General features: G+C 46.0%; 1 pseudogene; it reads left to right on the top strand.

Annotated features, from left to right (window-relative positions):
* The first annotated feature begins 43,124 nt into the window (after positions 1-43,124).
* Positions 43,125-129,856, top strand: LOC135057281 (protein-glutamine gamma-glutamyltransferase 5-like; annotated as a pseudogene).
* Positions 129,857-144,179: the final 14,323 nt, after the last annotated feature.

The raw sequence follows: 144,179 nt of genomic DNA, 5'->3' as shown, positions 1-144,179 counted from the left end.
ACTGGGGAGCACTACTGCAGTGCCAGTTATAGGTTATAGCAGGAGCCAGGAGTACATAATATTATATTAAAATTAAACAGTGCACACTTTTGCTGCAGGAGTGCCACTGCCAGTGTGACTAGTGACCAGTGACCTGACCACCAGTATATATAATATTAGTAGTATACTATCTCTTTATCAACCAGTCTATATTAGCAGCAGACACAGTACAGTGCGGTAGTTCACGGCTGTGGCTACCTCTGTGTCGGCACTCGGCAGCCCGTCCATAATTGTATATACCACCTAACCGTGGTTTTTTTCTTCTTTCTTTATACATACATACTAGTTACGAGTATACTATCTCTTTATCAACCAGTCTATATATTAGCAGCAGACACAGTACAGTGCGGTAGTTCACGGCTGTGGCTACCTCTGTGTCGGCACTCGGCAGCCCGTCCATAATTGTATATACCACCTAACCGTGGTTTTTTTTTCTTTCTTTATACATACATACTAGTTACGAGTATACTATCTCTTTATCAACCAGTCTATATATTAGCAGCAGACACAGTACAGTGCGGTAGTTCACGGCTGTGGCTACCTCTGTGTCGGCACTCGGCAGCCCGTCCATAATTGTATATACCACCTAACCGTGGTTTTTTTTTTCTTTCTTTATACATACATACTAGTTACGAGTATACAATCTCTTTATCAACCAGTCTATATATTAGCAGCAGACACAGTACAGTGCGGTAGTTCACGGCTGTGGCTACCTCTGTGTCGGCACTCGGCAGCCCGTCCATAATTGTATATACCACCTAACCGTGGTTTTTTTTTCTTTCTTTATACATACATACTAGTTACGAGTATACTATCTCTTTATCAACCAGTCTATATATTAGCAGCAGACACAGTACAGTGCGGTAGTTCACGGCTGTGGCTACCTCTGTGTCGGCACTCGGCAGCCCGTCCATAATTGTATATACCACCTAACCGTGGTTTTTTTTTCTTTCTTTATACATACATACTAGTTACGAGTATACTATCTCTTTATCAACCAGTCTATATATTAGCAGCAGACACAGTACAGTGCGGTAGTTCACGGCTGTGGCTACCTCTGTGTCGGCACTCGGCAGCCCGTCCATAATTGTATATACCACCTAACCGTGGTTTTTTTTTTCTTTCTTTATACATACATACTAGTTACGAGTATACTATCTCTTTATCAACCAGTCTATATATTAGCAGCAGACACAGTACAGTGCGGTAGTTCACGGCTGTGGCTACCTCTGTGTCGGCACTCGGCAGCCCGTCCATAATTGTATATACCACCTAACCGTGGTTTTTTTTTCTTTCTTTATACATACATACTAGTTACGAGTATACTATCTCTTTATCAACCAGTCTATATATTAGCAGCAGACACAGTACAGTGCGGTAGTTCACGGCTGTGGCTACCTCTGTGTCGGCACTCGGCAGCCCGTCCATAATTGTATATACCACCTAACCGTGGTTTTTTTTTCTTTCTTTATACATACATACTAGTTACGAGTATACTATCTCTTTATCAACCAGTCTATATATTAGCAGCAGACACAGTACAGTGCGGTAGTTCATGGCTGTGGCTACCTCTGTGTCGGCACTCGGCAGCCCGTCCATAATTGTATATACCACCTAACCGTGGTTTTTTTTTCTTTCTTTATACATACATACTAGTTACGAGTATACTATCTCTTTATCAACCAGTCTATATATTAGCAGCAGACACAGTACAGTGCGGTAGTTCACGGCTGTGGCTACCTCTGTGTCGGCACTCGGCAGCCCGTCCATAATTGTATACTAGTATCCAATCCATCCATCTCCATTGTTTACCTGAGGTGCCTTTTAGTTGTGCCTATTAAAATATGGAGAACAAAAATGTTGAGGTTCCAAAATTAGGGAAAGATCAAGATCCACTTCCACCTCGTGCTGAAGCTGCTGCCACTAGTCATGGCCGAGACGATGAAATGCCAGCAACGTCGTCTGCCAAGGCCGATGCCCAATGTCATAGTACAGAGCATGTCAAATCCAAAACACCAAATATCAGTAAAAAAAGGACTCCAAAACCTAAAATAAAATTGTCGGAGGAGAAGCGTAAACTTGCCAATATGCCATTTACCACACGGAGTGGCAAGGAACGGCTGAGGCCCTGGCCTATGTTCATGGCTAGTGGTTCAGCTTCACATGAGGATGGAAGCACTCAGCCTCTCGCTAGAAAAATGAAAAGACTCAAGCTGGCAAAAGCAGCACAGCAAAGAACTGTGCATTCTTCGAAATCCCAAATCCACAAGGAGAGTCCAATTGTGTCGGTTGCGATGCCTGACCTTCCCAACACTGGACGTGAAGAGCATGCGCCTTCCACCATTTGCACGCCCCCTGCAAGTGCTGGAAGGAGCACCCGCAGTCCAGTTCCTGATAGTCAGATTGAAGATGTCAGTGTTGAAGTACACCAGGATGAGGAGGATATGGGTGTTGCTGGCGCTGGGGAGGAAATTGACCAGGAGGATTCTGATGGTGAGGTGGTTTGTTTAAGTCAGGCACCCGGGGAGACACCTGTTGTCCGTGGGAGGAATATGGCCGTTGACATGCCAGGTGAAAATACCAAAAAAATCAGCTCTTCGGTGTGGAGGTATTTCACCAGAAATGCGGACAACAGGTGTCAAGCCGTGTGTTCCCTTTGTCAAGCTGTAATAAGTAGGGGTAAGGACGTTAACCACCTCGGAACATCCTCCCTTATACGTCACCTGCAGCGCATTCATAATAAGTCAGTGACAAGTTCAAAAACTTTGGGTGACAGCGGAAGCAGTCCACTGACCAGTAAATCCCTTCCTCTTGTAACCAAGCTCACGCAAACCACCCCACCAACTCCCTCAGTGTCAATTTCCTCCTTCCCCAGGAATGCCAATAGTCCTGCAGGCCATGTCACTGGCAATTCTGACGAGTCCTCTCCTGCCTGGGATTCCTCCGATGCATCCTTGCGTGTAACGCCTACTGCTGCTGGCGCTGCTGTTGTTGCCGCTGGGAGTCGATGGTCATCCCAGAGGGGAAGTCGTAAGCCCACTTGTACTACTTCCAGTAAGCAATTGACTGTTCAACAGTCCTTTGCGAGGAAGATGAAATATCACAGCAGTCATCCTACTGCAAAGCGGATAACTGAGTCCTTGACAACTATGTTGGTGTTAGACGTGCGTCCGGTATCCGCCGTTAGTTCACAGGGAACTAGACAATTTATTGAGGCAGTGTGCCCCCGTTACCAAATACCATCTAGGTTCCACTTCTCTAGGCAGGCGATACCGAGAATGTACACGGACGTCAGAAAAAGACTCACCAGTGTCCTAAAAAATGCAGTTGTACCCAATGTCCACTTAACCACGGACATGTGGACAAGTGGAGCAGGGCAGGGTCAGGACTATATGACTGTGACAGCCCACTGGGTAGATGTATGGACTCCCGCCGCAAGAACAGCAGCGGCGGCACCAGTAGCAGCATCTCGCAAACACCAACTCTTTCCTAGGCAGGCTACGCTTTGTATCACCGCTTTCCAGAATACGCACACAGCTGAAAACCTCTTACGGCAACTGAGGAAGATCATCGCGGAATGGCTTACCCCAATTGGACTCTCCTGTGGATTTGTGGCATCGGACAACGCCAGCAATATTGTGTGTGCATTAAATATGGGCAAATTCCAGCACGTCCCATGTTTTGCACATACCTTGAATTTGGTGGTGCAGAATTTTTTAAAAAACGACAGGGGCGTGCAAGAGATGCTGTCGGTGGCCAGAAAAATTGCGGGACACTTTCGGCGTACAGGCACCACGTACAGAAGACTGGAGCACCACCAAAAACTACTGAACCTGCCCTGCCATCATCTGAAGCAAGAAGTGGTAACGAGGTGGAATTCAACCCTCTATATGCTTCAGAGGTTGGAGGAGCAGCAAAAGGCCATTCAAGCCTATACAATTGAGCACGATATAGTAGGTGGAATGCACCTGTCTCAAGTGCAGTGGAGAATGATTTCAACGTTGTGCAAGGTTCTGATGCCCTTTGAACTTGCCACACGTGAAGTCAGTTCAGACACTGCCAGCCTGAGTCAGGTCATTCCCCTCATCAGGCTTTTGCAGAAGAAGCTGGAGGCATTGAAGAAGGAGCTAAAAGGGAGCGATTCCGCTGGGCATGTGGGACTTGTGGATGCAGCCCTTAATTCGCTTAACAAGGATTCACGGGTGGTCAATCCGTTGAAATCAGAGCACTACATTTTGGCCACCGTGCTCGATCCTAGATTTAAAGCCTACCTTGGATCTCTCTTTCCGGCAGACACAGGTCTGCTGGGGTTGAAAGACCTGCTGGTGACAAAATTGTCAAGTCAAGCGGAACGCGACCTGTCAACATCTCCTCCTTCACATTCTCCCGCAACTGGGGGTGCGAGGAAAAGGCTCAGAATTCCGAGCCCACCCGCTGGCGGTGATGCAGGGCAGTCTGGAGCGACTGCTGATGCTGACATCTGGTCCGGACTGAAGGACCTGACAACGATTACGGACATGTCGTCTACTGTCACTGCATATGATTCTCTCAACATTGATAGAATGGTGGAGGATTATATGAGTGACCGCATCCAAGTAGGCACGTCACACAGTCCGTACTTATACTGGCAGGAAAAAGAGGCAATTTGGAGGCCCTTGCACAAACTGGCTTTATTCTACCTAAGTTGCCCTCCCACAAGTGTGTACTCCGAAAGAGTGTTTAGTGCCGCCGCTCACCTTGTCAGCAATCGGCGTACGAGGTTACATCCAGAAAATGTGGAGAAGATGATGTTCATTAAAATGAATTATAATCAATTCCTCCGCGGAGACATTGACCAGCAGCAATTGCCTCCACAAAGTACACAGGGAGCTGAGATGGTGGATTCCAGTGGGGACGAATTGATAATCTGTGAGGAGGGGGATGTACATGGTGATATATCGGAGGGTGAAGATGAGGTGGACATCTTGCCTCTGTAGAGCCAGTTTGTGCAAGGAGAGATTAATTGCTTCTTTTTTGGGGGGGGTCCAAACCAACCCGTCATATCAGTCACAGTCGTGTGGCAGACCCTGTCACTGAAATGATGGGTTGGTTAAAGTGTGCATGTCCTGTTTTGTTTAAACAACATAAGGGTGGGTGGGAGGGCCCAAGGACAATTCCATCTTGCACCTCTTTTTTCTTTTCTTTTTCTTTGCATCATGTGCTGATTGGGGAGGGTTTTTTGGAAGGGACATCCTGCGTGACACTGCAGTGCCACTCCTAGATGGGCCCGGTGTTTGTGTCGGCCACTAGGGTCGCTAATCTTACTCACACAGTCAGCTACCTCATTGCGCCTCTTTTTTTCTTTGCGTCATGTGCTGTTTGGGGAGGGTTTTTTGGAAGGGACATCCTGCGTGACACTGCAGTGCCACTCCTAGATGGGCCCGGTGTTTGTGTCGGCCACTAGGGTCGCTAATCTTACTCACACAGCTACCTCATTGCGCCTCTTTTTTTCTTTGCGTCATGTGCTGTTTGGGGAGGGTTTTTTGGAAGGGCCATCCTGCGTGACACTGCAGTGCCACTCCTAGATGGGCCCGGTGTTTGTGTCGGCCACTAGGGTCGCTAATCTTACTCACACAGCTACCTCATTGCGCCTCTTTTTTTCTTTGCGTCATGTGCTGTTTGGGGAGGGTTTTTTGGAAGGGACATCCTGCGTGACACTGCAGTGCCACTCCTAGATGGGCCCGGTGTTTGTGTCGGCCACTAGGGTCGCTTATCTTACTCACACAGCGACCTCGGTGCAAATTTTAGGACTAAAAATAATATTGTGAGGTGTGAGGTATTCAGAATAGACTGAAAATGAGTGTAAATTATGGTTTTTGAGGTTAATAATACTTTGGGATCAAAATGACACCCAAATTCTATGATTTAAGCTGTTTTTTAGTGTTTTTTGAAAAAAACACCCGAATCCAAAACACACCCGAATCCGACAAAAAAAATTCGGTGAGGTTTTGCCAAAACGCGTTCGAACCCAAAACACGGCCGCGGAACCGAACCCAAAACCAAAACACAAAACCCGAAAAATTTCAGGCGCTCATCTCTACATAAAATATTAAGTGTTTTTCCCTAACATGTATCTGCCTCTTACAATAACCTCTTTGTTTTTCTGGCAAGCTTTCTGGTGAGTTGTTAAACCAAGACTTGATAAATGTGAAACTTTGCGTGATTATCCCATAACAAAAACAAAATATAAAAAAAAATTAAAAACAATGGTTTCTTAACAAATTTCCTTCAATAGATCTGATAGCATTATAAGGGTTTGGTATGGTAAGTTTTGTTTCATCATCTCAACATGAAAAATGTAGAAATGAAAAAATCTGTAGGTGCCAAGAATACTTACTGTACCTTCATTCAGCTCCAGTGGTGCAGCAATACCTTCCTCATCTGGTGGTCTCAGGTGTTGCAGTACCCTAATCCTAACCCTCCCACCACAGCATAACCCTTAATGTCGGCATGCTGCAGAAAGTCGGCATTTCACATGTGGACATAATGAACATGTAATTATTCTGCAGATGTCAATATAGTTCATGTCAGCATTTCATCAAAGTCAACATTACTGTTGACATTCTGGTTCTACATTATAACGGTCAACATTTTGAAAGTTAACATGGTAACTGCATCTCACTCTATAACCACCAATGAAATACTGAAAAAACAAGAATTTCACTAAACCACATTTTAAAAATCTTCCCTCCCCAAGAGGTAATTGTGGAATAGTGTAAGGACAGTGAAGCATTGACAGATAGATAATATCAAGGGCAACATGTGAAGTGGCTAATGTAGTTAATAGCAATGAAAACCTAACAAAACAAAACAAAAAATAAACCCCCAACCATTTACATTTTTTTTCTCCAGCAGACATTTACAGTGAAAGCATATCTCCACCATCATTTTAAGCAGAACACACACCAAATCTGCATTTCACCATCTACCCTTGTATGTAGAATTCTGACAAAACTAAAAACACAATTAATCATGGTGAGAGTATATTTACCAAACTTTGAGTTTGGATTATATTGCAAATTTCTGTCGGATTTTCAATCCTGAGATTTACTAACAGCTAATTTTTACAGGAAAAATCTTACTTTAGACAGCAGTAGCTGGCAATAGACCATCAGAATGACAATTTACAGTATTAACAGACAACAATAGAATAACCAGATTTACTAACCATTATGATTCTAAGGACAATAGACTTTTTGTTAAAAAAAAAAAAAAATAGACTAGCAATTGTGTGTATGTAAAAAGAGATTATATTCATACAAGCTTCATCGTGATGCCTATAAAAAGGGACAAAAGACATTGTAGCACTGTGGCTGTAGGACATTTGGTAGTATCAGGTTATTCTCTGCTCACAACTTATCTGAGATACAAAGCCCTCCACCAGCTGGTTAAAAAGGCTCAAGGGGGCAGAAACTGAGTACAGTATTTGTTTCTTTCCGTTGGAATTATACTTTTATTTGACTGCAGAAAAGGTGTATTCTGGGGTTTTAGACAGAAAATATATAATTGACTTTGACATGTATTGATGTTCAGATACAATGGTATGTAAATACTGTATCTTCTTACTGTAATATACATAGCAAAATCACGAAGGGGCTTAAATTATAAAATTGTTTGTTTAGCATTAAAAGCTAAATGAAGCAGCTAGATGATCAACATACTGAAACTGCATGAAGATCAGGATCTCATAGAATTTTAGAAATCATTTTTAATTGCAAGCAATTACGCTTAAGTGATACTAATATCTGAAATATAAAAATTATATTGCTCATAATAAAATTTTAGAAAAAAAAATATTTAGTAAACAAGAACTTCAGTGAATATATATATATATATATATATATATATATATATATATATATATATATATATCTCACGCTGGAGTAACAGAAATACATTACTTTCTGTATGCTGTCTACTATGAAGTTTTTTTCATTACTTGTGAAAGGAGAGACACTTCTAAATTCTACAATTGTAGTGAAAAATGCAATTCTGTTGAGTATATACTTAAATAAGAATACCAAAAGTAAAAAAAGTGTGCGATTACTTTTGAACTGAAATACAAAAGTAAAGGTTTATCATATTTTTAAAGACATTATAATAGCACAAATTAGCAGCAACAGACAATATCACTATTTATTTTACATTAACACAATTGCCGGTTTTATGTTATAAAATGTATTATTGGCACTTACCTTCAGAATGCTTCCACTTGTTAGTAAACCTCTCACAGTGAGTGCACCTGCACATTTTACATGAGTTAATCAACACAAGTGGTTATTCAGATGTGTAGCAAACAAAAAAAAAGGTCTGAGTTAAAACCAGATTGCACTGCAGGTGGGACAGATACAACATGTGCAGAAAGAGTTAAATTTGGGTGGGATGTGTCCAAACTGAAATCTAAATTTCAGGGTAAATAGAAAGATGATGTGTGCTACATGTAAAAGCAGCCAGTATTTACCCTGCACAGAAAAAATATAAATGCGTTTCCCCCCATTGCATTGTAAAATGGTTTCCAGATACAAACTTACGTGCTTTGTCTGCCTTGCTTTCAAATCTGAATCAGGCCCACTGTCTTTAAGAATAAATAACAGTAGAATTATATATATATATATATATATATATATATATATATATATATATACATACCTCCCAACATGATCCTCTCCAGGAGGGACACAATGCTCTGCTTCTGGAATTTTTCTTAATTTATGATTGCCATCACTTGTTTTAAACAGGTTAATGGATAAGAAAGGTGTTTCAGCACAGGTGCTGGCAATCATAAATTAAGAGAAAAGTCCAGAAGCAGAGCATTGTGTCCCTCCTGGAGAGGGTCATGTTGGGAGGTATGTATATATATATATATATATATATATATATATACACAGGTTGAGTATCCCACATCCAAATATTCCGAAATACGGAATATTCCGAAATACGGACTTTTTTGAGTGAGATAGTGAAACCTTTGTTTTTTGATGACTCAATGTATACAAAATTTGCTTAATACACAAAGTTATTAAAAATATTGTATTAAATGACCTTCAGGCTGTGTGTATAAGGTGTATATGAAACATAAATGAATTGTGTGACTGTACACACACTTTGTTTAATGTACAAAGTTATTAAAAATATTGGCTAATATTACCTTCAGGCTGTGTGTATAAGGTGAATATGAAACATAAATGCATTCTGTGCTTAGATTTAGGTCCCATCACCATGATATCTCATTATGGTATGCAATTATTCCAAAATACGGAAAAATCCGATATCCAAAATACCTCTGGTCCCAAGCATTTTGGATAAGGGATACTCAACCTGTATATATAACCATGCTTGCCGACCTGATGCTCTCCATGAGGGAGAAAAAGCTCTGTTCGTGGACTTTCCTGGTAATGTATGATTGCCATCACCTGTGGTCAGCTAGTTAAATGATAAGAAAGGTGTTTCACCACAGGTGATGGCAATCATATATTACCAGGAATATCCAGGAACAGAGCATTTTCTCCCTCATGGAGAGGGTCAGGTAGGCAAGTATGTATATAACTACAAAACAATACACAGTGTTACCTTAGTTTGCTGACATCATGTTGTTCATTGGCAGAAATAATAATAGGTTATTACACATTTGGTCAATTAAGTTATAAACAAGCAATAAAGGATAATATTAGTAAACCGTGTAACCAGAACAATTTCTGAGCATTTTTTAGAAAATATATTAGCAAGTTAAGTGGTTAATCAGGTGCTTTATGTACCTTTCACCAGGGCTGTTATTAGAAATTGTATTGTCCAGTACAAATGAAACAAGCATGGCCCCCTTCCCCACAGTTTCTTGATCCACCCCACCACCAATCCACTCCTTAGTCTTGTTGGTCGCAGTGTGGGACCTTGCAGCCAGTAGCTGATTTACCAATATGCAACCAAATCTGTTGCTTAGGTCCTGGTGGGACCCAGGGGCCCACCAACAGCTTAATGAACTATGAGGGGGCACTTTTACTAGTACCGGACAGTCTGACACCACTGCACACTACCCTGTTCATTCAAATTCAAAATAAACTACAGTTCCCAACAGCCCTTGCTGCCGGGAGCTCCCAGCAGCAAGGGCAGTAAGGAGCTTTCATTTATTTTAAGTTTGAACACTCTGTTGTGCAGAGCAGTGCCAGACTGCCTGGTGATAGCTGCTTCCCCAGCAGCCTCCTGCCCGTTACCGGCACCTCCTGCCCACCTCCCAATCCCAGCATCTCCTGTTACACTGGCAGGTGGAGACAATCTACGCTCCTTTCCTTGGTGACCAGCTTCCACTGCTGGCTCCAGGCTCCAGAGTAAGGGGCACAACTATTGTGGGCATTATGTGTGTAAGGGGCATAACTACTGAGGGCATTATGTGTATAAGTGGCACAACTACAGTGGGCATTGTGGGTGTAAGGGCCATAACTATTGTGGACATTATGTGTATAAGAGGCACAATTACATTGGGCATTATGTGTGTAAGGAGCACAACTACTGTAAGCATGTAAGCGGCACAACTACTGTGGGCATTATGTGTATAAGAAGCACAACTACTTTGGGCATTATGTTTATAAGGGGCTCTACTACTTTGTGCATTATGGGTGTAAGGGACACTACTACTGTGGGCATTGTGACTCTCTATACTCAGTGACTGTCTATACCTGCATTTCTTCATGCTCAGGACTGTTCATCTCTTCAAACGTCTGCCCGCCCCCAGTAGTATGCCAATTACTTATTTGCTTCCGGACATCTCAGCTGTATTGTGTACTGAGAACTGTGATGCTCATTGTTACCTGCGCTCTGTTTTAGTTTTTTGTGGTGTTAAGTTCTGTATTCCCTGTATTGTTCTAATGTGTGTTGTATGTACGGTGTTGTGAAACTTTTGTGGTGCCTTATAAATAAATTGTAATAATAATAATAACAACTGTGTATAAGGAGAACTACTGTGTGGCATAATGTGTATAAGGGGTACTACTGTGTAGTGAAACCTGACTAATGGGTACAACTGTGTGTCATAATGTGAATAAAGGACACTACTACTGTATGTGGTGTAATATGAATCAGGGGCACCACATGCGGTGTATTGTGAATAAGATTGTGCTGACCAGGATCAGGTAAAACCCATCTCAGAATCTGCAGCTGAGCAGCAGTAACTGGGTCCAGGGGTGTAGGGGGGTGGGGGTCTGTGCAAGCTGGGGTGGTATGCCAGTTCAATTTGTCACCTGGTCTGGGGTGGAAATGTCTGTGAAAGCTGTCCAGGTGGGGGGCTGAGGGGGGGGGGGGGGGGTCTTTTGCTGGTATACACTGATTGACTGGAGAGGATTGTGTGAGGAAGGGGGGCCCCAAATCAGTGCCTTGCTTAGGGCCCCATGAGGTCTAAATCTGCCTCTGCTTGTAACACATGCTCAGCACTAGTGTTCTACCCCACTTACACCTCAGAAGTCTCCTCATGTTCCCCAGATCTCTTCTCATCCTATCAGGTCTACCACATGCCCCTTAAGTGCCTCTCAGACATCTCCACATGACATCCATACAAGTACAAAATTAAATAAACAAAAATAGATAAAAGGTTAAAATATATATTAATATTTTTTTAAGTTATATTTTAAAAGATTAACAATTATAAAAACACGTTATTAAACAACTTTCAGGTAATGTGATGATACTTGTTGAATAGACTTCCCCATTAAAGGCAATCTAATAGCAGGCAGCATTGACAACTGCTGACAGCAGTTTTACTACAGGTGGCAACCCTTTCAATAACAGACTAATATTATACCACTACTGCCATCAGAGCCTCATTACAATAATTATCAGACATTGGGGGTAAATCAGATTTGATCGTAGATGTGCTAAATTTAGTACATCCACGATCCGTTTCTCTGACATGCGGGGGTGACTAGCCCGCCCCGCATGTCAGGCCCTACCCACCATCCTCACAAAAGGGTGCGAAAGCATCGCACGGCGGGGATGCTTTTGCACCCGCCAAGTAGCTCTCTACCTGCAGAGCCTAGCTGTGCTGGCAGTTGGCTACCTGCTACATTCTGGGTCACAGCGGCTGCGTGTGACTTCATGCAGCAGCTTTGGCTCGGCCCTGCAATGGTCTGGACATGCCTGTGTTGTCCGGACTGCGCCCCACCAATGGCATTCTAATGCCGTTGGCACGCCCCCTCCTTCCCCGTGACCGCATCTGTTTGTCAGTTAGGCAGAAGTGATCGCACCAGTGAGATGCTTTCGCTTAGGGCTTCAGAGTACGATCGCTGTCGGTGCAGCAATTGGCTCTGAATTAAGCCCTTTGCAGTAATGTTTTATTATATTATACAAGCATAGTCTGATTAAAACCGAGAGTACCTGTTGCATCTACAAAATATAATCCATAAGCAGATCATGTACAGTATGCTAGACATGAAATACTGTACTACAGTATAGTAGAGATGAGCGGGTTCGGTTCCTCGGAATCCGAACCCGCCCGAACTTCAGTTTTTTTTACACGGGGCCGAGCGACTCGGATCTTCCCGCCTTGCTCGGTTAACCCGAGCGCGCCCGAACGTCATCATCCCGCTGTCGGATTCTCGCGAGGCTCGGATTCTATCGTGAGACTCGGATTCTATATAAGGAGCCGCGCGTCGCCGTCATTTTCACACATGCATTGAGATTCATAGGGAGAGGACGTGGCTGGCGTCCTCTCCGTTTATAGAGAAGAGAGTGAGACAGTAGAGAGAGACACAGTAGTAATTTTGGGGAGCATTAGGAGGAGTACTAGTAGTTACTTGCTGAAGTGATAGATAGTGTGACTGTATTATCTGACTTGTGGGGGAGACACTGACAGTGGGGAGCAGTTAGAGTCTGAGAGCAGGACTCAGGAGTACATATAACGTATAGTGCACAATTTTGCTGCCAGAGTGCCACACTGCCATTGTGACCACACTGACCACCAGTATAATATATATTGTGATTGTCTGCTTAGGAGTACTACTTGCAAGTTGCTGATAGTGTGACCAGTGACCTGACCACCAGTTTAATAATCACCACGAGTGAGTTTAATATATATATATATATATATATATATAATTGTATATAATATATATATAATATTGTATACCACCTACCCGTGGTTTTTTTTTTTTCTTTCTTCTTTATACATACTACTATAGTAGCTTACTGTAGCAGTCTGCGGTGCTGCTGAGCTGACAGTGTCCAGCAGGTCCGTCATCAGTCATTACATAATAAATATATATACCTGTCCGGCTGCAGTACTAGTGATATTATATATATATATATATTGATTTCATCTCATTATCATCCAGTCTATATTAGCAGCAGACACAGTACGGTAGTCCACGGCTGTAGCTACCTCTGTGTCGGCAGTCGCTCGTCCATCCATAATTGTATACCACCTACCCGTGGTTTTTTTTTTTCTTTCTTCTTTATACATACTACTATAGTAGCTTACTGTAGCAGTCTGCGGTGCTGCTGAGCTGACAGTGTCCAGCAGGTCCGTCATCAGTCATTACATAATAAATATATATACCTGTCCGGCTGCAGTACTAGTGATATTATATATATATATATATATTGATTTCATCTCATTATCATCCAGTCTATATTAGCAGCAGACACAGTACGGTAGTCCACGGCTGTAGCTACCTCTGTGTCGGCAGTCGCTCGTCCATCCATAATTGTATACCACCTACCCGTGGTTTTTTTTTTCTTTCTTCTTTATACATACTACTATAGTAGCTTACTGTAGCAGTCTGCGGTGCTGCTGAGCTGACAGTGTCCAGCAGGTCCGTCATCAGTCATTACATAATAAATATATATACCTGTCCGGCTGCAGTACTAGTGATATTATATATATATATATATATATATTGATTTCATCTCATTATCATCCAGTCTATATTAGCAGCAGACACAGTACGGTAGTCCACGGCTGTAGCTACCTCTGTGTCGGCAGTCGCTCGTCCATCCATAATTGTATACCACCTACCCGTGGTTTTTTTTTTTCTTTCTTCTTTATACATACTACTATAGTAGCTTACTGTAGCAGTCTGCGGTGCTGCTGAGCTGACAGTGTCCAGCAGGTCCGTCATCAGTCATTACATAATAAATATATATACCTGTCCGGCTGCAGTACTAGTGATATTATATATATATATATTGATTTCATCTCATTATCATCCAGTCTATATTAGCAGCAGACACAGTACGGTAGTCCACGGCTGTAGCTACCTCTGTGTCGGCAGTCGCTCGTCCATCCATAATTGTATACCACCTACCCGTGGTTTTTTTCTTTTTCTTTCTTCTTTATACATACTACTATAGTAGCTTACTGTAGCAGTCTGCGGTGCTGCTGAGCTGACAGTGTCCAGCAGGTCCGTCATCAGTCATTACATAATAAATATATCTACCTGTCCGGCTGCAGTACTAGTGATATTATATATATATATATATATATATATATATATTGATTTCATCTCATTATCATCCAGTCTATATTAGCAGCAGACACAGTACGGTAGTCCACGGCTGTAGCTACCTCTGTGTCGGCAGTCGCTCGTCCATCCATAATTGTATACCACCTACCCGTGTTTTTTTTTTTCTTTCTTCTTTATACATACTACTATAGTAGCTTACTGTAGCAGTCTGCGGTGCTGCTGAGCTGACAGTGTCCAGCAGGTCCGTCATCAGTCATTACATAATAAATATATCTACCTGTCCGGCTGCAGTACTAGTGTGATATAATATATATTGATTTCATCTCATTATCATCCAGTCTATATTAGCAGCAGACACAGTATGGTAGTCCACGGCTGTAGCTACCTCTGTGTCTTTTAGTTGTGCCTATTAAAATATGGAGAACAAAAATGTTGAGGTTCCAAAATTAGGGAAAGATCAAGATCCACTTCCACCTCGTGCTGAAGCTGCTGCCACTAGTCATGGCCGAGACGATGAAATGCCAGCAACGTCGTCTGCCAAGGCCGATGCCCAATGTCATAGTACAGAGCATGTAAAATCCAAAACACCAAATATCAGTAAAAAAAGGACTCCAAAATCTAAAATAAAATTGTCGGAGGAGAAGCGTAAACTTGCCAATATGCCATTTACCACACGGAGTGGCAAGGAACGGCTGAGGCCCTGGCCTATGTTCATGGCTAGTGGTTCAGCTTCACATGAGGATGGAAGCACTCAGCCTCTCGCTAGAAAACTGAAAAGACTCAAGCTGGCAAAAGCACCGCAAAGAACTGTGCGTTCTTCGAAATCCCAAATCCACAAGGAGAGTCCAATTGTGTCGGTTGCGATGCCTGACCTTCCCAACACTGGACGTGAAGAGCATGCGCCTTCCACCATTTGCACGCCCCCTGCAAGTGCTGGAAGGAGCACCCGCAGTCCAGTTCCTGATAGTCAGATTGAAGATGTCAGTGTTGAAGTACACCAGGATGAGGAGGATATGGGTGTTGCTGGCGCTGGGGAGGAAATTGACAAGGAGGATTCTGATGGTGAGGTGGTTTGTTTAAGTCAGGCACCCGGGGAGACACCTGTTGTCCGTGGGAGGAATAGGGCCGTTGACATGCCTGGTGAAAATACCAAAAAAATCAGCTCTTCGGTGTGGAAGTATTTCACCAGAAATGCGGACAACATTTGTCAAGCCGTGTGTTGCCTTTGTCAAGCTGTAATAAGTAGGGGTAAGGACGTTAACCACCTCGGAACATCCTCCCTTGTACGTCACCTGCAGCGCATTCATAATAAGTCAGTGACAAGTTCAAAAACTTTGGGCGACAGCGGAAGCAGTCCACTGACCAATAAATCCCTTCCTCTTGTAACCAAGCTCACGCAAACCACCCCACCAACTCCCTCAGTGTCAATTTCCTCCTTCCCCAGGAATGCCAATAGTCCTGCAGGCCATGTCACTGGCAATTCTGACGAGTCCTCTCCTGCCTGGGATTCCTCCGATGCTTCCTTGCGTGTAACGCCTACTGCTGCTGGCGCTGCTGTTGTTGCTGCTGGGAGTCGATGGTCATCCCAGAGGGGAAGTCGTAAGCCCACTTTTACTACTTCCACCAAGCAATTGACTGTCCAACAGTCCTTTGCGAGGAAGATGAAATATCACAGCAGTCATCCTGTTGCAAAGCGGATAACTGAGGCCTTGACAACTATGTTGGTGTTAGACGTGCGTTCGGTATCCGCCGTTAGTTCACAGGGAACTAGACAATTTCTTGAGGTAGTGTGCCCCCGTTACCAAATACCATCTAGGTTCCACTTCTCTAGGCAGGCGATACCGAGAATGTACACGGACGTCAGAAAAAGACTCACCAGTGTCCTAAAAAATGCAGTTGTACCCAATGTCCACTTAACCACGGACATGTGGACAAGTGGAGCAGGGCAGGGTCAGGACTATATGACTGTGACAGCCCACTGGGTAGATGTATGGACTCCCGCCGCAAGAACAGCAGCGGCGGCACCAGTAGCAGCATCTCGCAAACGCCAACTCTTTCCTAGGCAGGCTACGCTTTGTATCACCGGTTTCCAGAATACGCACACAGCTGAAAACCTCTTACGGCAACTGAGGAAGATCATCGCGGAATGGCTTACCCCAATTGGACTCTCCTGTGGATTTGTGGCATCGGACAACGCCAGCAATATTGTGTGTGCATTAAATATGGGCAAATTCCAGCACGTCCCATGTTTTGCAAATACCTTGAATTTGGTGGTGCAGAATTTTTTAAAAAACGACGGGCGTGCAAGAGATGCTGTCGGTGGCCAGAAGAATTGCGGGACACTTTCGGCGTACAGGCACCACGTACAGAAGACTGGAGCACCACCAAAAACGCCTGAACCTGCCCTGCCATCATCTGAAGCAAGAAGTGGTAACGAGGTGGAATTCAACCCTCTATATGCTTCAGAGGTTGGAGGAGCAGCAAAAGGCCATTCAAGCCTATACAATTGAGCACGATATAGGAGGTGGAATGTACCTGTCTCAAGCGCAGTGGAGAATGATTTCAACGTTGTGCAAGGTTCTGCAACCTTTTGAACTTGCCACACGTGAAGTCAGTTCAGACACTGCCAGCCTGAGTCAGGTCATTCCCCTCATCAGGCTTTTGCAGAAGAAGCTGGAGGCATTGAAGGAGGAGCTAAAAGGGAGCGATTCCGCTAGGCATGTGGGAATTGTGGATGGAGCCCTTAATTCGCTTAACAAGGATTCACGGGTGGTCAATCTGTTGAAATCAGAGCACTACATTTTGGCCACCGTGCTCGATCCTAGATTTAAAACCTACCTTGGATCTCTCTTTCCGGCAGACACAAGTCTGCTGGGGTTCAAAGACCTGCTGGTGAGAAAATTGTCAAGTCAAGTGGATCGCGACCTGTCAACATCTCCTCCTTCACATTCTCCCGCAACTGGGGGTGCGAGGAAAAGGCTCAGAATTCCGAGCCCACCCGCTGGCGGTGATGCAGGGCAGTCTGGAGCGACTGCTGATGCTGACATCTGGTCCGGACTGAAGGACCTGACAACGATTACGGACATGTCGTCTACTGTCACTGCATATGATTCTCTCACCATTGAAAGAATGGTGGAGGATTATATGAGTGACCGCATCCAAGTAGGCACGTCAGACAGTCCGTACGTATACTGGCAGGAAAAAGAGGCAATTTGGAGGCCCTTGCACAAACTGGCTTTATTCTACCTAAGTTGCCCTCCCACAAGTGTGTACTCCGAAAGAGTGTTTAGTGCCGCCGCTCACCTTGTCAGCAATCGGCGTACGAGGTTACTTCCAGAAAATGTGGAGAAGATGATGTTCATTAAAATGAATTATAATCAATTCCTCCGTGGAGACATTGACCAGCAGCAATTGCCTCCACAAAGTACACAGGGAGCTGAGATGGTGGATTCCAGTGGGGACGAATTGATAATCTGTGAGGAGCGGGATGTACACGGTGATATATCGGAGGATGATGATGAGGTGGACATCTTGCCTCTGTGCTGTTTGGGGAGTGTTTTTTGGAAGGGCCATCCTGCGTGACACTGCAGTGCCACTCCTAGATGGGCCAGGTGTTTGTGTCGGCCACTAGGGTCGCTTAGCTTACTCACACAGCTACCTCATTGCGCCTCTTTTTTTCTTCTTTGCGTCATGTGCTGTTTGGGGAGTGTTTTTTGGAAGGGCCATCCTGCGTGACACTGCAGTGCCACTCCTAGATGGGCCAGGTGTTTGTGTCGGCCACTAGGGTCGCTTAGCTTACTCACACAGCTACCTCATTGCGCCTCTTTTTTTCTTCTTTGCGTCATGTGCTATTTGGGGAGTGTTTTTTGGAAGGGCCATCCTGCATGACACTGCAGTGCCACTCCTAGATGGGCCAGGTGTTTGTGTCGGCCACTAGGGTCGCTTATCTTACTCACACAGCTACCTCATTGCGCCTCTTTTTTTCTTTGCGTCATGTGCTATTTGGGGAGTGTTTTTTGGAAGGGCCATCCTACGTGACACTGCAGTGCCACTCCTAGATGGGCCAGGTGTTTGTGTCGGCCACTAGGGTCGCTTAGCTTACTCACACAGCTACCTCATTGCGCCTCTTTTTTTCTTTGCGTCATGTGCTGTTTGGGGAGTGTTTTTTGGAAGGGCCATCCTGCGTGACACTGCAGTGCCACTCCTAGATGGGCCAGGTGTTTGTGTCGGCCACTAGGGTCGCTTAGCTTAGTCATCCAGCGACCTCGGTGCAAATTTTAGGACTAAAAATAATAATGTGAGGTGTGAGGTATTCGGAATAGACTGAAAATGAGTGGAAATTATGGTTTTTGAGGTTAATAATACTTTGGGATCAAAATGACCCCCAAATTCTATGATTTAAGCTGTTTTTTAGGGTTTTTTGAAAAAAACACCCGAATCCAAAACACACCCGAATCCGACAAAAAAAATTTGGTGAGGTTTTGACAAAACGCGGTCGAACCCAAAACACGGCCGCGGAACTGAACCCAAAACCAAAACACAAAACCCAAAAAATTTCAAGTGCACATCCCTACAGTATAGTCACATAATAACATTATTAACAAGTAATGTTCTGAAATATAACCATACTGCTGCCCTGACATACTGTACATTGGTAGTGTTCTTTTTAAAGGTCCAACAGCTAGAATGAATAGTTTACATATAGATAGTTCTTGTATAAGCAAATATGAAATGCTATCCAAATTGAAGATATAAATATTGTTTGTTATGTTGCATTGTATTTTATGTTTGCTAATTTTTCATGCTGTGGAAGGAACAATGTCGCACAGCTTAATCTGTGACAGCCAATGCCAAACTAAAAATATAAAAAATAAAGTAACCCTTTGTGCCACAAATAGCTTGTGGATTTGCACTATGGGGGGGTCATTCCCAGTTCGCTCGTTGCCGATTTAAGCAACGGAGCGAATAAGGCGAAAAAAGTTTTTCTCAAAACTTAGTAGATTTACTCATGTCCGAATTAAGAATTTTCATCGTTGAAGTGATCGGATTGTGATTGACAGGAAGTGGGTGTTTGTGGGCGGAAACTGACCGTTTTCAGGGAGTGTGCGGAAAAACGCAGGCGTGCCAGGATAAAACACGGGAGTGTCTGGAGAAACGGGGGAGTGGCTGGCCGAATGCTGGGCATGTTTGTGACCAGGGGCGGATCCAGAAGAAAATGATAGGGGGGGCACCATGGAAGGGGCAAGTACATTTGCGTGCGGCTTCGGTGCATGTGAGGTGGCGCTTCTTATACAATGCCCACAGTTGTTGCGCTCATTATGCAATGTCCACTGTACTGGTAGTGCCCCTTATATAGACCCCATAGTAGTGGTGCCCCTTTTGCAATGCCCGTATTGCCCCCAGTAGTAATGTTGCCTGTAGTAATGCCCCCAGTCATTATGCCCCCAGTGGTAATTCCCCTGCAGTTATGACCCCAGTAGTTTACCCCCCCCCCTTTAGTTTAGCCTCCCAGTGGTAATGCCCCCAGTAGTTTAGCCACCAGTAGTAACGCCCCCTGTAGTTTGCCCCATTGTAGTTTAGACCCTGTAGTTATGCCCCCCTTGTAGTTTAGCCTTCAGTAGTAATGCCCCCAGTAGTTTGGCCCCTGTAGTTATCCCCCAGTAGTTTGGCCCCTCTAGTTAATCCCCCAGTAGTTTGGCCCCCCTGTAGTTTAACCCCCAAGTAGTAATGCCCCTGTAGTTAAGCCACCAGTAGTAATGCACCTGTAGTTACGCCGCCAGTAGTTAGCACCTTTGTAGTTGGCCCCCAGTAATAGTGCCCCAGTAGTTTGCCCCCAGTAGATGCCACCCAGTAATAATGTCCCCCAGCAGTTTGCCCCAGTAGATGCCCCCCAGTAATAATGTCCCCCAGCAGTTTGCCCCCAGTAGATGCCCCCCAGTAATAATGTCCTCCAGTAGTTTGCCCCCAGTAGTAATGCCCCCTAGGAGTTTGCCCAAATAGATGACCCCCCAGTAGTAATGCCCCCAGTAGATGCCCCCCAGTAATAATGCCCCTAGTAGATGGCCCCCAGTAAAAATGTCCCCCAGTAGCTGCCCCCAATAGATGACCCCCCAGTAGTAATGCCCCTAGTAGATGCCCCCCAGTAATAATGCCTCCAGTAGCTGCCCCCAATAGATGACCCCCCAGTAATAATGCCCACTACGAGTTTGCCCCAATAGATGACCCCCAGTAGTAATGCCCCCAGTAGATGGCCCCCAGTAAAAATGTCCCCCAGTAGCTGCCCCTAATAGAACACCCCTCAGTAGTGATGCCCCCAGTAGATGCCCCCCAGTTATAATGCCCCCAGTAGTTTGCCCCCCCCAGTAGTAATGCCCCTTGTTGATGCCCCCCAGTAGTAATGTCCCCCGTAGTTTGCCCCCAGTAGATGCCCCCGCTGCATTAAGGAAGAAAAAAACATACTTACCGAGCCCCGTTCCCGCTTCCAGGTCGCTGCTTTCCTCCTCCTCCCTGGGCGTCCGCTCCTCAGTTATCACTATGAGAGAGATGTCATGACTGACGTCTCTCCCATAGCGCACGGCGCACAGTGACAGCACCGGAAGCCGGAGCTCAGTACTGAGCTCCTGCCTCCGGCTGCCGCTGTGCAGGGAGACGGGCGCCCGCTGGTAACACAATCTCAGCGGGCGCCCGTCATCTCCCTGTGCGGCGCTGGGGGGGGGGGGGGGACACAGAAGGCCACAAATGACAGGGGGGGGGCACGGGCCCGAGTGCCCCCCCCCTGGATCCGCCACTGTTTGTGACATCAAACCAGGAATGAAATGGGCTGAGCTGATCGCAGTGTAGGAGTAAGTCTGGAGCTACTCAGAAACTGCTAAGAATTTTCTATTCGCAATTCTGCTAATCTTTCGTTCGCAATTCTGCTATGCTAAGATACACTCCCAGAGGGCGGCGGCCTAGTGTGTGCAATGCTGCTAAAATCTGCTAGCGAGCGAACAACTCGGAATGACCCCCTATATCTTATGTTTTGTTAATATTATGTCACACTGTGAAGCAGGATTACACAGATCAATCAGTGACAGTGTAGACAATAATTTTAAGTGAGCTCTCGCACTATATATTACTTGTACACTGTATCTTTCTTTCTTGGAATCAATTAAATCTCCCATACCACACACAGCTTGTTGTGCTACAATATATCTAATGTGTTGCCAATGTATCTAATGTTCTGTAATAATAATGCTATGCTGGGAAAAACATAGCTAACTTGGTAAGAACAAAATATGTTTTCTGCAGCAGGGTACATTGGTTTCCACAGGGAAACATCAGGATGTAGAGCGGGATCTTGATCCAGAGGCACCATTAGGCAAAGCTTTGACTGTCCCAGGATACATTGGGGCCTCCTCTATAACCCCACCTCCAGGTACTGAGAGCTCAGTTTTTAGTGGTGCCAGCAGCAGCAGGTCACCTAACAGGCGGTCTGCACTGGGTAGCCCTCAAAAAGCTAAGAAGACTTCAAGGGCCGCAGCACTGTTACGTCAGGGTGACATTCAGTGCTGCATCTCTGTCACCTCCCAAGCAGCGTCGTATACTCCTGCGGCTCAGTTCCCGGGTACTTGCGGCAGAGATGCTACGGCTTAGGCACACGGTTGCTGGTGCTCTCCTGGTTTGCGTGGCTGCTATGAAGGGAGGAGGTAAGAGGGTCCCCCAGGCAGGACCCGCCACTAAATCGAGTTCCTGATCGCGGTCTAAGGAGACAAACTGCCATGCTGGCGTGGACACGGTCACCGAGCAGGAACCCCACTATATTCACCAGGGCATAGGAGTACAGGTCGGGTGAAATAACGCCCCTATTGATAAGGCTCCGTAGTACTAGTGGTGAGGTCTAGCATAGGGGAGCTGGCGCTTGACCTGTAACCCCTCTATCGGCCCAGGGTGCCATCTCCTAGCAGATTTCCCGCCCTGGAGCTGCCTCACATTCTCCCTCAGTTCCTGACAGATACGCTGGGTGCCATCTTCTGACCATAGCTGCCGCTGGTCTCTGGGATTGCAGGGCAAGGTATCCCCTGTAAAGCCACCTGTACACAGAGCTGAGACTTTACAGACACTTGAGTATTCTACATGTCTTCATACAGACAGCATTAGTTAAGAGTGTACCTGTTACAGAATATATTGTACGAGTATTCTGATATATACCTCCGGTCTAGGACCATGCTGTGTTTTATAAATATATATATATATATATATGCCCTTGATGAAGTCCTATGCCACAGGACGAAACGCGTCGGGTCCGGGACTTATGACTCACCCATGACTTCTCTGAATGGACAGATAAGCTGTATTAATTTTTATATCTTGTACGTATGCTACCTGCATTTGCTTCGGGACATTTTTAATATCCACCAATAGGATTGGGCTGTTGCTCACCTGGTGATTCCGTTTGTGGACAGATAAGCTGTATATACAATTTTATTCTTGTACGTGTGCTACCTACATTTACTTCAGGATTTGTTATATTAAATTGTTTGTTTTATAAATTTGTCCAGCCTTTGTGTACTGGAAATAGTACCTATCATCCAGCTTATTCATCCATATTGGGACTAGCAAGGTCCCTAAAGTGTTGAACATTGTATATAATCAAACAGTATACACTATGTTGGTTTTTATTTCTGTTTTACATGTCCTAAAAGTGTCATCAGACTGAAGCTGTTCCCAAGGAAGCTAAGTCAATCCTTCTTAACTTACACTTTGCACTTTTCACATGGTGAACTGGTTATATAGAAATCCTATAAATCCAGAATCCTGATAAACACCAGTAGGCGCTCTATTGCACTTCATTTTTTACATTTTATCCATATACTGGGCACGAGCTGCCACCCATTGATCCATGGGGGGTGTCAAAACATTTTTTATTTGATCAAATTCACTATATTTCACTTTGTGTGTCTAAATTTAGGACTAGCCTAGGCGCTGTTCTTCATTTTCTATATATATATATATATATATATTACTCCAGAGCACTTTTATTGTGCTTATAATAATCTCTGCATTGCTGTATGGTTTCACTCTCATGTAACATAATATCTAAGGTTGAAAAAAGACAATTGTACATCGGGTTCAACCTATTTGTGGTCTCCTATGCACGATTATTTTGTATAAAGTTTTGACTGAAGTTGTTGACTGCCGTTCCGATTAACCCCTCTTTTTTATAATAACCATAGTGCGTGACTATGCCCCGTAACCCCGGATATCCTTATCCATTAGGAATTTATCTAACCCATTCTTAAAGGTGTTGACTGAGTTGGCCATTACAACTCCCTCAGGAAGGGAATTCCAAACACGTATTGTCCTTACTGTAAAAAAGCCTTTACGCTGTATTGTGTGGAATCTCCTCTTTTCTAACCTGAGCGAGTGTCCACGAGTTCTCTGTGTTGATCTAACCAAAAACAGGTCCTGCGCAAGATCTGTATATTGTGTGTACTGTATATGTGTATCCCATCTAAAGTATCTATCACTATATTCTGTACCCGAAGGGACTAGGTGTGTCAGGGTCCTCTGATATAGTGTACACAGTACGTATTGTTATATAGATATTTTACTGTGTTACAGTCACATACAGCCGGGATTTAGTTCACAAGTTTCTGTACTTTTACGCAGGTTGTGTACTTTGTCTGGCTTCATCATACTATTAGCCTGATGTGATATGTGGGAGGTTTTCCTGCTTAGGAGCGGGCTGCAACAGGTGTAGCTTTTGGAGATGAGCACTTAAAGTAGTAATAACACTATGGAGGTGGTTGTTTATATATGGATAAACGGGATATTGGTTGGGATAATGTCACAAATGTAGAGATTAATTTTACAGTTGTGTGCAGTATTAACTAGTGATGAGCGGGTTCGGTTTCTCGGAAACCGAACCCCCCCGAACTTTACCCTTTTTACACGGGTTCGAGCCATACTCGGATTCTCCCGTATGGCTCGGGTAACCCGAGCGCGCCCGAACGTCATCATCCCGCTGTCGGATTCTCGCGAGATTCGGATTCTATATAAGCAGCCGTGAGTCGCCGCCATTTTCACTCGTGCATTGGAAATGTTAGGGAGAGGACGTGGCTGGCGTCCTCTCCGTTATTGTTGAACTTGATTGTGCTGTGCACTATTGCTTAATTGTGGGGAGGGCTGGGGAGCAGCTGTATAATATAGGAGGAGTACAGTGCAGAGTTTTGCTGATCAGTGACCACCAGTTATCCGTTCTCTGCCTGAAAAAAACGCAACATATATGTGCTCACAGTGTGCTGCATATATCTGTGCTCACACTGCTTAATTGTGGGGACTGGGGAGCAGCTGTATTATATAGCAGGAGTACAGTGCAGAGTTTTGCTGACAGTGACCACCAGTATACGTTGTCTGCCTGAAAAACACTCCATATCTGTGCTCAGTGTGCTGCATATATCTGTGCTCACACTGCTTAATTGTGGGGACTGGGGAGCAGCTGTATTATATAGCAGGAGTACAGTGCAGAGTTTTGCTGACAGTGACCACCAGTATACGTTGTCTGCCTGAAAAACACTCCATATCTGTGCTCAGTGTGCTGCTTTATTGTGGGGACTGGGGACCACCAGTATATTATTATATAGGAGGAGTACAGTGCAGAGTTTTGCTGACCAGTGACCACCAGTATATAATATATAGCATTACGGTACAGTAGGCCACTGCTGTACCTACCTCTGTGTCGTCATTAAGTATACTATCCATCTACATTCTATACCTGTGGTGCATTTTAGTTTTGCAGTTTGCTGACACAGTGACCACCTGTATACTATATATAGCAGTACGGAAGGCCACTGCTGTACCTACCTCTGTGTCGTCATTAAGTATACTATCCATCTACATTCTATACCTGTGGTGCATTTTAGTTTTGCAGTTTGCTGACACAGTGACCACCAGTATACTATATATAGCAGTACGGAAGGCCACTGCTGTACCTACCTCTGTGTCGTCATTCATTAAGTATACTATCCATCTACATTCTATACCTGTGGTGCATTTTAGTTTTGCAGTTTGCTGACACAATGACTACCAGTATACTATATATAGCAGTACGGAAGGCCACTGCTGTACCTACCTCTGTGTCATCATTCATTAAGTATACTATCCATCTACATTCTATACCTGTGGTGCATTTTAGTTTTGCAGTTTGCTGACACAGTGACCACCAGTATACTATAGCAGTACGGAAGGCCACTGCTGTACCTACCTCTGTGTCGTCATTCATTAAGTATACTATCCATCTACATTCTATACCTGTGGTGCATTTTAGTTTTGCAGTTTGCTGACACAGTGACCACCAGTATACTATATATAGCAGTACGGTACGGAAGGCCACTGCTGTACCTACCTCTGTGTCGTCATTAAGTATACTATCCATCTACATTCTATACCTGTGGGGCATTTTAGTTTTGCAGTTTGCTGACACAGTGACCACCAGTATACTATAGCAGTATGGAAGGCCACTGCTGTACCTACCTCTGTGTCGTCATTCATTAAGTATACTATCCATCTACATTCTATACCTGTGGTGCATTTTATGTTTTGCAGTTTGCTGACACAGTGACCACCAGTATACTATATATAGCAGTACGGAAGGCCACTGCTGTACCTACCTCTGTGTCGTCATTCATTAAGTATACTATCCATCTACATTCTATACCTGTGGTGCATTTTAGTTTTGCAGTTTGCTGACACAGTGACCACCAGTATACTATAGCAGTACGGAAGGCCACTGCTGTACCTACCTCTGTGTCGTCATTCATTAAGTATACTATCTATCTACATTCTATACCTGTGGTGCATTTTAGTTTTGCAGTTTGCTGACACAGTGACCACCAGTATACTATATATAGCAGTACGGAAGGCCACTGCTGTACCTACCTCTGTGTCGTCATTCATTAAGTATACTATCCATCTACATTCTATACCTGTGGGGCATTTTAGTTTTGCAGTTTGCTGACACAGTGACCACCAGTATACTATAGCAGTATGGAAGGCCACTGCTGTACCTACCTCTGTGTCGTCATTCATTAAGTATACTATCCATCTACATTCTATACCTGTGGTGCATTTTATGTTTTGCAGTTTGCTGACACAGTGACCACCAGTATACTATATATAGCAGTACGGAAGGCCACTGCTGTACCTACCTCTGTGTCGTCATTCATTAAGTATACTATCCATCTACATTCTATACCTGTGGTGCATTTTAGTTTTGCAGTTTGCTGACACAGTGACCACCAGTATACTATAGCAGTACGGAAGGCCACTGCTGTACCTACCTCTGTGTCGTCATTCATTAAGTATACTATCCATCTCTTTTATCCGCCTCTTTTTTTTTTGGCATCATGTGCTGTTGGGGGCTATTTTTTTTGAAGTGCCATCCTGCCTGACACTGCAGTGCCACTCCTAGATGGGCCAGGTGTTTGTGTCGGCCACTTGTGTCGCTTAGCTTAGTCTCACAGCGACCTTGGTGCGCCTCTTTTTTTCTTTGCATCATGTGCTGTTTGGGGACAATTTTTTTGAAGTGCCATCCTGCCTGACACTGCAGTGCCACTCCTAGATGGGCCAGGTGTTTGTGTCGGCCACTTGTGTCGCTTAGCTTAGTCTCACAGCGACCTTGGTGCGCCTCTTTTTTTCTTTTCATCATGTGCTGTTTGGGGACAATTTTTTTGAAGTGCCATCCTGCCTGACACTGCAGTGCCACTCCTAGATGGGCCAGGTGTTTGTGTCGGCCACTTGTGTCGCTTAGCTTAGTCTCACAGCGACCTTGGTGCGCCTCTTTTTTTCTTTGCATCATGTGCTGTTTGGGGACTATTTTTTTGAAGTGCCATCCTGCCTGACACTGCAGTGCCACTCCTAGATGGGCCAGGTGTTTGTGTCGGCCACTTGTGTCGCTTAGCTTAGTCTCACAGCGACCTTGGTGCGCCTCTTTTTCTCTTTGCATCATGTGCTGTTTGGGGACTATTTTTTTGAAGTGCCATCCTGTCTGACACTGCAGTGCCACTCCTAGATGGGCCAGGTGTTTGTGTCGGCCACTTGTGTCGCTTAGCTTAGTCTCACAGCGACCTTGGTGCGCCTCTTTTTTTCTTTGAATCATGTGCTGTTTGGGGACTATTTTTTTGAAGTGCCATCCTGTCTGACACTGCAGTGCCACTCCTAGATGGGCCAGGTGTTTGTGTCGGCCACTTGGGTCGCTTAGCTTAGCCATCCAGCGACCTTGGTGCACCTCTTTTTTTCTTTGCATCATGTGCTGTTTGGGGACTATTTTTTTGAAGTGCCATCCTGTCTGACACTGCAGTGCCACTCCTAGATGGGCCAGGTGTTTGTGTCGGCCACTTGGGTCGCTTAGCTTAGCCATCCAGCGACCTTGGTGCACCTCTTTTTTTCTTTGCATCATGTGCTGTTTGGGGACTATTTTTTTGAAGTGCCATCCTGTCTGACACTGCAGTGCCACTCCTAGATGGGCCAAGTGTTTGTGTCGGCCACTTGTGTCGCTTATCTTAGCCATCCAGCGACCTCGGTGCAAATTTTAGGACTAAAAATAATATTGTGAGGTGTTCAGAATAGACTGGAAATGAGTGGAAATTATGGTTATTGAGGTTAATAAAACTATGGGATCAAAATGACCCCCAAATTCTATGATTTAAGCTGTTTTTAGGGTTTTATGTAAAAAAAACACCCGAATCCAAAACACACCCGAATCCGACAAAAAATTTTCGGTGAGGTTTTGCCAAAACGCGTCCGAATCCAAAACACAGCCGTGGAACCGAATCCAAAACCAAAACACAAAACCCGAAAAATGTCCGGTGCACATCACTAATAAAAATACACATTATCTGCAGTGCAGATGTCATAAACAAAGATGGAGATGTTCTTTTGCAGGGAAGGAGGTGTGGGGGGGGGGGGGGGTAGGCATAAGTAAGTACAGGGGTTAGGGTTAGGCACTAGGGGAAGGTTTAGGGTTAGGCTGCGGGATAGGACAGTTAGGGTTAGGCTGGAGGGTAAGAGTTAGGCTGTGGGAGAGGATGGTTAGAGAGGACGGTTCTATTTAGAAGGTTAAAATAAAATAACCTTAAGTAAATGCATCATTTTAGCTTTAGAACTCAGTCAATTTGCCGTGGGTTCCAGTGGGTTTGAAATAACAGAAAGTCCCCCAATAAATAAGTCTTACACTAGGAGTCAGAGAAAAAAATATAAATGGTCCTTTCATTATGATGTGATATAATGATTATTACTGTCCCTAACTACTCATTTGTCATGAATAGTGCCTTAGATGTTTCCCAGTTAAGTAATAATCAAATCATGTGTCATTTTGTGCAAGTCAATTAACTACCTGATTCAGGATCTACATACAATGCAACCGGAAAGTATTCACAGCGCTACACTTTCTCTAACGTCCTAGTGGATGCTGGGGACTCCGTAAGGACCATGGGGATAGACGGGCTCCGCAGGAGACATGGGCACTTTAAGAAAGAATTTAGGTTCTGGTGTGCTCTGGCTCCTCCCTCTATGCCCCTCCTCCAGACCCCAGTTTGATACTGTGCCCAGAGCGAGCTGGGTGCTTTTCAGTGAGCTCTCCTGAGTTTGCTGAGAGAAAGTATTTTGTTAGGTTTTCTATTTTCAGGGAGCTCTGTTGGCAACAGACTCCCTGCATCGAGGAACTGTAGGGAGAGAAGCAGCCCTACTTTCTGAAGCTAGGTCCTGCTTCTTAGGCTACTGGACACCATTAGCTCCAGAGGGATCGTACGTAGGATCTCACCCTCGTCGTCCGATCCCAGAGCCGCACCGCCGACCCCCTCGCAGAGCCGGAAGACAGAAGCCGGGTGAGTATGAGAAGCAAGAAGACTTCGAAATCGGCGGCAGAAGACTCCGTTCTTCACTGAGGTAACGCACAGCACTGCAGCTGTGCGCCATTGCTCCCACACACCTCACATACCCCGGTTACTATAAGGGTGCAGGGCGCAGGGGGGGGCGCCCTGGGCAGCATTTGGACCTCCTTTTGGCAAAAGTAAGCATATATACAGTTGGGCACTGTATATATTAGAGATGAGCGGGTTCGGTTCCTCGGAATCCGAACCCGCCCGAACTTCAGGGTTTTTTACACGGGGCCGAGCAGGCTCGGATCCTCCCGCCTTGCTCGGTTAACCCGAGCGCGCCCGAACGTCATCATCACGCTGTCGGATTCTCGCGAGGCTCGGATTCTATATAAGGAGCCGCGCGTCGCCGCCATTTTTCACACGTGCATTGAGATTCATAGGGAGAGGACGTGGCTGGCGTCCTCTCCGTTTATAGAGATTCGAGAAGAGAGTGAGACAGTCTCACTAGAGAGAGACACAGTAGTAATTTTGGGGAGCATTAGGAAGAGTACTACTACTACTAGTACTTGCTGAAGTGAAGTGATAGATAGTGTGACTGTATTGTATTATCTGACTTGTGGGGGAGACACTGACAGTGGGGAGCAGTTAGAGTCTGAGAGCAGGACTCAGGACTCAGGAGTACATACTACATATAACGTACAGTGCACACTTTTGCTGCAAGAGTGCCACACCAGTATAATATATATTGTGATTGTATGCTTAGGAGTACTACTTGCAAGTTGCTGATAGTGTGACCAGTGACCTGACCACCAGTTTAATAATCACCACCAGTTTAATTAATATATATATATATATAATTGTATATAATTAATATATATATAATATTATAATTGTATACCACCTACCCGTGTTTTTTTTTTTTCTTTCTTCTTTATACATACTACTATAGTAGCTTACTGTAGCAGTCTGCGGTGCTGCTGAGCTGACAGTGTCCAGCAGGTCCGTCATCAGTCATTACATAATAAATATATATACCTGTCCGGCTGCAGTACTAGTGATATTATATATACATATATATATTGATTTCATATCATTATCATCCAGTCTATATTAGCAGCAGACACAGTACGTTAGTCCACGGCTGTAGCTACCTCTGTGTCGGCACTCGGCAGTCCATCCATAATTGTATACCACCTACCCGTGGTTTTTTTTTCTTTCTTCTTGATACATACTACTATAGTAGCTTACTGTAGCAGTCTGCGGTGCTGCTGAGCTGACAGTGTCCAGCAGGTCCGTCATCAGTCATCATTACCTAATAAATATATATCTACCTGTCCGGCTGCAGTACTAGTGATATTATATATACATATATATATTGATTTCATATCATTATCATCCAGTCTATATTAGCAGCAGACACAGTACGTTAGTCCACGGCTGTAGCTACCTCTGTGTCGGCACTCGGCAGTCCATCCATAATTGTATACCACCTACCCGTGGTTTTTTTTTTTCTTTCTTCTTGATACATACTACTATAGTAGCTTACTGTAGCAGTCTGCGGTGCTGCTGAGCTGACAGTGTCCAGCAGGTCCGTCATCAGTCATCATTACCTAATAAATATATATCTACCTGTCCGGCTGCAGTACTAGTGATATTATATATACATATATATATTGATTTCATATCATTATCATCCAGTATATATTAGCAGCAGACACAGTACGTTAGTCCACGGCTGTAGCTACCTCTGTGTCGGCACTCGGCAGTCCATCCATAATTGTATACCACCTACCCGTGGTTTTTTTTTTCTTCTTTCTTCTTGATACATACTACTATAGTAGCTTACTGTAGCAGTCTGCGGTGCTGCTGAGCTGACAGTGTCCAGCAGGTCCGTCATCAGTCATCATTACCTAATAAATATATATCTACCTGTCCGGCTGCAGTACTAGTGATATTATATATACATATATATATTGATTTCATATCATTATCATCCAGTCTATATTAGCAGCAGACACAGTACGTTAGTCCACGGCTGTAGCTACCTCTGTGTCGGCACTCGGCAGTCCATCCATAATTGTATACCACCTACCCGTGGTTTTTTTTTTCTTTCTTCTTGATACATACTACTATAGCAGCTTACTGTAGCAGTCTGCGGTGCTGCTGAGCTGACAGTGTCCAGCAGGTCCGTCATCAGTCATCATTACCTAATAAATATATATCTACCTGTCCGGCTGCAGTACTAGTGATATTATATATACATATATATATTGATTTCATATCATTATCATCCAGTCTATATTAGCAGCAGACACAGTACGTTAGTCCACGGCTGTAGCTACCTCTGTGTCGGCACTCGGCAGTCCATCCATAATTGTATACCACCTACCCGTGTTTTTTTTTTTTTCTTTCTTCTTGATACATACTACTATAGTAGCTTACTGTAGCAGTCTGCGGTGCTGCTGAGCTGACAGTGTCCAGCAGGTCCGTCATCAGTCATCATTACCTAATAAATATATATCTACCTGTCCGGCTGCAGTACTAGTGATATTATATATACATATATATATTGATTTCATATCATTATCATCCAGTCTATATTAGCAGCAGACACAGTACGTTAGTCCACGGCTGTAGCTACCTCTGTGTCGGCACTCGGCAGTCCATCCATAATTGTATACCACCTACCCGTGGTTTTTTTTTTTCTTTCTTCTTGATACATACTACTATAGCAGCTTACTGTAGCAGTCTGCGGTGCTGCTGAGCTGACAGTGTCCAGCAGGTCCGTCATCAGTCATCATTACCTAATAAATATATATCTACCTGTCCGGCTGCAGTACTAGTGATATTATATATACATATATATATTGATTTCATATCATTATCATCCAGTCTATATTAGCAGCAGACACAGTACGGTAGTCCACGGCTGTAGCTACCTCTGTGTCGGCACTCGGCAGTCCATCCATAATTGTATACCACCTACCCGTGGTTTTTTTTTTTTCTTTCTTCTTGATACATACTACTATAGTAGCTTACTGTAGCAGTCTGCGGTGCTGCTGAGCTGACAGTGTCCAGCAGGTCCGTCATCAGTCATCATTACCTAATAAATATATATCTACCTGTCCGGCTGCAGTACTAGTGATATTATATATACATATATATATTGATTTCATATCATTATCATCCAGTCTATATTAGCAGCAGACACAGTACGGTAGTCCACGGCTGTAGCTACCTCTGTGTCGGCACTCGGCAGTCCATCCATAAGTATACTAGTATCCATCCATCTCCATTGTTTACCTGAGGTGCCTTTTAGTTGTGCCTATTAAAATATGGAGAACAAAAATGTTGAGGTTCCAAAATTAGGGAAAGATCAAGATCCACTTCCACCTCGTGCTGAAGCTGCTGCCACTAGTCATGGCCGAGACGATGAAATGCCAGCAACGTCGTCTGCCAAGGCCGATGCCCAATGTCATAGTACAGAGCATGTCAAATCCAAAACACCAAATATCAGTAAAAAAAGGACTCCAAAACCTAAAATAAAATTGTCGGAGGAGAAGCGTAAACTTGCCAATATGCCATTTACCACACGGAGTGGCAAGGAACGGCTGAGGCCCTGGCCTATGTTCATGGCTAGTGGTTCAGCTTCACATGAGGATGGAAGCACTCAGCCTCTCGCTAGAAAAATGAAAAGACTCAAGCTGGCAAAAGCAGTAGCACCGCAAAGAACTGTGTGTTCTTCGAAATCCCAAATCCACAAGGAGAGTCCGACTCCAATTGTGTCGGTTGCGATGCCTGACCTTCCCAACACTGGACGTGAAGAGCATGCGCCTTCCACCATTTGCACGCCCCCTGCAAGTGCTGGAAGGAGCACCCGCAGTCCAGTTCCTGATAGTCAGATTGAAGATGTCAGTGTTGAAGTACACCAGGATGAGGAGGATATGGGTGTTGCTGGCGCTGGGGAGAAAATTGACCAGGAGGATTCTGATGGTGAGGTGGTTTGTTTAAGTCAGGCACCCGGGGAGACACCTGTTGTCCGTGGGAGGAATATGGCCACTGACATGCCTGGTGAAAATACCAAAAAAATCAGCTCTTCGGTGTGGAAGTATTTCAACAGAAATGCGGACAACAGGTGTCAAGCCGTGTGTTGCCTTTGTCAAGCTGTAATAAGTAGGGGTAAGGACGTTAACCACCTCGGAACATCCTCCCTTATACGTCACCTGCAGCGCATTCATAATAAGTCAGTGACAAGTTCAAAAACTTTGGGTGACAGCGGAAGCAGTCCACTGACCAGTAAATACCTTCCTCTTGTAACCAAGCTCATGCAAACCACCCCACCAACTCCCTCAGTGTCAATTTCCTCCTTCCCCAGGAATGCCAATAGTCCTGCAGGCCATGTCACTGGCAATTCTGACGATTCCTCTCCTGCCTGGGATTCCTCCGATGCATCCTTGCGTGTAACGCCTACTGCTGCTGGCGCTGCTGTTGTTGCTGCTGGGAGTCGATGGTCATCCCAGAGGGGAAGTCGTAAGACCACTTTTACTACTTCCACCAAGCAATTGACTGTCCAACAGTCCTTTGCGAGGAAGATGAAATATCACAGCAGTCATCCTTCTGCAAAGCGGATAACTGAGGCCTTGGCATCCTGGGTGGTGAGAAACGTGGTTCCGGTATCCATCATTACTGCAGAGCCAACTAGAGACTTGTTGGAGGTACTGTGTCCCCGGTACCAAATACCATCTAGGTTCCATTTCTCTAGGCAGGCGATACCGAAAATGTACACAGACCTCAGAAAAAGAGTCACCAGTGTCCTAAAAAATGCAGCTGTACCCAATGTCCACTTAACCACGGACATGTGGACAAGTGGAGCAGGGCAGGGTCAGGACTATATGACTGTGACAGCCCACTGGGTAGATGTATGGACTCCCGCCGCAAGAACAGCAGCGGCGGCACCAGTAGCAGCATCTCGCAAACGCCAACTCTTTCCTAGGCAGGCTACGCTTTGTATCACCGGTTTCCAGAATACGCACACAGCTGAAAACCTCTTACGGCAACTGAGGAAGATCATCGCGGAATGGCTTACCCCAATTGGACTCTCCTGTGGATTTGTGGCATCGGACAACGCCAGCAATATTGTGTGTGCATTAAATATGGGCAAATTCCAGCACGTCCCATGTTTTGCACATACCTTGAATTTGGTGGTGCAGAATTTTTAAAAAAACGATAGGGGCGTGCAAGAGATGCTGTCGGTGGCCAGAAGAATTGCGGGACACTTTCGGCGTACAGGCACCACGTACAGAAGACTGGAGCACCACCAAAAACAACTGAACCTGCCCTGCCATCATCTGAAGCAAGAAGTGGTAACGAGGTGGAATTCAACCCTCTATATGCTTCAGAGGTTGGAGGAGCAGCAAAAGGCCATTTAAGCCTATACAATTCAGCACGATATAGGAGGTGGAATGCACCTGTCTCAAGCGCAGTGGAGAATGATTTCAACGTTGTGCAAGGTTCTGCTGCCCTTTGAACTTGCCACACGTGAAGTCAGTTCAGACACTGCCAGCCTGAGTCAGGTCATTCCCCTCATCAGGCTTTTGCAGAAGAAGCTGGAGACATTGAAGGAGGAGCTAACACGGAGCGATTCCGCTAGGCATGTGGGACTTGTGGATGGAGCCCTTAATTCGCTTAACAAGGATTCACGGGTGGTCAATCTGTTGAAATCAGAGCACTACATTTTGGCCACCGTGCTCGATCCTAGATTTAAAGCCTACCTTGGATCTCTCTTTCCGGCAGACACAAGTCTGCTGGGGTTGAAAGACCTGCTGGTGAGAAAATTGTCAAGTCAAGCGGAACGCGACCTGTCAACATCTCCTCCTTCACATTCTCCCGCAACTGGGGGTGCGAGGAAAAGGCTCAGAATTCCGAGCCCACCCGCTGGCGGTGATGCAGGGCAGTCTGGAGCGACTGCTGATGCTGACATCTGGTCCGGACTGAAGGACCTGACAACGATTACGGACATGTCGTCTACTGTCACTGCATATGATTCTCTCCCCATTGAAAGAATGGTGGAAGATTATATGAGTGACCGCATCCAAGTAGGCACGTCACACAGTCCGTACTTATACTGGCAGGAAAAAGAGGCAATTTGGAGGCCCTTGCACAAACTGGCTTTATTATACCTAAGTTGCCCTCCCACAAGTGTGTACTCCAAAAGAGTGTTTAGTGCCGCCGCTCACCTTGTCAGCAATCGGCGTACGAGGTTACATCCAGAAAATGTGGAGAAGATGATGTTCATTAAAATGAATTATAATCAATTCCTCCGTGGAGACATTGACCAGCAGCAATTGCCTCCACAAAGTACACAGGGAGCTGAGATGGTGGATTCCAGTGGGGACGAATTGATAATCTGTGAGGAGGGGGATGTACACGGTGATATATCGGAGGATGATGATGAGGTGGACATCTTGCCTCTGTAGAGCCAGTTTGTGCAAGGAGAGATTAATTGCTTCTTTTTTGGTGGGGGTCCAAACCATCCCGTCATTTCAGTCACAGTCGTGTGGCAGACCCTGTCACTGAAATGATGGGTTGCTTAAAGTGTGCATGTCCTGTTTATACAACATAAGGGTGGGTGGGAGGGCCCAAGGACAATTCCATCTTGCACCTCTTTTTTCTTTAATTTTTCTTTGCATCATGTGCTGTTTGTGGAGTGTTTTTTGGAAGGGCCATCCTGCGTGACACTGCAGTGCCACTCCTAGATGGGCCCGGTGTTTGTGTCGGCCACTAGGGTCGCTTATCTTACTCACACAGCTACCTCATTGCGCCTCTTTTTTTCTTTGCGTCATGTGCTGTTTGGGGAGTGTTTTTTGGAAGGGCCATCCTGCGTGACACTGCAGTGCCACTCCTAGATGGGCCCGGTGTTTGTGTCGGCCACTAGGGTCGCTTATCTTACTCACACAGCTACCTCATTGCGCCTCTTTTTTTCTTTGCGTCATGTGCTGTTTGGGGAGTGTTTTTTGGAAGGGCCATCCTGCGTGACACTGCAGTGCCACTCCTAGATGGGCCCGGTGTTTGTGTCGGCCACTAGGGTCGCTTATCTTACTCACACAGCTACCTCATTGCGCCTCTTTTTTTCTTTGCGTCATGTGCTGTTTGGGGAGTGTTTTTTGGAAGGGCCATCCTGCGTGACACTGCAGTGCCACTCCTAGATGGGCCCGGTGTTTGTGTCGGCCACTAGGGTCGCTTATCTTACTCACACAGCTACCTCATTGCGCCTCTTTTTTTCTTTGCGTCATGTGCTGTTTGGGGAGTGTTTTTTGGAAGGGCCATCCTGCGTGACACTGCAGTGCCACTCCTAGATGGGCCAGGTGTTTGTGTCGGCCACTAGGGTCGCTTAGCTTAGTCATCCAGCGACCTCGGTGCAAATTTTAGGACTAAAAATAATATTGTGAGGTGTGAGGTATTCAGAATAGACTGAAAATGAGTGGAAATTATGGTTTTTGAGGTTAATAATACTTTGGGATCAAAATGACCCCCAAATTCTATGATTTAAGCTGTTTTTTAGGTTTTTTGGAAAAAAACACCCGAATCCAAAACACACCCGAATCCGACAAAAAAAATTCGGTGAGGTTTTGCCAAAACGCGGTCGAACCCAAAACACGGCCGCGGAACCGAACCCAAAACCAAAACACAAAACCCGAAAAATTTCCGGCGCTCATCTCTAGTATATATGTATGAGCCCCCGCCAAGAAAATGTATATTTATATTTAAGCGGGACAGAAGCCCGCCGTCGAGGGGTCGGGGCTTCTTCCTCAGCACTCACCAGCGCCATGTTTTTTCTCAACAGCACCGCTGAGAGGAAGCTCCCTGGTCTCTCCCCTGCTTATACCACGGTAGTAGAGAGGGTTTTAAAGAAGAGGGGGGGGCACATCATTTGGCGCAGATAATAACAGCGCTACTGGGTAAACATTAAATTGCTGTGTTTTTTCCTGGGTCATATAGCGCTGGGGTGTGTGCTGGCATACTCTCTCTCTGTCTCTCCAAAGGGCCTTGTGGGGGAATTATCTTCAGATGAGCATTTCCTGAGTGTGTGGTGTGTCGGTACGTGTGTGTCGACATGTCTGAGGTAAAAGGCTCTCCTAAGGAGGTGATGGAGTAAATGTGTGTTTGGTGTCTACGTCGACAACGCCGACACCTGATTGGATATGTGAAATTAAGTGCTGAGGTAAATTTATTGCACAAAAGATTAGAGAAAAGACAGGGATCTACCCATGTCTGTCCCTATGTCGCAGAGACATTCAGAGTCTCACAACGCTCACTATCCAAAATAATAGACACTGATATCGACACGGAGTCTGACTCCAGTGTCGACTACGATAATGCAAAGTTACAGCCAAAATGGCAGGAAAGTATTCAATATATGATTATTGTAATGAAAGATGTTTTGCATATCACTGATGACTCATCCGTCCCTGACACGAGGTTACACATGTTTAAGGGGAAGAAAGGTGAGGTCAATTTCCCTCCTCTCATGAAGAAAAAGAGCGGGAATCTCCAGACAAGAAGCTGCAGCTTCCCACAAAGAATTCTCAGGGAGTATCCTTTCCCTACTAGGGCCAGGATACAATGGGAATCTTCCCCTAGGGTGGACAAAGCTTGTCACGTTTACCCAAAAGGTAGCGTTGACTTAACAGCTATCCTCAGGGATCCTGCAGATAGCATGCAGTAAAAGTACTTTGAAGTCCAGTTACACACATGCTGGTACACTACTCAGACCGGCGATTGTGTCGGCATGGGGTTATAGCGCTGTAGCAGCGTGGACATGGAGACCCTAGTATGTGTATACATATGTATATATATATATATTTATATATATATATATATATATATATATAAAAGATGCTGTCTTTTATATATATATATATATATATATATATATAAAACATGCCCAAAGAGACATTAGTCTACTGGGTTCTAGAGTCAACGCTATGTCGATTTCTGCTGGACGTGTCCTGTGGAACATGCACAGGTGATGCCGACTAAAAGAGGCATATGCAAGGTTTACCTTACAAGGCTGAGGAATTGTGTGGAGAAGGGCTCTCGGACCTGGTCTCCACAGCTATAGCTGGTAATTCTGATCTTTTGCCTTATATTCCCGCACAGCCTAAGAAAGCACGACATTATCAAATGCAGTCCTTTCGATCACAAAGCAATAAAGTCCGAGGTGCGTCCTTTCTTGCCAGAGGCAGGGGCAGAGGAAAGAAGCTGCACAACACAGCTAGTTCCCAGGAACAGAAGTCCTCCCCGGCCTCTACAAAATCCACCGCAGGACACTGGGGCTCCACAGGCGTAACTAGGCCTGGTGGGGGCACGTCTTCGAAATTTCAGCCACAAGTGGGTTCACTTCCAGGTGGATCCCTGGGCAATAAAAATTGTGTCTCAGGGATACAAGCTGGAAGTCGAAGAGATGCCCCTCACCGATACCTCAAATCGGCCCGACCAGCTTCCCCCCACGAGAGGGAAATAGTGTTAACTGCAATTCACAAATTGTATCTTCAACAGGTGGTGATCAAGGTTCCCCTCCTTTAACAGGGAAGGGGTTATTATTCGACCATGTTTGTAGTCCCGAAACCGGACGGTTCGGTCAGACCCATATTGAATTTAAAATCCCTGAACATATACCTGAAAAGGTTCAAGTTCAAGATGGAATCGCTGAGAGCGATCATTGCAAGCCTGGAAGGGGGGGATTTTATGGTGTCTCTGGACATAAAGGATGCATACCTTCATGTCCCCATTTATCCACCTCATCAGGCGTACCTCAGATTTGTGGTACAGGATTGTCATTACCAATTTCAGACGTTGCCGTTTGGTCTCTCCACGGCACCGAGAATATTTACCAAGCTGATGGCGGAAATGATGGTACTCCTGAGGAAGCAAGGGGTCACAATTATCCCATATTTGGACGATCTCCTCATAAAGGCGAGATCAAGAGAGCAGTTGCTGATTAGCGTAGCACTTTCTCTGGAAGTGTTACGGCAACACGGCTTGATTCTAAATATTCCAAAGTCGCAGTTGGTTCCTACGACTAGTCTGCCTTTCCTGGGCATGATTCTAGACACATGACACTGGTCAGGAACCTATTTAAACCAAAACAGGTGTCAGTGCATCACTGCACTTGAGTCCTGGGAAAGATGGTGGCATCATAGAGGCCATTCCCTTCGGCAGGTTCCATGCGAGGACCTTAGAATGGGGCGTACTGGACAAGTGGTCCGGATCACATCTTCAGATGCATCGGTTAATCACCCTATCCCCCAGGGCCAGGGTGTCTCTTCTGTGGTGGCTGCAGAGCGCTCACCTTCTAGAGTGCCGCAGATTCGGCATTCAGGACTGGGTCCTGGTGACCACGGATGCAAGCCTCCGAGGGTGGGGAGCAGTCACACAGGGAAGAGATTTCCAAGGTCTGTGGTCAAGTCAAGAGACTTGCCTTCACATCAACATCCTGGAGTTAAGGGCCATATACAACGCCCTGCGTCAAGCGGAGAACTTGCTTCGCGACCAACTGGTTCTGATTCAGTCAGACAACATCACCGCAGTGGCTCATGTAAACCGACAAGGCGGCACAAGGAGCAGAGTGGCGATGGCGGAAGCCACCAGAATTCTTCGCTGGGAGGAGAATCACGTAAGCGCACTGTCAGCAGTGTTCATCCCGGGAGTGGACAACTGGGAAGCAGGCTTCCGCAGCAGACACTACCTCCACCCGGGAGAGTGGGGACTTCATCAGGAGGTCTTCGCACAGATTACAAGTCGGTGGGGACTGCCACAGGTGGACATGATGGCATCCCGCTTCAACAAAAAGCTACAGAGGTACAGTATTGCGCCAGGTCAAGAGACCCTCAGGCGATAGCTGTAGACGCCCTGGTGACACAGTGGGTGTTCCAGTCGGTCTATGTATTCCCTACTCTTCCTCTCATACCCAAGGTGTTGAGGATAATAAGAAAAAGAGGAGTGAGAACAATATTCATTGTTCCAGATGGCCACGAAGGACTTGGTATCCAGATCTGCAAGAAATGCTCACAGAGGACCCGTGGCCTCTTCCTCTAAGACAGGACTTGTTGCAACAGGGGCCCTGTCTGTTCCAAGACTTGCCGCAGCTGCGTTTGACAGCATGGCGGTTGAACGCCGGATCCTAGCAGAGAAAGGCATTCCGGATGGGGTCATTCCTACGCTGATAAAGGCTAGGAAGGACGTAACAGCTCAACATTATCACCGTATATGGCGAAAATATGTTGCTTGGTGTGAGGCCAGGAATGCCCCTACGGAGGAATTCCAGCTGGGCCGTTCCTTCACTTCTGTAGTCAGGAGTGAATTTGGGCCTAAAATTGGGTTCCATTAAGGTCCAGATTTCGGCCCTATCCATTTTCTTTCAAAAGGAGTGGACTTCTCTACCTGAAGTTCAGAGGTTGTAAATGGAGTGCTGCATATTCAGCCCTCTTTTGTGCCTCCAGTGGCACCTTGGGATCTTAACGTGGTGTTGAGTTTCCTGAAATCCCACTGGTTTGGACCACTCAAAACGGTGGAGTTGAAATATCTCACGTGGAAGGTGGTCATGCTATTAGCCTTGGCTTCGGCTAGGCATGTGTCAGAGTTGGCGGCTTTGTCACATAAAAGCCCCTATCTGGTTTTCCATGCGGATATAGCAGAATTGCGGACCCGTCCATAATTTCTGCAGAAAGTGGTTTCATCCTTTCATATAAACCAACCTATGGTGGTGCCTGTGGCTACTACTGACTTGGAGGATTCCGAGTTGCTTGATGTGGTCAGGGCTTTGAAGGTTTATGTAGCCAGAATGGCTAGGGTCAGGAAAACAGAGTTTTTGTTTCTCCTGTATGCTTCCAACAAGCTTGGTGCTCCTGCTTCAAAGCAAACTATTGCTCGCTGGATCTGTAACACGATTCAGCAGGCTCATTCTGCGGCTGGATTGCTGCTGCCAAAATCAGTAAAGGCCCATTCCACTAGGAAGGTGGGCTCTTCTTGGGCGGCTGCCCGAGGGGTCTCGGCATTACAGCTTTGCCGAGCGGCTACTTGGTCAGGTTCAAACACTTTTGCAAAGTTCTACAAGTTTGATACCCTGGCTGAGGAGGACCTTGTGTTTGCTCAATCGATGCTGCAGAGTCATCCGCACTCTCCCGCCCGTTTGGGAGCTTTGGTATAATCCCCATGGTCCTTACGGAGTCCCCAGCATCCACTAGGACGTTAGAGAAAATACGATTTTACTTACCAGTAAATCTATTTCTCGTAGTCCGTAGTGGATACTGGGCGCCCGTCCCAAGTGCGGACTTCTGCTGCAATGCTTGTATATAGTTATTGCTTCAATATGGGTTATGTTATGGTTGCATCAGGGTTGGACCTGATGCTCTGTTGTTGTCATACTGTTGACTGGTTGTTATAAACTCAGGTTATACGGTGTGATTGGTGTGGCTGGTATGAATTTTGCCCTGGATTACCAAAATCCTTTCCTTGTACTGTCAGCTCTTCTGGGCACAGTTTCTCTAACTGAGGTCTGGAGGAGGGGCATAGAGGGAGGAGCCAGTGCACACCCAGAATCCAAAGCTTTCTTAAAGTGCCCTATCTCCTGCGGAGTCCGTCTATCCCCATGGTCCTTACGGAGTCCCCAGCATCCACTACGGACTACGAGAAATAGATTTACCGGTAAGTAAAATCTTATTTTTTCCACATTTTGTTATGTTATGTTACAGCCTTATTCCAAAATGGAATAACTTCATTTTTTCACTCAAAATTCTGCACACAATACCCCCATAATGACAATGTGAAAAAAGTTTTTTTTTGTGGTTTTTGCACATTTATTAAAAATAAAAACCTAAGAAATCACATGTACATAAGTATTCATAGTATTCATAGCCTTTGCTTTGTTGATGCACCTTTGACAGCAATTCCAGCCTCAAGTCTTTTTGAATATGATGCCACAAGCTTAGCACACCTATCTTTGGCCGGTTTCGCCCATTTCTCTTTGCAGCACCTCTCAAGCTCCATCAGATTTGATGGGAAGCGTCGATGCACAGCCATTTTTAGATCTCTCCAGAGATGTTCAATCAGATTTGAGTCTGGGATCTTGGCTGTGTGCTTTGGGTCGTTGTCCTGCTGAAAGATGAACCGTCGCCCCAGTCTGGGGTCAAGAGCGCTCTGGAGCAGCTTTTCATCCAGGATGTCTCTGTGCATTGCTGCATTGATCTTTCCCTCTATCCTGACTAGTCTCCCAGTTCCTGCCGCTGAAGAACATCCCCACAGCATGATGCTGCCACCACCGTGCTTCACTGTAGGGATGGTATTGGCCTGTAGATAAGCGGTGCCTGTTTTCCTCCAAACATGACACCTGGCATTCACACCAAAGAATTCAATCTTAGTCTCATGAGACCAGAGAATTTTGTTTCTTTAGGTGCATTCCGGCAAACTCCAGGTGGGCTGCCATGTGCTTTTTACTAAGGAGTTGCTTCCGTCTAACCACTCTACTATACAGGCCTGATTGGTGGATTGCTGCAGAGATGGTTGTCCTTCTGGAAGGTTCTCCTTTCTCTCCACAGAGGAATACTGTAGCTCTGACAGAGTGACCATCTTGTTCTTGGTCACCTCCCTGACTAGGGCCCTTCTCCCCCGATCGCTCAGTTTAGACAGCCGGCCAGCTCTAGGAAGAGTCCTGATGGTTCTGAACTTCTTCCATTTACGGATGATGGAGGCCACTGTGCTCATTGAGACCTTCAAAGCAGAAGACATTTTTCTGTACTATTCCCCAGATTTGTGCCTCAAGACAGTCCTGTATCGGAGGTCTACATACAATTCCTTTGACTTCATGCTTGGTTTGTGCTCAGACATGCACTGTCAAGTGTGGGACCTTACATATACAGGTGTGTGCCTTTCTAAATCAGGCCCAATCAACTGAATTTACCACATGTGGACTCCAATTAAGATGTAGGAACATCTCAAGGATGATCAGTGGAAACAGGATGTACCTGAGCTCAATTTTGAGCTTCATGGCAAAGGCTGTGAATACATACGTGCATGTGATTTCTTAAGGGGGGTACTCACGGAGCTGCTTAAAATCTAATCAATCTGACTAGATTGCTTAGATTTTAAGCATGATCGCTCCGTGTGTACCCCCCACAGCGATAGCGATGCGCGGGGCTGCGCATCGCTGTCGCTGGTGCTAGATTGGCCTGCTGTGCAGGCCAATCTAGCAGGTCGCTCATTTCACCTGCTGGGTGAAATGAGCGCCCCCCCCGTCTCCCCCCGCACGCTCAGCACACATCGCGCTGTGCTGAGCGGTGGGAGAAATGTGTACTGAGTGGTTCACTTAGCACACATCTCTCCCAAATCGGGCCGTGAGTACTGGCTTATAGTTTATTATTTTTAATGAATTTGCAAATATCACAAAACAACTTTTTTCACGTTGTCATTATGGGGTATTGTGTGTAGAATTTTGAGGGGAAAATTAATTTATTCCATTTTGGAATAAGGCTGTAACTAGTAGTGATGTGCACCGGACATTTTCGGGTTTTGTGTTTTGGTTTTGGATTCGGTTCCGCGGCCGTGTTTTGGATTCGGACACGTTTTGGCAAAACCTCACCGAAATTTTTTTGTCGGATTCGGGTGTGTTTTGGATTCGGGTGTTTTTTTCAAAAAACCCTAAAAAACAGCTTAAATCATAGAATTTGGGGGTCATTTTGATCCCATAGTATTATTAACCTCAATTACCATAATTTCCACTCATTTCCAGTCTATTCTGAACACCTCACACCTCACAATATTATTTTTAGTCCTACAATTTGCACCGAGGCCGCTGGATGGCTAAGCTAAGCGACACAAGTAGCCGACACAAACACCTGGCCCATCTAGGAGTGGCACTGCAGTGTCAGGCAGGATGGCACTTCAAAAAAATTGTCCCCAAACAGCACATGATGCAAAGAAAAAAAGAGGCGCACCAAGGTCGCTGTGTGACTAAGCTAAGCGACACAAGTGGCCGACACAAACACCTGGCCCATCTAGGAGTGGCACTGCAGTGTCAAGACAGGATGGCACTTCAAAAAAATTGGCCCCAAACAGCACATGATGCAAAGAAAAAAAGAGGCGCACCAAGGTCGCTGTGTGACTAAGCTAAGCGACACAAGTGGCCGACACAAACACCTGGCCCATCTAGGAGTGGTACTGCAGTGTCAAGACAGGATGGCACTTCAAAAAAATTGTCCCCAAACAGCACATGATGCAAAGAAAAAAAGAGGCGCACCAAGGTCGCTGTGTGACTAAGGTAAGCGACACAAGTGGCCGACACAAACACCTGGCCCATCTAGGAGTGGCACTGCAGTGTCAAGACAGGATGGCACTTCAAAAAAATTGTCCCCAAACAGCACATGATGCAAAGAAAAAAAGAGGCGCACCACAGGTATAGAATGTAGATGGATAGTATACTTAATGACGACACAGAGGTAGGCACAGCAGTGGCCTTCCGTATCGTACTGCTATAAAGAGTTTACTTGTGGTCACTGTGTCAGCAAACTGCAAAACTAAAATGCACCACAGGTATAGAATGTAGATGGATAGTATACTTAATGACGACACAGAGGTAGGCACAGCAGTGGCCTTCCGTATCGTACTGCTATATATAGTATACTGGTGGTCACTGTGTCAGCAAACTGCAAAACTAAAATGCACCACAGGTATAGAATGTAGATGGATAGTATACTTAATAACGACACAGAGGTAGGCACAGCAGTGGCCTTCCGTATCGTACTGCTATATATAGTATGCTGGTGGTCACTGTGTCAGCAAACTGCAAAACTAAAATGCACCACAGGTATAGAATGTCGATGGATAGTATACTTAATGACGACACAGAGGTAGGCACAGCAGTGGCCTTCCGTATCGTACTGCTATATATAGTATACTGGTGGTCACTGTGTCAGCAAACTGCAAAACTAAAATGCACCACAGGTATAGAATGTAGATGGATAGTATACTTAATGACGACACAGAGGTAGGCACAGCAGTGGCCTTCCGGATCGTACTGCTATATATAGTATACTGGTGGTCACTGTGTCAGCAAACTGCAAAACTAAAATGCACCACAGGTATAGAATGTAGATGGATAGTATACTTAATGACGACACAGAGGTAGGCACAGCAGTGGCCTTCCGTATCGTACTGCTTTATATAGTATACTGGTGGTCACTGTGTCAGCAAACTGCAAAACTAAAATGCACCACAGGTATAGAATGTAGATGGATAGTATACTTAATGACGACACAGAGGTAGGCACAGCAGTGGCCTTCCGTATCGTACTGCTATATATAGTATACTGGTGGTCACTGGTCAGCAAAACTCTGCACTGTACTCCTCCTATATAATATTAATTATACTGGTGGTCCCCAGTCCCCACAATAAAGCAGCACACTGAGCACAGATATGGAGTGTTTTTCAGGCAGACAACGTATACTGGTGGTCACTGTCAGCAAAACTCTGCACTGTACTCCTGCTATATAATACAGCTGCTCCCCAGTCCCCACAATTAAGTAGTGTGAGCACAGATATATTATGCAGCACACTGAGCACAGATATGGAGCGTTTTTTTCAGGCAGAGAACGGATAAAACTGGTTTTCACTTATCAGCAAAACTCTGCACTGTACTCCTCCTAACAGCTGCTCCCCAGTCCTCCCCACAATTAAGCAATAAAGCAATCAAGTTCAACAATAAACGGAGAGGACGCCAGCCACGTCCTCTCCCTATCATCTCCAATGCACGAGTGAAAATGGCGGCGACGCGCGGCTGCTTATATAGAATCCGAATCTCGCGAGAATCTGACAGCGGGATGATGACGTTCGGGCGCGCTCGGGTTAGCCGAGCAAGGTGGGAAGGTTCGAACCTACCTCGGCCCGTGTAAAATGGGTGAAGTTTGGGGGGGGTTCGGTTTCCGAGAAACCTAACCCGCTCATCACTAGTAATTATGCACCGGAAATTTTTCGGGTTTTTTGTTTTGGTTTTGGATTCGGTTCCGCGACCGTGTTTTGGATTCGGACGCGTTTTGGCAAAATCTCCCTGAAATTTTTTTGTTGGATTCGGGTGTGTTTTGGATTCAGGTGTTTTTTTACAAAAACCCCTCAAAAACAGCTTAAATCATAGAATTTGGGGGTCATTTTGATCCCACAGTATTATTAACCTCAATAACCATAATTTCCACTCATTTCCAGTCTATTCTGAACACCTCACAATATTATTTTTAGTCCTAAAATTTTCACCGAGGTTGCTGGATGACTAAGCTAAGTGACCCAAGTGGCCGACACAAACACCTGGCCCATCTAGGAGTGGCACTGCAGTGTCAGACAGGATGGCCGATTTCAAAAATAGTCCCCAAACAGCACATGATGCAAAGAAACAAAGAGGTGCACCAAGGTTGCTGGATGGCTAAGCTAAGCGACCCAAGTGGCCGACACAAACACCTGGCCCATCTAGGAGTGGCACTGCAGTTTTCTAACGAGAGGATGAGTGCTTCCATCCTCATGTGAATCTGAACCACTAGCCATGAACATAGGCCAGGGCCTCAGCCGTTCCTTGCCACTCCGTGTCGTAAATGGCATATTGGCAAGTTTACGCTTCTCATTAGACGCTTTTCATTTTGATTTTTTGGTCATTTTACTGAACTTTTGTAGTATACTTGACTATACAGAGGTAGAGCAGTGGACTACTGTACCGTACTGCTATATATATACTGGTGGTCAGCAAAATTCTGCACTGTCCTCCTACTATATACTGCGCACAACTAAAATGCAGCACAGGTATGGATGCATAGTATACTTGACAACACAGAGGTAGAGCAGTGGACTACTGTACCGTACTGCTATATATATACTGGTGGTCAGCAAAATTCTGCACTGTCCTCCTACTATATACTGCGCACAACTAAAATGCAGCACAGGTATGGATGCATAGTATACTTGACGACACAGAAGTAGAGCAGTGGACTACTGTACCGTACTGCTATATATATACTGGTGGTCACAGCAAAATTCTGCACTGTCCTCCTACTATATACTACAATGCAGCACAGATATGGAGCGTTTTTCAAGCAGAGAACGTAGATATTTTCAGCACACTGAGCACAGATATTTGCAAGCACACTGAGCACAGATATTTGCAGCACACTGAGCACAGATATTTGCAGCACACTGAGCACAGATATTTGCAGCACACTGAACACAGAAACTGAGAGAACGCAGCAACGTCCTCTCGCTATCATCTCCAAAGAACAAGAGAAAATGGCGGCGACACGCGGCTCCTTATATAGAATACGAATCTTGCGAGAATCCGACAGCGGGATGATGACGTTCGGGGGCGTTCTGGTTAACCGAGCAAGGCGGGAAGATCCGAGGCTGCCTCGGAACCGTGTAAAATGGGTGAAGTTCGGGGGGGGTTCGGATCCCGAGGAACCGAACCCGCTCATCACTAGCTGTAACATAACAAAATGTGAAAACAGTGAAGCGCTGTGAATACTTTCCGGATGCACTGTATAGTATATTTTCCAACATTTCTTTGTCATACACATTCTTTTCTCCATTCCACCTAAACATACAGCTCAAACCTTTTGTTTATTAACAGCACCAGAAATTTCAAGGATCGACACCTACAAACTCAAAAATGGACAAGAGCATAATACGCACAGCATCCGGAGCAGGGAGCTCTATCTCCGTAGAGGCAAGCCTTTTAACATCAAGTTACTGTTAAACACCCTGGGCAAAGAGAAGAAGTTAAATAACTTGAGGCTTACAGCACAAACAGGTATGTTATTTGTCTACAATAATCTCCCTTCCTAAAAGGGTAGGCCATTAAACATTTGTTTTAATATTAAACCAGCCTTTCCTAGGTATCAGAACATCAGCAGTCCACTGTCCTGGACCTCTACTCGCAAGCTACTCAGACTCCTATCTTTTAACCCCTTTGACAACTACTTCTCTTGTTACCTTTGACTACAAAATTTTAAAACCTGTACGAGAGCGTGCTGATTCTGCCATCAGTGGTATGAGAAGCAGGCATTAGAGATTATCTGGACAGGAAGGGAGAAAAAAGGAGGAGAGGGGCGAATATCTCCCAAATTGGAGTCCCAGACATCAGAACCCTGCAGTTCAGATACTTAGAATAAGGCATTTAATGTTTATTTAAGAGTTTGGATAGGCATCTCTTTGAAATGCTTATTAAATCTTACATTTGTATAATGGCTACAGTATGTAACAAACACATTTTTTTATTGTGATTGTTTGGATTTTATCGCATCATACAGATCATCTTATCCCTAAGCTATTGTATTGTTTCAGTTCATGAACTACAGTGTATATACAGTACTCTCATTAATTGCTTGGTTTTTGATGTTGGTCATCTGGCTTCTAAAAGTTTGGACCTAACAAATCTAATTTGCTGGAGAGGAACCAAACCAAACTTGTCTGAAGGCAACAGTGTATGCCAGGGACGTGTGGTGAGGTCACCTGCCTCACCCCACCGCACGTCACTGGTGTATGCCTGACAGAACCGGCCCTAAGCATAGGCAAAGTAGGCAACTGCCTAGGGTATTTGGAATGCCTAGGGGCACAAGCAGCTTCTGCTGATTAAAATGAGATGCATCATGCCTGTATTCTGCATATGACTGCTGCTGTATCTGCATATGAAATGCTATGTTACAGTGTATTCCTGGAAATCACTGTAGCGTAGTATTTCATATGCAGATACAGCCACAGTCGCACACAGAGTATAGGCATGCTGCATATCATTTTAATCAGCAGAAAGGGCACTACTGTGATCTAATGTGAATAAAGAGCAATATGGTGTGGTGTATTGTGAATAAGGGGCAATTCTCTGTGATGTAATGTAATGTGAATAAGGGGCACTACTGTGAGGAGTAAAGTATATAAGGTAAAGTGGTACTACTGTGTTATGTAAAGTAAATACGAGACACTATCGCATGATATAATGTGAATACAATTGCACTATTGTGTGCCGTAATTTGAATTGGCGGTACTATTGTGTGGCCATGCCCCTTCCCAGCAAGAACACGCTCCCTTTTTGGGGCACTGCTCCTATTTAAAATATAGGGGGTAGGAGCACCAAAATGAGAACTGCTATGGGTGATGGTGCTGGGAAAGGGGTGCAGGGTCCCAGGCGGAACTAGTGGTGGTGCTAGGGGGCACCAGCCAAAAACTTGCCTAGGGCATCATACTGGTTAGGTCCGGCTCTGATGCCTGACAATTCAGAGAGGAGAATAATATCCTCTCATCTGTATTTACTCATTATATAATTTCTTTTTCAGGCCCATACCCATCCCAACAAGCAGGAACTCTCATTCAGTTCCCAGTAACAAAGCTGAGTGGCAGCCAGACATGGAGTGCCGAAGTGGAAAGTGAAACTATGACTTCTTTAACAATCACTATTTGTACTGCAGCAACAGCCTGTATTGGGCGCTACAGTCTATTCCTGGAAGGGACGTACTGGGAAATCTCCAAATCCTATGTCCTGGGGGACTTCATTTTACTTTTTAACCCTTGGTGCTCAGGTAAATAGTTATAAGTACAAATGAGATGATTTTTAGTGAATGCCTAAAAATTAAGTAACCAAAAGATATTTTGATCTTACTCATTGCAATTACTTGTCTGTATCTACATTTTATCAGATAATGGGTCTGATTCAGATATGTACGGTATTACAGAGCCACAAGGAAGCAGCCATCAATTTACCCGAGTAAGCCGGAGCTTACTCACACTGGCTATCGGAACTCTTCTGCCAGGACCAGGAAGTCTGTCATTTTAAAGAATGGTCCCTGTCCTGCCCCTGCTTCACCCAAAACTTCTGCTGTGGCTAAGAAGGGACTGCGAGAGATCACGCAGCACTCGTTCTGCACATTGCGCAGAACAGTTTGTGCGCGTGCGTAGTTCCCTCACTATTTAGTTGATAAGTAAGCCATCGGGTTTACATACTAAACTGAATCAGGCCCAATGTTTCATAAGTATTGGACAAGTAGGACTCAGTACAATATGTAATTGGTATAAACTATAAAGTTTGTAATTGATTCAAGATTTGTTTACAGCAATCAAAACAAAAATACAAAACCTGATTGATTTGTAAAAATAATAGGTAAAGTTGTTGCTTCTATTTGATGGCTTAAACTATTCAGCACTAGTAGCCCTCCACCAGTCTAAACATAACATTAGTAACCACTAGAGATGAGCAAATCAGAAAGAACCAAGCACTGTATACCTTGACAGGTGGTGGGTCCAGAGGTGGGGCTTCAGTGCAGTCCAAAATTCAAATAGGGGAGCCACACCAACTGCCACCCTAAACTCTGCCAGACATCACCGGCCAGGAATCACTGGCAGCTGGTGTGGCTCCGCTACTTGAACTTTGGAATGCGCTACAGCTCCACCTCTGCAACTGCCACTGCCCGAGACCAACAACTCGTTGAATAAATAGCACAGGTCCATCTACTGAATTATTGGGCAACCACTTCCCCAGGTACAAAGTATCAATAGTCTATCAGTGGAACCTTACCGCTTTACCAATATTTCCTGGGTGCTGGTCATGCAGCCTTTCAGTAGAAGTTAGTTCTGATCTTGACTCCCCCTCTCCAAGCAATTCTCAGTCGCCTCCACTAATGGAAAGCCTGGGCTTCTTTCCACTATGAGAAGAAGACCATGAGGGTGGCGTGCTAAAATTAAATCTGCTATGTGGAACTTGCAACAGCAGTGTGATAAGCTACCGGCCATGTACTGAAGAACTCTGGGAATCTTCCTGACTTCTCCCCAGACAACAGAAGTCTAGAAGACACCTGCCTCTCATAAAGAGAGAAAATATAGAAAAACACAAAAATGCTAAATTTTAAAATGCACTAAAATACACCCTTCACCATTTTGCACAATTGTTTAAAAACTATTTAACAAACAATTTTCATTTTTCTTGTATCCGCAGTAATACAGGTTGAGTATCCCGTATCCAAAATGCTTGGGACCAGAAGTATTTTGGATATCGAATTTTTCCGTATTTTGGAATAATTGCATACCATAATGAAATATCTTGGCGATGGGACCCAAGTCTAAGCAGTGAATGCATTTATATTTCATATACACCTTATACACACAGCCTGAAGGTAATTTCAGCCAATATTTTTAATAACGTTGTGCATTAATCAAAGTGTGTGTACATTCACACAATTCATTTATGTTTCATATACACCTTATACACACAGCCAGAAGGTCATTTAATACAATATTTTTAATAACTTTGTGTATTAAACAAAGTTTGTGTACATTGAGCCATCAGAAAACAAAGGTTTTAATATCTCAGTCTCACTGCAAAAATTCTGTATTTCGGAATATTCCATATTTCGGAATATTTGGATATGGGATACTCAACCTGTATAAACTCCCTTTAAATAACATCCATATGTATTTCCCATTTGGGGGAATAAACTAACCCAGCACTTTTCAGAATTGGGCTGGAAGCCTTTTGCTTGTTACAGTCTGTCGTCATCTACCCTCAATAGAATTGGGGCTGGTGTTCACTATAGCAGGTGGCTATGACTTCACTGACTCACAGAGTTAATTGAAGCACCAAAAGCCATTGTACCCTGGGGATTGTGGAGCATTTGGGGAAGAGACGGTCTATTTTTATAAAGAGTGCACTGTGCATTTGAAGTAATTACACTTCCACATGTACTTCTCCACCACATAGGTCCCATAAAATATATAAGTATTAAATAGCATATAAGATCTTTTTTAATTATTTCCTCTTACTTTAAACAAGGAAGGTGTTACCTAGTTGAAACTTTAAAGAGCGTTTTCCACCAACATGCACTTGAGACAGCCATATTGTGGAGCCAGTATCTCTGATAATGAAGCCTAGCAATTCAGAACTACAGTCATGTTATAAGTTGAGGGCTCCATCATTCCTTAACAATATAGCAATCAGTATAAATATATGTTTTACCAGTACTGCCTGTTTCCTGGCTGCTCCAAAAGTAGAAAGTCCCCTATAACTGCTGAACAGGTCATATTGGTGAAGCTACAGCAGCGAGGAAAGAGAAGAAGTAAATAGTGCATGGTCCATGAAGGACACCAGAACCATAACTACTGCCAGACAGTATCGTACAACACTCCCCAACCAAGTTTTTTTTTTAAATCTGGGTAATAGGTTTGGGTTTCCCTAAAGATTTCCATTGAGGGATGTTGGAAATATGTGTGTACAGGCTTGAGGATGGAGCAGAGTTTCTAAACACACCAGCAGATGCCTTACAACTACAAAGAGCCCAGTTACTTAACCAGTGTAGTGTAGATAAAGCAGGAACAACTGTACTCACTGTTATGCACACTGGTAGATGGAGCTGATCTTGAGCAGAGAAGGGTGTCAACAAAGGTTTTGCCATCCCATCTTCCCTCCTCTGACCACAATAGTGCATTTTTGCACTGTGAGTGTACTAATCAGTGTACAAGGCGTGCACACATGTACATGCAGAATTTTTCTCATGGTACATTGCCCACAGCCATTAGACACATGCATAATACAAATTCAAATGCAAGTAGATGGTACATGTGAAAGGTGAATACAGTATACAGTAGCTTATAGGACATCCTGATCACCATTTCCATCAATACAGACATAAAGTAAAGGATACGGAATATTAGTATAGGTTTTGCTTTTGTCAAAAGTACAGTGAAAAGAAAAACATAAAAGCCTAAATGAAACTTACAGTGTTTGTCTGTACTATACTATGTGCAATGTTGGGTAGATGACAGCTCTCTGGGTGTTGAGTGCAACTACAAAATGTACAAGTGATTCCAGTAACTAGTTTCTGTTTACAGATGATGATGTCTTCCTGGGAGAAGAGTCCTTGAGACAAGAATATGTCATGAATGAGCATGGCTTGCTGTATCAGGGTAGCAACTAGAGATGAGCGGGTTCGGTTTCTCTGAATCCGAACCCGCACGAACTTCATGTTTTTTTTCACGGGTCCGAGCGACTCGGATCTTCCCGCCTTGCTCGGTTAACCCGAGCGCGCCCGAACGTCATCATGACGCTGTCGGATTCTCGCGAGACTCGGATTCTATATAAGGAGCCGCGCGTCGCCGCCATTTTCACACGTGCATTGAGATTGATAGGGAGAGGACGTGGCTGGCGTCCTCTCCATTTAGATTAGGAGAGAGAGAGAGAGATTGACCTGAGGCTGATACTGTAGAAGAGAGTGCAGAGTTTAGTGACTGACCACAGTGACCACCAGCAGTGCAGTTGTTTTATTTAATATATCCGTTCTCTGCCTGAAAAAAATGGTACACACAGTGACTCAGTCACATACCATATCTGTGTGCACTGCTCAGCCCAGTGTGCTGCATGCCTGCATCATCTATGTATATATTATATATCTGACTGTGCTCAGCTCACACAGCTTATAATTGTGGGGGAGACTGGGGAGCACTGCAGTGCCAGTTATAGGTTATAGCAGGAGCCAGGAGTACAAGACAGTCACATACCATATCTGTGTGCACTGCTCAGCCCAGTGTGCTGCATCATCTATGTATATATTATATATCTGACTGTGCTCAGCTCACACAGCTTATAATTGTGGGGGAGACTGGGGAGCACTGCAGTGCCAGTTATAGGTTATAGCAGGAGCCAGGAGTACATATTATATTAAAATTAAACAGTGCACACTTTTGCTGCAGGAGTGCCACTGCCAGTGTGACTGACCAGTGACCTGACCACACTGACCACCAGTATAGTTAGTAGTATACTATATTGTGATTGCCTGAAAAAGTTAAACACTCGTCGTGTGACTTCACTTGTGTGGTGTTTTTTTTTTTATTCTATAAAAAACTCATTCTGCTGACAGACAGTGTCCAGCAGGTCCGTCATTATATAATATATATACCTGTCCGGCTGCAGTAGTGATATATATATTTTTTTTATATCATTATTTATCATCCAGTCGCAGCAGACACAGTACGGTAGTTCACGGCTGTAGCTACCTCTGTGTCGGCACTCGGCAGTCCATCCATAATTGTATACCACCTACCCGTGGTTTTTTTTTCTTTCTTCTTTATACATACATACTACTACATCTCTTTATCAACCAGTCTATATTAGCAGCAGACACAGTACAGTACGGTAGTTCACGGCTGTGGCTACCTCTGTGTCGGCACTCGGCAGTCCGTCCATAATTGTATACCACCTAACCGTGGTTTTTTTTTCTTTCTTCTTTATACATACATACTACGACATCTCTTTATCAACCAGTCTATATTAGCAGCAGACACAGTACAGTACGGTAGTTCACGGCTGTGGCTACCTCTGTGTCGGCACTCGGCAGTCCGTCCATAATTGTATACCACCTAACCGTGGTTTTTTTTTCTTTCTTCTTCATACATACATACTACGACATCTCTTTATCAACCAGTCTATATTAGCAGCAGACACAGTACAGTACGGTAGTTCACGGCTGTGGCTACCTCTGTGTCGGCACTCGGCAGTCCGTCCATAATTGTATACCACCTAACCGTGGTTTTTTTTTCTTTCTTCTTTATACATACATACTACGACATCTCTTTATCAACCAGTCTATATTAGCAGCAGACACAGTACAGTACGGTAGTTCACGGCTGTGGCTACCTCTGTGTCGGCACTCGGCAGTCCGTCCATAATTGTATACCACCTAACCGTGGTTTTTTTTTCTTTCTTCTTCATACATACATACTACGACATCTCTTTATCAACCAGTCTATATTAGCAGCAGACACAGTACAGTACGGTAGTTCACGGCTGTGGCTACCTCTGTGTCGGCACTCGGCAGTCCGTCCATAATTGTATACCACCTACCCGTGGTTTTTTTTTCTTTCTTCTTTATACATACATACTACTACATCTCTTTATCAACCAGTCTATATTAGCAGCAGACACAGTACAGTACGGTAGTTCACGGCTGTGGCTACCTCTGTGTCGGCACTCGGCAGTCCGTCCATAATTGTATACCACCTAACCGTGGTTTTTTTTTCTTTCTTCTTCATACATACATACTACGACATCTCTTTATCAACCAGTCTATATTAGCAGCAGACACAGTACGGTAGTTCACGGCTGTAGCTACCTCTGTGTCGGCACTCGGCAGTCCGTCCATAATTGTATACTAGTATCCATCCATCTCCATTGTTTACCTGAGGTGCCTTTTAGTTGTGCCTATTAAAATATGGAGAACAAAAATGTTGAGGTTCCAAAATTAGGGAAAGATCAAGATCCACTTCCACCTCGTGCTGAAGCTGCTGCCACTAGTCATGGCCGAGACGATGAAATGCCAGCAACGTCGTCTGCCAAGGCCGATGCCCAATGTCATAGTACAGAGCATGTCAAATCCAAAACACCAAATATCAGTAAAAAAAGGACTCCAAAACCTAAAATAAAATTGTCGGAGGAGAAGCGTAAACTTGCCAATATGCCATTTACCACACGGAGTGGCAAGGAACGGCTGAGGCCCTGGCCTATGTTCATGGCTAGTGGTTCAGCTTCACATGAGGATGGAGGCACTCAGCCTCTCGCTAGAAAAATGAAAAGACTCAAGCTGGCAAAAGCAGTAGCACCGCAAAGAACTGTGCGTTCTTCGAAATCCCAAATCCACAAGGAGAGTCCAATTGTGTCGGTTGCGATGCCTGACCTTCCCAACACTGGACGTGAAGAGCATGCGCCTTCCACCATTTGCACGCCCCCTGCAAGTGCTGGAAGGAGCACCCGCAGTCCAGTTCCTGATAGTCAGATTGAAGATGTCAGTGTTGAAGTACACCAGGATGAGGAGGATATGGGTGTTGCTGGCGCTGGGGAGGAAATTGACCAGGAGGATTCTGATGGTGAGGTGGTTTGTTTAAGTCAGGCACCCGGGGAGACACCTGTTGTCCGTGGGAGGAATATGGCCGTTGACATGCCTGGTGAAAATACCAAAAAAATCAGCTCTTCGGTGTGGAACTATTTCAACAGAAATGCGGACAACAGGTGTCAAGCCGTGTGTTCCCTTTGTCAAGCTGTAATAAGTAGGGGTAAGGACGTTAACCACCTCGGAACATCCTCCCTTATACGTCACCTGCAGCGCATTCATAATAAGTCAGTGACAAGTTCAAAAACTTTGGGTGACAGCGGAAGCAGTCCACTGACCAGTAAATCCCTTCCTCTTGTAACCAAGCTCACGCAAACCACCCCACCAACTCCCTCAGTGTCAATTTCCTCCTTCCCCAGGAATGCCAATAGTCCTGCAGGCAATGTCACTGGCAATTCTGACAATTCCTCTCCTGCCTGGGATTCCTCCGATGCATCCTTGCGTGTGCTGTTGTTGCTGCTGGGAGTCGATGGTCATCACCGAGGGGAAGTCGTAAGACCACTTTTACTACTTCCACCAAGCAATTGACTGTCCAACAGTCCTTTGCGAGGAAGATGAAATATCACAGCAGTCATCCTACTGCAAAGCGGATAACTGAGGCCTTGGCATCCTGGGTGGTGAGAACCGTGGTTCCGGTATCCATCATTACTGCAGAGCCAACTAGAGACTTGTTGGAGGTACTGTGTCCCCGGTACCAAATACCATCTAGGTTCCATTTCTCTAGGCAGGCGATACCGAAAATTTACACAGACCTCAGAAAAAGAGTCACCAGTGTCCTAAAAAATGCAGCTGTACCCAATGTCCACTTAACCACGGACATGTGGACAAGTGGAGCAGGGCAGGGTCAGGACTATATGACTGTGACAGCCCACTGGGTAGATGTATGGACTCCCGCCGCAAGAACAGCAGCGGCGGCACCAGTAGCAGCATCTCGCAAACGCCAACTCTTTCCTAGGCAGGCTACGCTTTGTATCACCGGTTTCCAGAATACGCACACAGCTGAAAACCTCTTACGGCAACTGAGGAAGATCATCGCGGAATGGCTTACCCCAATTGGACTCTCCTGTGGATTTGTGGCATCGGACAACGCCAGCAATATTGTGTGTGCATTAAATATGGGCAAATTCCAGCACGTCCCATGTTTTGCACATACCTTGAATTTGGTGGTGCAGAATTATTTAAAAAACGACAGGGGCGTGCAAGAGATGCTGTCGGTGGCCAGAAAAATTGCGGGACACTTTCGGCGTACAGGCACCACGTACAGAAGACTGGAGCACCACCAAAAACTACTGAACCTGCCCTGCCATCATCTGAAGCAAGAAGTGGTAACGAGGTGGAATTCAACCCTCTATATGCTTCAGAGGTTGGAGGAGCAGCAAAAGGCCATTCAAGCCTATACAATTGAGCACGATATAGGAGGTGGAATGCACCTGTCTCAAGCGCAGTGGAGAATGATTTCAACGTTGTGCAAGGTTCTGATGCCCTTTGAACTTGCCACACGTGAAGTCAGTTCAGACACTGCCAGCCTGAGTCAGGTCATTCCCCTCATCAGGCTTTTGCAGAAGAAGCTGGAGACATTGAAGGAGGAGCTAACACGGAGCGATTCCGCTAGGCATGTGGGACTTGTGGATGGAGCCCTTAATTCGCTTAACAAGGATTCACGGGTGGTCAATCTGTTGAAATCAGAGCACTACATTTTGGCCACCGTGCTCGATCCTAGATTTAAAGCCTACCTTGGATCTCTCTTTCCGGCAGACACAAGTCTGCTGGGGTTGAAAGACCTGCTGGTGAGAAAATTGTCAAGTCAAGCGGAACGCGACCTGTCAACATCTCCTCCTTCACATTCTCCCGCAACTGGGGGTGCGAGGAAAAGGCTCAGAATTCCGAGCCCACCCGCTGGCGGTGATGCAGGGCAGTCTGGAGCGACTGCTGATGCTGACATCTGGTCCGGACTGAAGGACCTGACAACGATTACGGACATGTCGTCTACTGTCACTGCATATGATTCTCTCACCATTGAAAGAATGGTGGAGGATTATATGAGTGACCGCATCCAAGTAGGCACGTCACACAGTCCATACTTATACTGGCAGGAAAAAGATGCAATTTGGAGGCCATTGCACAAACTGGCTTTATTCTACCTAAGTTGCCCTCCCACAAGTGTGTACTCCGAAAGAGTGTTTAGTGCCGCCGCTCACCTTGTCAGCAATCGGCGTACGAGGTTACATCCAGAAAATGTGGAGAAGATGATGTTCATTAAAATGAATTATAATCAATTCCTCCGCGGAGACATTGACCAGCAGCAATTGCCTCCACAAAGTACACAGGGAGCTGAGATGGTGGATTCCAGTGGGGACGAATTGATAAGCTGTGAGGAGGGGGATGTACACGGTGATATATCGGAGGGTGATGATGAGGTGGACATCTTGCCTCTGTAGAGCCAGTTTGTGCAAGGAGAGATTAATTGCTTCTTTTTTGGGGGGGTCCAAACCAACCCGTCATATCAGTCACAGTCGTGTGGCAGACCCTGTCACTGAAATGATGGGTTGGTTAAAGTGTGCATGTCCTGTTTTGTTTATACAACATAAGGGTGGGTGGGAGGGCCCAAGGACAATTCCATCTTGCACCTCTTTTTTCTTTTATTTTTCTTTGCGTCATGTGCTGTTTGGGGAGGGTTTTTTGGAAGGGACATCCTGCGTGACACTGCAGTGCCACTCCTAAATGGGCCCGGTGTTTGTGTCGGCCACTAGGGTCGCTAATCTTACTCACACAGTCAGCTACCTCATTGCGCCTCTTTTTTTCTTTGCGTCATGTGCTGATTGGGGAGGGTTTTTTGGAAGGGACATCCTGCGTGACACTGCAGTGCCACTCCTAAATGGGCCCGGTGTTTGTGTCGGCCACTAGGGTCGCTAATCTTACTCACACAGTCAGCTACCTCATTGCGCCTCTTTTTTTCTTTGCGTCATGTGCTGATTGGGGAGGGTTTTTTGGAAGGGACATCCTGCGTGACACTGCAGTGCCACTCCTAAATGGGCCCGGTGTTTGTGTCGGCCACTAGGGTCGCTAATCTTACTCAAACAGTCAGCTACCTCATTGCGCCTCTTTTTTTCTTTGCGTCATGTGCTGATTGGGGAGGGTTTTTTGGAAGGGACATCCTGCGTGACACTGCAGTGCCACTCCTAAATGGGCCCGGTGTTTGTGTCGGCCACTAGGGTCGCTAATCTTACTCACACAGTCAGCTACCTCATTGCGCCTCTTTTTTTCTTTGCGTCATGTGCTGATTGGGGAGGGTTTTTTGGAAGGGACATCCTGCGTGACACTGCAGTGCCACTCCTAAATGGGCCCGGTGTTTGTGTCGGCCACTAGGGTCGCTAATCTTACTCACACAGTCAGCTACCTCATTGCGCCTCTTTTTTTCTTTGCGTCATGTGCTGATTGGGGAGGGTTTTTTGGAAGGGACATCCTGCGTGACACTGCAGTGCCACTCCTAAATGGGCCCGGTGTTTGTGTCGGCCACTAGGGTCGCTAATCTTACTCACACAGTCAGCTACCTCATTGCGCCTCTTTTTTTTTTTGCGTCATGTGCTGATTGGGGAGGGTTTTTTGGAAGGGACATCCTGCGTCACACTGCAGTGCCACTCCTAAATGGGCCTGGTGTTTGTGTCGGCCACTAGGGTCGCTAATCTTACTCACACAGTCAGCTACCTCATTGCGCCTCTTTTTTTCTTTGCGTCATGTGCTGATTGGGGAGGGTTTTTTGGAAGGGACATCCTGCGTGACACTGCAGTGCCACTCCTAAATGGGCCCGGTGTTTGTGTCGGCCACTAGGGTCGCTTATCTTACTCACACAGTCAGCTACCTCATTGCGCCTCTTTTTTTCTTTGCGTCATGTGCTGATTGGGGAGGGTTTTTTGGAAGGGACATCCTGCGTGACACTGCAGTGCCACTCCTAGATGGGCCAAGTGTTTGTGTCGGCCACTAGTGTCGCTTAGCTTAGTCATCCAGCGACCTTGGTGCAAATTTTAGGACTAAAAATAATATTGTGAGGTGTGAGGTATTCAGAATAGACTGAAAATGAGTGGAAATTATGGTTTTTGAGGTTAATAATAATATGGGATCAAAATGACCCCCAAATTCTATGATTTAAGCTGTTTTTTTAGTGTTTTTTAAAAAAAACACCCGAATCCAAAACACACCCGAATCCGACAAAAAAAATTCGGTGAGGTTTTGCCAAAACGCGGTCGAACCCAAAACACGGCCGCGGAACCGAACCCAAAACCAAAACACAAAACCCGAAAAATTTCAGGCGCTCATCTCTAGTAGCAACGACTTCATTCTCACTACACCATGGAACTTTGGTCAGGTATTAAAATGTTTCAGAAAAAAATATTTCAAAATCAATTGTTACATCCTATAAATGGCTTGAAGTTGCCCACTTTTGGAGAGGACAGAACCTCTGATTTAGAAAGACACACCAGATAAAAACCTAATTGTACAAACAACTATGATGGAAATATTTTGGAGCAGTTGGTTGAATTGCAGCCTCCTAGAGTGTGAACAGCTGCTGTACGTAGTACAGACACACAGAGATGGGGGAATGTATCTCCAGACAGTTGTGCCCTCTGTGTGTGATCAGCATGGCTAGCTAGGAATATAATGCAGGTCATAACAGAAGTCACAGAGATGGACTCATCAAAGCACAATATGAGAGGGGCTAGCTAGGTTCAAATTATCAAATATATCCTAGAACTAACTTTTCTAAAAAAAATATAAAAGACTTCTTTGTAAACCAGCTTTCCTAACAATACATATCCTTTATGTGTGTACTGGTATAAGAATCATATTTTGAGAAGTATCTAGACGTGGAAATCTCTAGGTGTCTTTCAGTAATATTTTATGTACTATAGGTGCGAAATTTGCAGTTAAAATAGGATTCTAATTACCTACCAGTAAATCCTTTTCTCGTAGTCCGTAGAGGATGCTGGGGTCCATTTTAGTACCATGGGGTATAGACGGTTCCGCAGGAGCCTTCAGCACTTTAAGACTTTTCAACAGTGTGAACTGGCTCCCCCCTCTATGCCCCTCTTCCAGACCTCAGTATAGGAACTGTGCCCGAGGAGACAGACAACTTCGAGAGAAGATTTTACATTAAAATAGTGGCGAGATTCACACCAGCTTACACCATACAAAACATGCCGCCTAACATGGCTTTCAACATAACCCATGCTAACGTGCATGCATAACGCAACAGCAACAGCTGTGAACATCTTAACACATGAGAAGCTGTGTAAAAAGATAAAATTTAATTCTGCAGGAAAAATGAGCACTGGGACGGGCGCCCAGCAGCCTCTACGGACTACGAGAAAAGGATTTACCGGTAGGTAATTAAAATCCTATTTTCTCTTACGTCCTAGAGGATGCTGGGGTCCATTTTAGTACCATGGGAATGTACCAAAGCTCCCAGTACGGGCGGGAAAGTGCTAATGTTCTTGCAGAACTGACTGACCAAACTTAAGGTCGTCAACAGCCAAGGTGTCAAACCTGTAAAACTTAGCAAACGTGTTTGTCCCTGACCAGGTAGCTGCTCGGCAAATTTGCAACGCTGAGAAACCCCGGGCAGCCGCCCAGGAAGAACCCACTTTCCTTGTAGAGTGGGCCTTTACCGAACTTGGTAACGGCAATCCTGCCGTGGAATAAGTGTGCTGAATGGTACCTCAGATCCAGCACGCAATAGTCTGCTTAGAAGCAGGACCCCCAATCTTGTTGGGGTCACAGAGGACAAACAAAGATTCTGTTTTCCTTATCCGAGCCGTTCTTGCAACATAAGTCCTCAATGCTCTGACGACATCCAAGGACTTTGAAATGGCTGAGGTGTCAGAAGCCACTGACACCACCACAGGTTGGTTGATATGGAAATAAGACACAACCTTTGGAAGAAAATGCTGACGCATCCGCAGTTCAGCTCTATCTTCATGAAAAATCAAATAAAGACTCTTGTGTGACAGAGCCCCTAATTCAGACACTCGTCTGCCTGAGGCCAAGGCCAACAGCATGACCACTTTCCAAGTGAGAAACTTCAACTCTACCTCTTGTAGAGGCTCAAACCAGTCCGATTTAAGGAATTGCAACAGCACATTAAGATCCCATGGCGCTGCAGGAGGCACAAAGGGAGGTTGGAAGCGCAGAACCCCCTTCACGAACGTCTGGACCTCAGGAAGGGAAGCCAACTGTTTCTGAAAGAAAATGGATAAGGCCGAAATTTGGACCTTGATAGACCCTAATCTCAAGCCAACATCCACAACCGCCTGTAGAAATAGGAGAAGACGTCCTAATTTAAACTCCACCGCAGGAGACTTCCTGGATTCACACCAAGATACATATTTTATCCAAATACGATGGTAATGTTTGGACGTTACCCCTTTCCTGGCCAGAATAAGTGTGGGAATGACTTCATTGGGAATACCATTACGGGCTAGTATCTGGCACTCAACAGCCATGCCATCAAATGCAGCCGCGGTAAGTCTTGATAAACAAATGGCCCCTGCTGAAGCAGGTCCTCGCGAGGAGGAAGAGGCTGAGGATCTTCCAGTAATAACTCCTGAAGATCTGGATACCAAGCCCTCCTTGGCCAGTCTGGAGCAATGAGAATAGCTTGAACCCTTGTTCTTCTGATGATCTTGAGAACTTTTGGTATTAGTGGAAGTGGAGAGAACAGATACACCGACTGAAACACCCACTGGGTCACCAGTGCATCCACTGCTATTGCTTGTGGGTCTCTTGACCTGGAACAATATTTCTGAAGCTTCTTGTTGAGACGCGATGCCATTATATCTATTTGAGGAATGCCCCAACGATCTGCTACCTCTGCAAAGACTTCTGGGTGGAGGCCCCATTCTCCTGGATGGAAATCGTGTCTGCTGAGGAAGTCTGCTTCCCAGTTGTCCACTCCCGGAATGAAAATTGCCGACAGAGCTTTTGCATGTCTTTCTGCCCAGAGGAGTATTTTTGTCACCTCTGCCATTGCCGCTCTGCTTTTTTTTCCACCCTGGTGGTTTATGTAAGCTACTGCCGTTACATTGTCTGACTGGATCTGTATGGGACAACCTTGAAGAAGGTGTGCCGCTTGATGAAGGCTGTTGTACACAGCTCTCAATTCCAGAATGCTTATGTGAAGGAGTACTTCTTGACTTGACCATCGTCCTTGGAAGCTTTCCCCTTGCGTAACTGCTCCCCAACCTCGGAGGCTTGCATCTGTGGTCACCAGGATCCAAGTCTGAATCCCGAACCTGCATCCCTCCAAGAGGTGAAAACTTTGAAGCCACCACAAGAGTGAAATTTTGGCTTTTGTTGACAGGATTATCCTCCGGCGCATGTATAGGTGCGATCCGGACCACTTGTCCAGTAGGTCCCATTAGAACACCCTGGCGTGGAATCGGCCAAATTGTAGAGCCTCGTAGGCCGCTACCATCTTCGCCAGCAGGCGGATGCACTGATGAATCGATACGCGTGCTGGTTTTAAAACTTGTTTGACCATCCGCTGGATCTCCAGAGCCTTTTCCACCGGTAGGAATACTTTCTGTGCTTCTGTGTCCAATATCATTCCCAGAAATGATAACCTCCTTGTGGGTTCCAATTGTGATTTTGGAAGGTTTATGATCCAACCGTGCTGTTGAAGCACCGTCAGGGAAAGTGCAATGTTCTGCACTAGTTTCTCCCTGAATCTCGCTTTTATGAGGAGATTATCCAAGTATGGGATGACTTTGACTCCTTTCTTGCGAAGAAGAACCATCATCTCTGCCATCACTTTGGTGAATATTCTCGGAGCCGTGGAGAGCCCGAGAGGCAATGTTTGGAACTGGTAGTGGCAGTTCTGCACCGCAAACCTCAGGTATGCCTGATGCGGCGGGTAGATGGGAACATGTAAATAAGCATCTTTGATGTCCATCGATACCAGAATTTCCTGTTCCCCCAATCTGGAGATCACCGCTCTTAGGGATTCCATCTTGAATTTGAACCTTTTCAAATAAAGGTTCAGAGTCTTTAGGTTTAAAATCGGTCTGACCGAGGCATCCGGTTTCGGCACTACAAACAGGCTTGAATAAAAACCTTTTTCCTGTTGTGACACAGGAACTAAGGAAATTACGTTGTCTTGACATCATTTCTGTATTGCATTCAGCACAATTGCTCTGTCCTGAACAGAAGCTGGTAAGGCTGATTTGAAAAATCGGCATGGGGAAAGGTCCTGAAATTCCACTTTGTACCCTTGGGATACTATCTGCAATACCCAAGGATCCGGACCTGAGTGAACCCAGACCTGGCTAAAAGACAGTAGATGTGCCCCCACCCAATCGTACTCCTGCAGGGGAGACCCAGCGTCATGCTGAGGTTTTAGCAGAAGTAGCTGTTGACTTCTGCTCCTGCGAGCCTGATAGTGTTGTAGATTTTTTACCTCTTCTTGCGAAGAAGGGGGTACTCTTTGCCTTTTTGGACTTGTTGGGCCAAAAGGATTGCATCGTATGTGAATGAAATCCTTTCCTAGGTGGAGCAGCTGCGGAAGGCAGAAATGCTGATTTGCCTGATGTAGTTGTTGAAATCATCCAGCTTGTCTCCAAAGAGGGCTTCTCCATTGTAAGGAAGCACCTCAATATATTTTTTAATATATTTTTTTCCGCATCAGCATTCCATTGGTGGATCCACAGCGCCCTGCGTGCTGAAATCGCCATAGTGGAGGATCTTGAACTCAGCAACCCAATATCCTTCATAGCTTCAACTAAGTAACCTGCAGCATCTTTGATATGGCCAAGAGTTAGGACTATTTCATCCTTGTCAACTGTGTCTATGTTATCAAGCAAGTTGTCAGACCATTTTTCCACAGTGTTACCCACCCACACACAAGCAATGGTGGGCCTGAGCACCGTTCCGTTAGCCATATATATGGATTTCAGGGTTGTTTCTAATTTACGGTCAGCTGGATCTTTTAAAGAGGCTGAACCAGGGGCAGGCAAATAATTTTCTTAGACAGCCGAGAAACTGAGGTGTCTATCATTGGGGGAGTCTCCCATTTGTGCCTGTCTTTCTCAGGAAAGGGTACGCTACACGTATCCTTCTGGGAAAGGTAAATTTCTTCTCTTGGTTAGCCCAGGATTCTTCAAAGAACGCATTCAAATCCTTTGAAGGAGGAAAAGTCACAACCTTTAATTTAAAATAATCCTTTTCCTCAGGGACCAGTGTTGTTTCAGGAAACTCCAACACTTCCTTTATAGCAACTATCATACATTGTATGCTTTTGGCTAATTTGGGGTCTACCCCTCTCAAATCCCCAGTGTCGACGTCAGAGTCGGAATCTGTGTCTATGTCCCCTTGCAATATCTGGGCCAGAGACCTTTTCTGGGAACTTGAGGGGTCCCGTGTGGATGACGTGGAGGGATCAGCAAATAGTACATCCTCCACTGACTTTCTCCAGTATTTTGTCTGTTGTTCAGACTCAGAGAATTTTCTAGAAAGCTTTGACTTATTACTTTGTAATTTTCTCACCCACTCTGGCTCCTTCTGTGAGGGAAGGTCCACCACATTACACTCCAGCGTATCTAAAATGGCTTCCTCAGGGGAAGAGCTCTTTCCATTGTCTGACATGTCACAAACGTGCACTTTCACGCCGCAATCATACAGGGGAGCTATCGGTGACAGACCCACACTAAAATCTGTCAGAGAAACGCAGAGAGAGTTGCCAGTTCACACACTGAGCCCTATATGAAGAGAATTGTATATGTATATTTATTACACAAACCCTTCAGCGCTTTATTTCAATATTAGGCACCAGTGCCGTTTCTAGCGGCGGGCGAGCCGTGCAACCGCACGGGGCGCCCGCCGCGGCACTTTGTGACCACTGCTCTCCTCCCTCTCTCACCCCCGAGCGCTCCTGCTCGGGGGCGGGGCTTCGCGGAATGACGCGTTTGCGTCGTGACGTCACGACGCAAACGCGTCATTCCGCGAAGCCCCGCCCCCCGAGCAGGAGCGCTCGGGGGGAGGAGAGGAGGACTGGAGATAACCATCTACAGAGGAGGCGGCCGGCGCGCGGGACCCGAAGAGCGGCAAGTTGTAAGTATTCTTTTTCTCTCTCTCTCTCTCTCTCTCCCCCTCCCTCCCCCCACTTGACACCTGCCGCACTGTGTAAAATGGGGATACCTGCTGCACTCTGCAAAATGGGGATACCTGCCGCACTGTGTAAAATGGGGATACCTGCCGCACTGTGTAAAATGGGGATACCTGCCGCACTGTGTAAAATGGGGGCACCTGCCGCACTGTGTAAAATGGGGGCACCTGCCGCACTGTGTAAAATGGGGATACCTGCCGCACTGTGTAAAATGGGGGCACCTGCCGCACTGTGTAAAATGGGGGCACCTGCCGCACTGTGTAAAATGGGGGCACCTGCCGCACTGTGTAAAATGGGGATACCTGCTGCACTCTGTAAAATGGGGATACCTGCCGCACTGTGTAAAATGGGGATACCTGCCGCACTGTGTAAAATGGGGGCACCTGCCGCACTGTGTAAAATGGGGATACCTGCCGCACTGTGTAAAATGGGGATACCTGCCGCACTCTGTAAAATGGGGATACCTGCCGCACTGTGTAAAATGGGGGCACCTGCCGCACTGTGTAAATGGGGATACCTGCCGCACTGTGTAAAATGGGGGCACCTGCCGCACTGTGTAAAATGGGGGCACCTGCCGCACTGTGTAAAATGGGGATACCTGCCGCACTGTGTAAAATGGGGGCACCTGCCGCACTGTGTAAAATGGGGATACCTGCCGCACTGTGTAAAATGGGGACACCTGCCTGCGTACTGTGTAAAATGGGGGCACGTGCCTGCGTACTGTGTAAAATGGGGACACCTGCCAGCGTACTGTGTAAAATGGGGACACCTGCCTGCGTACTGTGTAAAATGGGGACACCTGCCTGCGTACTGTGTAAAATGGGGACACCTGCCTGCGTACTGTGTAAAATGGGGACACCTGCCTGCCGCACTTTGTAAAATGGGGACACCTGCCTGCCGCACTTTGTAAAATGGGGACACCTGCCTGCCGCACTTTGTAAAATGGGGACACCTGCCTGCCGCGCTTTGTAAAATGGGGACACCTGCCTGCCGCGCTATGTAATATGGGGACACTTGCCTGGTGTAATGTGTAAAAAGGGGACTTTTTTATTTTTATTTTTTCCCCCTGTGGTGGGCGTGATATCAGACGAGGCCACGCCCACTGTAATGAGACCACGCCCATTTCAATCAGGCCACACAGCCTTTTCGGGAGCGCGCGCGCCTCCGGCGCGCGCATGCTTTTTTTCTGGCTATATGGGGGGGGGGGGGGGGCACGCAATTTTTTTTTATAGCAATGGGGGGGGGGCGCATTTTGAAATCTCGCACTGGGAGCCAAATTGTCTAGAAACGGCCCTGTTAGGCACGCTCACCTAATGTAATAAACACTCCCCCCCCCCCCCTCTCTATAACACCCTGGTACTTGTTTCAGTGTTGTCATGAGGAGGAACAGTGTCTGTCAGCTTTTGTCTGTGACCCTGCATGAGAAAATGGCAGAGTGAGTGTCTGGCAAGTCTGAGGAAAAGCCACACCTTCCTGCCTCAGCTACAATGAATTTTATACTGGTTGGGGTTTGTAAATCAGAGGCTATACATGTATTTACCGTTTTGCCAGTGAGTGTAAGGATTTTCCATGCAGCTCAGGGCGCCCCCCTCCGTGCCCTGTACCCTGTGTATGTATTGAGATGCATGCTCGCGCAGCTTCTGCTGCTGCGCTGTACCTTTTTTGCCTCCAACGATGACCGGAGGATCCCCTCTCTGCAGGACTCCGGTAATATACCATACCCTCCAACATGACCCGCCCCACTAGGTACGAAATACTCTGTTTCTGGACTTCCCTCTTAATTTATTATTGCCATCACCTGTGAAGAAACAGCTTTCTTATCATTTAACTAGTACAACACAGGTGATGGAAATCATAAATTAAGAGGGAAGTCCAGAAACAGAGCATTTTGTACCTAGTGGGGCGGGTCATGTTGGAGGGTCTGATATACTCACCAGCCTTTTGACTTCTGGCTCTGTTAGGGGGTGCCGGCAGTGCTGTGGGAGTGAGCAGCAGCCAGGCAAGGGCTGTGTTCAGTACCCTTCAGTAGCTAATGGTGTCCTGTCAGCGGAAGCAGAGCCATTGAACTAATGGAGAAGTTGGTTCCTACTTCCCCCCCTAAGTCCCACGAAGCAGGGAAGCTATTGCCAGCAGCTTCCCTGTAAAATAAAAAACCTAACAATTTTTTTTTCTAGCAGAGCTCTTTAGAGCGCCACTAGTGTGCATCCAGTCTCCTGGGCATATTTTCTAAACTGAGGTCTGGAGGAGGGGCATAGAGGGAGGAGCCAGTTCACACTGTTGAAAAGTCTTAAAGTGACGAAGGCTCCTGCGGAACCATCTATACCCCATGGTACTAAAATGGACCCCAGCATCCTCTAGGACGTAAGAGAAATACAGCAATCAGTCAATCAATCAATCAATCAATCAATCAATCAATCAGACCTTTACTTTGTCTAACTTGCACAAGACAGATACTACAAGTCAATTATTCATTGTTAGTTGCAAACTTTGCACCTACTGTGCGTGCAATGGCCCTCATTCCGAGTTGTTCGCTTGCTAGCTGCTTTTAGCAGCATTGCACACGCTAAGCCGCCGCCCTCTTGGAGCGTATCTTAGCTTAGCAGAATTGCGAACGAAAGATTAGCACAATTGCGAATAGAAATTTCTTAGCAGTTTCTGAGTAGCTCCAGACTTACTCAGACATTGCGATTAGAGATGTGCACTTGAAATTTTTTCGGGTTTTGTGTTTTGGTTTTGGGTTCGGTTCCGCGGCCGTGTTTTGGGTTCGACCGCGTTTTGGCAAAACCTCACCAAATTTTTTTTGTCGGATTCGGGTGTGTTTTGGATTCGAGTGTTTTTTTCAAAAAACACTAAAAAACAGCTTAAATCATAGAATTTGGGGGTCATTTTGATCCCAAAGTATTATTAACCTCAAAAACCATAATTTCCACTAATTTTCAGTCTATTCTGAACACCTCACACCTCACAATATTATTTTTAGTCCTAAAATTTGCACCGAGGTCGCTGGATGACTAAGCTAAGCGACCCTAGTGGCCGACACAAACACCTGGCCCATCTAGGAGTGGCACTGCAGTGTCACGCAGGATGGCCCTTCCAAAAAACACTCCCCAAACAGCACATGACGCAAAGAAGAAAAAAAGAGGCGCAATGAGGTAGCTGTGTAAGTAAGCTAAGCGACCCTAGTGGCCGACACAAACACCTGGCCCATCTAGGAGTGGCACTGCAGTGTCACGCAGGATGGCCCTTCCAAAAAACACTCCCCAAACAGCACATGACGCAAAGAAGAAAAAAAGAGGCGCAATGAGGTAGCTGTGTGAGTAAGCTAAGCGACCCTAGTGGCCAACACAAACACCTGGCCCATCTAGGAGTGGCACTGCAGTGTCACGCAGGATGGCCCTTCCAAAAAACACTCCCCAAACAGCACATGACGCAAAGAAGAAAAAAAGAGGCGCAATGAGGTAGCTGTGTGAGTAAGCTAAGCGACCCTAGTGGCCGACACAAACACCTGGCCCATCTAGGAGTGGCACTGCAGTGTCACGCAGGATGGCCCTTCCAAAAAACACTCCCCAAACAGCACATGACGCAAAGAAGAAAAAAAGAGGCGCAATGAGGTAGCTGTGTGAGTAAGATAAGCGACCCTAGTGGCCGACACAAACACCTGGCCCATCTAGGAGTGGCACTGCAGTGTCACGCAGGATGGCCCTTCCAAAAAACACTCCCCAAACAGCACATGACGCAAAGAAGAAAAAAAGAGGCGCAATGAGGTAGCTGTGTGAGTAAGATAAGCGACCCTAGTGGCCGACACAAACACCTGGCCCATCTAGGAGTGGCACTGCAGTGTCACGCAGGATGGCCCTTCCAAAAAACACTCCCCAAACAGCACATGACGCAAAGAAGAAAAAAAGAGGCGCAATGAGGTAGCTGTGTGAGTAAGCTAAGCGACCCTAGTGGCCGACACAAACACCTGGCCCATCTAGGAGTGGCACTGCAGTGTCACGCAGGATGGCCCTTCCAAAAAACACTCCCCAAACAGCACATGACGCAAAGAAGAAAAAAAGAGGTGCAATGAGGTAGCTGTGTGAGTAAGATAAGCGACCCTAGTGGCCGACACAAACACCTGGCCCATCTAGGAGTGGCACTGCAGTGTCACGCAGGATGGCCCTTCCAAAAAACACTCCCCAAACAGCACATGACGCAAAGAAGAAAAAAAGAGGCGCAATGAGGTAGCTGTGTGAGTAAGCTAAGCGACCCTAGTGGCCGACACAAACACCTGGCCCATCTAGGAGTGGCACTGCAGTGTCACGCAGGATGGCCCTTCCAAAAAACACTCCACAAACAGCACATGACGCAAATAAAAATGAAAGAAAAAAGAGGTGCAAAATGGAATTGTCCTTGGGCCCTCCCACCCACCCTTATGTTGTATAAACAGGACATGCACACTTTAACCAACCCATCATTTCAGTGACAGGGTCTGCCACACGACTGTGACTGAAATGACCGGTTGGTTTGGACCCCCACCGAAAAAGAAGCAATTAATCTCTCCTTGCACAAACTGGCTCTACAGAGGCAAGATGTCCACCTCATCATCATCCTCCGATATATCACCGTGTACATCCCGCTCCTCACAGATTATCAATTCGTCCCCACTGGAATCCACCATCTCAGCTCCCTGTGTACTTTGTGGAGGCAATTGCTGCTGGTCAATGTCTCCACGGAGGAATTGATTATAATTCATTTTAATGAACATCATCTTCTCCACATTTTCTGGAAGTAACCTCGTACGCCGATTGCTGACAAGGTGAGCGGCGGCACTAAACACTCTTTCGGAGTACACACTTGTGGGAGGGCAACTTAGGTAGAATAAAGCCAGTTTGTGCAAGGGCCTCCAAATTGCCTCTTTTTCCTGCCAGTATAAGTACGGACTGTCTGACGTGCCTACTTGGATGCGGTCACTCATATAATCCTCCACCATTCTTTCAATGGTGACAGAATCATATGCAGTGACAGTAGACGACATGTCCGTAATCGTTGTCAGGTCCTTCAGTCCGGACCAGATGTCAGCATCAGCAGTCGCTCCAGACTGCCCTGCATCACCGCCAGCGGGTTGGCTCGGAATTCTGAGCCTTTTCCTCGCACCCCCAGTTGCGGGAGAATGTGAAGGAGGAGATGTTGACAGGTCGCGTTCCGCTTGACTTGACAATTTTGTCACCAGCAGGTCTTTGAACCCCAGCAGACTTGTGTCTGCCGGAAAGAGAGATACAAGGTAGGTTTTAAATCTAGGATCGAGCACGGTGGCCAAAATGTAGTGCTCTGATTTCAACAGATTGACCACCCGTGAATCCTTGTTAAGCGAATTAAGGGCTCCATCCACAAGTCCCACATGCCTAGCGGAATCGCTCCCTTTTAGCTCCTCCTTCAATGCCTCCAGCTTCTTCTGCAAAAGCCTGATGAAGGGAATGACCTGACTCAGGCTGGCAGTGTCTGAACTGACTTCAGGTGTGGCAAGTTCAAAAGGTTGCAGAACCTTGCACAACGTTTAAATCATTCTCCACTGCGCTTGAGACAGGTACATTCCACCTCCTATATCGTGCTCAATTGTATAGGCTTGAATGGCCTTTTGCTGCTCCTCCAACCTCTGAAGCATATAGAGGGTTGAATTCCACCTCGTTACCACTTCTTGCTTCAGATGATGGCAGGGCAGGTTCAGGCGTTTTTGGTGGTGCTCCAGTCTTTTGTACGTGGTGCCTGTACGCCGAAAGTGTCCCGCAATTCTTCTGGCCACCGACAGCATCTCTTGCACGCCCCTGTCGTTTTTAAAAAAATTCTGCACCACCAAATTCAAGGTATGTGCAAAACATGGGACGTGCTGGAATTTGCCCATATTTAATGCACACACAATATTGCTGGCGTTGTCCGATGCCACAAATCCACAGGAGAGTCCAATTGGAGTAAGCCATTCCGCGATGATCTTCCTCAGTTGCCGTAAGAGGTTTTCAGCTGTGTGCGTATTCTGGAAACCGGTGATACAAAGCGTAGCCTGCCTAGGAAAGAGTTGGCGTTTGCGAGATGCTGCTACTGGTGCCGCCGCTGCTGTTCTTGCGGCGGGAGTCCATACATCTACCCAGTGGGCTGTCACAGTCATATAGTCCTGACCCTGCCCTGCTCCACTTGTCCACATGTCCGTGGTTAAGTGGACATTGGGTACAACTGCATTTTTTAGGACACTGGTGAGTCTTTTTCTGACGTCCGTGTACATTCTCGGTATCGCCTGCCTAGAGAAGTGGAACCTAGATGGTATTTGGTAACGGGGGCACACTACCTCAAGAAATTGTCTAGTTCCCTGTGAACTAACGGCGGATACCGGACGCACGTCTAACACCAACATAGTTGTCAAGGCCTCAGTTATCCGCTTTGCAACAGGATGACTGCTGTGATATTTCATCTTCCTCGCAAAGGACTGTTGGACAGTCAATTGCTTGGTGGAAGTAGTAAAAGTGGGCTTACGACTTCCCCTCTGGGATGACCATCGACTCCCAGCAGCAACAACAGCAGCGCCAGCAGCAGTAGGCGTTACACGCAAGGATGCATCGGAGGAATCCCAGGCAGGAGAGGACTCGTCAGAATTGCCAGTGACATGGCCTGCAGGACTATTGGCATTCCTGGGGAAGGAGGAAATTGACACTGAGGGAGTTGGTGGGGTGGTTTGCGTGAGCTTGGTTACAAGAGGAAGGGATTTACTGGTCAGTGGACTGCTTCCACTGTCGCCCAAAGTTTTTGAACTTGTCACTGACTTATTATGAATGCGCTGCAGGTGACGTATAAGGGAGGATGTTCCGAGGTGGTTAACGTCCTTACCCCTACTTATTACAGCTTGACAAAGGCAACACACGGCTTGACAAATGTTGTCCGCATTTCTGTTGAAATACTTCCACACCGAAGAGCTGATTTTTTTGGTATTTTCACCAGGCATGTCAACGGCCCTATTCCTCCCACGGACAACAGGTGTCTCCCCGGGTGCCTGACTTAAACAAACCACCTCACCATCAGAATCCTCCTTGTCAATTTCTTCCCCAGCGCCAGCAACACCCATATCCTCCTCATCCTGGTGTACTTCAACACTGACATCTTCAATCTGACTATCAGGAACTGGACTGCAGGTGCTCCTTCCAGCACTTGCAGGGGGCGTGCAAATGGTGGAAGGCGCATGCTCTTCACGTCCAGTGTTGGGAAGGTCAGGCATCGCAACCGACACAATTGGACTCTCCTTGTGGATTTGGGATTTCGAAGAACGCACAGTTCTTTGCGGTGCTTTTGCCAGCTTGAGTCTTTTCAGTTTTCTAGCGAGAGGCTGAGTGCTTCCATCCTCATGTGAAGCTGAACCACTAGCCATGAACATAGGCCAGGGCCTCAGCCGTTCCTTGCCACTCCGTGTGGTAAATGGCATATAGGCAAGTTTACGCTTCTCCTCCGACAATTTTATTTTAGATTTTGGAGTCCTTTTTTTACTGATATTTGGTGTTTTGGATTTTACATGCTCTGTACTATGACATTGGGCATCGGCCTTGGCAGACGACGTTGCTGGCATTTCATCGTCTCGGCCATGACTAGTGGCAGCAGCTTCAGCACGAGGTGGAAGTGGATCTTGATCTTTCCCTAATTTTGGAACTTCAACATTTTTGTTCTCCATATTTTAATAGGCACAACTAAAAGGCACCTCAGGTAAACAATGGAGATGGATGGATACTAGTATACTTATGGATGGACGAGCGACTGCCGACACAGAGGTAGCTACAGCCGTGGACTACCGTACATTGTCTGCTGCTAATATAGACTGGATGATAATGAGATGAAATTAATATATATATATATATATATATATAATATCACTAGTACTGCAGCCGGACAGGTATATATATTTATTATGTAATGACTGATGACGGACCTGCTGGACACTGTCAGCTCAGCAGCACCGCAGACTGCTACAGTAAGCTACTATAGTAGTATGTATCAAGAAGAAAGAGAAAAAAAAAAACCACGGGTAGGTGGTATACAATTATGGATGGACCAGCGACTGCCGACACAGAGGTAGCTACAGCCGTGGACTACCGTACTGTGTCTGCTGCTAATATAGACTGGATGATAATGAGATGAAATTAATATATATATATATAATATCACTAGTACTGCAGCCGGACAGGTATATATATTTATTATGTAATGACTGATGACGGACCTGCTGGACACTGTCAGCTCAGCAGCACCGCAGACTGCTACAGTAAGCTACTATAGAAGTATGTATCAAGAAGAAAGAGAAAAAAAAAACCACGGGTAGGTGGTATACAATTATGGATGGACCAGCGACTGCCGACACAGAGGTAGCTACAGCCGTGGACTACCGTACTGTGTCTGCTGCTAATATAGACTGGATGATAATGAGATGAAATTAATATATATATATATATATATAATATCACTAGTACTGCATCCGGACAGGTATATATATTTATTATGTAATGACTGATGACGGACCTGCTGGACACTGTCAGCTCAGCAGCACCGCAGACTGCTACAGTAAGCTACTATAGTAGTATGTATAAAGAAGAAAGAAAAAAAAAAACCACGGGTAGGTGGTATACAATTATGGATGGACGAGCGACTGCCGACACAGAGGTAGCTACAGCCGTGGACTACCGTACTGTGTCTGCTGCTAATATAGACTGGATGATAATGAGATGAAATTAATATATATATATATATATATATATATATAATATCACTAGTACTGCAGCCGGACAGGTATATATATTTATTATGTAATGACTGATGACGGACCTGCTGGACACTGTCAGCTCAGCAGCACCGCAGACTGCTACAGTAAGCTACTATAGTAGTATATATCAAGAAGAAAGAAAAAAAAAAAACACGGGTAGGTGGTATACATATACAATTATATATATATATTATATACAATTATATATATATATATATATATATATATATATTAAACTGGTGGTGATTAATTAAACTGGTGGTCAGGTCACTGGTCACACTATCAGCAACTTGCAAGTAGTACTCCTAAGCAGACAATCACAATATATACTGGTGGTCAGTGTGGTCACAATGGCAGTGTGGCACTCTGGCAGCAGAGTGCCAGCAAAAGTGTGCACTGTACGTTAAAATATGTACTCCTGCTCTCAGACTCTAACTGCTCCCCACTGTCTCCCCCACAAGTCAGATATACAGTCACACTATCACTTCAGCAAGTAGTAGTACTCCTCCTAATGCTCCCCAAAATTACTAAAGTAAATAATACTGTGTCTCTCTCTACTCTAGTCTCACTCTCTATAAACGGAGAGGACGCCAGCCACGTCCTCTCCCTATCAATCTCAATGCACGTGTGAAATGGGCGGCGACGCGCGGCTCCTTATATAGAATCTGAGTCTCGCGATAGAATCCGAGCCTCGCGAGAATCCGACAGCGGGATGATGACGTTCGGGCGCGCTCGGGTTAACTGAGCAAGGCGGGAAGATCCGAGTCGCTAAAAAAACCTGAAGTTCGGGCGGGTTCGGTTTCCGAGGAACCGAACCCGCTCATCTCTAATTGCGATCATTTCAGTCAGTTTCGTTCCTGGTTTGACATCACAAACACACCCAGCGTTCGCCCAGACACTCCCCGTTTCATCAGACACTCCCGCGTTTTTCCCAGAAACGCCAGCGTTTTTTCACACACTCCCAGAAAACGACCAGTTTCCGCCCAGAAACACCCACTTCCTGTCAATCACAGTACGATCACCAGAACGATGAAAATTCCTCGTTATGCCGTGAGTAAAATACCTAACTTCTGTGTAAAATAACTAAGCGCATGCGCTCTGCGAACCTTGCGCATGCGCATTAAGCGACTAATCGCAATATAGCGAAAATCGGCAACGAGCGAACAACTCGGAATGACCACCACTATTAGTAAATGACTCATGCCTCCTATCTAAAAGCTCAAAACGTAAAGTTTACCTATCACAAAGCAGGGAAAACTGTTGCAAAAAAACCCACAAAAAACAGAACTTGAAATAGATGTAAAATTTGAATTTCATAACAAATTTCTTAACCTTAGACCAGTGGTTCCCAAACTGTGTACCTCGGGGCAACTGCAGGGGTGACAGTGGTTGGTTGTCCAGGGCCGAATCAAATTATTTATGGTTAATGTGAAGGTGACTTCCAATAATAAAATATGTGGACAAACAGAAGCCCATTCTGTCCACCACCACAGAACTGAAACTAAGGATGACAGGAAAGCACAAGTTACTTAATGTAATAATTTGTTCTGAATTCTCAATATACACAAGTGGGCATGGGTGCCAGAAAAAAGATGTGAATACTTTAGGGTGGAATGATTCAAGAAAGTTTGGGAACCACTGCCTTAGACAGACTAAGGGGCCTATTTATCACCGCGGATGTCATATGATAAAATCGCCCAAACTCGCACTGCGATAATTTTGCACATCGCAGGGATGTATCAATTATCGCATGCAGGGACAGAGCTTGCGGTCAAGCTCTGTCCCTGTGATGCCTTTTCGTAGCATCATCGGGGTATTTTTCATAAAAAATACCCCGATGTCTTGCTGCGCATGCTCCGCACCCACCAACATCGCCGCTAATGCCGCCACCCAGTCGACCCCCTCCCCCCGTATTGACTACACCCACGCGCTGTGGACCCCCCCAGCAGGATAATATACTCACCTGTCCAGGGAGCCGGTCCGTGCTGCTTCTGCTGGGCTGCCGGGTGCCGGATCCTATGTGCTGCGGTGACCCCCGGTGCTGTAAAGTGCGCTGCCGCTTTGCAGTGTCACTTTTCTGCACTGGGGTCACATTGCACCATATGGGGGACCGGCGCCCTGCAGCACTCAGCGGAGCAGCGGGCTCCCTGGACAGGTATGTTTTTTTTAAGGTTTTACTTTCTTTTTTTTACACTTTGATCAGCTTGTGTCTCCATGGTACTGACTTGGGGCATAAAGCGGGAGAACTCCCCAATGTCAATATTTGTACTTACACTATTGCACTAACACCCACAAGGAAATAGGTCTACAAGTGCTTCTTTGTAAACCGTCTACTTTTCAGTAGATGTTTGTCCTTTACAGAGATTCTCAGCATGGTAATCCTCCTGTAGAGCAGTTTATGATTAAGGAAATGCAAAATGTCAATAAAACGTTACTTAACAAATCCTTCAAAGCTAAATTTCATATAGCCCAACCTATTGTGTAAATACATAAATCAGTGTAATACAAGGTTATTAAGTTTATTGAAAGCTAAAAGTGTGCAATAGGACTTTAGAGCATACGTAGACCAGTTAATAAGAACATACAACAAAGCAGTGACTTTTAGAACGTCATGCTAATTCTTTGAAGTGTGAAGCTGTTACTCTATCACTCCGCACCTCGCCCTAACCACAGGGATTAGGTTAAAAAAAATAATCTTCATTTGTCACCCTGAAGGCAAATTATTATGTTGAACAAATGCATTTGGCTGTAATAATGTGAGAGATCATTTTAACAAGTAAAAAAAACAAAAAAACAATACTGTAATGTTGCTTATTCTCGCCTACATTCTCAGTGTATTTAGCAAAGTGTCATGGACGGATATCTGGGTGGGATCTGCATGAAAAAAAAATACTTTTCAAAATACTGAAGATTAGGTTTGAATCAATTATATCAGAGGCGGTGAATGAGTACAATTTAATTAATTTCACTTTGCAGAGTCTCACTCTTTCACATTCACTGGAATATGTGTATTTGCGGGATCAGTACGTAATCCCGCTGGACGGGATCCCGGTGGTTGAAATACCGACGCCGGAATCCCGACCACACAATCCCGACAGGGGTGGTGAGCGGAATGCAGCCCCTTGCGGGCTCGCTTCGCTCGCCACGCTGCGGGCATGGTGCCTCGCTACGCTCGGCACACTATTATATTCTCCCTCTATGGGTGTCGTGGACACCCACAGAGGGAGAATATGTCGGGATTGTGCCGGTCGGGATTCCGGCGTCTGTATTTCGACCGCCGGGATTCCATCCGGCGGGATGATGACCGCATCCCGTATTTGCATTGTATAACTTAGTGGGCCTAATTCTGAGTTGATCGCAGCAGCAAATTTGTTAGCAGTTGGGCAAAACCATGTGCACTGCAGGGGAGACAGATATAACACGTACAGAGAGAGTTAGATTTGGGTGGCGTGTATTCAAACTGAAATCTAAATTGCAGTGTAAAAATAAAGCAGACAGTATTAACCCTGCACAGAAACGAAATAACCCACCCAAATCTAACTCTCTCTGCAAATGTTTTATCTGCCCCCCCACCCCCCCCTGTAGTTCACATGGTTTTGCCCAATTGCTAACAAACTTGCTGCTGCGATCAACTCAGAATTACCCCCAGTAAATCCCTGAAATAACTTTGGTCCTCATTCCGAGTTGTTCGCTCGCTAGCTGCTTTTAGCAGCCGTGCAAACGCTAAGCCGCCGCCCTCTGGGAGTGTATCTTAGCTTAGCAGAAGTGCGAACGAAAGGATCGCAGCGCTGCTACAAAAAAAGATTGTGTAGATTCTGAGCAGCTCCAGACCTACTCCTAGCTTGCGATCACTTCAGACTGTTTAGTTCCTGTTTTGACGTCATGAACACACCCTGCGTTCGGCCAACCACGCCTGCGTTTCCCCAGGCACGCCTGCGTTTGTATCTGACACGCCTGCGTTTTTACACATACTCCCCGAAAACGGCCAGTTACCTCCCAGAAACACCCACTTCCTGTCAATCACTCTGCGGCCAGCAGTGCGAATGAAAAGCGTCGCTAGACCTTGTGTGAAAATGCATCGGCTGTTGTGAAAGTATGTCGCGCGTGCGCTTTGCGTCCCATATGCATGCGCAGAAGTGCCGCTTTTTTACTTAATCGCTGTTCTGCGATCGAAAACAGCTAGCGAACAACTCGGAATGACCCCCTTTGTGCTAACCACAGGAACATCTAAATTTGCCTTGTATCGCTGCAGTCAGCACCACCTTGGCAAGCAAAACTAGCATCCTGTACACAATAGAACAAACATGAGGAAAATAACATTTACATTGTTGCATTTATATAATTCATTATTATTATCATGATGATGATGATGATAATGATGACACTTGTTGAGGAATAACAGTGTTTTCCATTGTAAGTGTAACAATCTGCCTCCAAACACATGGTAATCATACTATACTGTATCTATGGCCCAAATGGACTGACCTGACTAGTGAGAACTGTGACAATGACGCTAAAACATCCACTAAAAGTTGCCGAAAAATAAAAAATACATAAATTGAAGACTATTACAAATATGGTCTCCGTTTTTAAAGTGTATTTAACAAAGGTCAGAGCAGTGCTGTGGCTAGGGGGAAACGGGGAGCAACAGCTTCTACTGCTGAAAGTCAGTTAAGAATGGCTTCTATAGCGGTGACAGCGTGAACTGCAGCAGAGAATCACTGCCATGGCCTGGAATGCTGCACTTTTCCAATTGGCATGGGCGGACTCTGTTCAATAATGTAAAAGTGCAGTCCATATAATGTGGATCTCTGCAAACATTGACTATAAGACCATTACACTGACACTGAATAAGGACATAACACAACTAAATCAACATATCCGTGAACAAGCAAATCACTTATTAATGCACAAAACTTTATATGCAGATCAGTCTGTTAAGACTTTACATACTTTTTGTAGATGTATGCTGTATGTCATACAGGAAGTGTTTTCTATGCAGGGAATGTTTGTTACAGTAAACTCACTATCGGGGTATTTTCGTGTTACCCCTTTACATGTATTTAATCACAACTACATATTATAACTTAACAACTAAAATAAAGACACGGACAACAGTGATGGCGTTTAAAATCTTTGTCAAATTTATTATTGACAGGTACTATTTTTTAATTTTTACTTTAAATGGTGGCGGCACTAAACACACACACAAAATACCAAACGTTGGTGTTTAACTCTCCACTCCACAACCCACTCATTCAGGTGGTGTAACCATTTCCCGTCCACAAAAATTGGTTTACGACATACCCCACTGCAAGGAGAGCGCACCCACTGAAGCCTAAAAACTTAATAACCAATCGTTGTTTACCGCCACATACTGTGCCAACTGACCAACCACACAACAGGGGTGGGAGGGTGGAAAAAATAGGAACCAAGAGGCAGATAACCTGCCTCAGCCTAGTTTCAATCAAAACTCTCCTCCCCACTTGACACCTATTGGCTGACACCTAACATGCCACTTAAAAAAGCAATCATAACACATAACTTAAAGTGGCAATACCTCTTGTGGTTTAATATGACCTCAGTGCTTATATATATATATATATATATATATATATATATATTCAGCCTTCGGTCGGACTAAACTCACTATCGGGGTATTTTCGTAATAACCCTTTACATGTATTTAATCACAACTACATATTATAACTTAACAACTAAAATAAAGACACGGACAACAGTGCTGGCATTTAAAATCTTTGTCAAATTTATTATTGACAGGTACTATTTTTTAATTTTTACTTTAAATGGTGGTTACACTAAAGAACGGACAGGGAAAAACAAACACAGACACAAAACCAAACGTTGGTGTTCAACTCTCCACTCCACAACCCACCCGTTCAGGTAGTGTAACCATTTCCCGTCCAGGACAATTGGTTTACGACATACCCCACTGCAAGAAGAGCACACCCACTAAAGCCTAAAAACTTAACAACCAACCGTTCTTTACCGCCAAAGCCAGGCCTACGCCGCAGCACCGCCACCAATAAACCTCTCTAAAGAAAATCTCTGAACCAGCAGAACAAATCCTCCATGAAAATGGCCATACCTTCAGCACTAAGGTGAACCCTGTCAGAACGGTAAAGGTGTACATCCTGGAATCTAATCAAACCATGCTCCACCACTCTGCCATCATTCTCCAACAAATAACGAGCAACCACAATATTGACCTTTTTCCGAGCCATAGCCAACCGAGCACCAAACCTAGCATTTCGGCATACGCGCCTTGGGACCATAGCGGACCAAGCAAGTTTACAAGCGGGCAAAGCCTCAGCAATCAAATGCAAGTCCCTAATGATAATAGAACGCAAATCCAGAGCTGTCTGCTGACTAATATCATTGCCCCCTAAGTGCAAAATTAAAACCTTCAGCAGTCCAAAACACCATACAGCCTCCACAAGGCGAGCCTGGACGAGTCCCAGCGCATCCCTCGAAAACCTAACCACCGAATTAGTGGAGCATAAGAATGCTCTAGCACCCACACCGGCTTGCAATCAGGTCCAGCTGAAACACATTAAAAATTCAGTCAGCACATGGAGGACAGATATACAAAAAAACAGCCAATCCACACAACAAAACACAGCAACAAACAACAGAGGGGAGGGGAAGACAAACGTAGCCGACTGGACCTTGAGGCGAAAACACTCAACCCCCAGAGTAGCTAACACTACTAATGCCATATAATCATAATTGGAGTGCCAATTGGACCTCCAGGGGAAGTGAAATTCCTCAAAAACACCAGCAGTATGTCGGCGAGAGGTTAATCCTCCAGTCAGCTATGTTTGTTGGCAAAAACAGATAAACTAGGACATATATATGACTGAAACGCGTTAGAGCGACACCGACCCAGAGACTGAATCTCAGCATTGGAATGGCCTGCGAAAGCCACAGATGTTGCAGCCCTGATTCGAAATGAATGAGTCCCGAACTCATTCGGTGATACGCCCAACTTAGCCAGACAATGCTTCAAGAACAGAAGGAAAAGGGTTATGCAACTGCGCCTGACAATGTATCACTAACAATGTCTAATTCACTGGGTCTATAAAATAACGTGACTGTATATCCCAAAAATAGAGAAGAAAATTTATTGCAATCTAATAATATACCAGAAATATCTGAATAAGCAAGAAAAGAATATAAATGAAATAAAATACAAAATATAATAAAGGAGAAAGAAAAAAACTTATTTTTCGTGAAGAAGCAAAACGCTGTTTTCTAAAGTCCAAACTTGGTGCTGCGACGGAGCGTGGCTTCCCACCTCCTCGTTTTGCACCAAGAATGAAATCACTGTCTATTATCTGCATGCAGTTGTAAACAATTGATTATACCACTTTATCCCTAGTGTTTCGTTTTAGCCTAGTCTTATAGCTTTCAGGCAGCTGTAGGACAATAATAACCTGTATAATCCTGTCTGTGGCCGGCTGTCGCCGCGTGTGTGGCCAGTAGTACAGCGCTTCAAGACATGACAAAACTGGTATTTTGTAACCGGGATCCCATCTGTATGCATCAACCATGCCTCAGACAGGTCTGGCCGCATCTGAAGGAAGGCCTGAGCCAGCATCACAGTACACACCCTATTGTCTGAGCATGGCTGAAGCGAAAGCCAACGCCCTCTACCAGCCTGGTCAGTCTTGGAATGCCGCAGGTAACACAAAATGACCTCAGGTTAAACTAATACGTCCTCTCAAGAGAGGGGAGATTCAACCCGTTTGGAAGGAGGAACAAGCTCACAAACCCGGAATGCACCTTGGAACACCATGGAAAAACATAAATGGAACAATAAACTTTCATATGAGGCATAACATGTCTCCAAAACCAATTCTAAAAGATGGGGCAATAGCAAATTGTCGATTGGTCATCTGCAATCAACTGACGGAGAAAATGACCGGTACCAACCCCTCAATGCCCTTGATTCCAGAAAGGACCTTGAGGGATCAGGCCTATAGTAAAGTGATGAAAAATGAGAAACGCCTGCCAGAATACGGCTCACCACCACAACCGTACGCCCTTGAGTGTAAAGGCTCCACACAAAAGCCAGCATAGTTTTCCCTTACCTGCCTGAGCCACAGATTTATGGAAAAGCTCCCATTTGAACCAACCCACCCCATAGCAGCACAATGTTCTCGGTGCAATCGTATGCGTTGCTAATTCCTCCATGCCGGCCTGATCACCTGTCAAACATAATGAGGACATGGGTCACCCACTAACTCAGCCTGAGGAGCTAGTTCACGAAACCTAGGCCAATCAAATCTAGAAAGCGCATCCACGATTACATTTTTAACCCCAGGCACATGTTTTGCCACAAACTGAATGTTAAGGATAAGGCAGCAAAGGACCAGCCTGGACAGCAAACGAACAACCGGCAGAGAGCAACTCTGACAATTGATCACCTGCACTACCCCTTGGTTGTCACACCAAAAAACAATGCTAGAGTTGCGCAAACGGTCCCCCCACAACTCCAATGCCACCACTATGGGAAACAGTTCGAGCAACAGCATGTTCCTCGTCAACCCCTCCCAGATCCAATCCGCCGGCCAAGGCAGTGGCGCACCCAGGGGGGGGTTTCCGAGTACCCAGAAACCCCCCTCCACTAAAAAAAAAAAAAAACATTTTTTTTTTTTTTAATAGCTGCATGAGTATTATTAATGGCTGTCTAGCGTCCTCTGCAGCCTGCTGTCTTCCTGGTGGCACTTGTAAGTGCAATAAAAGTTTACTTTATTTTAATTATAGTACATATATATCCATGTGCATACATATATACACATGTATATAAATACATACATATAAACACACACACACACACACACACACACACACACACACACACACATATGATATATATATATATATATATATATACATAAATGTGTATATATATGTGTACTGTATGTGTGTGTACACATATATATATATATATATATATATATATGTATGCATGTTTAATATGCTATGTATATTTGTATGTGTGTGTGTATGTGTATATATATAAATATATATATGTGTAGATATATATATATATATATATACACACACACACACACACAGACACACTAGTTTTACGGACCCAGCACATACTGGGTCACCTCAGTCCCCACCCCCGTGATTGGCTCCGCCCAGTTTTGGAAACCCCCCCATGCAAATCCTGCGTTTGCCACTGCAAGGTGCGGCGCACCAAGAACCGTTGAGAAAAGCCCCAAAGCCGGACGCTCCTGCAGCATCAGTAAAGAGCTGGAGTTGCGCGTTACTGCATGCGGGAGCTGGCCAAACCAGCACGTCAATGAACTGAGGCAGAAAGATATCCCAAATCCTCAAATCTCATTTTACCTCAGCTGACAACCTTACAAAATGGTGTGGACGCGCAATGCCGGATTTTGAGCGCTCCAGTTTGCTGCAAAACACCCTACCCATGGGCACTACCCTGCAAGCGAAGTGAAGTAGGCCTAGCATGGACTGTACCTGACACAGCTTGAGCTTACCGACTGACAGCGCAACTGTAATAGCCCCACGCAACGTACCGTATATACTCGAGTATAAGTCGACCCGAATATAAGCCGAGGCACCTAATTCTACCCCAAAAACCTGGGAAAACTTATTGACTCGAGTATAAGCCTAGGGTGGGAAATGCAGCTCTAGCCGTACACAGCTCTCAGTGTCAGATATGCCCTCATACTGCCAGATATGCCCCCACAGTGCCAGATATGCCCTCATACTGCCAGATATGCCCCACAGTGCCTGATGTGCCAGATATGCCCTCATGCTGCCAAATATGCCCCACAGTGCCAGATATGCCCTCATGCTGCCAAATATGCCCCACAGGGCCAGATGTGCCAGATATGCCCTCATGCTGCCAGATATGCCCCTCATGCTGCCACATATGCCCCACAGTGCCAGATGTGCCAGATATGCCCTCATGCTGCCAGATATGCCCTCATGATGCCAGATATGCCCCACAGTGCCAGATATGCCCTCATGCTGCCACATATGCCCCCTCCCCAAGTGCCAAATATGCTCCCCCAGTGCCTGTTACTTACCCCTCCGTCGATCCCGCGCTGTCTTCTGAAGGAGGGACACGGAGCGCACAGCGAGCGCCTCTCCTGTGTCCCTCCTGCATCTCCGGCGGCCGCAGCGGGTCTATTAAAGGAAGTGCCGGTTCGTGATCAGAGGTCACGAACGGGTACTTCCTTTAATAGACCCGCCGCTGCTGCCGCCGCAGATGCAGGAGGGACACAGGAGAGGCGCGCGCTGTGCGCTCCGTGTCCCTCCTTCACACTGCTCTGCCTGTCACAATGCACTGCCACTGACTCGAGTATAAGCCGAGGTGGCTTTTTCAGCACAAAAAAAAGTATATCGAGTATATACGGTATCTATTTTATCACGAGGAAGACGACAGCAGCCTGCCAGGTATTAATCTCGATACCCAAAAAGAAAAGCCTTGTCACAGGTCCTTCAGTCTTATCGCACGCCACCGGTACCCCAAAAATTGCAAAAAGCACCTGTACCGAAAACAGGAGCTCACCGCAATGGGGCGAATCTGCCAGACCAATGCACAGGCAGGTTTTCCAGCTCACCTGGCAGGTGCACAGGTGTAGCCATTACTAACTGACACATTTTAAAAGATCCACAGTTGGAGCTAATTACATCACTTGTGATGCTGTGGGGAGACCTGGAAAACGTGAACTGCTGATAGCTCTCAAGGACCAGGGTTGGCTACCACTGCTTTAGACTGTTAAATCTATTGTATTTATTATATAATATTCTGGTATAAAAATCAATTCAAATGATTAAAAAGCCATAATACAATTCAATATTGCTGAATATTGCTGGCCAGCATTGTGATCTAATTCAGTATACCTAAGGTATATGTAACTACCTAAGGAACGGCTTTTAAAACACATTAAACGTCTGTGGAGACTGTTGATTAGATTAACAAGTGGCCACGGCTTATTTCACTAATAGTGCAATTATTGAATACTGGATATATGCACTAGAATTGGAAGGCACACAGGCAATTCAGTGCACAGTAAAATATCAAATTGTGATTGATATATTTATTATGATACAGTATCCAGTTTTATTGATACAGTTTATTTTATACTAATAAGTGTTACATTTTATGCTGGTTGTTCCAATTTGAATTGTGTTATGGCTTTTTAATCATTTGAATTAATTTTTATACCAGAATATTATATAATAAATACAATAGATTTAACAGTCTAAAGTCTGTTTTGCGCTATATTTTCTTTTTATGGTCATTCATTTAGGGGTCTGCTAATACCCCTGTGCTGAGTGTAGCAAAATAACTTAACAACAGTGATTTGATTAAAGGGCACCTTAAATCCTTCTCACTTCTGCAGTCATTGGGGGTAATTCCAAGTTGATCGCAGCAGGAAATTTTTTAGCAGTTGGGCAAAACCATGTGCACTGCAGGAAGGGGGGGGGGGGCAGATATAACATGTGCAGAGAGAGATAGATTTGGGTGTGGTGAGTTCAATCTGCAATCTAATTTGCAGTGTAAAAATAAAGCAGACAGTATTTACCCTGCACAGAAACAAAATAACCCACCCAAATCTAACTCTCTCTGCAAATGTTATATCTGCCCCCCCTGCAGTGCACATGGTTTTGCCCAACTGCCAAAAAATTTCCTGCTGCGATCAACTTGGAATTACCCCCATTGTTCGGTTACAGCATGTCTGCAGCCAGTAAAGGCACACTTTTGCAGTTATCCAGAGTCCTTTGGTGACTTGCACTCAGACGACTTTACATCCTTTTTATATTTGAATTTTGGGCTTGGGGCACCTATTTTCAAAAATGTTTCCTCTTGTGCCAAAATCTGGCTACACCACTTGCTCAGAGTACTTTCTTGTTCTCTCTCCATCTTCTGCTTGTCTGTGCGTTATTTACATGTTAGAAAATCAGATCAGATCGCAATGTTTATAACTCAGAATTTACAGCTTTCTGACAACGAATGCTGAGTCGCACCCGGGATTTGTACACAGATCCTTCCAGGGTGCAACTCGGTACAACCCCTTTCAGACAGGTGGCCCGACCCGGCTTCTTGTCGGGTTGGTGGCATCACCGCCGATGTGTCCGGAGGCGGCGCTTGGAGATGAGATAACTTCAAAGCACCACCTCTATGGTGTGAATGGGTCCCGGGTCGCATCAACACGAGTTACCCGTTCACACCGCACCACAAGCCGGGTTAAAACAGTGTTCAGTACTGCTCACTACCCAAGTTGAAATACTGGGTCACTCGACCCGTATTATTCAGCTGGCCCCTTTCAGACTGGACTGCAATCCAGGTTGCTGAGCAATCACGTGCAATAACCCAGGTTATTGCTGATGGTCTGAAAGGGGATTAGTGATATAAAGTGCATCATACTCACATCTGTGTGGAATTAAGGTCATACATTTGACTTGTAGAGATGTTGTTTTTACACACTATAAATGGATATCAGATCTGGAATATAATCTTATTGCTTGAAATAAAATTTAATGAGAATAGTAAATTGAAAAGAATGTACATTTCTTCTTGCTACTTTTAGTTTGAAGACGGAGTGGGTGACATCTGCCTGAGAATTTTAGACATGAGCCCAAACTTCTTGAATGATCCATCCAAGGATTGTTCTAAGAGAGGAGACCCTGTGTATGTCAGTAGAATCATCTCTGCCATGGTGAGCCACACAACACAAACATGGAAGAGAGATTAAAAATTTGAGAGTCACTAGTTGTTGGCCTATACACTGCATTTTAGTATTTATTTGAATGTTATCAATCTCTGACATATTCAGATCAATTCTAATGATGACCGCGGAGTGGTAGAATCTTGCTGGGATGAGTTCTTCAGAAATGGGGCCAACCCAAACACATGGAATGGAAGCATCACCATACTGCGACTTTGGCATCAGAGTGGGTGCAGGCCAGTTCGATATGGACAATTTTGGGTTTTAGCTGGAGTCATGTGTACAGGTAAATTACATGTGGTTATGATGTTTTTTAATCTCTACAAAACTGACTTTGCGCATTTATCATAGGAGTTGTGACCAGGTGCCGCTCCTACCCTTCTTCAGGAGGGGGTTTGCATGATATGCTGCTTTCTGGTGCAGACTGCAATGCCCATGTCTCACCACCTGCTAGCTCCATTGTGCATGCGGGATGGATCTGGCAGGTGTCGGGACCCCTACATGGGCACATACCCCAGTAGACTGCCACATGTGCACAAGCCTGGCTTCTAAGGACTGCATCAGCTGCAGCTCCAAGTGGCTAGGCAAGGCTGACGACAAGACAGGAGAGTGGCTTTCACTGGAAGCACACTCTCTGTTAATCGCTTTCTGGATTGGCAGTCCCAGAGGGAGAAAATACCACCCTCTGAGACTGCCTGTTCTGTGTGTGATTATCAGCGAGAGCTTCCCACGGAAAGTCACTGCCAGTGTAGCCATTGCACACAACGTCACAAAACTTTGACTCTACAGTATATAAACAAACAGATTGTTCTCATTATAGGTACAATCTTTGACAAAGTAAAGGCTCTATTTTGACTACCTCTGGAACACCATTTAGGGTCATATTTACAAACCAGCAAGTTGTCATAGCCTTTGATCATAGGCAACTTTGACTAAGAGATTTGAAATGGCAACAGAAATGTTACAATTCACCTGCCTATACAGGTGAATTACAACGAGAGGATAAATGCTGGAGGTGCAGGCAGATGCAGTGTGGCACATAAATGGTTAACCAGACTTGACTGTGGAATACTGAAGTGTTTTGAGCGAGGTATAGCAGGATGTAATGTTTAGCAGACTATGGGCTCTACCTTTAAGACTGGAATGTGCAGCACCATACTTTAACACTGATGATAAACAGCAGATGAGTAGTTACACAGCTATGAGCCAGGGCTTGAATAAAGGACCAGAATGTTTCACAATCACTCTTGCAGGTAATGAATGTCCACAGAAGTGAGGGACTACTAAGTACTTTATTGAAGCAGTGGTATGATAATGTATAGCAGAGGAATCACAGTAACAATCCAAAGTTCACAGAGTGTAAATGGTTGTCCAGAATGAGACTTGCAGCAGAATAATTAAATAGTTGAACAATAATCCAGAGTTATAATTCACAGAACTCAGATTGCAGGATTTGCATAATAAATCAGAAATGCATGCAGGCATATATGAAGTCCACAGTAATATGTAAACACAAGTAATAAATGCTAAGAGAATCCACAAGGCATGGTGAAAGTCCATAATACTGAACTAAGGTAGTCTTGGAAACACAAACTGGCAAAAACAGGAATCGCTGGATAACATGAACCGGCATGAACAGGCTCTTGGACTAAGACACCATGCAATGCAGAGCATTCAGGCAAGAAAATAATATAATATAACCAGCATGGGAGGACTCAGCTGGCTGGTTTATAACAGCCACACTAACCAATGAAAAAAGCCTGGCTGGGAGCATTAACTCTAATTACAAACCATGTGCACCTGCAGAGCTGCATGTGCACAGAGAACCTAAGGAACAGAAAACACAGAAAAGACAGTGACTGGTTGTTAAATGTCAGCTGACACCAGGTGCATACTGAATAGTTAGTCAGCTGATCCCAGGTGAATCTTGAACAGAGAGAATACATGCACCAACAGAATCATAACAATAAATACGTGCTAAATGAGGTTTGCTTAGCATTCTTCTCTCTTTTCGGTCTATTTGTCAAAGCGTCTGATGTTGAGTGACTGTGACAACCCGTGCCTTAGAATTTATGAAAGCATGCAATTGATGGACCAGTGTCTTTTTTTGTAATTTTTTTTAAATGTGTCTCTAGTGTTTCCCCCCCTAGTTGAACATATTTCTCCTTGTTTATTCAGTGATGAGATTCCTGGGAATTCCTACTCGTGTAGTGACCAACTTTGAATCTGCGCATGATACAAACTTCAGTCTGACTATTGGTGAGTACTATGATGATTCTGGAAAAAAGCTGGATACGGCAGAAGCAGACAGTGTCTGGTGAGAGGAATGCAAGGCGAGGCTGTTTTGTATGTGTACCCTTATATGCAAACATGAGTAATGTGGAAATCATAACAACAAAGTCATCAATTACAAACCAATCCCATTAGGGTCACACACACTTTCAATCCTTTATGATGCTGCCTAGCATAAGTGCCAGGGCCCCTGCTGTGCACAGTACAACAGATGTAAAAATAAGTAATACTCACTTCCAAAGACTCTCAGGGCCTAATTCAGACCTGATCGCAGCAGCAAAAGCTTCCTCTAATAGGCAAAACCATGTGCACTGCAGTTGTAATATGTGCAGAGAGAGTTAGATTTGGGTGGATTATATTGTTTCTGTGCAGGGTAAATACTGGCTGCTTTATTTTTACACTGCAATTTATATTTCAGTTAGAACACACCCCACCCAAATCTAACTCTCTCTGCACGTTATATCTGCCCCATCTGCACTGCACATGGTTTTGCCCATTAGAGATTTTTTTTGCTGCTGCGATGAGGTCTGAATTAGGCACTCAATTCAGATTGGTCCTCACATTCTCACAGAGGGAGTAAAACAGAATCTGTTGAATCTTTTGGCAACCACTGTGGAATTAGCTGGGCAGCATGTCCATAGATACTGATAATTGACAGGTATAAATAACCCATAAGGATTCAAGAATACTAAAATGCAATATATACAGTTTTAGATATTATCCAGGAGGTAGAGTACATTGTTCAGAGTTAAGCCGCATTCTAATCTATTCTCTTAAAAATAAAAGTACTGGCTACCAACTCCATTACAGAATGTACAAGCTTCTACATTTTTACGATAGTGGTGTCGTTATGGGATCTTAATTAGGCCCACAAACTAAGAATGCAGTCATTTCAGCCGCTGTGACATCACTGGAAATACCCCTGTGTATGAATCCATAATGCATGTCTGCAATCCAGTCTACCCTAGTCTTCTGTGTTAGAGAAGCTCCTACCTTCTAATATGTCATCTGCTACAGGCAAGAGTATGGTGGTCATATCTCATTGATTAAGTGTCTTTACCTTCCATTTACGGAGCCTAGTCATTATTTGTTATGGGCCCGCCAGCAATTGCCACAGCTCTCACTACATTTTTCGGAGGCAGTACACACCACCAATTATTATACAGATTAAAGTAATTTAGTACCCACAGAAGACTGAATTTTCAGAAAGCATGAATTTCCTTTTTTCATGACAAAGTAAATGTACCCATAATGGGAACACCACACAGAAACGATTTGTGGTTCTTGCTAAGGTATTAGTCATCCTTTCCAAAACAGCAAAAAGTGGGATTCTTTTTATTTATTTGTTTACTAGTTTTAATTAAACATATTAAGGGTGCTGTTTCTCAATATACTGTGGTTGCAATTCTGGACACCCCCAGCAATCGTAAGTCCTATGCGACTATACAGGGCCCTCCTAGCGTATAGGCACACTGGGCAGCTGTCCAGGCCCCCACAATGCTAGGGGCCTCTGAGCAGTGGTGGACTGGCCCGGGGGGCATCTGTCCCTCAGTCTGGTGCTTCCAGAGCTTCTTGGAAGGCAAGTGCCTGACCACTTTGATTGTGAATTACACACAATGAAAGGTCAGGCAGCATTCTCTGCCTGCCTCACAGCCTGCAGCCAGACAGTGAATGGCTGTCAGCATGCTGATGATTGGTGGATAGCTGGAGCTATCCACCAATCAGAGGGCTGACAACCAATTCACTGTATGGAAGCATATGGAGAGATTATGCTGGATTGCAGTAGTGGTAAATTATTTTTTTTATTTTTTATTTCCATGAATTAATGGATAGGGGCACCAGTGCATTGCTTTGCCCACGGCCTACAATTCTGTTAAGATGGCCCTGCGACTATCTTCCGTGTTGTATGCATCCTTTAGATTAGTCTACTCCCTGTGCATGGGCCGAGAAAGAGCAGCCGTCATTACTATTCACAGCACTTACACCATGATGGGTACAGAAGATGCAAATGAAAATAGTGTGGTGGCAACTCTGGCTACACAACCACAACACGACCACAGGATGCTTCTCTTACATGCGAACACCCAGTTGCTGGCCAGTAATGTCCATTCAGCAGTCAGTGAGGAACCACCAAGGTGCATATGACTCATTGCTCATAGCTGCTATAACGTCCGTTCTTCGCGCCCAATGTTTTCTCGTGGATAATTGGAGACCCCCCTATATCAATTATTTAACCATAGGGTTGTTTTTTTTTTTTTACAAATCTGCACCTGAAAGCCTGAAACCAGTCTTCAGGTACAAATAATCAGAGGGTGCCGTGATTGGCTGGCTATCTGATAAGTCTGTTCTTAATACTAACAGCCATTATCGCCTGGTAGTTGAGTATCGCTGAGTTGACCTAAAATTTATTTTTTGTTACATATCCTCAAAAAAAGATTTTCTATTACTATAATGAGGCTTTTCAGGGCTATTTCATATATATGTCTCACAGTGGGCAAAAAGGGGTATTGCAGCTAACCAGTACCACATTATGCTTTGCCCACCAACATGGGGTCAGCATTCAAGGGTCCTTTACATTTGTTGAGGCTTTGTGTCATATTTCATACAGTGATCTTACCACTCCTTATAGGAATTTTCATGTGTGGAATGAAAGCTGGTTGGCAAGGAGAGACCTTCGTCCTGCGTACGATGGCTGGCAAGTTCTAGATGCCACCCCTCAGGAGCTTAATGGAGGTATGTCTATATATTGTGAACACCCTACCTCATGACAACTCAGTCCATGTGTTATGTCTATATATTCTGGTGGTACATCTTTTTATTGATATCATAATACCGTTTTATTACAGGGACATATTGTTGTGGCCTAGCACCTGTGAAAGCGGTTAAAGAAGCGGATGTAGATGTGGACTATGACGTGGGGTTTGTGTATGCGGAGGTTAATGGTGATATTGTTCATTGGGTTCTCCAAGAAGGTGGGGCTGAGAAAGGGGAAACAGACACTCTTTCTATTGGCAAAAACATCAGCACAAAGGCTGTTGGCAGCAATTCTAGAGAAGATATAACGGACCAGTACAAGTATGCAGAAGGTAATTAACACTCAGGGATATACACTAGATACATGCAATGTATTATCATTTTGTCTGACCTTTAACATTTGTCATGTTTCTGCAATATGCCGTATAATATAGACTCTAATTTGCAGAATCTGCCCAGGAGAGGGCCGTATTTGAAAAAGCTGTATCTAGAATGAAGATGAAGAAGCCTTTCAGAGACAGAGACTCTGTTGTGGCTCTGGACTTTGGTGTGTCCTTAAAGTTAGCAGAGTCCCCGCTGATTGGGCAGACAATCTTTCTCATATACCGAATTAAAAACAGAAGCTTTGATGCCAAGAGGTTTTCCATAAGTGTCAGTGCGCAAGAGATGATGTATAACGGGAAGCCTTTGAGTCAGTTCTGGAGTGACAATGTTGTGATGGACTTGAGTGCAAACAGAGGTAAGGGAATATTATTTCACAGGAAAGCATTTATCTATATTTGATAATAGTTACTAAGAAGACATCTGAACTTTATTTCCCTCTTTATCTTTAATATGGCCTGCCATAGTGCTTGATCAGTTCTGTTAAGTTTAATTAAGAAGAAATCTGTGAAATAAACATTACATTCAATGGCATAGTTACCATAGGTGCAAGGAGTGCAGCTGCTATGGGGCCCAGACAGGCCCGGCGACAGGGGGGGTCAAAGGGGACACCCGCCACAGGCCCCAAAGTTGTGAGGGGACCCAAGGTTCCTGGCTAAGCATGCGGCTGAGGCAGTGCAGTGGCTACATGGATATATTTAATTATATAATTTGCAAAGTTTAGCAAGATGCTAAACTTTGTACATGCGGCCTCCTGCAGTAACCCCCCCACTGCCCTAAGGCCCAGGTCACCTGTCCGGATATCCCTGCTGCGTCCTCCCCGCCCTGTCTCTGCTATGGCGGTGTCGGTCCGGGTCTCCACATTAGAAAAGCAGCCGGACGGGACTGCAACTTCAGACTGTCAGGCTGGCCCGGCGCACCGACTGCAGAAGAAAAACTGTCTGTCGCTTCAGCTGCTGCCGAAGAGCCGGGCAGCCCAGCAGCACTAGTGCGAGTCAGAGCTCCGCATAGCAGCCGCCTGATGCCTTACTCTGTCCAACTCCGCTCCCTATGTGCCTGGATGGAACCCTCACACCAGTTCTGTCATGTTTAAGTATATAAATATGTGTGGTATGTATATAAATATATATTTAGGAGACAAAGCACAGCTTACACTTTTGAAAGTCAATGGAGTGTCATCTATTTTCTCCAGTGTGGGGAAGGGGAAACATGTATATATTATAAAAATCCTGACAAAAATGCTTCCCTGGCATTGAAACATTGGTAGATTGGACCTGCCACCGTACATGGATGTTATAATTGCTGATTCCCTGATTCAGAGACCAGCATGGAGGGCACCTGCGTCTAACTAAAGATATTATTTATTGAGGAGTGCTGCTCATATTGGTGAGTGTGTGTGTGTGTGTGTGTGTGTGTGTATGTGTGTGTGTGTATGTGTATATATATACACACACTATTTTCTTTAAAGCCACTTTCTGCTTTAAATGGGGGGGGTCAAGGTATGTTGTGGGGGCCCCACAGATATTGGTGTTCCGGGCCCCAAGATCTCTGTTGCCGGCCCTGGGCCCAGAGCTGACAGGGGCCCACCTTCCCTGTCACAGTTACACGTGTTATACATATTTTTGAACATTGGGTGGTACATAGGGGCCCTTACAAACTTTTGCCTTGGGACCGACAATATATCTAGTTACATGCCTGGACCTGCTTCTTATAGAGTGGTATACAATGAACTGGAGGGCATTATAATGTTACCTAATTAGAGATGAGCGGGTTCGGTTCTCAGAGAACCAAACCCTACCAGACTTCACGCTCTGAGCCTAGTTCCGAGTCAGGCTCGAGTTTTCCCGCCTGACTCGGAAACCTGAACAAGGCAAGATGTCATCATCCCGCTGTCGGATTCTCGCTGGATTTGGATTCCATATAAGGAGCCGCGCGTCGCGCCCATTTTCACTCCAGTCTCGGAGAGTGTAGTGAGAGGACATGTCTCCATGCTCAGTGTCTGGGGGCGGGAAAGTGGGGTGGCGAGTCTTGTGCTGTGTTGTGCTGCTCAGTATAGTCCAGTGTAGTCAGTGTATTGTGCTGCATCAGTCCAGCCAGTCACAGTGTTGGTGTCCTCTGCTGCTATATGTCCCCAGTGCTGCTGGCTGCTGTATAAGTCCCTTGCATTTTTGCTGTGTTGTCTTGCATCAGAGCAGGGGAAGTGTCTTGTGCAGCATCAGTCCAGTGACCAGTCAAAGTGGTGGTGTCCTCTGCTGCCATATATCCAGTGTAGCTGTATAAGTCTCTTTTAGTGGTGCTGTGTTGTCCTGCATTAGACCAGGGGCAGTGTCTTGTGCAGCATCAGTCCAGTGACCAGTCACAGTGGTGGTGTCCTCTGCTGCCATATATCCAGTGTAGCTGTATAAGTCTCTTTCAGTGGTGCTGTGTTGTCCTGCATCAGACCAGTGGTAGTGTCCTGTGCATCGGTCAGTCCAGTAATCAGTCACAGTGGTAGTGTCCTGGCCATCAGTCATTCCAGTAACCAGGCAGTCACAGTGGTATACGCTGCTGCTATATGTCCACTGCTACAGTATTATAATAATATTATTATTATTATTATTTTTATTATTAACAACCACAAGTCCCTCACAGTGTTGCTGTGTTGTGCTGCATCAGACCAGCGGTAGTGTCCTGGCCATCAGTCATTCCAGTGACCAGGCAGTCACAGTGGTATACGCTGCTGCTATATGTCCACTGCTACAGTATTATAATAATAATAATAATAATAATAAAAACCACAAGTCCCTCACAGTGTTGCTGTGTTGTGCTGCATCAGACCAGTGGTAGTGTCCTGGCCATCAGTCATTCCAGTGACCAGGCAGTCACAGTGGTATACGCTGCTGCTATATGTCCACTGCTGCCGAATAATAATAATAATAATAACAACAACAACAACAACAAGTCCCTCACAGTGCTGCTGTGTTGTGCTGCATCAGACCAGTGTTAGTGTCCTGGCCATCAGCCATCAGTCATTCCTGTGCCGCATATTGTGTTATATAACTCCAGAAACATAATGGAGAACAAAAATGTGGAGAATAAAATAGGGAAAGATCAAGAACCACTTCCTCCTAGTGCTGAAGCTGCTGCCACTAGCCATGACATAGACGATGGAATGCCATCAACGTTGTCTGCCAAGGCTGATGCCCAATGTGATAATAGAGGGCATGTAAAATCCAAAAAGCCAAAGTTCAGTAAAAAGACCCAAAAAAAGAAATGTAAATGGTCTGAGGAGAAACGTAAACTTGCCAATATGCCATTTATGACGCGGCCTATGTTCATGACTAGTGGTTCAGCTTCACATGACGATGGAAGCCCTCATCCTCCCACTAGAAGAATTAAAAGAGTTAAGCTGGAAAAAGCACAGAAAAGAACTGTGCGTTGAGATGGTATCACAAATCCCCAAGGAGAGTCCAAGTGTGTCGGCGGTTGCGATGCCTGACCTTCCCAACACTGGACAGGAAGAGGTGGCTCCTTCCACCATTTGCACGCCCCCTGCAAGTGCTGGAAGGAGCACCCACAGTCCAGTTCCTGATATTGAAATTGAAGATGTCACTGTTGAAGTACACCAGGATGAGGATATGGGTGTTGCTGGCGCTGAGGAGGAAGTTGACGAGGAGGATTCTGATGGTGATGTGGTTTGTTTAAGTCAGGCACCGGGGGAGACACATGTTGTCCGTGGGATGAAGAAGCCCATTGTGATGCCTGGGCAATCTACCAAAAAAGCCACCTCTTCGGTGTGGAATTATTTCTCCACAAATCTGGACAACAGGTGTCAAGCCATCTGTTGCCTCTGTCAATCTGTAATAAGTAGGGGTAAGCATGTTAAACACCTAGGAACATCCTCTCTTATACGTCACCTGCTGCGCATTCATCAGAAGTCAGTGTCAAGTTGTGAAACTTTGGGTTAGAGCATAAGCAGTCCACTGACATCTAAATCCCTTCTTCCTCCTGTACCCAAGCTCCTGCAAGCCACACCACCAACTCCCTCAACATCAACTTCCTCCTCAGTCAGGAACGTCAGTAGTACTGCAGGCCATGTCACTGTCAAGACTGAGGAGTCCTCTCCTAACTGGGATTCCTCCAGAGGATCCTTGAGTGGTACGCCTGCTGTTGCTGCCCTGCTGTTGTTGCTGCTGGGAGTCGATCGTCATTCCAGAGGGGAATTCGGAAGACCACTTGTACTACTTCCAGTAAGCAATTGACTGTCCAACAGCCCTATGTGAGGAAGATGAAATATGACAGCAGTCATCCTTTTGCAAAGTGGATAACTGAGGCCTTGACAGCTATGTTGGTGTTAGACGTGCATCCGGTATCCGCCATTAGTTCAGTGGTACTTAGAGAATTGTTTGAGGTACTGTGTCCCCGGTATCAAATCCCATCTAGGTTCCACTTCTTTAGGCAGGCGATACCGAGAATGTAGAGACGTCAGAAAAAGACTCACCAGTGTCCTACAAAATGCGGTTGTATCCAGTGTCCACTTAACCACGGACATGTGGACAAGTGGAACAGGGCAGACTAAGGACTATATGACTGTAACAGCCCACTGGGTAGATGTATGGCCTCCCACAGCAACAACAGCAGCGACAACAGTAGCAGCATCTCGCAAATGCCAACTCGTTCCTAGGCAGGCTACACTATGTATCACTGCTTTCCGTAAGAGGCACACAGCTGACAACCTCTTACGGAAACTGAGGAACATCATTGCAGAATTGCTTACCCCAATTGGACTCTCCTGGGGATTTGTGATATCGGACAACGCCACCAATATTGTGTGTGCATTACAATGGGTAAATTCCAGCACGTCCCATGTTTTGCACATACAATTAATTTGGTGGTGCAGAATTTTTTTTTTAAATGACAGGGGTGTGCAGGAGATGCTGTCGATGTCCCGAAAAATTGTGGGCCACTTTCGGCATTCAGCCACCGCGTGCCGATGACTGGAGCACCAACAAACACACCTGAACCTGCCCTGCCATACACTGAAGCAAGAGGTGGTAACGAGGTGGAATTCAACACTCTATATGCTTCAGAGGATGGAGGAGTAGCAAAAGGCCATTCAAGCCTATACATCCACGTACGATATAGGCAAAGGAGGGGTAATGCACCTGACTCAAGCGCAGTGGAGAATGATTTCCGTCTTGTGCAAGGTTCTCCAACCCTTCAAACTTGCCACACGTGAAGTCAGTTCAGACACTGCCAGCTTGAGTCAGGTCATTCCCCTCATCAGGCTTTTGCAGAAGAAGCTGGAGAAATTGAAGGAGGAGCTAAGATGGAGCGATTCCGCAAAGTATGTGGGACTTGTGGATGGAGCCCTTCATTCGCTTTGCCAGGATTCAAGGGTGGTCAATCTGTTGAAATCAGAGCACTACATTTTGGCCACCATGCTCGATCCTAGGTTTAAAGCCTACGTTGTATCTCTCTTTCCGGCAGACACAAGTGTACAGAGGTGCAAAGACCTGCTGGTGAGTAATTTGTCAATTCAAGCGGAACGTGACCGATCAACAGCTCCTCCTTCAATTTCTCCAGCCACTGGGGCTGCAAGGAAAAGGATAAGATTTCCTAGCCCACCCGCTGGTGGTGATGCAGGGCAGTCAGGAGCATCCAAGCAGGCATGTCAGACAGTCCGTATGTATACTGGCAGGAAAAGGAGGCAATTTGGATGCCCTTGCACAAACTGGCTTTAGTTTACCTAAGTGCCCCCCCCCCCCTCCAGTGTGTACTCTGAAAGCATGTTTAATGCAGCCGGTAACCTTGTCAGCGATTGGCGTAGGAGGTTATTTCCACTAAATGTGGAGAAGATGATGTTCATCAAAATGAATTATAAATTCCTCCGGGAAGACCTTTACCAGCAATTGCCTCCAGAAAGTACACAGGGACCTGTGATGGTGGATTCCAGTGGGGATGGATTAATACTCTGTAAAGAGGAGGATGTACATAGTGAAAGCGGTGAGGAATTGGAGGATGAGGATGATGTCGACATCTTGCCTCTGTAGAGCCAGTTTGTGCAAGGAGAGATTGATTGCTTCTTTTTTGGTGGGGGCCCAAACAAACCAGTCATTTCAGTCACAGTCATGTGGCAGACCCTGTCACTGAAATTATTGGTTTGTTAAAGTGTGCATGTCCTGTTTATACATCATAAGTAGTGATGAGCGGATTCGGTTTTACTCGGTTTTACTCGGTTCTCAAAACCGAATCTTATTGGCTATCCAAAACACGTGACATCAGTGAGCCAATAAGATTCGGTTTTGAGAACCGAGTAAAACCGAGTAAAACCGAATCCGCTCATCACTAATCATAAGGGTGGGTGGGTGGGCCCAAGGGCAATTCCATCTTGCACCTCTTTTTCTTCTTTGCATCGTGTGCTGTTTGAGGACTAGTTTTTTTAAGTGCCATCCTGTCTTTAACTGCAGTACCACTCCTAGATGGGCCAAGTGTTTGTGCCACACTTATGTCGCTTAGCTTAGGCATCCAGCTACCTCATTGCGCCTCTTTATCTTGTGAGATGTGAGGTGTTCAGAATAGCCTGGAAATGAGTGGATATTAATGTTATTGAGGTTAATAATACCGTAGGATCAAAATTACCCCCAAATTCTGTGATTTTAGCTGTTTTTATGTATTTTTCAAAAATCATCCAGATCCAAAACCAAAACTCGAAAGGGTGGTTTTGGCAAAACCAAGCCAAAACCAAAACACGAAAGTGGAATTAGAACCAAAACAAAAACACAAAAAGTGCCGGCGAAGTGGAGGCACTGTAATATGGCAAAATATAAACTGGGAACACTTATAATGCAAATTAGGGGTACTGTATTGCATAAAGTTTCCTGGCAGTCCTACAGTGTGACATAATGTGAACTAGGGCACTGCTATGGGGCATAACATTAACAACTGCTGCGAAGTAGTGTCTCTCCAGAAGCATTGGGACAGGGGCCCTTCAAAATGTTGCTAAGGGGCCCACACAGTACTGATTACACCCCTGCTTACAATATTTATTTTCATCACAGTTTATCTAAAACATGGTTAGGTTTAAACACTTACAGTAAGGGCATATTTATTGAACATTATTTTTACTAAAATATTGTGAAAATCTGTGTTTTCACACCCTTTTCTCAAAATTTTGGTTTCACCTACAGTAAAATTCTCCAAATCCTTGTTATCACATTTTTTTAGTAAGTAGATCGCATTTCCCATAATTGTAATGGGAAATGTGATCTAATCCAAATTTACTAACCTAAAATTGTAAACACAATTCGGAAGTGCTCCTCGGGATAATAACGGCACTTCTAAGCCGCATTATCAGGTTCTTGACTGAGAATGTGCGATCAGACTGTCCTTACTTCTTGGAGCTTAGCTACTCACTGCCCTATTTCCCCCTCCTCCCTTCCATGTTTGATTACACGGGCACCGGCAGCAATCCTCCATGCACAAGAGACAGCTCTGTGGCAAAGGTTAATGTGTCTTCATTAGTTTATTGCTATAAGCCTGCAGTGTTAGTTAAATGAGTATTTGTGTTGCTGGGGTAGTGTATTTATTAGAGATGAGCGCCTGAAATTTTTCAAGTTTTGTGTTTTGGTTTTGGGTTCGGTTCCGCGGCCGTGTTTTGGGTTCGAACGCGTTTTGGCAAAACCTCACCGAATTTTTTTTGTCGGATTCGGGTGTGTTTTGGATTCGGGTGTTTTTTTCAAAAAACACTAAAAAACAGCTTAAATCATAGAATTTGGGGGTCATTTTGATCCCAAAGTATTATTAACCTCAAAAACCATAATTTACACTCATTTTCAGTCTATTCTGAATACCTCACACCTCACAATATTATTTTTAGTCCTAAAATTTGCACCGAGGTCGCTGTGTGAGTAAGATAAGCGACCCTAGTGGCCGACACAAACACCGGGCCCATCTAGGAGTGGCACTGCAGTGTCACGCAGGATGTCCCTTCCAAAAAACCCTCCCCAAACAGCACATGACGCAAAGAAAAAAAGAGGCGCAATGAGGTAGCTGTGTGAGTAAGATTAGCGACCCTAGTGGCCGACACAAACACCGGGCCCATCTAGGAGTGGCACTGCAGTGTCACGCAGGATGGCCCTTCCAAAAAACCCTCCCCAAACAGCACATGACGCAAAGAAAAAAAGAGGCGCAATGAGGTAGCTGTGTGAGTAAGATTAGCGACCCTAGTGGCCGACACAAACACCGGGCCCATCTAGGAGTGGCACTGCAGTGTCACGCAGGATGTCCCTTCCAAAAAACCCTCCCCAAACAGCACATGACGCAAAGAAAAAAAGAGGCGCAATGAGGTAGCTGTGTGAGTAAGATTAGCGACCCTAGTGGCCGACACAAACACCGGGCCCATCTAGGAGTGGCACTGCAGTGTCACGCAGGATGTCCCTTCCAAAAAACCCTCCCCAATCAGCACATGATGCAAAGAAAAAGAAAAGAAAAAAGAGGTGCAAGATGGAATTGTCCTTGGGCCCTCCCACCCACCCTTATGTTGTATAAACAAAACAGGACATGCACACTTTAACCAACCCATCATTTCAGTGACAGGGTCTGCCACACGACTGTGACTGATATGACGGGTTGGTTTGGACCCCCCCCAAAAAAGAAGCAATTAATCTCTCCTTGCACAAACTGGCTCTACAGAGGCAAGATGTCCACCTCATCTTCACCCTCCGATATATCACCGTGTACATCCCCCTCCTCACAGATTATCAATTCGTCCCCACTGGAATCCACCATCTCAGCTCCCTGTGTACTTTGTGGAGGCAATTGCTGCTGGTCAATGTCTCCGCGGAGGAATTGATTATAATTCATTTTAATGAACATCATCTTCTCCACATTTTCTGGATGTAACCTCGTACGCCGATTGCTGACAAGGTGAGCGGCGGCACTAAACACTCTTTCGGAGTACTCACTTGTGGGAGGGCAACTTAGGTAGAATAAAGCCAGTTTGTGCAAGGGCCTCCAAATTGCCTCTTTTTCCTGCCAGTATAAGTACGGACTGTGTGACGTGCCTACTTGGATGCGGTCACTCATATAATCCTCCACCATTCTATCAATGTTGAGAGAATCATATGCAGTGACAGTAGACGACATGTCCGTAATCGTTGTCAGGTCCTTCAGTCCGGACCAGATGTCAGCATCAGCAGTCGCTCCAGACTGCCCTGCATCACCGCCAGCGGGTGGGCTCGGAATTCTGAGCCTTTTCCTCGCACCCCCAGTTGCGGGAGAATGTGAAGGAGGAGATGTTGACAGGTCGCGTTCCGCTTGACTTGACAATTTTGTCACCAGCAGGTCTTTCAACCCCAGCAGACTTGTGTCTGCCGGAAAGAGAGATCCAAGGTAGGCTTTAAATCTAGGATCGAGCACGGTGGCCAAAATGTAGTGCTCTGATTTCAACAGATTGACCACCCGTGAATCCTTGTTAAGCGAATTAAGGGCTGCATCCACAAGTCCCACATGCCTAGCGGAATCGCTCCCTTTTAGCTCCTTCTTCAATGCCTCCAGCTTCTTCTGCAAAAGCCTGATGAGGGGAATGACCTGACTCAGGCTGGCAGTGTCTGAACTGACTTCACGTGTGGCAAGTTCAAAGGGCATCAGAACCTTGCACAACGTTGAAATCATTCTCCACTGCACTTGAGACAGGTGCATTCCACCTCCTATATCGTGCTCAATTGTATAGGCTTGAATGGCCTTTTGCTGCTCCTCCAACCTCTGAAGCATATAGAGGGTTGAATTCCACCTCGTTACCACTTCTTGCTTCAGATGATGGCAGGGCAGGTTCAGTAGTTTTTGGTGGTGCTCCAGTCTTCTGTACGTGGTGCCTGTACGCCGAAAGTGTCCCGCAATTCTTCTGGCCACCGACAGCATCTCTTGCACGCCCCTGTCGTTTTTAAAAAAATTCTGCACCACCAAATTCAAGGTATGTGCAAAACATGGGACGTGCTGGAATTTGCCCATATTTAATGCACACACAATATTGCTGGCGTTGTCCGATGCCACAAATCCACAGGAGAGTCCAATTGGGGTAAGCCATTCCGCGATGATCTTCCTCAGTTGCCGTAAGAGGTTTTCAGCTGTGTGCGTATTCTGGAAAGCGGTGATACAAAGCGTAGCCTGCCTAGGAAAGAGTTGGCATTTGCGAGATGCTGCTACTGGTGCCGCCGCTGCTGTTCTTGCGGCGGGAGTCCATACATCTACCCAGTGGGCTGTCACAGTCATATAGTCCTGACCCTGCCCTGCTCCACTTGTCCACATGTCCGTGGTTAAGTGGACATTGGGTACAACTGCATTTTTTAGGACACTGGTGAGTCTTTTTCTGACGTCCGTGTACATTCTCGGTATCGCCTGCCTAGAGAAGTGGAACCTAGATGGTATTTGGTAACGGGGGCACACTGCCTCAATAAATTGTCTAGTTCCCTGTGAACTAACGGCGGATACCGGATGCACGTCTAACACCAACATAGTTGTCAAGGCCTCAGTTATCCGCTTTGCAGTAGGATGACTGCTGTGATATTTCATCTTCCTCGCAAAGGACTGTTGAACAGTCAATTGCTTACTGGAAGTAGTACAAGTGGGCTTACGACTTCCCCTCTGGGATGACCATCGACTCCCAGCGGCAACAACAGCAGCGCCAGCAGCAGTAGGCGTTACACGCAAGGATGCATCGGAGGAATCCCAGGCAGGAGAGGACTCGTCAGAATTGCCAGTGACATGGCCTGCAGGACTATTGGCATTCCTGGGGAAGGAGGAAATTGACACTGAGGGAGTTGGTGGGGTGGTTTGCGTGAGCTTGGTTACAAGAGGAAGGGATTTACTGGTCAGTGGACTGCTTCCGCTGTCACCCAAAGTTTTTGAACTTGTCACTGACTTATTATGAATGCGCTGCAGGTGACGTATAAGGGAGGATGTTCCGAGGTGGTTAACGTCCTTACCCCTACTTATTACAGCTTGACAAAGGGAACACACGGCTTGACACCTGTTGTCCGCATTTCTGGTGAAATACCTCCACACCGAAGAGCTGATTTTTTTGGTATTTTCACCTGGCATGTCAACGGCCATATTCCTCCCACGGACAACAGGTGTCTCCCCGGGTGCCTGACTTAAACAAACCACCTCACCATCAGAATCCTCCTTGTCAATTTCCTCCCCAGCGCCAGCAACACCCATATCCTCCTCATCCTGGTGTACTTCAACACTGACATCTTCAATCTGACTATCAGGAACTGGACTGCGGGTGCTCCTTCCAGCACTTGCAGGGGGCGTGCAAATGGTGGAAGGCGCATGCTCTTCACGTCCAGTGTTGGGAAGGTCAGGCATCGCAACCGACACAATTGGACTCTCCTTGTGGATTTGGGATTTCGAAGAATGCACAGTTCTTTGCTGTGCTGCTTTTGCCAGCTTGAGTCTTTTCATTTTTCTAGCGAGAGGCTGAGTGCTTCCATCCTCATGTGAAGCTGAACCACTAGCCATGAACATAGGCCAGGGCCTCAGCCGTTCCTTGCCACTCCGTGTGGTAAATGGCATATTGGCAAGTTTACGCTTCTCCTCCGACAATTTTATTTTAGGTTTTGGAGTCCTTTTTTTTCTGATATTTGGTGTTTTGGATTTGACATGCTCTGTACTATGACATTGGGCATCGGCCTTGGCAGACGACGTTGCTGGCATTTCATCGTCTCGGCCATGACTAGTGGCAGCAGCTTCAGCACGAGGTGGAAGTGGATCTTGATCTTTCCCTAATTTTGGAACCTCAACATTTTTGTTCTCCATATTTTAATAGGCACAACTAAAAGGCACCTCAGGTAAACAATGGAGATGGATACTAGTATACAATTATGGACTGCCTGCCGACTGCAGACACAGAGGTAGCCACAGCCGTGAACTACCGTACTGTACTGTGTCTGCAGCTAATATAGACTGGTTGATAAAGAGAAGATGTCTATGTAACTATGTATGTATAAAGAAGACTGAAAAAAATCCACGGTTAGGTGGTATACAATTATGGACGGACTGCCTGCCGAGTGCAGACACAGAGGTAGCCACAGCCGTGAACTACCGTACTGTACTGTGTCTGCAGCTAATATAGACTGGTTGATAAAGAGAAGATGTCTATGTAACTATGTATGTATAAAGAAGAATGAAAAAAAACCACGGTTAGGTGGTATACAATTATGGACGGACTGCCTGCCGAGTGCAGACACAGAGGTAGCCACAGCCGTGAACTACCGTACTGTACTGTGTCTGCAGCTAATATAGACTGGTTGATAAAGAGAAGATGTCTATGTAACTATGTATGTATAAAGAAGAATGAAAAAAATCCACGGTTAAGTGGTATTACAATTATGGACGGACTGCCTGCCGAGTGCAGAGACACAGAGGTAGCCACAGCCGTGAACTACCGTACTGTGTCTGCTGCGACTGGATGATAAATGATATAAAAAATATATATATATCACTACTGCAGCCGGACAGGTATATATTATATATTATATAATGACGGACCTGCTGGACACTGTCTGTCAGCAGAATGAGTTTTATTTTTATAGAATAAAAAAAAAAAAACACACAAGTGAAGTCACACGACGAGTGTTTAACTTTTTCAGGCAATCACAATATAAGTATACTACTAACTATACTGGTGGTCAGTGTGGTCAGGTCACTGGTCATTCACACTGGCAGTGGCACTCCTGCAGCAAAAGTGTGCACTGTTTAATTTTAATATAATATGTACTCCTGGCTCCTGCTATAACCTATAACTGGCACTGCAGTAGTGCTCCCCAGTCTCCCCCACAATTATAAGCTGTGTGAGCTGAGCAGTCAGACAGATATATAATATATATAGATGATGCAGCACACTGGCCTGAGCCTGAGCAGTGCACACAGATATGGTATGTGACTGACTGAGTCACTGTGTGTATCGCTTTTTTCAGGCAGAGAACGGATATATTAAATAAACTGCACTGTGTGTCTGGTGGTCACTCACTATATAATATATTATGTACTCCTGGCTCCTGCTATAACCTATAACTGGCACTGCAGTAGTGCTCCCCAGTCTCCCCCACAATTATAAGCTGTGTGAGCTGAGCAGTCAGACAGATATATATAATATTATATATAGATAATAGATGATGCAGCTGTAAGGATGTGCCCTGTGGGCACATCCATGGTTGGTGCGTGGCGGCGGGTGTCCGGTGCAGGGATTACCTTTTTCCCTGCACCGGACCAGAGACTGCGGAGAGCGGCGCGGCGGCGCTTTGAACTTGGCGCCGCTCGGGCCGCCAATCAGAAGCGCCGGCCGCGGCATTTGAATCTTGGCGCCCTCCGGGAGCCAATCGCGGCTCCCGGAGCGGCAGCCAATCGTGGAGAGACGCGGCGAGCCAATCGGCGCTCGCCGCGTCATAGGCCCCGCCTCCGGCGTCTGACGTCAGTCGCCGGGCGGGACGCAGAGCAGGAGGCCGCGCCGAAGAGCGGCGAGGAGAGAAGTCACGGCGGGAAGCAGCGGAGGAGGTCGTCGGCGCGCCGGAGCGCAGAAGAGGATCCGGCGCCGAGGAGAAGACGACGACCGCGGGGAGAGGAGGTCCTGAGGCCGCGGAAGAGGCCAGAAGACGTCGGCCTGCAGAAAGAAGATGTCCAGCGGCGGCTGGACGCAGGGAAAAGACGGAGGCGCCGCTGGCCAGGACGGGTCAGCGGCAGAAGATGGTGGAGGCCCCCGGGTTAGGTAAGGCCTCAGTGAGGCATCCTTCCCCCCCCTCCCCTTTTCCTCCCTCGACCACCAGGGACGGGCATTAGGCCCGAGGACACAATTCAGGCGCTAGGCCTGGGCGCAGTTAGGAGTTTGGGCCCCCAATATTTGATGAGGTGGTTTGGGCATTAGGCCCAAGCCACCCCACTCATGCGGCACCAGTTAGGCGGGCACTAGGCCCGGGGGACAATCTAGGCACTAGGCCTGTGGCTAATAGAGGGCGTTAGGCCCTAGGGTATTTGTGGCCAAATCCGGGGTACGATAAGGTGACCCTGGGCACAAGGCCCAGGTCACCCAACGGGCGGCAAGTAGGCGGGCGCTAGGCCCGTGGGCAAAGTCAGGCCTCCGGCCTGTGTGCAGTTAGGGGGCGCTAGGCCCATCGAAGCAGTGTTTTCCCCGAGGTGAGTAAAGGTGGCACTGGGCGTTAGGCTCAGGCCACCCTGAGAGTACGGTAGGTGGGTGAGCTGTGCGGTCCCCACTACTGGGTGTTCTGAGTCGGGTAGACAAAGGGACAGCACCGTTTTATGTTGTAACTCCGATAGTGTGATATATGTTGTTACCGTGCAGGGCAAATTGCTGTTATGAGGTTTGTGCTAGTTATGTTGCACCACACCCACAGAGCTAGTTTGAGGGCTCTGTTGTTGTAGTTAGTATAGGGTGTGACACTAGGTCAGAGTTAGGCCCTGCATGGCTGTTTCTCTTTGCCTCCTTACAGGGACCTGTAAGTGGAGAAGATCGGAGTGCAAGACTCGTGACGGTGAGTAGCATCCGTGTACGTCTGTCCTTGTTTGTCCCCGAGCGCCGGAGTTAGGATTGCTCACGGACGTGAGAATCCCTTTTCATCACACTACGTGCGAAAGCGCGAGTGTGTGAAATCTGGGTGGCTGAGGCTTTGTGCCGGTGATGACCATTCGCCCAACCGGTGAAGGTCGCGGCCACCCCTGGGGTATCCCCTGTTCCACCGGAAGCAGGGTCGATACCCCCTTTGATGTAAACCCTTCTCTCCTCAGCTAGGTCGTCGGTCAGCTCCGAGAGGGAATCGCCGTGTCCGGATCCGACTGAAGATTTCCAGGTCCGTTGAAGGTTCCGGTACCTGAAGGTGAGAGAGAGCGGCGCCTGGTGAGTACTGAGTCTACACCTGCACGGCAGCAGGCACCACCACACGCACCGCACCTCTCACACTTGGCGTAGTCGGCAGGATCAAAGAGACCGGATCACGGACACGATGTGGAACGCCACCAAGAAGACCTCCCTGCGGACGGCTCCGAAGAAGACTCACCCCCGGACGTGTGCGGACCAGAGCGACTGGGTGACGGTGTCTGGGGCAGACATCCTGAAGATGGTGCAGCGGTCGGTCCAGCGTGAAAAAGAAGAGCGCCGGGAGAAGGGGCGCAAGAAGGCCGCTGTGACGCCCTGCAAGAAATGTCGGCAAACAGGTCACTTTGCCGACGAGTGTACTTGGCGAGAGACGTCCCCAAAGAAGGTGGTCCAGGAAGCGGACCGAAGACGTCAGAAGGGCCAAGCGAAGAACGAGTCCTGGTGTTTGCTCTGCGGAAACTACGGGCATGAGCACAACAGTTGTCCTTGGGACGAAGAGTTGAGCGAAGACGAGGTTGATTCCCGGTGTGAAAGCTGTGGAGATCCCCGACATCGGCTCCTGGAATGTCCATGGACGGAAGACAGGACGGACTACGAGGCCACGGTGAAGCAGCTGACGGAATCTCGTCAGCAGCTTTGGGACCGGGTGGCTGCAGAGCCTGTGTGTGCGCTCTGCGAGGCGAGAGGACATGCGCTTCCCGATTGTCCGTCGAACGAAGACCGGATGATTGCGGATGGTCGCGCCCAGAGATGGGAGGAGGAAACCAGGGAAATGGAGCGGAAGGCCTTGCTTGAAGTTAATTCGCAGGTGCCCATTTCCTCTGAGCCGGAACCAACGGGTGAAGATTCCCCAGTGAAGGAGGTGGACCAGGAACCCGTCTTGGAGAAGGTGGCAGTGGCCCTCCCTTGTTGGAAGTGTCGGCGACCAGGACATGCGGCCAGTGAGTGCCCTTGGGAAGATGCCGCGGACCTACTTTGTCCCAAGAAAGTGACCCCAGTAAGGCAGGATCCTTTCCCGCATGAGGCGGAGGTGGACGACTGGGAGGTGAAGAGGCCACGCTGTCAAGAAAAGCGTGAAGACCCAGTGACTGAGACGTCCGGAATCTCCCCACGATGGACCCGTCCCCGGCCAGGACGTGCGGAACAGGAGTGTCCTGGGTACCAAGAGATGCCAGCGGAAGCGCAGGAGTACGCTGAGGAAGCAGAGGTGCCAGCGGAAGCGAAGAAGTACGCTGAGGAGGAAAGTAATACCCCAGTCCAGATATCGGAGGAGGACTCTGACTACGGTGAGCTGTCCGCCGACGAATCCCTCCCAGAACAGATGGAGGACGACTCTGGCATCGGAAGCGCCGACGAGAGTGACTGGCAGGATCGGGTGGAGTCATGCTCCCAGTTGAATGCCCTCCGGAAAGAGGAGGAGATAGTCCTGGAGCAAGAGTACCTGCCGGGAGTGCCGAGATGGACCGACGTACGGGGACAGGATTGTGATGCCGTGGGAGGACCCGTTCCAGAGGAAGACACAGGACCTTTGGAGATGCCCCACGAGGAACTTCGACATGTGGTGGCTGTTGCCCGGGAGGAAACGGATGCCCCGGAGGATTCCGCTGTTGGGTGGTGGTCGATACCACACCCGGAAGACAGGGACGAAGCCACAGACGATATCGGAGGCCAAGAGAGGGTGACTGTTGTCCCCGTGGAGGAAGATTCCCCTTGGTGGCCAACGTCAAGCGACCGTGAGGAGATGCCACTCCCCCAGAGGATCCGCCGATGGAGGTCAGGACGTGAGAGGAACCCGGAGCTGGAGGAGGAAGGATGTGGGGTCACAGCTGGTCCAGGCTGGGCCCCCGAATGCACCCTCGCCGGAGGGACCTCGGAATTCCCTGACCCGCGGACAATGGACGTCGTGAGGAACTTTGTAGGGACTACAAAGGAATAAGGGGGGGGAAATGTAAGGATGTGCCCTGTGGGCACATCCATGCTTGGTGCGTGGCGGCGGGTGTCCGGTGCAGGGATTACCTTTTTCCCTGCACCGGACCAGAGACTGCGGAGAGCGGCGCGGCGGCGCTTTGAACTTGGCGCCGCTCGGGCCGCCAATCAGAAGCGCCGCCCGCGGCATTTGAATCTTGGCGCCCTCCGGGAGCCAATCGCGGCTCCCGGAGCGGCAGCCAATCGTGGAGAGACGCGGCGAGCCAATCGGCGCTCGCCGCGTCATAGGCCCCGCCTCCGGCGTCTGACGTCAGACGCCGGGCGGGACGCAGAGCAGGAGGCCGCGCCGAAGAGCGGCGAGGAGAGAAGTCACGGCGGGAAGCAGCGGAGGAGGTCGTCGGCGCGCCGGAGCGCAGAAGAGGATCCGGCGCCGAGGAGAAGACGACGACCGCGGGGAGAGGAGGTCCTGAGGCCGCGGAAGAGGCCAGAAGACGTCGGCCTGCAGAAAGAAGATGTCCAGCGGCGGCTGGACGCAGGGAAAAGACGGAGGCGCCGCTGGCCAGGACGGGTCAGCGGCAGAAGACGGTGGAGGCCCCCGGGTTAGGTAAGGCCTCAGTGAGGCATCCTTCCCCCCCCTCCCCTTTTCCTCCCTCGACCACCAGGGACGGGCATTAGGCCCGAGGACACAATTCAGGCGCTAGGCCTGGGCGCAGTTAGGAGTTTGGGCCCCCAATATTTGATGAGGTGGTTTGGGCATTAGGCCCAAGCCACCCCACTCATGCGGCACCAGTTAGGCGGGCACTAGGCCCGGGGGACAATCTAGGCACTAGGCCTGTGGCTAATAGAGAGCGTTAGGCCCTAGGGTATTTGTGGCCAAATCCGGGGTACGATAAGGTGACCCTGGGCACAAGGCCCAGGTCACCCAACGGGCGGCAAGTAGGCGGGCGCTAGGCCCGTGGGCAAAGTCAGGCCTCTGGCCTGTGTGCAGTTAGGGGGCGCTAGGCCCATCGAAGCAGTGTTTTCCCCGAGGTGAGTAAAGGTGGCACTGGGCGTTAGGCTCAGGCCACCCTGAGAGTACGGTAGGTGGGTGAGCTGTGCGGTCCCCACTACTGGGTGTTCTGAGTCGGGTAGACAAAGGGACAGCACCGTTTTATGTTGTAACTCCGATAGTGTGATATATGTTGTTACCGTGCAGGGCAAATTGCTGTTATGAGGTTTGTGCTAGTTATGTTGCACCACACCCACAGAGCTAGTTTGAGGGCTCTGTTGTTGTAGTTAGTATAGGGTGTGACACTAGGTCAGAGTTAGGCCCTGCACGGCTGTTTCTCTTTGCCTCCTTACAGGGACCTGTAAGTGGAGAAGATCGGAGTGCAAGACTCGTGACGGTGAGTAGCATCCGTGTACGTCTGTCCCTGGTTTGTCCCCGAGCGCCGGAGTTAGGATTGCTCACGGACGTGAGAATCCCTTTTCATCACACTACGTGCGAAAGCGCGAGTGTGTGAAATCTGGGTGGCTGAGGCTTTGTGCCGGTGATGACCATTCGCCCAACCGGTGAAGGTCGCGGCCACCCCTGGGGTATCCCCTGTTCCACCGGAAGCAGGGTCGATACCCCCTTTGATGTAAACCCTTCTCTCCTCAGCTAGGTCGTCGGTCAGCTCCGAGAGGGAATCGCCGTGTCCGGATCCGACTGAAGATTTCCAGGTCCGTTGAAGGTTCCGGTACCTGAAGGTGAGAGAGAGCGGCGCCTGGTGAGTACTGAGTCTACACCTGCACGGCAGCAGGCACCACCACACGCACCGCACCTCTCACACTGCACACTGGCCTGAGCCTGAGCAGTGCACACAGATATGGTATGTGACTGACTGAGTCACTGTGTGTATCGCTTTTTTCAGGCAGAGAACGGATATATTAAATAAACTGCACTGTGTGTCTGGTGGTCACTCACTATATAATATATTATGTGCTCCTGGCTCCTGCTATAACCTATAACTGGCACTGCAGTAGTGCTCCCCAGTCTCCCCCACAATTATAAGCTGTGTGAGCTGAGCAGTCAGACAGATATATATAATATTATATATAGATAATAGATGATGCAGCACACTGGCCTGAGCCTGAGCAGTGCACACAGATATGGTATGTGACTGACTGAGTCACTGTGTGTATCGCTTTTTTCAGGCAGAGAACGGATATATTAAATAAACTGCACTGTGTGTCTGGTGGTCACTCACTATATAATATATTATGTACTCCTGGCTCCTGCTATAACCTATAACTGGCACTGCAGTAGTGCTCCCCAGTCTCCCCCACAATTATAAGCTGTGTGAGCTGAGCAGTCAGACAGATATATATAATATTATATATAGATAATAGATGATGCAGCACACTGGCCTGAGCCTGAGCAGTGCACACAGATATGGTATGTGACTGAGTCACTGTGTGCTGTGTATCGCTTTTTTCAGGCAGAGAACGGATTATAAAGTAAACTGCACTGTCCTCACTAGTAAACTCTCTCCACTCAGTCTCTACACTTCTACAGTAACAGTACTCCTCCTAGTCAGCTCCAGTAAATCTCTCTCAGTCTCTTATAATCTAAATGGAGAGGACGCCAGCCACGTCCTCTCCCTATCAATCTCAATGCACGTGTGAAAATGGCGGCGACGCGCGGCTCCTTATATAGAATCCGAGTCTCGCGATAGAATCCGAGCCTCGCGAGAATCCGACAGCGTCATGATGACGTTCGGGCGCGCTCGGGTTAACCGAGCAAGGCGGGAAGATCCGAGTCGCTCGGACCCGTGAAAAAAAACATGAAGTTCTGGCGGGTTCGGATTCAGAGAAACCGAACCCGCTCATCTCTAGTATTTATCACTCTTTATAAACATGTGAGAGGAGTGCGGGTGTAGTGCCTGCTGCCGTGCAGGTGTAGTCTTACTGCTTACCTTGCGCCGTGCTTTCACCTTCAGGATCCGGAAACCTCAGCGGACCTGGAATCTTTGCTGGAACCTGGACACGGCGATCCCCTTCCTGAAACAGACAGCGGACGAGCTAGGAAGGAAAGGAAATCGATGAAGTAGTATCAACTCTTTTCCAAAGGAAAAGAGGATACTCCCGGGGTGGTGGCGACCTTTAACGGTTAGGTGAAAATAATCATCGGCATAAAGCTTCAGCCACCCAATTTTCACCTATGCAGCACTCACACGCTGAGGTGTAGCTGGACCTTACACGGCCGAGCAAGGTCCACTGAACCAGCGCTCAGGGGACAGACGGGCACAGGGGCAGACAGACACAGATGATGCTCACTGTTGCCAATCTTGTACTTCGATCTTCTCCACTTACAGGTCCCTGTAAGGAGGCAAAAGGAAACAACCGCCGTGCAGGGCCAGGAACTAAACTAGTGTGCATCTGCTACACTAGCTACATGATCAGAGCCCTCAAACTAGCTCAGGTGTATGTGGTGCAACACAAACTATACTCAAACTTTAAACAAACACTTTGCCCTCCACGGAAAATAGCTCACAATATCACAGCACAAGATTAAACAACATCCTGACCCCTAAAATCCCTATCTCCTAAAGCTGATGGGGCTGCGTATGTGGAGCTAGATCGCTCCTACACACAGGGGAAACTTACTTTAATTTACTTAGAAGTGGGCGCCGCACAACCTGCCCACTTCCCCTGCTTAATTCGGCCTAATGCCCAGATCCTTGCAAGGGGCACTCTATTTATACTGGGTCTAGTGCCCCCTAAATGCACGCAGGCCAGAGGCCAAACTTTATCCAAGGGCCTAGCGCCCGCCTACCGTAGGCAGCTCAGGGTGACCTAGGTCTAATGTCCAGAGTAACCTTTTTCACCTAATTGGCCGTAATTATACTAGGGCCTAATACCCTCTAATGCAGCACAGGCCTGTTGCCTGATATTGGCCATGGGCCTAGTGCTAGCCTATTTATGCCCTACAGGCCTGGGGCCTGAATGTGCCCACGGGCCTAATGCCAGATCCCTGATGGTCTAGGGAGGAGAGGGGGGGGCGACAGGTGCCCTCACCGAGGGCCTACCTGTACCGATGGCGAGGCACCAGGGGGGAGCTTCGTTAACTCTTTTCCTTTCCTCCCCTGGTGGCCTCTCCGGGTCCTTCACTGCAGTCTTCTGCAGCTGGCCCATCCTGGCCAGCGGCGCCACCGCCTCTTCTCATCGTCCAGGACATCTTTCAGGAGTCCGGCATCTTCTGACCTCTTTCAAGGCCTCAGGAACTGTTCACCGCTCTTCGGCGCAGCCTCCTTTCTTCCCTATGATGCGGCGAGCGCTGATTGGCTCGCCGCGCCAGCTTCCTATTGGCCGGTGCCCCGTGAGCCGTGATCATAATCCCACCACTGGTGCTTCCAATTTTCTGTCAAAACAGCGCCAAGTTTGAAGCACCGTGCCGCTGCTCATCGCCGTACCTAGACAGGAGCTGGGGACAAACACAGCGCAGGGGCATATCTCCACAAAGAAATAAAATAAATAAATAAATAATTCAGCCACGGTCAGGTTTTGCTATTTTGCTCTAGCTCGCGTCTCACTGTACAGCATGCAGCCTCTAGCCTCAGGGCAGGCAGAAGGCAGCAGTGTGAGCTTCGGGAAATGGAGCGTCTCTCTCTCCTTCATATGAAACCGCGCATGTCGGTTCTAATAACGGCGCATGCACAGTAGCACACTGTATATTGCAAATGCGATATACAAACGTCAGAATTGTGGAAGGGATTTGCCGGGACAGGGCTTTAACGCAAACTCTGTCCCGGCACCACAATTTTAAAACATTTCGCTATGAGAACTGGATCGTAATTATCCCTTAATAACCGCAATTAAATTGTGTTTTTTTTTATAAATGTGACCCTAAGTGCAAGTGTTTGCTAGATTAATGTGTACATTAGTTTAGGCCTCTGTACACACTAAGGGGCTCATTTATCAATGAGTAATAAAACTCATTGTGAATGATAAAACCTGTTGCACATGATAAATAGTGCTCCAGCCAATCAGCTCCTAATTGTCGTGTTCAGCTCCTGTCACATGTTTGAAAAATGACAATTGAGGTACTGTGTCCCCGGTACCAAATACCATCTAGGTTCCATTTCTCTAGGCAGGCGATACCGAAAATGTACACAGACCTCAGAAAAAGAGTCACCAGTGTCCTAAAAAATGCAGTTGTACCCAATGTCCACTTAACCACGGACATGTGGACAAGTGGAGCAGGGCAGACTCAGGACTATATGACTGTGACAGCCCACTGGGTAGATGTATTGCCTCCCGCAGCAAGAACAGCAGTGTATATTTTCTCTTCATAATCAGGACGAGGAAGTGAAAGCACGAGAGGGCAGTAGGTAACTTTCGCCCTTACAGCACCTAATGTTTTATCCATTCTCCGTTCATTTGAGGTTATTTCATTTTATCCATGTACCATTGGACGCTCTCCACACTTAGAGCTCGGTGTCTCGCTCCGCTCTGCTCGCCACAGGTAACTATTCCAAATAGTTTGTGACATGAACCCAGGGGCTTATGGAAAAGGTCCTCTCCACGAAGAGAAACTAGATGCTACCGTCATTAGACCTCAGACACTTATAGCCATACAGTACTTGCCTACGTTTGAAAAAGCATTTCAGGGAGATTGTGAAAGTAACACCTATCAGCGCAGACGTGTACTGCTACATCTGAAAGGAGTGTCATGAAAATTACTTACATCCAAACGTAAATGGGCCTCAAAGTTAGTATACTGTCTACACCTATACGGCAAGTGGCCATACGAAACCTTATTTAAAATGCAAGGTGTACCGCGGAGCCAGAGCAGCTTCCTGCACCTTCAGAGTGTACTGTTGGCCGGGCTCTTCTTAGAGGATCAGTCATGCCCCGGCCGTGACCTATGCCTTGATGACGTGGCGGTGTGATATCATAGGTCACAGCCGCCACGTTTCACCACCCAGCCAGCCCACCTGCCGGCATACACATCTTCCAGTTCCTGCCTGCATCCACTGCTTTCCTTGCCCACCCACATCCACACCTGCCCGACCGCCCGCTTCTCAGTATTCTCAGCACTCCACTATAAACAACCCCCGCCACTGAGGGACAGGGAGGAGGACAGCTGACCGGTAGGGGCTAATATTTGTTATGTTATGGGGGAACAATGTGAATAATTCATGTGGGGAGCAATAGGATTTATGTTGGGAGAAATGTGATTGATTTATGTGCGAGCAACATGATTTATGTGGTGTGCAATGTGATGTGTTTTTTTCTGTGTAGGGCAATGTATATGTGGTTTTTTATTTACTGTGAGGGCCAATGTGTGTTTTTTGTTTTTTTCTCTGGGGAACTGATGGTGTGCCTTGGTAATTTTAAAATATTGTTCGGTGTGCCGCAAGTAAAAAACGGTTGAAAATCACTGATCTATATAATGGGGATAAGGTGCAATCAGGGAGATTGCTGGTCTATTCAGGGAGTCAGGGAGATTGCTGCTATTTCAGAGAGTCTCCTGCAGAATGAGGGAGGGTAGGCAACTATACTAGTTCTCATGTTTCTATAACACCAGCATATCATGCAGCAGCGGCACTGTATATTATTTATTTGGGTGACAGCTACAAATACAAAACATTATACTGTAGTAATTAAAGTGTCATAAAAGTCAGCTACATTACCTCCAAATGTGATTTATAAATCTGTGGAATTTGACACTGTAAAATAAGTAGTGATGTGCACCGGACATTTTTCGGGTTTTGTGTTTTGGTTTTGGATTCGGTTCCGCGGCCGTGTTTTGGATTCGGACGCATTTTGGCAAAACCTTACCGAAATTTTTTTGTCGGATTCGGGTGTGTTTTGAATTCGGGTGTTTTTTTCAAAAAACCCTAAAAAACAGCTTAAATCATAGAATTTGGGGGTCATTTTAATCCCATAGTATTATTAACCTCAATAACCATAATTTCCACTCATTTCCAGTCTATTCTGAACACCTCACAATATTATTTTTAGTCCTAAAATTTGCACCGAGGTCGCTGGATGGCTAAGCTAAGCGACACAAGTGGCCGACACAAACACCTGGCCCATCTAGGAGTGGCACTGCAGTGTCAGACAGGATGGCACTTCAAAAAAATTGTCCCCAAACAGCACATGATGCAAAGAAAAAAAGAGGCGCATCAAGGTCGCTGTGTGACTAAGCTAAGCGACACAAGTGGCCGACACAAACACCTGGCCCATCTAGGAGTGGCACTGCAGTGTCAGACAGGATGGCACTTAAAAAAAATTGTCCCCAAACAGCACATGATGCAAAGAAAAAAAGAGACGCACCAAGGTCGCTGTGTGACTAAGCTAAGTGACAAAAGTGGCCGACACAAACACCTGGCCCATCTAGGAGTGGCACTGCAGTGTCAGACAGGATGGCACTTAAAAAAAATTGTCCCCAAACAGCACATGATGCAAAGAAAAAAAGAGGCGCACCAAGGTCGCTGTGTGACTAAGCTAAGCGACCCTAGTGGCCGACACAAACACCTGGCCCATCTAGGAGTGGCACTGCAGTGTCAGACAGGATGGCACTTCAAAAAAATTGTCCCCAAATTGCACATGATGCAAAGAAAAATTAAAGAAAAAAGAGGTGCAAGATGGAATTGTCCTTGGGCCCTCCTACCCACCCTTATGTTGTATAAACAGGACATGCACACTTTAACGAACCCATCATTTCAGCGACAGTGTCTGCCACACGACTGTGACTGAAATGACTGGTTGGTTTGGGCCCCCACCAAAAAAGAAGCAATCAATCTCTCCTTGCACAAACTGGCTCTACAGAGGCAAGATGTATTTCTCATCATCATCCTCCGATTCCTCACCCCTTTCACTGTGTACATCAGCCTCCTCACAGATTATTAATTCGTCCTCACTGGAATCCACCATCTCAGATCCCTGTGTACTTTCTGGAGGCAATTGCTGAATGTCTCCACGGAGGAATTGATTATAATTCATTTTGATGACCATCATCTTCTCCACATTTTCTGGAAGTAACCTCGTACGCCGATTGCTGACAAGGTGAGCGGCTGCACTAAACACTCTTTCGGAGTACACACTGGAGGGAGGGCAATTTAGGTAGAATAAAGCCAGTTTGTGCAAGGGCCTCCAAATCGCCTCTTTTTCCTGCCAGTATACGTACGGACTGTCTGACGTGCCTACTTGGATGCGGTCACTCATAAAATCCTCCACCATTCTTTCAATGGTGAGAGAATCATATGCAGTGACAGTAGACGACATGTCAGTAATCGTTGGCAGGTCCTTCAGTCCGTACCAGATTTCAGCACTCGCTCCAGACTGCCCTGCATCACCGCCAGCGGGTGGGCTCGGAATTCTTAGCCTTTTCCTCGCACCCCCAGTTGCGGGAGAATGTGAAGGAGGAGATGTTGACGGGTCACGTTCCGCTTGACTTGACAATTTTCTCACCAGCAGGTCTTTGAACCTCTGCAGACTTGTGTCTGCCGGAAAGAGAGATACAACATAGGTTTTAAATCTAGGATCGAGCACGGTGGCCAAAATGTAGTGCTCTGATTTCAACAGATTGACCACCCGTGAATCCTGGTTAAGCGATTTAAGGGCTCCATCCACAAGTCCCACATGCCTAGCGGAATCGCTCTGTTTTAGCTCCTCCTTCAATGTCTCCAGCTTCTTCTGCAAAAGCCTGATGAGGGTAATGACCTGACTCAGGCTGGCAGTGTCTGAACTGACTTCACGTGTGGCAAGTTCAAAGGGTTGCAGAACCTTGCACAACGTTGAAATCATTCTCCACTGCGCTTGAGTCAGGAGCATTCCCCCTCCTTTGCCTATATCGTGGGCAGATGTATAGGCTTGAATGGCCTTTTGCTGCTCCTCCATCCTTTGAAGCATATAGAGGGTTGAATTCCACCTCGTTACCACCTCTTGCTTCAGATGATGGCAGGGCAGGTTCAGGACTGTTTGGTGGTGCTCCAGTCTTCTGTACGCAGTGGCTGAATGCCGAAAGTGGCCCGCAATTCTTCGGGCCACCGACAGCATCTCTTGCACTCCCCTGTCGTTTTTTAAATAATTCTGCACCACCAAATTCAATGTATGTGCAAAACATGGGACGTGCTGGAATTTGCCCAGATGTAATGCACGCACAATATTGCTGGCGTTGTCCGATGTCACAAATCCCCAGGACAGTCCAATTGGGGTAAGCCATTCTGCGATGATCTTCCTCAGTTTCCGTAAGAGGTTGTCAGCTGTGTGCCTCTTCTGGAAAGCGGTGATACAAAGCGTAGCCTGCCTAGGAACGAGTTGGCGTTTGCGAGATGCTGCTACTGGTGCCGCCGCTGCTGTTCTTGCTGCGGGAGGCAATACATCTACCCTGTGGGCTGTCACAGTCATATAGTCCTGAGTCTGCCCTGCTCCACTTGTCCACATGTCCGTGGTTAAGTGGACATTGGGTACAACTGCATTTTTTAGGACACTGGTGACTCTTTTTCTGAGGTCTGTGTACATTTTCGGTATCGCCTGCCTAGAGAAATGGAACCTAGATGGTATTTGGTACCGGGGACACAGTACCTCAATCAAGTCTCTAGTTGTCTCTGAATTAACGGTGGATACCGGTACCACGTTTCTTACCGCCCAGGCTGCCAAGGCCTGAGTTATCTGCTTTGCAGCAGGATGACTGCTGTGATATTTAATCTTCCTCGCAAAGGACTGTTGGACAGTCAATTGCTTACTGGAAGTAGTACAAGTGGTCTTCCGACTTCCCCTCTGGGATGACGATCGACTCCCAGCAGCTACAACAGCAGCGCCAGCAGCAGTAGGCGTTACACTCAAGGATGCATCGGAGGAATCCCAGGCAGGAGAGGACTCGTCAGACTTGCCAGTGACATGGCCTGCAGGACTATTGGCTTTCCTGGGTAAGGAGGAAATTGACACTGAGGGAGTTGGTGGTGTGGTTTGCAGGAGCTTGGTTACAAGAGGAAGGGATTTAGTGGTCAGTGGACTGCTTCCACTGTCACCCAAAGTTTTTGAACTTGTCACTGACTTATGATGAATGTGCTGCAGGTGACGTATAAGGGAGGATGTTCCGAGGTGGTAAACGTCCTTACCCCTACTTATTACAGCTTGACAAAGGCAACACACGGCTTGACACCTGTTGTCCGCATTTGTGTTGAAATAATTCCACACCGAAGAGCTGATTTTTTTTGTATTTTGACCAGGCATGTCAATGGCCATATTCGTCCCACGGACAACAGGTGTCTCCCCGGGTGCCTGACTTAAACAAACCACCTCACCATCAGAATCTTCCTTGTCAATTTCCTCCCCAGTGCCAGCAACACCCATATCCTCATCCTGGTGTACTTCAAAAGTGACCTCTTCAATTTGACTATCAGGAACTGGACTGCAGGTGCTCCTTCCAGCGCTTGCAGGGGGCGTGCAAATGGTGGAAGGCGCAAGCTCTTCCCGTCCAGTGTTGGGAAGGTAAGGCATCGCAGCCGACACAATTGGACTCTCCTTGGGGATTTGTGATTTAGAAGAACGCACAGTTTTTTGCTGTGCTTTTGCCAGCTTAAGTCTTTTCATTTTTCTAGCGAGAGGATGAGTGCTTCCATCCTCATGTGAATCTGAACCACTAGCCATGAACATAGGCCAGGGCCTCAGCCGTTCCTTGACACTCCGTGTCGTAAATGGCATATTGGCAAGTTTACGCTTCTCATCAGATGCTTTAAATTTTTATTTTTGGGTAATTTTAATGAACTTTTGTTTTTTGGATTTTACATGCTCTCTACTTTGACATTGGGCATCGGCCTTGGCAGACGACGTTGATGGCATTTCATCGTCTCGGCCATGACTAGTGGCAGCAGCTTCAGCACGAGGTGGAAGTGGATCTTGATCTTTCCCTATTTTAACCTCCACATTTTTGTTCTCCATTTTTTAATGTGTGGAATTATATGCCAGTATCAATAGCAATGGCCTACTACTATATATACTGCGCACAACTGAAATGCACCACAGGTATGGATGGATAGTATACTTGACGACACAGAGGTAGGTAGAGCAGTGGCCTACCGTACCGTACTGCTATATATACTGGTGGTCACTGTCAGCAAACTGCAAAACTAAAATGCACCACAGGTATAGAATCTAGATGGATAGTATACTTGACGACACAGAGGTAGGTAGAGCAGTGGCCTTCCATACCGTACTGCTATATATAGTATACTGGTGGTCACTGTGTCAGCAAACTGCAAAACTAAAATGCACCACAGGTATAGAATGTAGATGGATAGTATACTTAATGACGACACAGAGGTAGGTACAGCAGTTGCCTTCCGTACCGTACTGCTATATATACTGGTGGTCACTGTGTCAGCAAACTGCAAAACTAAAATGCTCCACAGGTATAGAATGTAGATGGATAGTATACTTAATGACGACACAGAGGTAGGTACAGCAGTGGCCTTCCGTACCGTACTGCTATATATAGTATACTGGTGGTCACTGTGTCAGCAAACTGCAAAACTAAAATGCACCACAGGTATAGAATGTAGATGGATAGTATACTTAATGACGACACAGTGTTGGTACAGCAGTGGCCTTCCGTACCGTACTGCTATATATAGTATACTGGTGGTCACTGTGTCAGCAAACTGCAAAACTAAAATGCACCACAGGTATAGAATGTAGATGGATAGTATACTTAATGACGACACAGAGGTAGGTAGAGCAGTGGCCTTCCGTACCGTACTGCTATATATATAGTATACTGGTGGTCACTGTGTCAGCAAACTGCAAAACTAAAATGCACCACAGGTATAGAATGTAGATGGATAGTATACTTAATGACGACACAGAGGTAGGTAGAGCAGTGGCCTTCCGTACCGTACTGCTATATATATAGTATACTGGTGGTCACTGTGTCAGCAAACTGCAAAACTAAAATGCACCACAGGTATAGAATGTAGATGGATAGTATACTTAATGACGACACAGAGGTAGGTACAGCAGTGGCCTTCCGTACCGTACTGCTATATATAGTATACTGGTGGTCACTGTGTCAGCAAACTGCAAAACTAAAATGCACCACAGGTATAGAATGTAGATGGATAGTATACTTAATGACGACACAGAGGTAGGTACAGCAGTGGCCTTCCATACCTTACTGCTATATATAGTATACTGGTGGTCACTGTGTCAGCAAACTGCAAAACTAAAATGCACCACAAGTATAAAATGTAGACGGATAGTATACTTAATGACGACACAGAGGTAGGTACAGCAGTGGCCTTCCGTACCGTACTGCTATATATACTGGTGGTCACTGTGTCAGCAAACTGCACAACTGAAATGCACCACAGGTATAGAATCTAGATGGATAGTATACTTAATGACGACACAGAGGTAGGTACAGCAGTGGCCTACTGTACCGTAATGCAATATATTATATACTGGTGGTCACTGGTCAGCAAAACTCTGCACTGTACTCCTCCTATATAATATTATACTGGTGGTCCCCAGTCCCCACAATAAAGCAGCACACTGAGCACAGATATGGAGTATTTTTCAGGCAGACAACGTATATTGGTGGTCACTGTCAGCAAAACTCTGCACTGTACTCCTGCTATATAATACAGCTGCTCCCCAGTCCCCACAATTAAGCAGTGTGAGCACAGATATATGCAGCACACTGAGCACAGATATGGAGTGTTTTTCAGGCAGACAACGTATTACTGGTGGTCACTGTCAGCAAAACTCTGCACTGTACTCCTCCTATATACAGCTGCTCCCCAGTCCCCACAATTAAGTAATAAGCAAGCACAAAATATTTGCAATGCATCAACATAAACGGAGAGGACGCCAGCCACGTTCTCTCCCTAACATTTCTAATGCACAAGTGAAAATGGCGGCAACGCGCGGCTGCTTATATAGAATCCGAATCTCGAGAGAATCCGACAGCGGGAAGATGACGTTCAGGCGCGCTCGGGTTAACCGAGCCATACGGGAGAATCCGAGTATGGCTCGGACCCGTGTAAAAAGGGTGAAGTTCGGGGGGGTTCGGTTTCCGAGAAACCGAACCCGCTCATCACTAAAATTAAGCTGCCACGACCGACACATTCAATTCCTGTTAGGTTTATACAATACAGGTTGAGTATTCTATATCCAAAATGCTTGGGACCAGAAGTATTTTGGATAGAGATTTGCGGGTTCGGTTCTCAGAGAACCGAACCTTACCAAACTTCACGTCCCGAGCCCGGCTCGGGTTTTCCCGCCTTACTCGGAAACCAGAACGAGGCAAAACGTCATCATCAAGCTGTCGGATTCTCGCGGGGTTTGGATACCATATAAGAAGCCGCGCGTTGCCGCCATTTTCCCTCCAGTCTTGGAGAGCGTAGTGAGAGGACGTGAAAGTGGGGTGGCGATTATAGTGCTGTCTTGTGCTGCTCAGTCCAGTGTCTTATGCTGCATCAGTCAGTCCAGTGACTAGTCACTGTGGTGGTGTCCTCTGCTGCCATATGTCCAGTGCTGCTGTATAAGTCCCTTACAGTTTTGATGTGTTGTCCTGCATCAGACCAGTGGTAGTGTCCTGTGCATTGGTCAGTCCAGTGATCAGTCACAGTGGTGGTGTCCTCTGCTGCCATATGTCCAGTGCTGCTGTATAATAAGTCCCTTACAGTGTCGCTGTATTGTCCTTCATCAGACCAGTGGTAGTGTCCTGTGCATCAGCATACCTCCCAACTGTCCCGATTTTCACGGGACAGTTCAGTTTTTTGGGGACTGTCCCACTGTCCCACCCGCGGGCCACAGTATCCCGCGGTGGTGGGGGGCAGTTGGGAGGCTCTGTCTCTCGCTGCCCTGCTTAGCAGAGCAGCGGTGAATAGACGCTGTGCGCATGCGCACAGCGTCTATTCACAGGTGACAGAGGGAGAGAGGGCATGCCAGCAGCTCAGATAGTGCTGGGCATGCCCCCTCAGTGACGAAAAACGGGGGTCAATCAGTCCAGTGACCAGTCACAGTGGTGGTGTCCTCTGCTGCCATATGTCCAGTGCTGCTGTATAATAAGTACCTTACAGTGTCTCTGTGTTGTCTTGCATCAGACCAATGGTAGTATCCTGTGCTGTATATTATTTACTCCAAATAAAATGGGTTATTAACATTTAATCCAAATATAATTTTTACAGGATTTGCCCTGTGTGGTGTAGAGGTACGCTCTCCTGTACCGCATATTGTGTTATATAACTCCAGAAAAATAATGGGAACAAAAATTTGGAGGATAAAATAGGGAAAGATCAAGAACCACTTCCTCCTAGTGCTGAAGCTGCTGCCACTAGTCATGTCATCAGCAATGAAATGCCATCAACGTCGTCTGCCAAGGTCTATGCCCAATGTCATAGTAGAGGGCATGTCAAATAAAAAAGTTCAGTAAAATGACCCCCAAAAAATGTTTTAAGTGGTCTGAGGAGAAACGTAAACTTGCCAATATGCCATTTACGACACGGAGTGGCAAGGAACGGCTAAGGCCCTGGCCTACATTCATGACTAGTGGTTCAGCTTCACATGACGATGGAAGCCCTCATACTCCCACTAGAAAATGAAACGAGTTAAGCTGGCAAAAGCACAGCAAAGAACTGTGCGTTCTAAGATGGTATCACAAATCCCCAAGGAATGTCCAAGTGTGTCGGCGGTTGCGATGCCTAACCTTCCCAACACTGGATGGGAAGAGATGGCTCCTTCCACAATTTGCACGCCCACTGCAAGTGCTGGAAGGAGCACCCACAGTCCAGTTTCTAATATTCAAATTGAAGATGTTACTGTTGAAGTACACCAGGATGAGGATATGGGTGTTGCTGGCGCTGAGGAGGAAGTTCACGAGGAGGATTCTGATGGTGATGTGGTTTGTTTAAATCAGGCACCGGGGGAAACACCTGTTGTCCGTGGGATGAATAAGCCCATTGTGATGCCTGGACAAAATACCAAAAAAGAGACCTCTTCAGTGTGGAATTATTTCGCCACAAATCCGGACAACAGGTGTCAAGCCGTGTGTTGCCTCTGTCAATCTGTAATAAGTAGGGGTAAGGATGTTAACCACCTAGGAACATCATCCCTTATACTTCACCTGCTGCGCATTCATCAGAAGTCAGTGTCAAGTTGTGAAACTTTGGGTAAGAGTGTAAGCAGTCCACTGACACCTTAATCCCTTCTTCCTCTTGTACCCAAGCTCCTGCAAGCCACACCACCAACTCCCTCAACGTCAACTTCCTCCTCAGTCAGGAACATCATTAGTCCTGCAGGCCGTGTCACTGGCAAGGCTGAGGAGTCCTCTCCTAACCGGGATTCCTCCAGAGGATCCTTGAGTGGTACGCCTACTGCTGCTGTTGCTGCTGCTGCTGCTGTTGTTGCTGCTGGGAGTCGATCGTCATCCCAGAGGGAAAGTCGGAAGACCACTTGTACTACTTCAACTAAGCAATTGACTGTCCAACAGTCCTTTGTGAGAAAGATAAAACATGACAGCAGTCATCCTGTTCCAATGCGGATAACTGAGGCCTTGACAGCTGTTGGTGTTAGATGTGCGTCCAGTATCCGCCTTTAGTTCAGTGGGACTTAGAGAATTGTTTGAGGTAGTGTGTCCTCGGTACCAAATCCCATCTAGGTTCCACTTCACTAGGCAGGCGATACCTAGAATGTACAGAGACATCAGAAAAAGTGTCCTCAGTGTACCAAAAACTGCAGCTGTACCTAGTGTCCACTTAACCATGGACATGTGGACAAGTGGAACAGGGCAGACTCAGGACTATATGACTGTGACAGCCCACTGGGTAGATGTATTGCCTCCCGCAGAAACAACAGCAGCGGCAACAGTAGCAGCATCTCGCAAACGCCAACTCGTTCCTAGGCAGGCTTCGCTATATATCACTGCATTCCGTAAGAGGCACACAGCTGACAACCTCTTACAGAAACTGAGGGACATCATCGCACAATGGCTTACCCCAATTAGAGTCTCCTGGGGATTTGTGATATCGGACAACGCCAATATTGTGCGTGCATTACATCTGGGCAAATTCCAGCACGTCCCATGCTTTGCACATACAATTAATTTGGTGGTACAGAATTTTTTGAAAAATTACAGGGGTGTGCAGGAGATGCTCCCGGTGGCCCGAAAAATTGCAGGCCACTTTCGACATTCAGCCACCGCGTGCCGAAGACTGGAGCGCCAGCAAACACTCCTGAACCTGCCCTATCATCACCTGAAGCAAAAGGTGGTAATGAGGTGAAATTCAACACTCTTTATGCTTCAGAGGATAGAGGAGCAGCAAAAGGCCATTCAAGCCTATACATCCACCTACAATATAGGTAAAGGAGGGGGAATGCACCTGACTCAAGCGCAGTGGAGAATGATTTCCGCCTTGTGCAAGGTTCTCCAACCCTTCAAACTTGCCACACGTGAAGTTAGTTCAGACACTGCCAGCTTGAGTCATGTCATTCCCCTCATCAGGCTTTTGCAGAAGCAGCTGGAGAAATTGAAGGAGGAGCTAAGATGGAGCGATTCCGCAAAGTATGTGGGACTTGTGGATGGAGCCCTTCATTCGCTTTGCCAAGATTCAAGGGTGGTCAATCTGTTGAAATCAGAGCACTACATTTTGGCCACCGTGCTCGATCCTAGGTTTAAGGCCTACGTTGTATCTCTCTTTCCGGCAGACACAAGTCTGCAGAGGTTCAAAGACCTGCTTGTGAGAAAATTGTCAACTCAAGCGGAACGTGATCTGTCAACAGCTCCTCCTTCATGTTCTCCCGCAACTGGAGCAGCGAGGAAAAGGATAAGATTTCCTAGCCCACCCGCTGGTGGTGATGCCGGGCAGTCAGGAGCAGACTGAAGGACTTGCCAACGATTACTGACATGTCTACTGTAACTGCATATGATTCTGTCACCATTGAAAGAGTGGTGGAGGATTATATGAGTGACAGCATCCAAATAGGCATGTCAAACAGTCCGTATGTATACTGGCAGGAAAAAGAGGCAATTTGGATGCCCTTGCACAAGCTGGCTTTATTATTCCTAAGTTTCCCCCTCCCCCCCTCCAGTGTGTACTCCGAAAGAGTGTTTAGTGCAGCCGGTAACCTTGTCAGCGATCGGCGTAGGAGGTTACTTCCACTAAATGTGGAGAAGATGATGTTCATCAAAATGAATTATAATTTCCTGCGGGAAGACCTTTACCAGCAATTGCCTCCAGAAAGTACACAGGGACCTGTGATGGTGGATTCCAGTGGGGACGAATGAATACTCTGTGAGGAGGAGGATGTACACAGTGAAAGGGGCGAGGAATCGGAGGATGAGGTCGACATCTTGCCTCTGTAGAGCCAGTTTGTGCAAGGAGAGATTGCTTGCTTCTTTATTGGTGGGGGCCCAAACAAACCAGTCATTTTAACCACAGTCGTGTGGCAGACCCTGTCGCTGAATTGATTGGTTTGTTAAAGTGTGCATGTCCTGTTTATACAACATAAGGGTGGGTGGGAGGGCCCAAGGACAATTTCATCTTGCATCTCTTTTTCCTCTTTGCATCATGTGCTGTTTGGGGATTAGTTTTTTAGAGTGCCATCCTGTCTGACACTGCCGTACAACTCCAGGGGTACTGCCGTATAAGTCCAGTCCACTGGTGCTGTCTTGTGCTGCATCAGTCCAGTGGTGGTGTCTTGTGCTGTCATATGTCCAGTGGTGGTGTCCCGTGCTGTATATTATTTACTCCAAATTAAAGGGTTAAATACATTACTTATATTATTATCCAAATAATTTTTACAGGGTTTGCACTGTGTGGTGTAGGGGTACGCTTGCCTGTGCTGCATATTATTATAATAGCTCCAAATAAAAGGGTTATTATTATCCAAATTTTACAGGCTTTGCCATGTGTGTGTGTGTGTGTGTGTGTGTGTGGTTTAGGGGTACGCTCTCCTGTGCCACCAATATTGTGCGTGTATTACATCTGGGCAAATTCCAGCATGTCCCATGTTGTTTATGCCGCACACTTGTGTCAGTTAGCTTAGTCATACAGCTACCTCATTGCACCTCTTATTCTTCTTTGCATGATGTGCTGTTTGGGGCCTAGTTTTTGTTAGTACCATCCTGTCTGCAACTGCAGTGCCACTCCTAGATAGGCCAGGTGTTTGTGCCGCACACTTGTGTCGCTTAGCTTAGTCATACAGCTACCTCATTGCACCTCTTTTTCTTCTTTGCATGATGTGCTGATTAGGGCCTAGTTTTTTTAAGTGCTATCCTGTCTGCCATTGCAGTGCCACTCCTATATGGGCCAGGTGTTTGTGCCGCACACTTGTGTCGCTTAGCTTAGCCATCCAGCCTGGGCAGCCAAGAGAAATTCTGGGCCCCGGTACAACAACTTCCTGGGCCCTCCTGCCACCACTGGAAGAGGTGTGACCACAGCATGTTGAGGGCATGGCAACTCCTCTTTGGGGGCGTGTCTAGCACATCAGAAGCACGCACTCACAGAAGCATGGCATGCCTCCCAGCCAGGATAGTAGAGAGCCTGGAAGGGCCCAGGTACTTTTCAGGGGGCATGGCCTAATCAAAGAAGTTGTGGACCTGGGCCCCCATTGGGCCCCTCTATCAGACCTGGGCCAGGTAATTTGTACCCTCTCCCCCCTCCCTCGACGCCACTGCATCCAGCTACCTCATTTACACCTCTTTTTCTTCTTTGCTGTTTGGGGCCTATTTTTTAAATCTGCCATCCTGTCTGCCACTGCAGTGCCACTCCTAGATGGTCCAGGTGTTTGTGCCGCACACTTGTGTCGCTTAGCTTAGTCATACAGCCACCTCTGTGCAACCTTTTGGCCTAAAAACAATATTGTGAGGCGTGAGGTGTTCAGAATAGACTGGAACTGAGTGGAAATGAATGTTGAGGTTAATAATACCGTAGGATCAAAATTACCCCCAAATTATGTGATTTTAGCTATTTTTATGTTTTTCTCAAAAATCATCCAGATCCAAAACCAAAACCAAAACACGAAAGGGTGGTTTTGTCAAAACCAACCCAGATCCAAAACAGGAGCATGGAACCAGAACCAAAACCAAAACACAAAACACGAAAAGTGCTTGCCGCATATCTCTAATTTTGGATATCAATATTTTGCAATAATTACATTCTATAATGAGATATCATGGCGATGGGACCTAAGTCTAAGCACAGAATGCATTTATGTTTCATATGCACCTTATACACACAGCCTGGAGGTCATTTACAATACTTTAATAACTTTGTGTATTAAATAAAGTTTGTGTACATTGAGCCATCAGAAAACAAAGTTTTCACTATCTCACTCTCACTCAAAAAATTCCGTATTTCGGAATATTTGGATACGGGATACTCAACCTGTGTAGTAGTATTTTGTTAGTTTATTTCTATCATTGATTTTCATTCAGTTATTTATGTTTTATTCTAGATATAGAGACAAGTTTCCACATTTAGCCGTATGATTGCCAGAGATTTGTACGACCTGGGAATAACATCAGAGTAACTGCACTTGCTACAGATCTGCAGAGCAAGAAACTTAAACTAGCATCTAAGAACATCATATTTGAAGTTCCTGGTGTAGATATCCAGCTACGTATTAGGATAACTGGCAGGGTTGGACTGACCCACAGGCGTACAGGGTAAACCCCCAGTGGACTCCATTACCTGCGGCCCCACCTCCTCCTCTAGGGATCATGTTCCAGACTATGCACTTGTGTTATACGTTATACATATGTTCCCTTATACTGCACAGGTTTATGGTGTATTTTCTACAGTGCATTGTTGTTATTAATCTGGTACATTATCATGCATGCACTTATATATAGTATTTGTGGGATCCGGTCCTTAGCTCGTCTGCACTTAGGTCGACACTCATTAGGTCGACTACTATTGGTCAACATGCATTAGGTCGACATGGTCTATAGGCCGGCATGGTCACTAGGTCGACATGTACAAGGCCGACATGGAAAAAGGTCAATATGTGTTTTTCACTTTTTTTTTACTTTTTCATACTGGACCATGTGGACTACAATTGGGAATAGTAACCTACCGCGAGGCACCTTGCCCAAGCATGTCGAGCAAAGCGAGCCATGCGAGGGGACACTGTGTACTAATTGGGGTTTACGGTGACTTTACGAAGAAAACGACACCCAAAAATAAAAAAAAACCTCATGTCGCCCTTTTTCCATGTCTACCTTGTTCATGTCGACCTAATGATCATGTTGACCTACTTCAGGTGTAGACCTAGTTACTGCATACTTGCCTACCTGACCCTCTCCATGAGGGAGAAAATGCTCTGTTCCTGGACTTTCCTGGTAATGTATGATTGCCATTACCTGTGGTGAGCTAGGTAATTGATAAGAAAGGTGTTTCACCACAGGTGATGGCAATCATACATTACCAGGAAAGTCCAGGAACAGAGCATTTTCTCCCTCATGGAGAGGGTCAGGTAGGCAAGTATGAGTTACTGTCAACCAATAGTGGTCGACCTAATGACTGCCGAGGTAGATACAGTTGACCCTATGATCCACACCCAGTATTTGTTATATATATTAATTCAAGGGGTCCAGCCCATGCACTCTCTAGTGCAGACATTCCAAACCGCGGTCCTCATGGCACACCAACAGTGCAGGTTTTAATGATATCCAGGCTGCAGCATAAATGGTTAAATCAAAATAACTGAGCTACTAATTAAGTCACCTGTGCTGCAGCCTGGATATCAGTAAACCTGCACTGTTAGTGTGCCTTGAGGACCGTGGTTGGGAATGCCTGCTCTAGTGGTTAGCCAAGCCTCTGTGGCATTTGGCTACACCCCCTATGGATACTGATCACATCCCTAAACATGGGCCCCTACCACTGTATTTTCCCGGTGAGCCCTTCATGCCCCAGTCTGACACTTATAAATGGGGACCCACAAGATCATGGTGTTGTTCCTACATGTTATGTCATACAGATGGCTGTGTCCAGCTAATGTGCAGTTGAGGCAGCAGATGCTATGGCGCCTTCTTATTCCTAATACAAACAACCATACATATTTCTGTAAATGAGAGGTTTTATATTTTGCAACTTTCAAGTATTATTAGATCTGCTAACGAAGTAAATACCTCTTATTAAAAAAATTCAGAAAATGTATAATTTTTAATTAATTACATTAACTTTGCTGGCCAAAAAATGTGTGCTGCCTGACACAGATGGATCATTATTGGCCATACAGTGATTATGCACCATATATATTACATCAGTACCCCCATTCCCGCAACGCCAATCTGATCCGTCAGGGAATCAGGGAAATTCAGCATGTTAAAAATCCCTGACTTGCCGAATAAAATCATTTTTTATAGTCAGAATTGTCAAATCAGCGATTTCCAATTGTATTTCCCTGATTCCATGACCCCAGTGTGGGCAGAACGGGGAATTGGGACAATCCATTACAGATGTATGGGCCCCATTAGATTGTCTTGTGGTTATTATCTCTGGCAGCTGTCACCACACCTATGTTCTGTTCTTATCTGTTTTTGGAGTTAACAATTAACATGTCTGCCAATTAGGTGTGGAGAGGATAAGCAACATTCTTTAGACTGACTGTGAAGATTGACAAATTTATATGGCTAGACAGTGGGTGAACAATTACTAGGGGAACGTATTTAATATAATTCCACAGACTTTGTTTCTTCTATGACCTATACCGTATACAAGAGAAATGGTGATCCGAAGTGTCAGCAAATTACTCATAATTTCAATTTGTGTTTCAAATGCCAAAGTGCTGAGTGCTCCTGCAGTTGCTGTGAATTCTTGTGATGTCACTAGGACATGATTCCCCACCAGAGTCCCGGCCTGTATCACTTTGGATTTCCATCCTAAATATATTGCTGCCATAGGTGTGTGCAGGCTCTTTAAAAGGAGTTTTTTTTTTTTTAATGACAAAGACAATCAATCACAAAACCTCAATTCCCTCTCCCTTCCAATTCCAATTTGTAAAACAAATTTAGTACAACATGGTCATGTTCAGCGGTGGCTGCAGTCCCTGAGCACAGTGCAAGGGTGCACCACTTAGCACATATAAACATACATGTTATGCTGTATGTACTATATGTGCTGACTGGTTATCCCAGGGATAAGCAGCACTGTGTGTATTATTAAGCCGCCATTCGGCACCGAGGATTCAGCATTAGGCTTCTCTTCTCCTTCTAAACCCGCCCCCAGACTCCTGTCCAATGGAAGTCTGGGGGTGGGCTTAGAAGGACAGTGAAGCCTAATGCTGCTGAGTCCTGGGGGGGCGCAGAGCGGCTATAATAGACACAGTGCTGCCGATCTCCAGGATAACCAGCCAGCACATATATTACATTCAGCCAGTGGTGCAAGTAGAAATATTTTCTTAGTGGTACTAAGTGCCGAAAAATGGGCGTGGTCATGTGTAGTGAGGTGTGTGGCCACGTGCCACTAGTGGGAGTGGCTACATAATACTAGCGGTGTGGCCACATGACACAGCTCCTTTTCTTTGCACTCTGGAGGCAAGGCTAGAAATATATAGTAATGCCCACCCAGTGTAATAGAAATATATAGTGATACCTCCAGTATAATAAAAATATAGAGTAATACCCCCAGTATAATAAATATATACAGTATAGTAATGCCCCCAATTTAATAACAATATGTAGTAATGCCTCCATTAAAGTAGGACAATATACTGTAGTAGTGCCCCCGGTGTACTAGAAATAGATAGTATTGCCCTCATAATAATAGAAATATATAGTATATTATATTAGAAATTAATGACCCCACACAATGAAGCCAGAGACATGCCAAGCCTGTGAAGAACAAAATCCACTCAGTTCCGATGCGATGCGTCACACGAGCTGAGTGAATGGAAACAACTGCGCTGCTGCTCCCAGCAAGGGACGCTGCAGGAAAGTGCAATCAGGCTCCTCTCTTCACACCAGCCAAAGCCGCCAGAGGAGGAAGTGTGATGTGACATCATGATGTCACCGTCGCGCTCCCAGCAGTAACCCTGACAAAGTAGGAGACGCTGTCATGCTGCCAAGCATCATGGTCTTGTTGCTTTGGGGCGCATTATACTTGTGGTAATGGCGGTCACGGGTGCAAAGTGTGTGGCAGGTGGTACTAAGACTACCAGAGTCAGATCCGTTCGTTCAACGTTTCGGTTTACACCTTTTTCAAGAACTCCACATGTAGTGACAAACAAACATACCTTAAATACACGCTTCCGCTCCCTGTTTTCCTGCGCAGCCACCTCTCCCAGCCTGTTACCCCATGATGATGTTGAGCGGCTCCGTGCATTGCCACAGTAACCCTGCAGAAACCTCCTGTACTCACACACTTCACACGTCCCCGCGCTGTCTGGCGCCGGACCACGTGTGCCGCGTCAGACGTCAGCTGGTCTGGTTGGAAGTGGCGGCTCCACGCAGGCACAGAGGTTGCTAGGCAACCATAACACAACAACATACAGTGCAAATATTGACAATCAAAAACATAAAATACAACATTTACACACACATTAAGATGTAGGAAAGACCAACAGCCAAAAAGAGTGCCGCAACACCAAGTGCCTGCATAAACAATCCAATTCACCAATAGACAGATATTACAAGAACCGCAAATTGAAAAATTATAAGGTTGCTGAAAAAGTTGGAAGAGTTGTGAGCAGCCGATGGAAACATATTATTGTACATCAATATTCAAATTGATTCTCTCGAGACCATCCCCCTTGATAGTACAACACCATGCCAGTAACAGAGGAAAAAATGCCACAAGCATGAGCAGTCATGCACGAGATGTAAACAAATGTTATAGTAGACCAATCTCGCCAAGGTATACCCATGCACAACGGATAAAATAAGCTAGAAAAAGTACAGCAAGATGCAGATCTATTCAATGAAGCAAGCAAATAAGATAGTTTAATTGAGACCCATCAGTCTTAAAGTGTTGAGAGTGTGAATCCAAAAGGATTCCACCTGTAACAGTCTCCTTTCCTGGTCTCCCCCACGCTTCATGGCTGGAACATGGTCGATGATTTTATAAGACAAGGTTGCCAATGAGTGTTTCTTTTCTCTAAAGTGGCGAGCCGCCGGTTGGTCTATGTCCTGTCCTAATAGTGATTTCCTGATCGCAGAACGATGCTGCGTCATCCGTTCTCTGAAAGTGCAGACAGACTTCCCCACATATAGTAGACTGCATGCGCACTTTATGTAGTACATCACATATTTGCTCATACATGAGAGAATGTGGCGAATTGGCATCTTCTTGCCCGATCTAGGGTGCATTATATAGCCACCAATTTCCATGTAGCTACATGTGGTGCACCCCGTGCAGCGGTAACAGCCAGGCTTTCTCCTTAAAGAATGTTGATGTTCACTTATATCTGGTCAGCTACTAACATCATTGTGGACCAGCCAATCCTTTAGGTTTCTACCTCTTTTATAACACATCATGGTCTTAGACCCCAATAATGCAGGGATTTGTTGGTCTGAATTGACAAGAGGCCACAATTTTTTTGTGGTAATGTTTACAAAATTACTGGATGAATTTAATTTGGTCACAAACTGAATAGTCCTGTCACTTTGTTTCGTTTTCTGAATAGTGAGCTCTGCTCGCAAAAAAATCATCACTTTCTGTTTCGCACATTCAAGATCTTTTAGAGAGTACCCCCTTTGTAAAAATTTGTCGCTCATGCGATCTATCTCAGCTACTGCATTCTGATCCTCACATGTGATTCTCCGTATACGGAGAAATTGAGAATATGGTAGTCCTTTCTTTAAGGATACCGGATGATGGCTCTGTGCATGTAGGATGGTGTTGGAATCAGTAGGCTTATGATAGACCTGGGTCAAGTACTTGTTACCATCCCATCTCACCATTACATCTAGGAAATAGATAGACTCTGTATCCAAATTATACATAAATTTGATAGATGGATGCATCAGATTGATCTCATTCATTGCTGCCACCAATTGTGAATCTGGCCCCGACCAGAACAAAAAGATGTTGTCTATATAACGGCAAAACATCACTACATGCAGCCAAAAATCCAGAATTTCCATGAACACTTCTCTCTCTACTTGAAACATGCAAATGGTTGCAAAAGAGGGCGCCACATGGGACCCCATTGCACAACCCCTCCTTTTTACATAAAAGTTGCCATCAAATAAGATGTAATTTTCCACCAATGTTCTTTCCAACAGCGCAATGAACAAATTGATATTTGGACCCTTGTAATCAGTTGAACCTTCAATAAACCTCCTCACACTGTTCAATCCTTCTCTCTGTGGTAAACTCGGGTATAACGAGATGACATCGATGGTACATAATATTAGATCATGCGGAAGTTGGTTCAAACTGAAAATTCTTTTGAGAAACATGTTTGTATCTTGCAAGAAGGATGGCCTACTGTGCAATTAGAGGCTGCAAAAAGAAGTCTAAATATTTTGAAATAGGACTGTATAGTGAAGATCTTGCAGAGATTGTGGGGCAACCCGGGGGCATGGACATAGATTTGTGCAATTTGGGCAAGGTATTTAGTACAGGTAAAACTGGTTTATCCGTTTGTAAATCATGTTTAGTTTTTGCCGTAATCCATGTATTACTGACTGCTTGGTCTAAAACAGCATACAGGTTGCGCTTGTATTCCACTGTTGGATCATTTGATAATTTACAGTACACCTCAGTGTCCCCCAGCTGTCTGTAAATTTCATTCTTGTACATGGTCAGATCTTGTATTAGCAACGCCCCACCTTTCTCGGCAGGACGAATAACTATTGAATGGTCTTTACTCAGCCCCCAAAATGCATGAAATTCTCCATTAGTCAGATTGGGATCAGTACTAAATGCCGCCGGCCGGAATCCCGGCGGTCGAAATACCGACGCCGGAATACCGACCACACAATCCCGACAGGGGTGGCGAGCTGAACGCAGACCCTTGCCGGCTCGCTTCGCTCGCCACGCTGCGGGCACGGTGCCTCGCTACGCTCGGCACACTATTATATTCTCCCTCTATGGGTGTCGTGGACACCCACGTAGGGAGAATATGTCGGGATTGTGGCGGTCGGGATTCCGGCATCGGTATTTCGACCGCCGGGATTCCAGCCGGCGGCATCTTGACAGCATCCCGTCAGATTATGGTGTATCATACCTGGAGCTTTTTGATGTTTCATAACCTCATGATCTAGTACCATGGTAAAGCTCTTTATAGTAAGGTTATGTGATTAGGGTTCAAATGTTGATTTTTTTTGCATACAGGACATGCTATTTCTGATGTACCCATTGTGCAGAATCAGAAATAAATTCTTTTAGTTTCAAACTTCTGTTAAACCGCCACATTTCTTTCTTCCATTCAAAACTATTAAACAAATTGGTCGGCACAAATGATAAACCCTTATTTAGTACCATGCACACTGTTTCCGTAATGATTCTGCTGGAAAGATTCACAATGGTGTTATTCACCTGCAAGTTTTTCTTCCTCTGCCTCTCCCTTTGGCCCCCGTGCCTCGTCCACCTTTTCCATGGATACAAGCGTGGGTGGCAACCCCCAAAGGCGCTTTTGTGCTGAATTGTGCGAAACACTATCAGAGTCACTGGCTGAAGTGTTTTGACCACTAAAACCCTCTGTGTTATCATTATATGTGCAATAATGTCTAAATGAGCATTGATAACTGCCCTCTTGTGACCTGCCAGTAACCCATGAGTAGACCCTCTGCTCCTGGTAATCAAGATTAACCTTAGATAGTTTCTCTTTTTTAAACTTAATCAAGCTTTTCTTATATTTATCCACCTGTGAGTTAAGTTACTCCATCCAGTTGCAATGTTTGTAACACATGTCAAGGTACATCTGTTAGTTACTTCAAAGGTCTTCATTTTGTCATTGATGATATTTAGTTCACGAGCGGATTCTTCTATTACTAATAAAATGAAATTGAGGGAACAATTGTTGCATACTGCAACCCATCTTCTACAGAAATCCACATTGTTCCTACCTATGGTGGGAACATTCCTCACTCTAAACCCCCTAGGGATTTTGCGTTCTTTATGATAATCAGTGAGAGTGACCCCATGGAGGAAGTAATCTACTTCATTCTTTTTTAATTTCAAATACGTCTGAAATAATTCATCGGCCAGATCACCGCCGGCAGCTTCACTGAAAGTATCTTTAAAGTATAAACTTTCAGCCTCAGAGTCACTGAAGGTGAGTGTTTCTCCTATCAGGAGTTGCAGATTGAGGAAACCACTCCCATCCGCTGGACTGTTGGCATCTCTGATGGTGCCCGAAGCCATTATTGACAGAAGAGATTTAAACCAGAACTCACACAGCACACTAGTGATGTGCACCGGAAATTTTTCGGGTTTTGTGTTTTGGTTTTGGATTCGGTTCCGCGGCCATGTTTTGGATTCGGACGCGTTTTGGCAAAACCTCCCTGAAATTTTTTTGTCGGATTCGGGTGTGTTTTGGATTTGGGATTTTTTTTACAAAAGACCCTCAAAAACAGCTTAAATCATAGAATTTGGGGGTCATTTTGATCCCGCAGTATTATTAACCTCAATAACCATAATTTCCACTCATTTTCAGTCTATTCTGAACACCTCACACCTCACAATATTTTTTTTAGTCCTAAAATTTGCACCGAGGTCGCTGGATGGCTAAGCTAAGCGACACAAGTGGCCGACACAAACACCTGGCCCATCTAGGAGTGGCACTGCAGTGTCAGGCAGGATGGCACTTCAAAAAAATAGTCCCCAAACAGCACATGATGCAAAGAAAAAAAGAGGCGCAATGAGGTAGCTGTGTGACTAAGCTAAGCGACCCAAGTGGCCGACACAAACACCTGGCCCATCTATGAGTGGCACTGCAGTGTCAGGCAGGATGGTACTTCAAAAAAATAGTCCCCAAACAGCACATGATGCAAAGAAAAAAAGAGGCGCAATGAGGTAGCTGTGTGACTAAGCTAAGCGACCCAAGTGGCCGACACAAACACCTGGCCCATCTAGGACTGGCACTGCAGTTTTCTAGCAACAGGATGAGTGCTTCCATCCTCATGTGAAGCTGAACCACTAGCCATGAACATAGGCCAGGGCCTCAGCCGTTCCTTGCCACTCCGTGTCGTAAATGGCATATTGGCAAGTTTACGCTTCTCCTCAGACGCTTTTAATTTTGATTTTTGGGTCATTTTACTGAACTTTTGTTTTTTGGATTTTACATGCTCTCTACTTTGACATTGGGCATCGGCCTTGGCAGACGACGTTGATGGCATTTCATCGCAGGGATGTGTGGTGAGCTAAATAGCTCAGGAGGCACTGACTAGCACCAGAGCCAGATTTACATACAATATATGATCCAAAGCGTACATCTGGGCATTATACACAGGTGCAGCAGTATAAACTCCTGGAAATTTGGTGAGTTTTGATCAGAGATGTGCAGAAAAGTTACCCAGGTGAGGCACTGCATCACCTGCCATAGACATTTTACTCCAGAGTATTGGCTATAAAAATGATTAGAATAATACAAAGAAGATATTTCAAACATATTCTTTGTATATTTCATATACTTTATGCAGTCAAAACTCTGGCACAAACGTTAGTATAACAGGAAAGGCTCTGCCTCACCTGCCTCACCCCACCGCACGTCACTGTTTCATCGTCTCGGCCATGACTAGTGGCAGCAGCTTCAGCACGAGGTGGAAGTGGATCTTGAACTTTCCCTATTTTACCCTCCACATTTTTTATCTCTATTTTTTAATGTGTGGAATTATATGCCAGTATCAATAGCAATGGCCTACTACTATATATACTGCGCACAACTGAAATGCACCACAGGTATGGATGGATAGTATACTTGACGACACAGAGGTAGGTAGAGTAATGGCCTTCCGTACCATAATGCTATATATACTGATGGTCACTGTCAGCAAACTGCAAAACTAAAATGCAACACAGGTATAGAATCTAGATGGATAGTATACTTGATGACACAGAGGTAGGTAGAGCAGTGGCCTTCCGTACCGTACTGCTATATATACTGGTGGTCACTGTCAGCAAACTGCAAAACTAAAATGCACCACAGGTATAGAATCTAGATGGATAGTATACTTGATGACACAGAGGTAGGTAGAGCAGTGGCCTTCCGTACCGTACTGCTATATATACTGGTGGTCACTGGTCAGCAAAACTCTGCACTGTACTCCTCCTATATAATATACTGGTGGTCCCCAGTCCCCACAATAAAGCAGTGTGAGCACAGATATATGCAGCACACTGAGCACAGATATGGAGTGTTTTTCAGGCAGACAACGTATACTGGTGGTCACTGGTCAGCAAAACTCTGCACTGTACTCCTCTAATATAATATACTGGTGGTCCCCAGTCCCCACAATTAAGCAGTGTGAGCACAGATATATGCAGCACCCTGAGCACAGATATGGAGTGTTTTTCAGGCAGACAACGTATACTGGTGGTCACTGGTCAGCAAAACTCTGCACTGTACTCCTCCTATATAATACAGCTGCTCCCCAGTCCCCACAATTAAGCAGTGTGAGCACAGATATATGCAGCACACTGAGCACAGATATGGAGTGTTTTTCAGGCAGACAACGTATACTGGTGGTCACTGGTCAGCAAAACTCTGCACTGTACTCCTCCTATATAATACAGCTGCTCCCCAGTCCCCACAATTAAGCAGTGTGAGCACAAATATATGCAGCACACTGAGCACAGATATGGAGTGTTTTTCAGGCAGACAACGTATACTGGTGGTCACTGGTCAGCAAAACTCTGCACTGTACTCCTCCTATATAATACAGCTGCTCCCCAGTCCCCACAATTAAGCAGTGTGAGCACAGATATATGCAGCACACTGAGCACAGATATGGAGTGTTTTTCAGGCAGACAACGTATACTGGTGGTCACTGGTCAGCAAAACTCTGCACTGTACTCCTCCTTTATAGTACAGCTGCTCCCCAGTCCTCACAATTAAGCAGTGTGAGCACAGATATATGCAGCACACTGAGCACAGATATGGAGTGTTTTTCAGGCAGACAACGTATACTGGTGGTCACTGGTCAGCAAAACTCTGCACTGTACTCCTCCTATATAATACAGCTGCTCCCCAGTCCCCACAATTAAGCAGTGTGAGCACAGATATATGCAGCACACTGAGCACAGATATGGAGTGTTTTTCAGGCAGACAACGTATACTGGTGGTCACTGGTCAGCAAAACTCTGCACTGTACTCCTCCTATATAATACAGCTGCTCCCCAGTCCCCACAATTAAGCAGTGTGAGCACAGATATATGCAGCACACTGAGCACAGATATAGAGTGTTTTTCAGGCAGACAACGTATACTGGTGGTCACTGGTCAGCAAAACTCTGCACTGTACTCCTCCTATATAATACAGCTGCTCCCCAGTCCCCACAATTAAGCAGTATGAGCACAGATATATGCAGCACACTGAGCACAGATATGGAGTGTTTTTCAGGCAGACAACGTATACTGGTGGTCACTGGTCAGCAAAACTCTGCACTGTACTCCTCCTATATAATACAGCTGCTCCCCAGTCCCCACAATTAAGCAGTGTGAGCACAAATATATGCAGCACACTGAGCACAGATATGGAGTGTTTTTCAGGCAGACAACGTATACTGGTGGTCACTGGTCAGCAAAATTCTGCACTGTACTCCTATATAATACAGCTGCTCCCCAGTCCCCACAATTAAGCAGTGTGAGCACAGATATATGCAGCACACTGAGCACAGATATGGAGTGTTTTTCAGGCAGACAACGTATACTGGTGGTCACTGGTCAGCAAAACTCTGCACTGTACTCCTCCTTTATAATACAGCTGCTCCCCAGTCCCCACAATTAAGCAGTGTGAGCACAGATATATGCAGCACACTGAGCACAGATATTAAGTGTTTTTCAGGCAGACAACGTATACTGGTGGTCACTGGTCAGCAAAACTCTGCACTGTACTCCTCCTTTATAATACAGCTGCTCCCCAGTCCCCACAATTAAGCAGTGTGAGCACAGATATATGCAGCACACTGAGCGCAGATATGGAGTGTTTTTCAGGCAGACAACGTATACTGGTGGTCACTGGTCAGCAAAACTCTGCACTGTACTCCTCCTTTATAATACAGCTGCTCCCCAGTCCCCACAATTAAGCAGTGTGAGCACAGATATATGCAGCACACTGAGCGCAGATATGGAGTGTTTTTCAGGCAGACAACGTATACTGGTGGTCACTGGTCAGCAAAACTCTGCACTGTACTCCTCCTATATAATACAGCTGCTCCCCAGTCTCCACAATTAAGCAGTGTGAGCACAGATATATGCCGCACACTGAGCACAGATATGGAGTGTTTTTCAGGCAGACAACGTATACTGGTGGTCACTGGTCAGCAAAACTCTGCACTGTACTCCTCCTATATAATACAGCTGCTCCCCAGTCCCCACAATTAAGCAGTGTGAGTACAGATATATGCAGCATAGTGAGCACAGATATGGAGTGTTTTTCAGGCAGACAACGTATACTGGTGGTCACTGGTCAGCAAAACTCTGCATTGTACTCCTCCTATATAATACAGCTGCTCCCCAGTCCCCACAATTAAGCAGTGTGAGCACAGATATATGCAGCACACTGAGCACAGATATGGAGTGTTTTCAGGCAGACAACGTATACTGGTGGTCACTTGTCAGCAAAACTCTGCACTGTACTCCTCCTACATAATACAACTGCTCCCAAGTCCCCACAATTAAGCAGTGTGAGTACAGATATATGCAGCACACTGAGCATAGATATGGAGTGTTTTTCAGGCAGACACTATTAAGCAATAAGCAGCACAAATATTATTAATAAACGGAAAGGATGCCAGCCACGTCCTCTCCCTAACATTTCCAATGCACGAGTGAAAATGGCGGCGACGCGCGGCTGTTTATATAGAATCCGAATCTCACGAGAATCCGACAGCGGGATGATGACGTTCTGGCGCGCTCGGATTAACCGAGCCATATGGGAGAATCCGAGTATGCCTCGGACCCGTGAAGTTCGGGGGGGTTTCTTTTTCCGAGGAACCGAACCCGCTCATCACTACAGCACACTGGATGGAACTAAAGCACACTAAAGAGAACTATATCACACCCTCTAAACATCTCCTGTTTACTAAATGTACCTGTACTGAAATGGTGATTAAAGCATGATAGTATCTGAGTAAAACCTTAATAAACATTAAAGTGCTAGTGCAAAACAGAAATGACAAGCAATGGTCTATTTAAAGTGTCTCCTGTTATCAGCCCGACTCAGTTCATGTTAAAGTGTCTCATGCTTCATTGCTCAAATTCAGAAAAACAATGTCCAAGCTTGCTTTATCACAAGGCATCTAAAGTGCTATCCGTGCAAAGTGCACTAGTGCCTGAAGGTATGGTTTGGAATAATGTAACACCCATTAGCATAACAGCAAAAGTCCATCTATAAACTGTACTCAGTCTTCAATCCAATATTAGCAGCAACAATAGAGCATAGGAAGTTTTTGAGAAGTGTATTCAAGATGATAAATAAAGCATAGGTGCCTTGCCGTCACAATGTTTCATGAGACATATACACATAAGCCAACATGCCGTCACTCTCTTGCTGAAACAGATTATACCTTGCCCTGGTGCCCTCCCGGGTCAATGAGCCCCAATCTATCCAATACACAAGGCGGCACTCACGGGTCTTGATCAATAAGAATAAAAGACTACCAGAGTCAGCTCCGTTCGTTCAACGTTTCGGTTTACACCTTTTTCAAGAACTCCACATGTAGTGACAAACAAGCATATCTCAAATACATGCCTCCGCTCCCTGTTTTCCTGCGCGGCCACCTCTCCCAGCCTGTCGCCCCATGATGACGTACAGCGGGTCCGTGCGTTGCCACAGCAACCCTGCAGAAACATCCTGTACTCACACATATCACACGTCCCCGCGCTGTGTGGCCTCTTGTCAATTCGGACCAACAAATCCCTGCATTATTGGGGTCTAAGACCATGATGTGTTATAAAAGAGGTAGAAACCTAAAGGATTGGCTGGTCCATAATGATGTTTGAAGCAGACCAGATATAAGTGAACATCAAAAATTTTTAAGGAGAGAGCCTGGCTGTTACCGCTGCATGGGTCCACCACATGTAGCTACATGGAAATTGGTGGCTATATAATGCACCCTATATCAGGCAAAAAGATGCCGATTCGCCACATTCTCTCATGTATGAGCAAATATGTGGTGTACTACATAAAGTGCCTATGCAGTCTACTATATGTGGGGAAGTCTGTCTGCACTTTCAAAGAACGGATGATGCAGCATCGTTCAGCGATCAGGAAATCACTATTAGGACAGGACATAGACCAATCGGTGGCTTGCCACTTTAGAGAAAAGAGACACTCATTGGCAACCTTGTCTTATAAAATCATCAACCATGTTCCAGCCATGAAGCGTGGGGGAGACCAGGAAAGGAGACTGTTACAGGTGGAATCCTTTTGGATTCACACTCTCAACACTTTAAGATGGATGGGTCTCAATGAAACTATCTCATTTGCTTGCTTCATTGAATAGATCTGCATCTTGCTGTACTTTTTCTAGCTTATTTTATCTGTTGTGCATGGGTATACCTTGGCGAGATTGGTCTACTATAACATTTTTTTACATCTCGTGCATGACTGCTCAAGATTGTGGCATTTTTTCCTCTGTTACTTGCATGGTGTTGTACTATCAAGGGGGGTGGTCTCAAGAGAATCAATTTGAATATTGATGTACAATAATATGTTTCCATCGGCTGCTCACAACTCTTCCAACTTTTTCAGCAACCTTATAATTTTTCAATTTGCGGTTCTTGTAATATCTGTCTATTGGTGATTTGGCTTGTTTATGCAGGCACTTGGTGTTGCGGCACTCTTTTTGGCTGTGGGTCTTTCCTACATCTTAATGTGTGTATA

The sequence above is a fragment of the Pseudophryne corroboree genome, chromosome 3 (assembly GCF_028390025.1).
Source record: "Pseudophryne corroboree isolate aPseCor3 chromosome 3, aPseCor3.hap2, whole genome shotgun sequence".
Classification (NCBI taxonomy): Eukaryota; Metazoa; Chordata; class Amphibia; order Anura; family Myobatrachidae; genus Pseudophryne; species Pseudophryne corroboree.
This window is presented reverse-complemented; position numbering and strand designations above follow the sequence as displayed.